Source organism: Prionailurus bengalensis, chromosome B4 (genome assembly GCF_016509475.1).
Source record: "Prionailurus bengalensis isolate Pbe53 chromosome B4, Fcat_Pben_1.1_paternal_pri, whole genome shotgun sequence".
Lineage (NCBI taxonomy): Eukaryota > Metazoa > Chordata > Mammalia > Carnivora > Felidae > Prionailurus > Prionailurus bengalensis.
Window position 1 is genome coordinate 13779747 of NC_057358.1, and position 107356 is coordinate 13887102.

At 42.8% G+C, this 107356-nt stretch overlaps 3 protein-coding genes across 11 annotated transcripts in view; 1 reads left to right on the forward strand and 2 right to left on the reverse strand.

Moving 5' to 3' along the window:
• Nucleotides 1-408: 408 nt before the first annotated feature.
• DCLRE1C (DNA cross-link repair 1C) lies at nt 409-49388 on the reverse strand. Of its 6 annotated transcripts, none has more exons than XM_043563539.1 (15): nt 49281-49388; nt 43865-44517; nt 39880-39931; nt 34348-34354; nt 30233-30292; nt 27389-27444; nt 26736-26837; nt 26266-26338; nt 25944-26084; nt 22203-22304; nt 19184-19320; nt 18605-18659; nt 13994-14082; nt 13209-13303; nt 409-2227 (listed from the first exon to the last, which is right to left on the reverse strand). In XM_043563539.1, the coding sequence occupies exons 2-15, from the start codon at nt 43971-43973 to the stop codon at nt 1326-1328; spliced, it is 1980 nt and encodes a 659-aa protein (XP_043419474.1). In that variant the 5' UTR covers nt 43974-44517; nt 49281-49388; the 3' UTR covers nt 409-1325. The 6 variants fall into 6 exon arrangements, with proteins under 6 accessions (XP_043419474.1, XP_043419473.1, XP_043419472.1 ...); XM_043563538.1 differs by having other exon boundaries at nt 34270-34354; XM_043563537.1 differs by lacking the exon at nt 34348-34354.
• Nucleotides 49389-49441: 53 nt separating this feature from the next.
• Nucleotides 49442-58749, forward strand: MEIG1 (meiosis/spermiogenesis associated 1). 4 transcript variants are annotated; one of them, XM_043563549.1, is made up of 4 exons: nt 49442-49553; nt 54513-54725; nt 55089-55255; nt 58431-58749. In XM_043563549.1, the coding sequence occupies exons 3-4, from the start codon at nt 55118-55120 to the stop codon at nt 58557-58559; spliced, it is 267 nt and encodes an 88-aa protein (XP_043419484.1). In that variant the 5' UTR covers nt 49442-49553; nt 54513-54725; nt 55089-55117; the 3' UTR covers nt 58560-58749. The 4 variants fall into 4 exon arrangements, 3 of the variants coding, with proteins under 3 accessions (XP_043419484.1, XP_043419485.1, XP_043419486.1); XM_043563550.1 differs by having other exon boundaries at nt 49446-49557; XM_043563551.1 differs by lacking the exon at nt 49442-49553 and adding an exon at nt 50251-50300.
• A 41168-nt stretch (nt 58750-99917) lies between these two features.
• ACBD7 (acyl-CoA binding domain containing 7) overlaps nt 99918-107356 on the reverse strand; it is a 9077-nt gene continuing 1638 nt past the window's right edge. The window contains exons 2-4 of the mRNA XM_043562113.1: nt 100458-100575; nt 100253-100315; nt 99918-100172 (exon numbers count right to left, since the gene is read on the reverse strand). Of these exons, the coding sequence (XP_043418048.1) occupies nt 100099-100172; nt 100253-100315; nt 100458-100575 (255 nt within the window). The 3' untranslated portion in view covers nt 99918-100098. The remainder of the gene's footprint in view (nt 100173-100252; nt 100316-100457; nt 100576-107356) is intronic.

Consider the following 107356-nt stretch of genomic DNA (forward strand, 5'->3'; position numbering starts at 1 on the left):
ATTAATGAAGTGTAACTAATTTTTAGAACTACAGATTAAAAATGAAGTCTCTGGGCTTGTGTATTAGGCCTGTTGTAGTTACGACTGGAAACTCAGTGATCTGTAATCTCTACTGGTCTCTTTAGTGATTTTATATTCACTTTGCTTTCAGGCTGTAGAACTCGTAGGAGAGATGGGTAAAATGGGATAACTGTATTTCAACCCCAGTCACAGTCTGGAGAATACTTAATCAAAAACTGGGAGTATCTGTGGCGTTAGAAAGAAGGGGTCAGTGCAGCAGGGTGATAATGCATATCATTGTTGGTTTAATTGACCTGCAAATTGATTTAGAGACTCCAACTTAAATTTGTTTTAAGGAAAATCTGTGCCTTTGCTTCCTTAATCTATAAAATGTCAGCATACCCAAAGTGTTGATGAATATTTAATAGAACTTTATTAAACCACATATATAGCTGTATAAAAACATAATCCATTGACAGACTTTAAGGAAATCCAACAACTAGAACACACACTTTTGCCATTTCATTCTTTTCTTTTGGGTCCTAATTTCTCTCCTTTTCATTTTACCTTTGTGTTCAAACCAGCATTCAGAAGTGACCTTTTGAGATAAATAAGGGGCTGATTGTTTTCAAGAGTTTTTATGACCCAGGATGCAGCCATCTGTCAGGGTGAATGTGCCATGGCGCTTGAGAACATTCTCCGTTGGGTGGAATGTTCTGTGTCAGTTGCAGTTGGTTAATGGTGCCATGGAGTTCTTCCATAGCCTTGCTCACTTCCTGTGTGCTAATTCTATTACCGATAGAGGAACAGGTAGAGTTCCCAGCTTGACTGTGCATTAGTGTTTCTCCTTTGGTTTTGCTTTCTCTCTTTTGAAGCTGTTGCAGCAACATACACATGTAGGATTGTGTCTTCTTAGTGAACTGGACCTTTTGTGAGAAATTTGTCTGATGGTAATATAGTCGTTCCAGCTTTAAGTAGTGGAAGTATTTAGATATATTTTTCCAGGCTTTACTTTTAACCTGCCTGCATCATTTGAATTGAGTTTCTTAGAGACAGCATATAAAAACGTTCTGTTTCTTTCCCTGGGTTTTTTCTGGTGTGTGTTGACCACTTTCACTTAATGTAATTATTGATGTTTGGATTTAGTTCTACCTTATTTTCTGCTTTTTACCTCTATTTTTTGTTCTTTTTCCCCTTTACTGCCTTGTTTTAGGTTACATGAACATTTTTAAATATTCCATTCTGACGTGTCCATTATGATTCTGACCATTACCTCTTTGTGTAGGTTTTCTACTGGTTGCTCTAGAATGCAAGGTTTTTCATTTTTAAGTATCTGAGAATGAGCTTTTTCTTTTTTCAGTGACTATATTCTCCCCTGTTGCCAGCTTCTCATATAAATACTGTAAATGCTCTCCTTTCGGTAGCTCAGCTTCTGGTGTGGAGGGAATTTCAAAATCAGAGGAGCTCTGGGAATCTGCATTGGTGCTTTTTTCCTGAGGTATGCGTTTCCCACTGCTTAGAGTGGTTGTTTCTCCAACACTAGGAGCCATATTTGCATCTTGATTTCTGCTTTTCAAGTCAGAATAAGTATCCTTTGGGCAAAGTACATTTTGTTCCATCTGAGAGGCAGGAATATTCTCTTTGATTCTTGGTCTATAGCTGCCTTTGTTTAAGAAGGTAATATCCCCACTGTTTCTCTCTTGGGATGATAACAGAACAGTGTCCGATTGGCTGTCCCAGCCTTGACTCCCTTGTTCGGATATGTGTGTTGACTGAGAAGAATTCTGGGAAGAGATGTGAGTTGACTCTCCATCAGAGTCACTAAAAATCTTTGGCGACTGAGAGCCCCCTGCCTCTGTGGAAGAAGGGAGGTTTTCCAAACTGTCATCTGTGATTTCATCATTTCTTTTAAAGAACACTTCCCACTGTGGTACTTCTACATCAGCCTTTTGCTGGTGATGTGTGAGAGCACCCAGGTCTTCTTGAGATGAAGCTGGGGTTTGTAATTCTTCTTCACCTTCGCTGTTGGATTCTTCACATTCTATACAGTTTGCCAAAGGAAAGGTGTGCATACTCTCTTTGTACCCTGTGCTTTGTCTCTCTTGTTCAGGCTGGCTTGGGGAAGCTGCAGTCATCAGATACACGTCAGGGTGAAGAGTTAGCTGGTATGGAACCTTGTGCCTTAGCGGTAACGGCACAGGATCATCAAAGAGGTCATCTTCCTCCTCTGTGGGGAAAAACACAACAGATGTATGGGAAACACAGAATGCAAAGGGAATCAATTTGTGCTTTTAATTTAAAATCCAATTTGTAGCATGTAGCTGTAGTTTCAATTGGTGGAGCTGCAAATAACGTGTCCCTCTTCTAAGAAAAAGGCCCTTATTCTTAGCGTAATCTGAACAATTTACCACCCTTCAACTAATGCCGGACTTTAAGGTTGAGAATATTGATCTGTGTTCCCCAAATAAGGCCACAATGCCTGTAACAGTGTTTCTTAAACTTGGCTGAACATTAGCATCATCTGGAAAGCTTTTTTTTAAAAAAAAAATACAGCTTTCTATCCCATTCCAGATCTACTGAATCCCTAAAGGTGGGACCCAGTAATTTAATTTTCACTTTAACTTCTGTATGTGATTCTGTTCATCAGCCAGGTTTGCAAACTGTATGCTCTGCAAAAAGTAGATCATGAGTTGGCTGATTTAATAAGTCATTTTCTAGTTTTTACTGATATCTACTTGGTACATGTCATGGGCTGTGTCCTCCAAAGTTCCTAATTTGAAGCGCTGGCCCCAATGTCATGGTATTTGGAGATGGGATATAAGATGGGATTAGTATCTTTGTAAGAAGAGGAAGACCAACTTCTCACTTTCCTTCTTCATGCATGGACAGCCTGTGGAAAGGCTCCTGAGTGTGTACTGAGGAGGAGAGACTGTCTGCAACCCCGGAAGTGGGCCCTTTCCAAGAACCAAATCTGCTGGCAGGCTGACCTTGGACATCCCAGTCTCCAGAACTGTGCGAAATGTCTTGCTAAGTCACCCAGCCTCTAGTATTTGTCATAGCAGCCTGAGTCGGCTAAGTGCACACTGCTGGGTGACAGATACTTGAGGGGAATGCGGATTAGATCTTCAACTAAATGTGCCAAATGGGGTTTACTTTGAATAAGGCACATTTAGTGTCATGAACAAAGTCAACAAATATACTTTTTTTTAAAAGCATGTTGCATTAGCAATATAATGAGCCCAATTCACTTACTTTCTTTACTTATTTTTATTTTTTAGTGAGCAAGGAGGGAGAAGGGCCAAAGGAGAGAAAGGGAATCAGGCTCCCTGCTCAGCCCAGAGCCCCACATGGAGCTCAGTCCCACAAAGTGTGAGATCACGTCCTGAGCCAAAATCAGGAGTCGGATGCCCAATCGAGTGAGGCACCAAAGGTACCCCTCCCTTTAAAATCTTAAAGTCAGGAAACCTTACTTGGAGAGTGAAATTACCATAAATTGAGAAGGCTTGTAACGGGGGAAAACAAGTATTTTCTTGGTCTTTAATGGCACCTGAGAAGGAGATTAAATGCTCATGAGACAGTCTATGGCAACTTAATTGTTTTAGTATTGTCTTATAACTACCCACCTAAAAAGATAAGTGTTCCCAGTGATACAAGGATGTAGCTAAACACTACATTTTTAAGAGCTGGTTTTTAAAAAATGGACCACAGAGTAGTCCTGCTTCCATGGATCATCTTGCTCCCATGTTCCGAAGGAGACAGGTCTGGAGAAGACGGGTCAACATACACTAGGTCAAAACCAGATCAGTATGGTTCCTGGCTCTGTGTAATTCTTAAGCAACTATTGCTCTCCTTTTCTGAAAGACTTAAAGTGACTAAGATGTCTAGTACTGTATTTGGAATCAGCCTGATCTCTAAGATAGGGGGCTTCATTTCAACATACAGATTATAGATCTGTTTTAGCCAAAGTTAACTTTTTAGGAAATATTTTTGTATCCTAAGTTTAACAGTATCACACTGTGTTTCAGCTGTAAGATAATCTGTACATTTTTCCCATCAATCCATCTGTATGTATTGAAAAACAAGTTTCTATACTATACTATCAAGTTAATTCTGACACAATGATTTCTCTGTGAAATCGGAAAGGTATAGAACACTAAGAAATGTTAAAATCCTTAGTAGTATTTATACAAGCTGATAAACACACTTAAACCCAATGTTAAAAAGGACGAATGTTATAATTCACAGATAGTATCTATCTGTGTCTGTATAACTTGGTATAACCATATTGGAGAACTGGACATCATCTCGCAAGCACCTTAATTTCTACAATTTAACCCAATGAGAAGTGTGAAACAGATTTATGTACAATGTTGTTCATCACAATATTTGTAAAAGTTAAAAATAGGTTGTTAACCTAAGCGTACAAAGATCCGATACATCATTATATAGCCATAATGCAAAGTATGCAGCTGTTAAATTGTTTTTGAACAATAACAAAAATTTCCCAATGAAAAGTTTTTCAGGGGCGCCTGGGTTTCAGGGGCGCCTGGCTCAGTTGGTTGGGCGTCCAACTTCGGCTCAGGTCACATTCTCACAGTTCGTGATTCGAGCCCCTCGTCGGGCTCTGTGCTGACAGCTCAGAGCCTGGAGCCTGCTTCAGATTCTGTGTCTCCCTCTCTCTGGCCCTCCCCCACTCAAGCTCTGTTTCACTCTCTCTCTCTAAATAAACATTAAAAAAATTAAATAAAAAAAAAAGTTTATTTCAGCCTGTGTGCATCTATCTGCTCTTACAGAAGGTGGTAGACAGCCCTTGCGTAAGCTGCCCTGGTCCCGACTTCAGGACTGCTGTCCACCTCTTTTTAAACACATAAAAAAAAATTTTTTTTGAGAGTGCAAACAGGGGAGGGAAAGAGAGGTGGGGGGCGGGGGGCAGGGGGTGAGACAGAGACTCCCAAGCAGGCTCCATGCTGACAGAGAGCCCGATGCAGGGCTCAAACTCAAACCCTGAGATCATGACCTGAGCCAAAGTCAGGTGCTTAACAGATTGAGCCCCCCAGGTGCCCCATTTTTAAGCATTTTTAATGTCCCTCTGAGTTCTGTAGATATTTATATATATGAAGGAGGGGGAGGAAATACATTAAAACACTATTCAAAGTAACTTAGAGTTGTGAGGTTCTATATAACTATTTTCTCAATTAGCTGCCATGGGTAGCTGCTGATTTATAAGAACAAAAACTGATTTTATAAAACTGGTCTAGGGGAATAATAGTAATAGCTGATAACTACTAAATTATGTAAAGATTTAAAAAATAGCACGAAGCGCTTTATTGAAATGCTTTTCAAAGAGGCTGACAAGGACTCCTGGGTTTGCCCCAAGATTTGAAAGTAAAGAAACTGGAAAAACTGGTCAGCACACTTGAAAGCACCGCAGACCTTAAAGCACTCAGGATGGAATTCCAAAGTCAGTGACACATGTGGACTGAAACAAACATGGCCCCAGTGGCTTACAAAATACATCTGCAAACACCTACTAGAGGGACTGATGCCAAAGAGTTGCCCAGAGACCTAGACCTGTACAAATAAAAGCTATAAAAATTACTATATTAACAAGGAATAAAAACACTAAGGAAGCAGCAAGGAACAAAAGGAAAAAAGCTAAAACAATAAAATGGAAAAACAAACATCAATTTGAAAACTCAAACTAGTGGCCCAATCAAAAAAAAAATACATATTCAACAAAAATGTGTCATCTGGGTAGGTGCATAAAGGGACAAAATGTTAAGCTAAAAATGATTTTGTTTTCAGTCAAGAAAGAATAGCAGGAACTACGTTTTACCTCCCCCCTGAAACAACTAAAAAACCAGACAAAATATAGCAAAGGCTCTCAAGAAAGTAGACCTCAGGCAGTGAAGGACAATGACACCTGAGCGTGGGAAACAAATGAAGTGAGTTCTAAGACTGCCCCGGTTCACTTGGTGACTGTGTCCAGGCAGGAAGGGTACACCCAGATAGAGCCCATGGGCACTTTAGTCGAGGAGGTGACTGGGAGTCAGGAAGCCAAGGTGGTTGGAGTCTACAGAGCAGAGGCCCGGAGAGGCCCTCTAGCATTCGGCAGACTGATCGGTGCATCCTACTGAGGTAACCACTTGAGGCCAGGGTGCCTGTTCCCAACAGCCAGAGTGGAACCCCTCGATTCACAGGGTGTCTGTAAGGGTACTAAAAGGGCCTTGCCTTAGGAGTGGGGAGAGTTCATTCCAGACTAAATGCTGCCCTGCTCCTACCTAACAAAGATAAAAAGCAAGACAAAAGGATCAAACTTTTCCAAGCTTCCAAGTCAGTTAACTACATGCCAGAACAAAGTGCATGAATATTTTTAGAAATCCAAAATTATGCAGAACCTAACAAGGTAAACTTCAGAAAATATGGCATCCAACAAAATATTACCAGACAAGCAGAAAGGGGAGAAAACAGTCAGTAAGAAAAAAGCCAAAATCCTGAAATGATCAAGAAAACATGGGAATAAATCTTCCTGATCTTGGATTAAGCAATAGTTTCTTAGGACAGCAAAAGTTCATGCAGCAAGACAAAAATGAAATAAATTGGACTTAACCAAAACTTAAATTTTCACACTTCAGCAGACGCCATCAAGAAAGTGAAGACAAGGTGTAGACTGGAAAAGAATATGTGCAAATCCTATCTGACAAAGGGATATACCCAGAGGATATAAAGAAATCTTACAATGTAGTAAGACCAATAATCCAATTTAAAAATGGACAAAAGATGTGAAATGGACATTTCAGCCAAGAGCATCAAAGCACATGACTTAAGCTGAAATCAGTAGTGAAATGCAAATCAAAACTACAAGGAGATGCAACTTTATATCCACTAGAATGGCTATAATTGAAAAGTACGAGCTACAATGCAGAGAAATTGGAATCCTTATAGATGGTGGGAGCAAAAAGTGTGTTCAGTTTGGAAAATAATTTCTCCTTGTTAAAAAAATGCTAAAACAGATTTATTGTGTGTATGTTACAGAATAAATGTGCCTGCCCCCAAATTCCTGTGTTGAAACCCTAACTCCCAGTGTGGTTGTATTTGGAAATGGGGACTCTAAGGAAGTAATTAAAGTAAGTTCATAGGGATGGGTCCCTGATCCAATAGGATTAGTGTCCTTATAAGCGACATCAGAGAGCCCTCTCCCCCTACCGCCCTCTGCCTCCAGCACATGCCTTTCCCCAGGAAAAGCATGTCAGCACACAGCACCAGGACAGTGGCCAATAAGTCAAGCAAGAGAAGAGGCCTCAGAATGAAACCCACTTTGCCAGCACATTGATCTTGGACTTCTAGCCTCCTGAATTATGAGAAATGTCTGTTATTTAAGACACCCAGTTTGAGGTATTTGTTATGGCAGCTCAGGCAGACTGAGACCACCCTCCCCACACTCACCATAACCTAGAAATTCTACTCCCATGTTATTTACCCCAAATAAAATAAATCATATGTCCACACAAAGACGTGTCTGCAAATATTCAAAGCAGCATCATTTATAACTAAAAAAGCAGAAACAACCCAAATGTCCATCAACTGGTGGATGGATAAATAAAATGTGACCAAAAAAAAAAAAAGTAATGATACATACTATAAGACAGATGGGCTCTGGAAACATGCTAAGAAGCCAGGCAGAGAAGACCAAATGTTGTATGGTTCCATTTACCTGAAATGTCCAGAAGAGACAAATCTATAGATTTAGTGGTTGCCTAAAGCGGGAGGTAGTAATGCGGAGTAACTTGAAATGGGCAGTTTCTTTTTGGAGTAATGGAAATGCTCTGAAATTAGTGGCAAATGGCTGCACAAGTCCGCTAGTAATAATCATGGAAGTGTTCACCAAAAAAGAGTGAAATTTATGGTATATAAATTATACTGCAATAAAGCTTTAAAAAACTGGCAGGTTAAAGAAAAAATGAGTATTGTGGGGTTTTTAACAATAAAATGTATGGCAATAATGGAACAGACTGTGAGGAGGAAGTGGAACCAGTGTCTTAAGTTTCTTATACTGTATGACACTAGAATAATATTTGTCCTAACTTTTCACTCTGGTAGGTTAAAGATGTATACTATATACTACTAAAATAGTTACTGCCAGTAACCAACAAGAAATTAAATATCATCTATCGTTACTCCATCCAAAGGAAGGCAGAAAGAAAGAAGAAATGTAGAGAGAACAGCAAGATGGTATATTTAAAGCTGACCATATTAGTAATCTCATTAAGCATAAATGGTCCGACCGAGCACTCCAATAAAAAGACAGAAGTTACCCGATTGGCTATAGAAAACAAGACCCAAAATGCTGCCTATAAGAAACCCATCTTTAAATATAAAGACAAATTAAAAATACAGAGATGGAAAAACATATACTAACTAATCAGAAGAAAGTTTAGTAGCTATATTAACATCTGGTGAAGTATATTTCAAAGGTAGGAATATTACCAGGATTAAGAGTCATTTCCTAAATATAAGAGGACTTAATCTTAAACATGTGTGTCCCTGATAGCAGTGCTTCAAACTGATGATGCGAAAAGTGATCGAATTACAAGGAATAACAAACCCACAACTGTAACGGGAGATTTCAACAACTTTCCCTCAATAATTTGCAGGGCAAAGTAGACCAGGGAAATCAGCAAGGATATGGAAGATTTGAACATCATCAGCTAACTTGACCTAACCGATATTTGTACACCACTCCACCCAACGGCAGTATATATAGTTCTTTCAAGTACAGTGAAACATTTACCAACACAGACCATTATTCCAGACCACAAATCTCAGTAAAAATCATAACAGCATTTTCTCTAACCCCAAAATTAAATCGGACAACAAAATTATCTCAGGAAAATCCTCCAAAATTCAGAAACTCAGTAACCCATTTATTCTAAATAATCCATGCAAAGAAGAAATCAAAAGAAAAATCAAAATATTTTGAATTGAATGAAAACACAAGTCAAATCTGTGAGATAACAACTAAAGAGAGAAACTTATAGCACTAAGTGCCTGTGTTAAGGGACAAAAAAAGTCTCAAAGCAATAACCTCAGCTTCCACATTAAGAAATTTAGAAATAAAGAGCAAAATAAACCAAAAGCAAGTAGATGAAAGAAACAAAGATCAGAGTGGAAATCAGTGAAATTGAAAACAACACAACAAAGAAAAAAATCAATGAAACAAAAAGCTGGGTTTTTGAGCTCAGTAAAACTGGCAAACCTCTGACTAATCAAGAAAAACTAAGATACAAATAATGTCAGGAGTGAGACAGTTGGTATCATCAGATTCTACAGATATTAAAAGGATAACAAGGAAGTATTGTGAACAAGTTTGTGCCAAAAAATTCAACTCAGGTGACATGGACAAATTCCTTAAAAAGATATAAATTACCAAAGCTTACTCAAGAAAAAATAACCTGAATAGCCCTCGACTTATTAAACAAATTGAATTTGTAGTTAAAAACCTTCCTGCAGAGAAAACTCCTGGCCCAGATGGCTTCATTGGTAAATTCTACCTATCATTTAAGAAAGATATACTGCTAATTCTTTATAAACTGTTGCAGAAAATAAAGTATGAAGAAACAATTCACAACAAGAAGGCCAACAGTATCCAGATACCAAAAGATACCAAAACCACAAAAGATATTGCATGAAAAAGACAAAACAACTTTAGACCAATATCACTCCTGAACACAGAAGAAAAAAATTCTTAACACAAGTTTAGGAAATCAAGTTGAGCAATAGCTAAAAAGGATAATACATCACAACCAAATGGGGTTTGTTCCAGAAATGCTAGGTTGGTTTAATACTTAAAAATCAATCATTGTAATTCACCATATTAACAGACTAAAATAGAAAAACTGTATGATCATCTCAATAAATGCAGGAAAAATATTTGACAAAATCCAATATCCGTTCCTGATTAAAAAAAGTCTCTGAATACTACTGATAGAATGGACTTCCTCCATGTGATAAGAAACATCAATGAAAAGTTCACAACATCATACTTAAGGGTGAAAAAATGAATGCTTCCCTCTCCCCCAGTCCCCACAAGATTGGGAACTAGGCAGTGACATCAACGTTTGCCACTTCTATTAAATATTATAGTTGAAGTCTAGCTAGTTCAATCAGAATAAGAAATAAAAGCATCCAGACTGTAAAATTATCTATATTCAGACACACTATGATAATCTATGTAGAAATGAAGTAGAATCTACCCAAAAAATCACTAGAACTAGTAAGTGAGGTTAGCAAGGTTGGAAGATACAAGATCAAAATACAAATATCAATTGTATTTCTATATACCAGTAACAAATTGAAATGTAAAAAGGAATATAATGTACAATAGTATCCAAAAAATGAAATATCTGGGGATTAATCTAACAAAAGACATATAAGACCTATACACTGAAAACTATAAAATAATGCTGAGCAAAATCAAAGACTTACATAAATGGAGAGAGATACCATCTTCATGGATCTGAAGACTCAATGTTGTTGTCAGTTCTTCCCAAACTTAATACAATCCCAAACTCTGTCTAGTGGACATTTTTATACAAATAGCAAGCGGACTCTAAAATTCATATGGAAATGTGAAGGACATGGAATAGCCAAAACAACTTTGAAAACTAACAAAATAGTTCAACCACTTGTATCACTTAACTTCAGAATTTATAAAGGTACAATAATCAAGACAGGGCAGTACTGATGTCAAGATAGAACTCATGGAACGAAACAAAAAGTCCAGAAGTAAACCCTCAATATATTGTCAATTGGGGCACCTTGGTGGATCAGTCAGTTGAGTGTCCGACTTCAGCTCAAGTCATGATCTCACGGTCAGTGAGTTTGAGCCCAGCGTCAGGCTTTGTGCTGACAGCTCAGAGGCTGGAGCCTGCTTGGGATTCTGTGTCTCTCTCTCTCTGCCCCTCCCCCACTCACACTCTGTCTCTCTTTCTCTCTTTCAAAAATAAGAACATTTAAAAAAATTAAAAATATATTGTCAACTGACTTTCAAGAAAAGGGCAAAGACAATTCAGTAAAGATTAAGTCTTTTCAACAAGTGGTTCTAGAATGTCTGGAATGTCTGTAGGAAAAAAACAAATACCAAAAAACCTTGAATATGTAGTTAGCACCGTATACATAAAAATAACTAGAAAATGGACCACAGACCTAAATGTAAAACCTAAAACTACAAAAACCTCTACCAGATAATAGAGGAGAAAATCAACTTTGTGACCATGAGTCAGGCAAAGAGTTCTTAGTTAGCTACAATACAAAAAAAAAAGGTAAACATTAGTAAATTGAACACCATTTAAAATTTCTGCTCTTCAAAAGACTCTGCTAAGAGTCTGATAAAGCATTTACATCCAGAAACTCTCAAAACCCAACCATAAAAAAGCAACAAATTAAAAAAAAATGGATAAAGATTTAAACAGACGCTTCACCAGTGAAAATACACGGATGGCAGATAAGAACATTAAAGATGTTCAACCTCACTAGACATTAGAAAAATACAAATTAAAACCATGAGATATCACTGCACACACATTAGGATATCTAAAATTAGAAAGTCTACCCACACCAAATACTGGCAACAAAGTAGAACAAGAGAACTGGCAAGAATGGAAAATGGTCCAACCACTATGAAAAACAATTTGGCAGTTTCTTAAGGATACAACTACCGTATGACCCACTCCTAGGTATGAAAGCATACATCCTTACAAAGATTTGTACTTGAATGTTCATAGTTTTATTTGTAATGACCAAAAACTGCGAACAACCCGAATGTACAAGAGGTGAATGGATCAGCAAACTGGTATATCCACACAGTGGAATACTACCCATCAGTAAAAAAGAAACTACTGATACATCCAACAATATCAATAAATTTCAAAATGTGCTAAGTGAAATGAGCCAGACATATTGTATGATTCTATTTAGTATAAAATTCTAGAAAATGCTAACTAATGTACAGTGATAGATAGCAGATCGGTGGTTGCCTTGGCATGGAAGAGGACAGCAGGGGGTGGGGGACAGCTGGAAGGAATTACCAAGTGCCATAAGGAAACCTGGGGGTAATAGCTATTTTCCTGATCTTAATTATGGTGATGGCTTCTCATATATGCATATGTAAAAGTATCAAATTGGACACCTTAAACATGCAATTTATAGTATATCAATTATACTTTGGTAAAGCTTTTAAAAAAACCCTACAATTAAGTTTACATATGAGAAGGATTATACGATGCCATACATGATAGATACAACATCTAAAAATACAACTGGTTTTCTAGAATCAGTACTGGAATTTGCATCTAAATGTTTTTGATTTGATTCTAAATGAGAGGAAATGCCGAAATGGAGATGGGAAAGACAGGACTGGATTCGAATCCCAGCCCCATCACTTACTTCTGGCTAGGCCTTGGGGGTACTTCCTTCACCTCTAAACTTTAGTTTCCTTGTTAGTAAAAAGTGGGATGATACCCCTTGGGTGGGCTGAAGTTTAGCTGTAGTGTATGTAAAGGACCTAGCACAATACCCGCCATAGACAGTAGTTGTTTAATAAATACAGTCCTGTTACCTAATCTGTTTGGTCATGTATTAGCTACATGGTACAGTAAGTGACTTTCCGCCAAAGCAATGCAAATTCAGAATCCTAACCACAAAATCTGGCTGCTGTAAAGCAGCAGATCTTTATTTGGAATCTCAAGTTCTAAATTCCTCAGAGGTTACCGCTGCTCTTCCCTGGAAAATGAAAGTAGCAATGGAAGAAGGTGACAAAGTACAGAAAATCTGTTCATATAAGCTCTGCTGGTCAATCTGGTTGGAAATGGCAAAAGTTTCCACTGTCAGCATTTACTAGTATCTTGAAGGAAATCTCCAAGATTAACAGCCCAGCCTGTCCTTATGGCCTATACAAACCACAAGGCCTACTTTCAGAAAGCTGAGAACACCATTCAGTACAGGCACAGTTCTCTCTGTCACCCGTTTTAAACCTGTGAAGGAGATTGGACTCCTGATTTCACAGGCTGGAGAAAGACAAAGCACTTCCTGAGACCACGGGAACAAGTCTGAGTGACAGCAGTCCCAGGCCCACCCCTGCCCAATGCTGCTTTCACCAGGCCAGAGTAGCCTTGAAACCCACACCTCTGAATCCAGGGTCATTTTCTTACCTGAGTCTAGGTGAGTTTTTCTAGCTCTCTTCAATTTTCCAAGTGGTTTATACTTTGGCTCAGTACTTTGGGAAGATCGGCATAAAGGCTTTAAGCTGAAACGAATATGAACATTATATTTTTCCTGTTGGGAAAGCTACTGGAATGTAAGCATACTTTATAGAGATTATAAAAACTTGGCCATGGGAAAAATCATATAACTACTTTTAAAAACCAAAGAGCCATGTTTAATAATTAAAAAACCACTTCACTATAATTAAGTGGTAAATATGAGCACTTAAATACAACCTGGTACATAGCTATCTAATTGTAGGATTAAGGGAAAGCAAAACCCATGTATTTGCTCTTGCTTTACAGAAAAGCAGTTCCCTATTCTGCAAGACTATTAAGTACCACAGTGACACCTGGCATTCAGGGAATACAGTATGGCTAGCTGATTACTCTCACCTGTTTAATGGGGTTGACTTATCTCTTACAAAATCTCAAATTTGATCTCTTCACTCTAGAGTTTGGAAGCTAAGGCACAGTGATGATAAAATACAAGAGTGTGTAAATACAGCCTGCCCTTTCTCTTGAGGGCCTCAATGCCAACTGTGCCCTTATGCCAGACTCCCAGCAGCCTTTAGGATTATCTATAACATACCCACTGGAAGAAAGCCATCATGCTCCCAACCAGACACGTATTTACAGCCATCTTATGTCCTGGCCCCTGTTCTCAGACCCGAAACTATCCTCTGCATCCATCGTGTTCAACGACACAAGTTCCACAAGTAGCAATTACTCACATTTCTACCACTTTATCCATAGTTGTGCCTATTGGAATGACATTGGGATACACATTCACAGGACAGATGTAGCTCAAGAAATCTTTAACCTAGAAGAAGGAAAATAAAATGGATCGATTATCTCTGCGGTGAAAAATGTGGGTATTATGGACGCAAACAAAAGGGAGGCCAGGAGAAAGAGCAGAACTTACTCATGGTGTGGTTCTCACTACTAGCTGCACATGGGGATCACCTGGGGGCCTCTATTAGAGGAGAAAGAAATCTCCAACTCTGAGACCCCATGCCCAAAAGTCCTTTTGATACTCAGCTACAGTGGGGCCTGGGATTCAGGATATTGAAATGTTCTTCAGGTGATTCTGTTCCACAGAAAGGACTAAGAATCACTGACTAATGGAACTCAAAGATTCTCTATTTCTTTAAAGTGCATTAGTTTCCTTGTCTAAGAAAGTCACCCATAATTAACAAATTCCCTTCAAGTAAATTAGAATTAAGTGGAGTATTTAGTACACACACAAAAAAAAGCAAGCTCTTCGAATTACATTTCTTTTCTCCAACAAATAAAATAAGAAAATTACATCTTCCAGGATGCTTGATTTGTTGTAATGTTTTTCTCTAGAGGACAACTACATGCAGAAATTTCATGAATACCTTGATTTTCTGCAAAGCTCAGAATGCTCGACAGAGAAACTCTGCCGCTATTCCTCAAAACAACTCTATAACCCACACAAGTTTCAGGTTTGTCATTTATTAGATCTTGGTGACCTTGTGATCTTGGTTAAGTTACCGAAAGTCTCTAAGTGTTAGGGTCTTCATCTAGAAGTATAAATGAGATAACGCATGTCAAGTGCTTGGCCTGTTACCAAGCTGGCATATATTTAACATTCAATGAAATTATCCATTACAGGGGCGCTTGGGTGGGTCAGTCAGTTGAGTGTCCGACTTCAGCTCAGGTCGTGATCTCGCCGTCTGTGGGTATGAGCCCCGCGTCAGGCTCTGTGCTGACAGCTCAGAGCCTGGAGCCTGCTTCCTATTCTGTGTCTCCTTCTGCCTCTGCCCCTCCCCAGCTTGTGCTCTGTCTCTGTCTGTCTCTCAAAAACATATGAACATTAAAAAAAAAAAACATACAAAACTCTGAAAGCACATTAAAAAAAATTATCCATTAAAACAATTATAATGACAACACAAAGGTTTTTTATTCCCTTCTGCAAATGGGGAGACTGAGTTCTAAGTAATAATTAGAACCCAACTTTTTTTTTATTTAAAAAATTTTAATGTTTATTTTTGAGAGAGAGAGAGAGAAAGTGACAGCTGGGGTGGGGCAGAGAGAGAGGGAGACACAGAATCCAAAGCAGGCTCCAGGCTCTGAGCTGTCAGCACATACCCATAACCATGAGATCGTGACCTAAGCTGAAGTCAGACACTTAGCTGACTGAGCCACTCAGGCACCCCAGAACAACTTTTTCAAATAAAGAACCAAATCAAAAGAGGTAGGAATCTAGGAATTATCAATAACTCCGTATTAAAATAAAGTGGCTACCTTACTGAAAACAGGAGAGGAAAACAAGACCCATTCATTCTTCAGATAGATTTCATAAGCAAATTCTCCTGCACTTTCAGAGCAGGCATGCAAACAGAAACTATTATTTACCGGCCCACAACTTTTACGATTTGTATAATTAATTCAAAGCTGAGGCTAGCAGAAATCTGAGGCTTGTCAAGGCAACAGGGATAAAGAAAGTAATGTCAACCTATACCAGAAATGATTCGCTTCTACTTAGAAATGAAGTGGTCACAGGAGACAAGAGACACCCACTAGAGAGCCACCGTTTGTCACCTGTACAAGCTGATGTCGTCACATCAGATGCCTGCCTTAAAACCATTCACAAACACAGTCCATTCTCATTACCTGCAGGGGTTATGTTCTCGAGGTCTAGAATTAGCAAACACTAGGGGCACCTGGGTGGCTCAATTGGTTAAGCATCCAACTTCCGCTCAGGTCACGATCTCCCAGTTCATGGGTTTGAGCCCCACATTGGGCTCTGTGCTGACAGTGCAGAGCCTGCTTGGGATTCTCCCCCTGTCTCTCTGCCTCTCTCTCTCTCTTCCTCCCCCCTTTCTCTCTCAAAATAAATAAACTTAAAAAACATTAGAATTAGCAAACACTGAACCACACTCCTGAGGAAAAGAAAAGGTTCCAGTGGGCCTCTGGTCACAGTGTCTCTGTGAGCCCATCAGTGCATCACCTTGTTTTCTGTGGGTTTCTGTTTAAAGACACCTACTTAATTCGTACTGTTGATTCATTACTATTGAACTCATACCCAACAGCACCATAACTTCTGCCTGTAAAAGCTTATCAAACACATGTATTTTCTCCATAAGGCCCACCCTTGCCTCTGTGCATGCTTAGGAACGCTACACAGTACCCCAGCCTCGCACTTAGGGGCTGTTCTAAACAGGAAGTCCCCAGCAGAAAGCACAGAAGTGTGTTCAACACAGCGCTAAACCGACTGCAAAAGGACACCTGTTAGCCCTGAGCTGAGCGGAGAGGGTAAGTACCACCCAATTCCGAAATTGGGAATATGCATGTCGTTAACCCCTTTCCCACCATTCTGCTAGGCATGTCTGCAAACAGCCATGCAGTGCTGTGACTATTATTTTGGGGTCACAAATTTTAGTGAACAGGTGAACCTGGAAATAATCCACAAATAAGGAGAATCAGCTGTATTTAGACAACAAAACTGACAGGAAATGATCCTTAAATCTATTTATGTTTATAAATCTAATTCAGCATGATATATACTTAGGATATAGGCTTATGAATAAAGTTTTCGGGAAAGCAGGTCTCCCCACCACAGAGCTCAAAGCCACCCTCCGCTGTGTGTGATCACTGGTGCTGACCCAGGGGAGTGGGGAGGGGCAAGGGCGTTCAGCCACTTCGTGTCTGCTTACACACCAGGGAAATATCTCCTTATTGGAACGTAATTGCATCAAATCCCAGGAAAGCTTATGCTTCCCAACTTGGGTGCTAACTACACCGAAGGAGTGAAAGGGGCCAGATGTAGCCCTGAGTGAGAAGTTAGGCCTACACTCTTCACCAACGAGACACCTGCCCCGTGGCTGAGACAGCAAGGATACCAGCCACTGAAGGATGGACAGGAAGGGACCCCGATGCTGAGCCCGATGCCAACCAAAGACAGATCCCCAGGAGGGGACTCTGACAACAACATGAGATTTCAGGATAAAATGGGGGAAGAACACATTAACTAAAATCTATCATCACAGTGAATTCCTTCCAAGCTGCTCTTGGATAACCTATTTGCACCTGAAAGGTAAGGTCAGATATTTCATAGACGCCCCTGTGATGTTTTGATAATATGCTAGTCATTTACAGTACTATGGCTGACTTGATAAGAATGCCACTACCTGGAGCTCTGGAAGAATCCACCTGTTCAAATCATTAACACATCCACGGCTCACTGCTGCAGTGCTGTAACCACATATCCCAAATACAAAAGTAATAGTTACCAGGGAAATCAATTTTTTTTTTAATTTCTTTTTTACATTTATTTATTTTTTGAGAGACAGAGAGAGACAGAGCACAAGTTGGGGAGGGGCAGAGAGAGAAGGAGACACAGAATCCGAAGCAGGCTCCAGGCTCCGAGCTGTCAGCCCAGAGCCTGACACGGGGCTCGAACCCACAAACCGTGAAATCATGACTCGAGCCAAACTCGGAGCTTAACCAACTGAGCCACCGAGGAGCCCCCAGGGAAATCAATTTTTAAGTGCTGCAATGGTCAAACTAAAATTATGTGTGACTTAAAGTGTCATTCAAAGTCTGCTTTTATATACCTTTTTTTTCCTGACACATACACAAAATTACTAAAACTCAGCACTTAGAAGATGCTAGCATTTACTTTGGAAGTGCGTGAGGAGTTTGCAAATAAATCACACGTATCAACTTCTACTGTAGTAGGTCAATTTCCTATATAAAGAGGATCCTAACAAAACCATTTAATAGGCCTTCTTCAACTGAGTCATTCTAATACAGTATACATCCTTCTTAAGGACGAGGTTTTTATCTCAGTCACTTTGATTCTTCCCCAATTGCTGAATGTTCAGGACTATTTTTTAAATAGCTTTCCAGTGCAAATTTTAGAAGAGACCAAAACTCTGGACAGCACCTTAAGGCCACCCATGATGGTTTTATCTATAGTGCTCCTTCGGATAAGCTTTATAGATCCTCTTAAAAAAATAACGATAAAATTTTAAAATTAAAAAGGATTTATGATCCTCTCATGACGACTGAAAACAACAATTGAAGTGGGGAAGTTAAAATACATGCAGGAAGCAAGACAGGAAGAAAACCTTAATCATACGAATTCTTCTGTGTTTAGGCTGAAAACAGGTGCTAATAGCAATTTCCTTTGTGCTTGGTAAACACAGCTCATCTACGGAGATATCTTCCCTAAATTTCCTTCAGAAAAGCCACAACAAATCTTAAGCAACAGAAAAAGATCCCTCTGGCAGCCAAGGGGTTAGACTGCTGCCATCCAACATGAATGCCACCGAAGTAGTTGGCAATGGGGTTCTGAAGATGTGGGATCCTCTTACCTCACTGTAGGAAGAGTGAAAAGAAAAACAAGCTCTGTATGAACTCTCTCCAGTCCTAAAAGGAAAGGAAAACACAAAATTTAGAGGTCTTTTATCAAAACTAAGCTACGTTTTAAATTTCATGCCTTCCCATCTTCCGCTATTCCGGTATGAAATCACCCTATAATCAAGGGTTTCTCCCTGGGACAAGAGGGACCTCTTTCCAGAAACATAAAGATTTGTGGACATTGTGAATACCCAATATTAAGGAAGTGTTGCTACAATATGCTGATCATTATGCCCCTCAGCTCCACCAAGGGCTTCTAGTTCCCCACAATGTCAGCTCACTCCCAAGTGAGGCCAAACAAGATGCCTTCACTCTCGAGCTACCCACTGGAGCAGACCTCAGGAAATTTAGACAGGAGACAGGTTTTGGAAGCAGAACCTCTTTAGCGTTTAAATTTCAGAAGTTATTTTCCACAATTATAGTACATCCCCCTCTTTGGGTTAGGCTAGTTTTGCATTTAAACTAAAATAAAGCACATAATTTGCCTCAAAAGCAAGGTTTCTCTCAAAAGACCTATGACATTGCTTTCTTACCTCACAATTACATTTGTTTTTCTGGTCCTTTCTCCAAACCACATAGTGGATGGCTTAATGCTGATTGTGTGGAGTGGAATTGTATTTTTGGAAATATTTCCACAGGGTAATTTATTCCAATGAAAATATTCTTCTGCCTAAAAAGATTTCAAAAACCGAAAAACAGTTCCACGTTTTCAACAAATCTGTTTCTGGGCAGGGTCTCAAAAACAAATGCTGTGATAAGTTTACAGACATGAAATAAAAAAGCAGACATGAGGAGATAATCAGATAATTCCAAATTTAGAAACATTCTGCGGAACTGGCCTGGACTCTTCAAAAATGTCAATGTCCTGAAAGAAGAACAAAATGTGGGAGATTTGATCTACACTTGAGACTAATGAGGCCACAGTAACCACAACACACATTGTGACCTTCACCAGGGGTGCCCGGCTCCCCCTCCATACACTAAAAACAGGACACTACTATACAACTGGGGGAACTGTGAATACAGGCTACCGATCATCCAATTTTTTCAAAATACAGTTAGAGAATAAAGGGAAAAAAAAAAAGCTGAAAGACAATGGGACTATTTTCCCAAAGACATCACGTTTAGACAGGGGTCCTGCAAAACCATTAGCACTCAGTGCAGACCAAATGTCATCAAGGGCCCTTGGTGCGTGTGCTGAGGAGGAGGAGGAGGGCTGCAGGGGTGCACCAGGGCTCTGCGAGCCGTGAGCAGTACTCCTGAGCCGTGAGCAGTACTCCCGAGGCCGCATGACCTAAGAACGAAGCCGCTAGAAGGAGTGTTTCAAGGCAGGTAGCCATGCGGGAAGTGGCAGGAGTGACCGTTGCCAATTTAGCTACTTCATGGGATGCAAGAAAACTCAGAGCAAAGAGAAATATGCCAATTTACAGGGCTTGTAAGGACCAGAGGCTACAAGTCCAACAGAAAAGGGACAAATAAGGGGCATCTGGGTGGCTCAGTCAGTCAAGTGCCTGATTGCTGATTTCAGCTCAAGTCATGGTCTCATGGTTCGTGAGTCTGAGCCCCGCATCGGGCTCTGCTCTGACAATGTGGAGTCTCTCCTCTCAATCTCGCTCCCCTGTGCACTCTCAAAAAATAAATAAATAAACTTTAAAAAAAAAAAAGGGACAAAATAGTTGCTATTCTGTATGTACATGACTTTGATCCATCCGTAAATTCAATGAGTGTGTGTGTGTGTGTGTGTGTGTGTGTGTGCAGACACACAAACAAAAGAATGAAACTGATGACTCGAGTTATAATATGCAGCTTACCAATTATCAAAATAATCTCTTACCTTGTAGCTATCCTACAGTGGTCTGAAGTAGAATACTCCATGCTGTAGATAAGAATTCTTTCTTTTTTTTTTTTACATTATGCTTTACTTTAGGGCTGATCAAGTTTACGTTAGGTTTTCGGGTGACGGAGCCAATGTTACTACCACAATGAGTATTTAAGTATATAAATGCAGTGTTTACTAAAATAAAAATTATTCAGCATCTGAATGCTCAGATATTTGAATCTTAGGGGAAAATTATGATGATGCAAACCCCAGCTTCTGAAGATCATGATTTAATATTTGCGATGCTGAATGACTATATAAAATGAAATGAAACAAAATGTTGAGGGCAAATCTAAAATTTAATACCTGACATTTAATAATAGAAGGGCTTTTAATAAATGAAGGGAGTTCTAGGGTGGCATTCAAAAATAAATAACAAAAATGGGAATGCATGCTGGTGCAGCCACTCTGGAAAACAGTTTGGAGGTTCCTCAAAAAACTAAAAATAGAACTACCCTACAACCCAGCAATTGCACTAGTAGGCATTTATCCACGTGATACAGGTGTGCTGTTTCATAGGGACATATGCACCCCCTTGTTTATAGCAGCACTATCGACAATAGCCAAAGTATGGAAACTACGTGGAACTGGAGGGTATTATGCTAAGTGAAATTAGTCAGAGACAGATAAAAATCATGACTTCACTCCTATGAGGACTTTAAGAGACAAAACAGATGAGCATAAGGGAAGGGAAACAAAAATAATATCAAAACAGGGAGGGGGACAAAACAGAAGAGACTCATGAATATGGAGAACAAACTGAGGGTTACAGGAGGGATTGTGGGAGGGGGGATGGGCTAAATGGTTAAGGGGCGCTAAGGAATCTACTCCTGAAATCATTGTTGCACTATATGCTAATTTGGATGTAAATTTTAAAAAATAAAAAATTTAAAAAATAACAAAAATAAATAACAAATGAGTTGCAAAGACCTAAATGCTCATTTGAAATTGGACTAGTAAGAGATAAAACTATTTCAAAATCTGAAGCAAAGTTATATCTAGCTATTTATCTCAAATGAGTAGAAGAAAAGTAGTTTACAAATGTGCACATAGGTCATGAGTCTCAAACATATATCGTAATGGATTATAAATGTTTTCTTAAATCATAAGCACTAACATATTAATTTCATGATAAATACATTAGTCACTACATAACTCATTACAAATAAATATGTATCAAATGTATATGGATATATTTCATTAAGAACCCTGGGGGTCTGGGGGCGCCCAGGTGGCTTAGTTGGTTAAGCATCTGACTTCAGCTCAGGTCATGATCTCACAGTTTGTGAGTTCGAGCCCCGCATCAGGCTCTGTGCTGACAGCTCGGAGCCTGGAGCCTGCTTCAGATTCTGTGTCTCCCTCTCTGTCTGCCCCTCTCCTGCTCCCACTCTGTCTCTCTCTCTCTCTCTCAAAAATAAATAAACATTATTAAAAAAAAAAAAAAAAGAAGAACCCTGGGGGTCTGTGTCTATTTGCTAACGTGGTTCACGGCAAGGAGCACTGGAATGTCTCAGTGCACAGCCTCAGGCTAATGCTGTCGGATCTCTGCCTCAGTTTTCACATGTGTAAACTGAAGGGCCTAGAAAATGGGATTTCAGGGGTGCCTTCTGGACCTAAAATTCTGCTTTTCATGCATCACACCAACAATAAGAAACACAGTTTATACTCTGTACCTTCGGATGGCGACAGGCATGGATCTGAGTATTCCGGTCTGTTGTGAGGTGATGAAGAATGTCGGGCATGTTCCTAAACATGTCTAATTTGTCCACATGAACCTGAGGAAAATAACACAGATGAACATGTTGTTTGAGTTGTAGTTTCTATAAAGAAGTTGTTCAAGGCTAATTACGGCAAATTATCCACTTAGTGAACTCTCTCTTCTTTCTTGAAACCTAGTTTTTGGTTATTTCAGTGCACCCTGGCATCCTGTCAGGACGTCAACAAAGTACAAACATCATATTCGCACCAGTCAGCCTTAGCGCCTATTGGTGGTGGTAATAAAAAATTCTGGACGCCCAATTAGTGGACTTCATTGAATCACGCTGATGCAACTGACCCCAAACAACACAGGGGTCGGGGCGCCAGCCCCCACAGTCAAAAATCCACATACCTTTCTACTCCCCAAAAACTTAACTACTAACAGCTGATGTTGAGCAGAAGCCTTACCAGTAACATAAACTGTCCATTAGCACATATTTCGTATATGTATCACATACCATACTCTTACAATAAAGCAAGCTAGAGAAAAGAAAACGTTATTCAGAAAATTGTAAGAAAGAGAAAATACACTTAGAGTACCGTGCTGTATTTTTCTATCGAAGTATAGTTGACACACAACGTTACATTAGTTTCTGGCGTACAATGTAAGTGCTTAGACAACTCTGTGAGTCTATACATTATACTATGTTCACAAGTATAGCTACCATCTGTCACCATACATTACTGTTTGGGATACAATACTGTATTTACCAAAGAAAACCCACGCATCAATGGACCTGTGCAGTGCAAACTTGTGCTGTTCAAGGTCAACTCTACTGTCCTTCAATCCATCAAGAGTCATTCAAATAATATTTATTGTACGCCTACTATGTGTCAAGCTTAATTCTAAATATCAGGTATATAGCATGAACACAGCAGATGAAAACAAGAATCACTGACTTGTGAAGACACATCCCCTGCATGCCATGGTAAGTAAGGGCAGTTGGTGGGGGGAACACAGCTGGAGTGGGAAGCAGAGACCCAGAAGCCCCTTACCACACGCCCCTTTACTGGATTAACAGGGGAGGGGCAGATGCAGAAAAACAAAAAAAAACTTGAGCCACCTGTAGAATTTTAAGGTAGTCTTTATTGTTTTAAATTGTTAAACCAGTGTGTCTGTTTTTCGTGAAAGACTCTTCTACACGTGGGCCTGGGTGGCTCAGTCGGTTAAGCCGACTCTGGATTTCGGCTCAGGTCATAATCTCAGTTTACGAGTTCGAGCCATGCCTCAGGTTCTGAATGCCGAAAGCGCAGAACCTGCTTGGGATTCTCTCTCTCCCTCTCTTTTCTTCCCCCACACTCTCTCAAAATAAATAAACATTAAAAAAATTCTCTTCTTCAAAGTAAGTAACATGTACCTCAGTTGATATTAGGACTACAAAATGGCAAAAAAAGTACTCTCATTTTGAAGTCTGATTAACAACAGATTAGGATAATGTCAAATCACTGTGGGTAATTTATACCAAGACAAGTATAAAAAGAATCCAAGCACAATTGCTTACTTATCCTGTGGCCTATTCTGCTCCCTCCCTGTTTACTAATGACTAACAAGAAGTAACAAGAAATTTGCTTTTCTGGACTCTCTAAGTAGGAGACTAAAAGGGGTAAATTTTGAGATGTATAGACAGAGATACAGAAACTTTGATCCTCAACAAAAATAAAGGGGCCTGAAAAGTTGCCAGAGATCATCTCTGAAGCCTCCCTGTTGCCCCTTTTTAAATTCCTGGTATGAAACTGTTTCCTTCCCCTACAGAGGGATTAAAGAGCCTAAGAGAGGGCTCACTCCAGGTGACTCTGAGGTCACCAGGTCACCACCAGAGGCTGCTCTCCCCCCTCCCTGGCCACTCCTCAGCCTCCTGACCAGGAGCTTCCTGCCTTCTCTATTTCACATGCACGAAAATGTACGAGACAAATTAGGGACTGAGAAGCAGCTGCCATCTCTGTATTTGGCCAAGACAGGACACGAGGAGACATAAGGCAGATAATATAGATAAGTGCGTGCATATATATACAACCTGTTATCGCTGTGGTTTTAATTTAAAACGCCGGGAAGCCTGGGTGGCTCAGTCAGTTAAGGGTCAGACTTCAGCTCAGGTCATGATCTCACGGTTTGTGAGTTTGAGCCCTGTGTCGGGCTCAGTGCTGACATCTTGGAATCTGGAGCCTGCTTCGGATTCTGTGTTTCCCTCTCTCTGCCCCTCCCCCACCTCAAAAATAAACATTAATCTGAAAGGACACTTTAACACCAAAACAACAGGAAGGACAATCTCAGAATGAAAGCAAATCCTTCCCAAAATGGAGAATTGGCAACTTTACACCAATGTATTTGGACAGAAGGACCTAAGGAAGGACAAAATTAAGGAAAGAAGGACTAAGGGAGTCAAGACTTATAGAGGAAGTGAGGGAGGAATGTTTTAAATCTCAAATGCAGAAAAGCTAGATCTTTTTTATTTTACTGAATTACTCTGTGTACAATTAAGTTCCAGGCACAGGTTTGTCAGCTGGGGGATCCATGTTACGAGGCCCAAACCGAAGTGGAACTTCAGTGTCCAACTAGCCAGGGCGCCTGGGTGGCTCAGTCAGTTAAGCAAATGACTTCAGCTCAGGTCACGATCTCATGGTTTGTGAGTTCGAGCCCCGCATTGGGCTCTGAGCTGACAGTGTGGAGCCTGCTTGGGATCCTCTGTCCCCCTCTGCCCCCACCCCCAACCCCGCTTGTGCTCTCTCTTCTCTTTCAAAATAAATAAATTAAAAAAAAAAGTCCAACTAGCTCCAGCACTTTGTTTTACTCAGAGTCTTTCCCAAACCTCTATCTTCTCTGAGGGGACGAGAGCACCAGCCGCGTGCTTAGCAGCCACATTCCCACGCCGGGGTCTGTTGCTCGGTTCCAGAGCCCGGCACACAGAACCACGGGCAAGGGGACAGGCGAAAACTCCCCGCCAGCCTCATCTGACACGGATCCACCCACAGGACTCGGGGCTCTAGGACAGTGGTTTTCACATACCTTGACCGTGACCTCGAGTAAGAAATAGATTTCCCAGTACACACAACAGACATGCACGTAAATGCATGTGTCTGATTCCCTACATAAACTGTCACAAAACGATAATCACTCTGATTGCAAGCAATACACTCAGATAATTTCTAGTTCGAGATTCTTTTTTTTTTTTAATGTTTATTTATTTTTGAGAGAGAGAGAGAGACAGAGTGAGAGCGGGGGAGGGGCAGAAAAAGAGGGGGACAGAATTGGAAGCAGGCTCGAGGCTCTGAGCTGTCAGCACAGAGCCCGACGCGGAGCTCAAACCCACGAACTACGATCACGACCTAAGCCAAAGTTGGACACTTGAGCGACTGAGCCACCCAGTTGCTTCCCAAGTTATTTTCAATGCTCGTCACAATCACGAAATTTATTGTGTGACCCACAGTTTTGAAAAAAAATACTTCCTCTGTGGGCTCTTCTCTGCCACCAGCGCTGCCGTGGGCTCCTCCCCTGAGGAGGTGGACAAACAGAGGTGACATCCTACTTCACAGGGGCTTCCAACTTGTGCCACACACGCCCTGTGACGGGCTGCTTCCCTCTGCTACTGGGCTTGGTCTCTGGGGGAGGAGAGGAGAGGCTGGAAGGAACAACAGAAAAGAAAGAGCTGTCACCGTACCTGGATTCCAAATTCCTCGCTCAGATGGGTGAACAGATACTCATACCCGTAAGCTGCTTTGCAGTTCAGCCACACGACATGGTACGGACTCCGAGTGATCCAGCTGCGAACCAGCTCTAATATTCCGCTCAGACACTCCTCCTGGGCGGGATTTTAAAAGGCACTGGACACTTTTAAGAGCATCGTCACCCCTCCATTCCCAACAGTCACAGATATTAAGGCCAACGGGGACAATTATGATCTGACTTGTTATTCTACAAACTTCCTACTAAAAATAATGGCCACGGTCCAGTCACCACCCTACTTCTCCAAGGAGACTTACTCGACTAGGAATCTGGTAAAATTTCGGATCGCAGAAAGTAGTATCTAGGTATACACTTTGGATGTCTTTCACTCTGGAAAAACAGCAACAGCAACAATTCGTATTAACCATCCACTGTGAAATAAAATATACGTAAACTTTAAACTCTCAGTTATTTTATAGGGTGTCCCATTCCACTTGGAATTTTTCTGTTAAATCAACTGTGTTGGGAAATGATTGCCACACAATAAAATACACAGATTTTATACATAAGGTTCAATGAATGTTGACAAGTTCACATAAGTACTACCCCAATCAACACACAGAATGTTGCCATCATCCCACCCGAAGAAGAAAAACTTGCTTTACTGTGACACATAATAAACTGTGATTTCTAATGGAAACAAAGGCTTGCATTTGGGGGGTGGGGGGAGGAGGAATATGACTTTGCAGACGGTTCGGTCATTCAAGGATTACGTGAAGCCCAGTACCTGCCCCCAGAATGCAGGAGCTCCATTCTGGCAGCTTCCCCCTGTGCCAATCGGAAGTCTCCTGTGTACAAGACCGTTCCGTTATTGCCCTGAAATAAAAACCTGAGAAAGAAATACATCCTGGTGACTTCTAAGTCTCATACAGAATCCTAATAAAGCAAATAAACACTAAATCCATAGCAAATGTTTCCTGCCACACATAGCCACCTCCGATACAGGGTTAATGGGATGTCAGTAGCTCTAAACCACACCAGGCACTCAGCGGCCACCTTTCCCCTGGGGTAGGAAAAAAGCACATACTGGAGTACTACTGCAGTGGCAATAGAAATCCCCTGAAATATGTTAGCCCTCTCAACTACAGGAGATCTTTCCTGCACACAGAGAGAAAAATCCATGTGATAGGAAAATGCAAAGTCAACGGAGAAATGGCCATTGAAGACTTCCATTATAAGAAGCCACATTTCAAACTCGATCTTTGCTTCAGTCCCCCAAGTTCAATTTAGAAACGAAGACTAAAGAAATTGCCATCTACATTTTAAAGAAGTCAAGAAATCTCCCTGCACATACTATTTTCTGGACCCTAAAGATTCATTTACATAAATACCACACACATCTACGTAAAATAAAATGGTGAAGTAGATGAGCCCCCTTACATAACTGATCCTGGACAATGACCAGCTGGTAAGAGAGTCACAACAATCTCTTCCTTCTAAAAAGAAAATAAAGAAAAAATAATAATAACAGAAGTTAGTGTTAGGACCCAGCCTAAAAAAGCCCTCCTTAACAGAATATATTCAAGTAGTTCTCAAGAACGTGGTATGTCCTTTTTGATTTCCTCGTGCACCAAATCCTGGACACAAGGGGAATCGTTGCCCACAAAGTGACAGATAAACATACAGTGATTGGATGACCCAGCAATTCCACTCTCAAGTACACACACGAGAGAAATGAAAACTTACACCCACATGAAAACCCACGCACAAATGTTCACAGCAGTACTATCCATACTGGCCAAAGACTAGTAAGAGCCTGAATATTGATCAACCGATGAGTAAATAAACCAAATGTGGCCTATCCACACAGTGGAGTCTTATCTGACCACAAAAAGAGACGAAATACTGATACATACCACAACATGGGTCAACCCTGAAACCATCATGCAAAGTGAAAGGCATGAGTCACACGAGACCACAAGACCACACATTGTACGATTCCACTCATATGAAATGTTCAGATTAGGCAAATCCAACAGATGGAGAGTAGGGGTTGCCATGGGCTGGGAGAGGGAGAAATGGGGAATCACTGCTAATGGGGACAGGGATTCCTTTCTAAAATTGATTGGGGTGATGAATACACAACTCTGTGAATACACTGAAAGCCAGTGACAGGGGCGCCTGGGTGGCTCAGTCGGTTAGGGGACCGACTCTTGATTTTGGCTTCGATCATGATCTCATCGTTTGTGGGATCAAGCCCGGCATCCGGCTCTGTGTTGACAGTGTGGTGCCCGCTTGGGATTCTCTCTCTTCCTCCCTCTCTGCCCCTCCCCCACTCGCTCTCTATCTCTCTCAAAATAAATAAACTTAAAAAAAAAGTAATGAACTTCTATCTTCTTTTTAAAAAAGCCAGTGAGGGGCGCCTGGGTGGCTCAGTCAGTTAAGCGGCTGACTTCGGCTCAGGTCATGATCTCGCGGTCCGTGGGTTCGAGCCCCGCTGTCAGGCTCTGTGCTGACAGCTCGGAGCCTGGAGCCTGTTTCGGATTCTGTGTCTCCCTCTCTCTGACCCTCCCCCGTTCATGCTCTGTCTCTCTCTGTCTCAAAAATAAATATACGTTAAAAAAAAAAAAAAAGCCAGTGAATCGGATGGTATATGATATCTCAGTAAATTGTATGGTATATTACATCTCAATAAAGCTATTACTAAACTAAAAAAAAAAAAAAAGGAAATAGAAAACACCTGATGTAGCCTGGCCCCCGGTCACCACTGTCCAGTGTACTGTCCTATTTGGGCAGAGCTCTGGACACACCAGCTCGCTATCAGAAGTCTACCATCATTCGCTCTGGTGGCCCCTTTAAAGCACGGTCCTGTGCTGAGTGCTGGAGACACAATACGCAAAGCCACAGCGCACAAGAAGACCAGGGTGGGACGGCGAGACTCTGGTCAACAAGAGCTGCCTGCTGTCCCGTGCCCAGTTTTGAGAAAGCCTCTCACCCACAGGAGTGGCGAGGCAGTGAGGCAATTAGAGGAGTCTCGGAAAAGTGTCAGTCAACCGAGTTGTTAGGAACCTTCAGGCTTTCCTTCTTCCCTCCTTTCAGCCCGAGAAAGGAAACAAATCTTGGTGACTTCTAAGTCTCACAGAGTCGTCCCTCGGGCAACAATTCAATGAGTACTACTTTCCAGGCTCCATCTCCTCCAGAGAGGAAATGTGAAAAGTCAGCCCCTTCCTGGTGGCAGTCACACAACAGACACCCTATAGAGTTCCCCGTGTGAACAAAGCAGTTATACCCAGACCATGGAATGAATATTAATTGGAGTTGTCACAAAAGAGGAAAATACCTCCCAGCCCCAGGAATAATTTGAAGTAAAAAATAAATAAATAAAAGTGTGGTGTCTGGGTGGCCCAGTCAGTTAAGTGCTGACTCTTTTTTTTTTTTTTTTAATTGTTTTAATGTTTATTTATTTTTTGAGAGAGAGACAGAGAGCAAGTGGGGCAGGGTAGAAAGAGAGAGGCAGAGAGAGAATCCCAAGCAGGCTCCGCATTTTCAGCACAGAGCCCGATGCAGGGCTTGAACCCATGAATCTAGAGACCATGACCTGCGCTGAAACCAAGAGTCAAACGCTTAACCAACTGAGCCATGCAGGCGCCCCAAAGCGTTGACTCTTGATTTCAGCTCAGGTCATGATCTTGTAGTTTGTGGGACTGAGTACCGCGTTGGGCTTGGTGACAGAGTGGGTGCCTGCTTGGGATTCTGTCTCTCTCTCTGCCTCCCCCACATGCATGTCAATAAATAAATAAACAGTACATCCGCAGTACTGCTTATTATTAAAACAAGACATTCACAACACAAAAGTACCTGCTTCTAAATTTAAGGACAAAAAAATACATTAGATCCACCTGGACAGGGTCTCTTTCTTAAATAACAAAATGAGTCAAAAAAAAAAATCAAACTATACACAAATTTGCTACAAAAGCATTAAGCACTATTTTATATCCTGAATATTATGATCAACTTAATAAACGTGACCATGACATCATGTAGAAATATCAACAGCTGGAGTCTTCACCATTAGCAGGTACTACTAGAAAGGACCAAATCAGAAACAAGTCGTGTCCAAACCTTTGGATGGAGAAGATAAAAAGATCACAAATTTTTCCCCCTACAAACTCATTCAATTGCTGTAATTTTTATTTACAGTTAAATGAACATTCAAAATCACAGAAGATAATCATTTTAGCACTCAATAATAATTCTTTTTAATTGTATTTAATATATACTTACCTCGCCTGATGCTTCATCGACTAACGATATCTGGGTAGGAGTTTCAATTTCAATTGATATCTATTAAAATAAGAGATCACACAGACATTATACTAAGTATTTTCACAGTGTTTCACGGCTTTTTGACATCTCAAACACAAAAACAGGATGAAGAGAAGTTCCTAAGCCTCTCTGCATAACAATTTCTGATTTATTTCACTATGCGAAACGTTTTAACGGCTTGGAAACGACAGAGCTAAAGCACTGCCTTTCTCATGGCTCACAGGGCAACATGGATTAAATGCCTTATAAACTTAAATATCCTTTGACGCAGCAATTCTATTTCCATGAATTCAATTCTTCTCACTGTGCTGACAGCTCAGAGCCTGGAGCCTGTGTCTCTCCGTCTCCCTCTCTCTCTGCCTCTTCTCCACTCACTCTCTCTCTGTCTCTCAAAAATAAGTAAACATTGAAAATAAAAATTTTTAGAGAATTCAACTGTTCTCCCTGCACCTCCCCATCCCTAAACTCCTGTTCCCCACTCCCTATGATTGAGTCTTTGTAAAACACGTGGTCATGTGTTCTACATGCTTAGGTTTTGTGCTGCCGAACTCAGCCTGGGGCCAGCCCCAAGTCAGTCCATGAGGTATTGGCCTAATCCACAGAGCAGAGGGCTCCACGGTGCCCTTGCACAGTTTACTAGAACAGCAACTAGCATGAGAGGCATTCAGTAAGAAGCTGACAAATGAATTAACATAATTTTTCATAAAACTTACAGTGATGGAGATTTGGATGTTAAGAATATACTTGCATTCTGGAATAAACACGCTGCATCCACAATGCACTGTTGTCTACTACTGTTAGGTTCAGGTAGCTATTACCTTAGTTAGGATGCTCACATGGTCATGTATCAAATGGCCTTTCTCCCCCATGCACTATCATTATCAGTTTTGCCGGCTAGGTGAGCAGCTTCTCTATTATATCCTATAAAAACTCATCTAGTATGGGGACTGTCTGTCCTTTGAACATTTGGCAAAATGCACCTATAAAACCATCTGGACCTGGGGCTTTTTTGAAGAAGTGATCTTTGTAAGTTGTTTTAATTTCTTCGATGTTTATTCAAGTTCTCCACTTTTCTTGCCTCAATTTGGTATTTTCCTGCTTATCTAGATTTTTATCCACTTTGTCTAAACTATCATACTGTCATTAATTTTCAAAAACTGCATTACTGCTATTAATAGTTATTTTCCTTTTTATCATTCCATATTTGTATATGCATCTTCTTTTTTTAAATCAATCTTGGCGGAAATATCTCTCTATTCCTCTAAGGATGAGCGTTTACTTTTGTTAATCTTCCCTTTTATTTTCTGTGGCGTTTGTCAGTCTCTGTATCGCTAACTTGTCCTTTTATCTTTACTATTTCCTTCTTCCACATATCCCTACATTTGCTTTTCCTTCTATTGAGTTGAAGTCCTATTCCATTTAATTCTAGTCTTTGTTTTCTCGGAAATGTACTTAATGCTATCAATTTCCCTTCAAGCACTAATTCAGCAGTGTTCCACACACTTTGATGTGTCATGTTCTCGCTGTCCATCAGTTCAAAGTATTGGATGTTTTTCTTTACAATTTCCTCTTGAACCTAATGGTTGTTTATTGTATGCATTTAGTTCTCATGTGTGTGGGATGATTTCAGCTCTCCTTTTTATCTGTGACTCCCAGCATCACTGCATTGTGGTCAGAGCACAGATCGCTAGGACTTCTTACTTCTTTTGGGACACAGGATATGGTCAGTTGTTGTAAATGTTCCACGTACACCAAAGATCTTGTTTTCCCTTTGGGTGTAAAGCTATGGATTGCTATTAGTTCCCATTCATCATGTCCTTCGAATCTTGTGTCTTCCTGTCTCCTTCATCTCCAGTCTCTCGGAGCGGCGTGGGAAGTGCTCCAGCTACAACAGTGGGGCCGCCTGGTCTTCCCCAGATTGGGAGGCGGCCCTTGTACCACATCAACTCAGCTGAGTGGGAACTGTCCTAGAAGTCCCTTCCATGTGCGCCTCGAGCTTGGGGCTGGCCCCAAGAAACTTCCGCGTGAGATCTGGAAGGCCAAAGAGAAGCAGCAACCTTTCTTCGTGCTCTGAAGCTTCCAGAAGTTCTACTCAGCTCATGCACGCTGAGGATCTGACGGCTCAACCCGCAGACGCAGGGCAGAACCGCGGCAACCCCCGCCTTCGGCTGCATATCCTCGGCTTCTTGGGGGGCCCGGGTCAGGAGTGTGCAACTCGGCGGCAATAGGGGCGGCTACACCACAGGGCTGGGAGGAGTGGAAGACAGACGGGGGTTCCAGTTTGTCTTTGTAGGTTCCAGCGTCTCTCCGCTCTTCATTGCTTGCTCAGCTCCCCTTCCCCACAGCTGGCAGGGGTGAACCACAACAACCCCAGGCTTAATACTCAGGCCAAGGTTACAGCCTTGCTGTTGTGTCCCCCTGCAGAGTGGGGACGGGCCCCACCCTCGCTACCATCAGAGGTGGAGGCTGAAGATGCCACGCCTGCACCAAGAGTGTGTGAACACACTTTTTGGGGAGAGGAGGGCAGTGCCCCAGCTGGGAGGAAGTGGCTCTTGAGGCTGAGAGGGGATAGGAGTGAGTGGCCCTGCTTTTACTGGGGTTAGCGGGTGTGCCGGGGCTTGCGTGGTTTCAACTTCAGGTCAGCGCGGAGGGAGGGGCAGGCTTTCATCAGCCTGCGTGGGGCAGACGTGGAAAGAGGATGTGAGAGTTGAGAGCTGTCAACAGACAAACATCAAACAGACTTGCTGACATCTGTTCAGACTTCTCTGCGAGCTCCCACAATTATTTAAGACTTAATCCATACAGTGAACCCTGGCTGCACTCCCCCTCTATGGTACTCTCTCTCAGATCGAGCCCCGGGTGATCAGTTATGACTTTATCCACTTTGAGGCTATTTTGTCAATCGCATGTAAGCTCACGTCTTCCTGGTCCATTGTTCCTTGTGATAGCAAATAACATCCCCCTTGAAACTTAAGGTCTTTTTTTGCCTTCGATTCTATTTGGTATGATAGACAAATTGCCACCCTGGCATTTTTAGTTTCTAATTGTTTAGCACATCTTTTCTTTTCTTTTTTTCCATTTCAACCTGCATTTATCTTTTTGGTTTATCTAAGTCTCTTGTAGACTAACACTGATGGATCTTGCTTATTTTTGTTAAACCAAACTGAGAAAACTGTATTTTGAGCAAGAATTGAAGACATATTTACAGTAATTACTGTTATAACAGAACTTTTCCTGTCATCTTCACATTTTCCACATACCATTGTTTTGCCTCCCCCTTTACTATCGACCTTCCCTTGGACAGATCCAATTTACCCTGTCAGATTCAAAGTTGCCCGTCCTATTTTCACTCCAGTCATCGTCCCTTATGATAACCCACAAACTATGTTCATTTTTCCTAAACCATGCCATGACCTGCATAAAAGGATTTATCAATTGCGTCAGTAAACATTTTATACTTTGAAGTATTAAAATACAACTCAGCAAGGGGCACCTGGTTGGTTCAGTCGGTTAGGCGTCTGACTTCAACTCACATCATGATCTAATGTCTTGTGAGTTCCAGCCCTGCGTCAGGCTCTATGCTGACAGCTCAGAGCCTGGAACCTGCTTCGGACTCTGTGTCTCCTTCTCTCTCTGATCTTACCCCACTCGCACTCTGTCTCTCTCTCTCTCAAGAATAAATAAACATTAAAAAAAATTTTTTAATAAATAAATAAAATACAACTTAGCAAGAGTTAATGAGACTAAACCAATAAAACTAAGACCCCAGATCAAACCGTTCAGAGATAAGAAAAACAAATCTGCAACAATAAAATGTCGACCTCTTCTAAACTCATGAATTACTAAGACTAAACATCAATATTGTAATAAATGCGGATAAATGTAGTGTAGGAGGAACTGCACTGTGAATAATCCCAACATGTTGTTCAATCTACCTTGAAAAATATTTCCCACTTGAGAAAAGGAATTAGTGCCATTTGAAAAATGAAACTTACAATTCGTTTCTCCCAAAATCTGTACCTCGGGTTAGTTAACAACAACTCTTTAGTAACAGGTGAACAGTATAAACAAACCTTCAAGCTGAAAGGAAGAAATTTAGAAAAGCTGTTTCAGTACAATCCAAAAGGAACCATCTGGGTAACCAGAAAATACATTTCATCATATTATCAGTTATCTCCAATCATTCAGAAACTAAGCTGGCTTAAAAAGCATCAGAGCAGGGGCACCTGGGGGGTTTAGTTGGCTAAGCATCCAACTCTTGATTTCAGCTCAGGTCATGATCCCACAGTTCCAAGAGTTCAAGCCCCACAATGGATTCTGTGCTGACAGCACAGACCCTGCTTGGGATTCTGTCTCCCTCTCTCTTTGCCCCTCTGCTGCTTTCTCTCTCTCTCAAAAATAAACAAATAAACTTAAAAAAAAAAGCATCAGAGAAATTCCCAACATCCCACCAACTGTGACTATCTCAGTCCCATCACAGCTGCAAAAGGGGCACCTGGCCAACTCAGTGGGCACAGCATGTGACTCGATCTTAGGGTTATAAGTTAGAGACCCATGTCTGGTGCAGAGAATATTTAAAAATAAAAATCTTAGGGGCACTTGGTTGGCTCAGTCGGTTAAGCATCCGACTTCGGCTCAGGTCATGATCTCACGGTCTGTGGGTTTGAGTCCCACATCGGGCTCTGTGCTGACAGTTTGTTGTTTTGTTTTGTTTTTTCAATATACGAAGTTTATTGTCAAATTGGTTTCCATACAACACCCAGTGCTTATCCCAAAAAGTGCCCTCCTCAAGACCCATCACCCACCCCCCATCAACGCTCAGTTTGTTCTCAGTTTTTAAGAGTCTCTTATGCTTTGTCTCTCTCCCACTCTAACCTCTTTTTTTTTTTCCTTCCCCTCCCCCATGGGTTTCTGTTAAGTTTCTCAGGATCCACATAAGAGTGAAACCATATGGTATCTGTCTTTCTCTGTATGGCTTATTTCACTTAGCATAACGCTCTCCAGTTCTATCCACGTTGCTACAAAGGGCCATATTTCATTCTTTCTCATTGCCAGGTAGTACTCCATTGTGTATATAAACCACAATTTCTTTATCCATTCATCAGTTGATGGACATTTAGGCTCTTTCCATAATTTGGCTATTGTTGAGAGTGCTGCTATAAACATTGGGGTACAAGTGCCCCTATGCATCAGTACTCCTGTATCCCTTGGGTAAATTCCTAGCAGTGCTATTGCTGGGTCATAGGGTAGGTCTATTTTTAATTTTTTGAGGAACCTCCACACTGTTTTCCAGAGTGGCTGCACCAATTTGCATTCCCACCAACAGTGCAAGAGGGTTCCCGTTTCTCCACATCCTCGCCAGCTTCTATAGTCTCCCGATTTGTTCATTTTGGCCACTCTGACTGGCATGAGGTGATATCTGAGTGTGGTTTTGATTTGTATTTCCCTGATGAGGAGCGACGTTGAGCATCTTTTCATGTGCCTGTTGGCCATCCGGATGTCTTCTTTAGAGAAGTGTCTATTCATGTTTTCTGCCCATTTCTTCACCGGGTTATTTGTTTTTCGGGTGTGGAGTTTGGTGAGCTCTTTATAGATTTTGGATACTAGCCCTTTGTCCGATATGTGTGCTGACAGTTCTGAGCCTGCTTCAGATTCTGAGTCTTGCTCTCTCTCTGCCCCTCCCCCACTCATGCTCTGTCTCTCTTCCTCCCTCTCTCAAAAATAAACAAACATTAAAAACAATTTTTTTTAAATAACAAAATAAGGGGGACCTGGGTGGCTCAGTCTGTTAAGCATCCGACTTCAGCTTAGATCATGATCTCACAGTCTGTGAGTTCGAGCCTCATGTCGGGCTCTGTACTGACAGCTCAGAGCCTGGAGCCTGCTTTGGATTCTGCATCTCCCTCTCTCTCTGCTCTTCCCCCACTTACATGCTGTCTCTATCTCTAAAATAAACATTAATAAATAAATAGAATAAGAATAAAATAAAATAAAATAAAATAAAATAAAATAAAATAAAAAGCTTTAAAAGAAAAAGTGCACAGACTTCAAGCTGTATTACAAAGCTGTAATCATCAAGACAGTATGGTACTGGCACAAGAACAGGCACTCAGATCAATGGAACAGAATAGAGAACCCAAACATGGACCCACATACATATGGCCAACTAATCTTTGACAAAGCAGGAAAGAATATCCAGTGGAATAAAGACAGTCTCTTCAGCAAATGGTGCTGGGGAAACTGGACAGCGACTTGCAGAAGAATGAATCTGGACCACTTTCTTACACCATACACAAAAATACACTCAAAATTGGAAGAAAGACCTCAATGTAAGACAAGAAGCCATCAAAATCCTCAAGAAGAAAGCAGGCAAAAACCTCTTTGACCTTGGCCACAGCAACTTCTGACTCAACACATCTCTAGAGGCAAGGAAAACAAAAGTAAAAATGAACTATTGGGACCTCATCAAAATAAAAATCTTCTGCACAGCAAAGGAAACAATCAGCAAAACTAAAAGGCAACTGACAGAATTGGAGAAGATATTTGCAAATGGATTATCAGATAAAGGATTAGTATCCAAAATCTATAAAGAACTTATCAAACTCAACACCCCAAAAACAAATAATCCAGTGAAGAAATGGGCAAAAGACATGAATAGACATTTCTCCAAAGAAGACATCCAGATGGCCAACCGACGCATGAAAAAATGCTCCATAGCACTCATCATCAGGGAAATACAAATCAAAACCACAATGAGATACCACCTCACACCCGTCAGAACGGCTAACATTCACAACTCAGGCAACAACAGAGGTTGGCGAGGATGCGGAGAAAGAGGATCTCTTTTGCACTGCTGGTGGGAACACAAGCTGGTGCAGTCACTCTGGAAAACAGTATGGAGGTTCCTCAAAAAATTAAAAATAGAACTACCCTACAACCCAGCAATTGCACTACTAGGTATTTATCCAAGGGATACAGGGATGCTGTTTCGAAGGGGCACAAACACCCCCATGTTTACAGCAGCACTATCAACAATAGCCAAAGTATGGAAAGAGCCCAAATGTCCATCCAGGGATGAATGGATAAAGAAAATGTGGTATATATATACAATGGAGTATTACTCGGCAATCAAAAAGAATGAAATCTTGCCATTTGCAACTACATGGATGGAACTGGAGGGTATTATGCTAAGCGAAATTAGTCAGTCAGAGAAAGACAAATATCATATGACTTCACTCATATGAGGACTTTAAGACACAGAACAGATGAACACAAGCGAAAGGAAGCAAAAATAACATAAAAACAGGGAGGGGGACAAAACATAATAGACTCTTAAATATGGAGAACAAACAGGGTTACTGGAGGGGTTGTTGCAGGGGGGATGGGGTAAATGAGTAGGGGCATTAAGGAATCTACTCCTGAAATCATTGTTGCACTATATGCTAACTAACTTGGATGTAAGTTAAAAAAATAAAGTAAAAATAATAAAATAAAGTAAAATAAAATAAAATGAATGTGCATGGCCAAAGAATAAATCAAAAGACTATTCTTTTAAATTTTAATAAACATGAAACATTTTAATGAACACAAATTCATGAGAACTAAGATCCTTAACCCAGCATGCAAACACAAAGTAAATTAATTATGCATGCATTATGTACTTACTAAGTGAAATTCCTCCCAATTACCAAATGTACCAGTAGTCATCCCTAAATTAAACTATTTCAGAAGTTTAAAAAAAAAAGTGCAAAGGGACAACAGGGAAGCAGCAAATGAGAAACTACGGTGCCCTCCGACCTCTTCAAAAGCCGTTCCCCATCACTCTTCTGTGAAAGGTACATGATCAGATATGTCCGGCAAGATCCCATCAAATGAAGCTACCTCTCAAGAATGGAAACGGCTGTGGGGAACAGAAGGCTACTGTGTTTAACTTCATATAAGCCTGTTTCTTAGTGAGCAAAAATCAATTTCATGATAAACTTTAAAAATTTGAAAACAAAGCTCAGAGGTGAAAACTATAGTCTGCGGTAGACCATATTTTCCAAAGATGGCCACACTAATACATATCTCAACCGTACATGGTCTTTTTTCCAAAATGGAAATCCCTCCACTGACAGGAGGGGTCTGTTTTAACCTCCCCTTCAACCTGCCTTTGTAACCTACAGAACGTAATGAAGGAAGGTTGCACGGACGTTGGAGGCTATGTCTTCTGGGCAACATGGCTACCTGCTAACTTTCCCTGGGCGCATACACTTTTTAAGCCCCGAGTCTCTCTTTAAGAAGTTCAGCTATCTTGAAACCACCATGCTGAAGGTCTTTGCTAGTGAAAGAGATGCCCCAAAGCCCCAGCTGCCTGGTTCTTCTCAGCCTGGGTGTCAGACATTGAATGAACAAGCCTCCGGATAATGGCAGCCCCCATAGGACACCCTGCCAGGCAGAAACCAGCAACCCCCACTGCGCTCCATCAGAGTTCCTGACCCACAGAATATATGATTAGTTGTTTGGGGTAATTCATGACGCAGCAATAGATAGTTAAGACACGGGCCATAAAATCAGGCAGATCTGGCTGAAATCCGGGTCCTGCCACTTACTGGCTGCGTGACCTTGGGCAACTAATTTAATAATTTAATAGTCGTCACTATTATATCCGCAGTACCCAGTACAGTGCCTGACTCATCACAGGCACTCAAAGAAACTGCTGGACTAGTAAATTCCCCGTGCCTGGAATCAACACATATTAGCTATCATTCTCAAGAAGGCAGACTACAGATACCAGTTCACAGAGAAGACTGACACCCACCGGTTCTGAAGTTAACAAGTCAACGAGGCCTTTTCCAATACCTATCTTGAGATTTGTTATTGACATTTAGGCAATGCCTACAGGAAAATAATGTGGTAGTTTAGCTTTAAAATCCAAAAACAAGTGATTTTCTTCACAAGAGAACAACTAGTTATACACACAAGTGTACACACAGTCGGAGAAATAAAAATGAACACACTATTGCTGCACACCCAATAGCATGATGAATCCCACAAGTGTCATGTTAAGTGAAAGAAAACAAATAGAGGAGGAAATGATTCCATTTCCGCAAAGGTCAAAAACAGCCAAAGCTAAGCCCTGATGACAAAAAGTCAGACTACAGGTTGTCTCTGGGAAAGGAGGACTGACTGGGAGGAGGGACGGAGCTCTGTTCTGGGACACTGGTCCTGTTCTATTTCTTGATCCGAGTGGAAGCTTCACAAGTGTGTTCACCTGTAAAAGTTCATCAGATTGTACCCTTATGGTGTAAGTACTTTTCTGCGTGGGAAGCTATAGCTCAATTAAGGTGTTTACTTTAAAAAACATATACGGGGCACCTGGGTAGCTCAGTCAGTTAAGTGTCCAACTCTTGGCTTTAGCTCAGGTCAATAACTCTCGGTTTGTAAGTTTGAGCCTCACATCGGGCTGTACTGCTGCCAGCACGGAGCCTGCTTGGGATCCTCTCTCCCCCTCTCTGTCTCTGCCCCTCCCCTGCACACCCATGCTCTCTCTCTCTCCCTCAAAATAAGGAAATAAATTTTAAAACACACACACACACACACACACACGTAGCAAAATAAATTACCTGCACTCCAACCTTCTTTTCAAGGTAGGGGCTCTTAATCCTTTCATGTGATCTAAAAACAAAAAAATCAAAAATCATAAGCACATTTTTTTGAGAGGATTCCTTAGACCAAGCAAAAAGTTGGCTGCTCTTTTTAAGTTCCTTTTACGAGAAGATACACGAGAGGTCCACTTTTATAAGAGAACGGATTCAGATTCATGTGGGCCATTGGCTCTTTCTTCCGCAGCTGAAGAGGGCATCTGAAAACAGGCCAGGAACCACTAAAAGCTGAGCATCTCTGGCCACCATGTAAATGGAGAACGATCTCCTGCATCTTAGGACTAAGTCTAAATCACTCCGAGTAGCCACAGAAGAATGAGTGACCAGTCCCTCACTTCAGAACTGCTTCCAAACTTGACATTCTTCTTTCATTTCAATCCAGTCATCCTTCGGGCCACATTATCTGTGACCCATTCCATTCTGGTCACTTAAGTTAGTCTGTCTGGAAATTCGAACTTGCTTCCACAGATTCCTCCAGGAACTCTTTCAGGCTTAGGCCAGCATCAGAAGAGTTCCATTCCCTTCTCAGGGGTGTCTGGGTGGCTCAGTCAGTTAAGCGTCTGACTCTTGATTTCCCACAGTCATGACATCGAGCCCCACGTTGGGCTCTGCGCTGAGTGTGGAGTCTGCATGGGATTCTCTCTCTCACCCTCTCTCTCTACCCGCCTCAACTCACCCTCTCGTTCTTTCTCAAAATAAATAAATAAACTTTTAAAAAGGGAGGAAAAAAGAAGAATTTCATTCTCTTAGCCTGCTGTGACTACTGGGCCGAAAGGTGGTGGATTTCCATTCACACAGGCCTGCTCCACAGCTGTCCAAATGAACAGATAGACGGCCTTTAAAGAAAGATAACATTTAAACCAAACAGTACATTAAACATACAGTGCATTCTAATGCCTTCTGAATCTTCAGCATGGGAAGGATTGCTAGATAGCAATGATCACACCTTCTCAATTTACTTAATCAAACCAATCCCAATTATTCTAATTACCACCACGCGCGCGCACACACACACACACACACACACACACACACACACACCCTCATCAAATTACATGAACTCCAGAGAAAACAAGGCAGTCACCACACCCCACGTGGCAGAGCTTGACAGGACATGTGCCTGCACAGGACGGTTCACCTGCCCCCTCGGAGGGTGAATGTCCTCAGATCACTCCTGGCCCCAGGCTTTTAGGGCCTATGGGGGCATCCCAGGGCAGGACTTGCCGTTGGGATTTCCCAAGAATTTGTGCCATGGCAAAAAGAGGCTGAATCGGGACTTGGCTCCTCACTCCTCAACTAAATCAGCAGGCAGCACTCTATAGCTGTGCTCTATAGAAGGGGTTTTGTGTGACCTGTCATGCATTTCTGCCCAGAACCACACATACACAATCGTGGGGGGATTAGTTGGCTTGTGCTCTGCATCTGGCCTAGGGATCAGAACTGGCCTTTCTGTTCCTGATGCCAAGATGGATTAACTTGCCTCACCTCCTTGAGGCAGACCAGATCTATCTGGAATAGGTCAGGGAGGACGGAGAAATATGCAGATGCCCAGGCTCCTGAGGTTGTGAGATACAATAAGAGAAACAGAAAAACCAGCTCACTCAGGACTGCACTAGGCAAACCTCAGGACCAAGCGGAGATCACACACGGGTGGCATATGTACTGCCCTGGCGGGAGAGCTAGTTGGAAGCCTCACCAGAGTGGAGAACGCTCCACCCAGGAACCTCAACTGGGACTCCAACGAGGCTGTTCACCGAGGGCCTTCCCCAGGCAGAAGGTTGGATTTTGTGAGTACCCGATTTGATGTCTTAACTCTCCTCTGTTCTTCTCTATCCTTCTCTCCCTTTTATGGTTATATAAGTGTTTAATTCCATACATTCCTTTTGCTTATAAAAAGCTTTGCTCCAAGAACCAGAAAGTGCGGCTATCGTGAATGACTATTATTCAAAAGAAGCTGTTTTAATCAACACGCCCGAGGACCACTCCAGCTCCCTTCCTAACTGGCAGCCTAGAGCACTGGGCCAGTTTACTTTGTGCTAGGCCTGCACCCAGGGTCTCCTCTCCCCTTTTCCTGGACCAGATTAAGTCATCGCAAATTGTTCCCTAGAGGGGTCTTCTCCCACCCTGGCCCACTATTTCAGGCCGTGGGTCCCCTCTTGTCCTCCGCACCTTCCTGAGGCTTAGTAAAGCCCACCCTGAGCACAGCACTGGATGCCTGGTGGTCCACAAACAGGCATCGAGTGGTCCATGGGATCTGATATTGTATCAAAATGGGATGTTAATGTATCTATGTGATTTTTTTCTTCCAAAATCCATAGCGTTTGTCAGATATTCTGTATTAGTCTGCTCAGACTGACACAACAAAATACCATAGACAAGGCGGCTTAAAGCACAGAAACTTCCTACAGCTCTGGAGGCTCAATTCCAAGGTTGGTTTCTGGGGAGACACTCCTCCTGGCTTGCCACCTTCTTGCTGTGTGCTCACACAACCTTTCCTCAGTGTGAGTGAGTGTGTGTGTGTGTGTGTGTGTGTGTAGAAAGAGAGAAACCTCTCTTCCTCTTTTTATAAGGCCATCAATCTTAACAAATTAGGACCCCGCCCTTACAACCTCATTTCAGTTGCATTGTCCCCTAAAAGCCCCATCGCCAAATATAGTCACATGGGGGTTTAGGGCTTCAACATATGAAACTGGGGAGGGGGGGACGCACAATTCAGTCCACAGCACATCCAAAGAAATCTATGTCTCAGAAAGGTTAGAAGACCACCAGTAAGCAACATGGGAAATTTCTGAAAGCAGAAGTTCTTGCCCTTGATGAGTTTAACGTTCTGATTGAGTAAAAAGACACACATATGATTAGAGAACAGGAAAAGTTATTATAAACTGCTCAATAATACAAAGTCAGTTTCTTGTTTAACGTACAAACGAATGATCGAATGATCGTGACTTCAGATTCCTTTAGATGGATTCTTGCTTCAAACTCACTATTCGTAACATAAAGGGCAAGCCCCTAAGCCACACTTCAATCATGGTTATCAGGGTAAAACAGAGGTACCCCCACCCAGCAGTTGATTCACAATGAGAAACAAACCAAAAACAAAAGCATTACTCTGGAGAATAAGCAGAAAGACCCTCAAAGAGGCTCACAGTGCTATTTTGCAAAGGGAGAGAGCAAGTCCAGATTCTCCTCATTAATGTGATAATTGGTAGGTTCGAGCAAGAAAGCTGAGGCATTTCCCCACAATACTAACTTCAGCACATGAGATGTTAAAAATGGACAATGGTTGTGAAATTAGTGCTACTCCAGCTCTGGAGACTGGCCCGGATGTTTTAGAGACACCCCGCCTCTCCTGAAGCATCTAATCTCCAGGCTGTATCATTAGGGGTGACACTGAGGCTTAATCCCTAACCGTGTGCAACTGTGCAATCTTAGTATTCTGGTTGCCTCGCCTTACACGAATCCTTTATACTGGATGTGGCAAGAACATCTAAAAGGAGGGGCCGCTTGCACTTTGTAGAGCTCACAGACAGGATGTTTGTGAGTGAATGCACCTGCCTGATGGTAAGTGTTTGCGGGGTAAGGCGGAATTTCATCTGAAACTTGTCTTCTTTATAACACGGTAGCGAAGATGTGGAGGAAGAAGTGAGTAATCCTCGCTGACCTCTGACTGTGAGCTGCTAGGAGAACTACCACGAGAACCTAAGAGTTATGCCTGGTTAAACTGGCCCGGGTCAAGGCGCAACCCGTTGTACAGATGAGGAAATAAAGCCTCAGAGAAGTTGAAGAGCCAGGCTGGGGCAAGGTGCACTTGCTAGTCTCGGCCCTGGCCTCCCGAAGCCTGCACTCCCTGGCTGGAGCCCCCACCCGCTCCGGGCGGCTTCCCCGCGGGGCCCCGACCCTGGCAGCCCGCGTCCCCGGGGACGGGCGGCGAGCCACGCTCTCTCACCCTTGTGGCAGTGAGACAGGAAGTAGGCGCGGGCCTTCAGGTTCTCCCTGTCGAAGCGGTCTATGGAGATGGTCGGGTACTCGGCCATCTGTCCCTGGAAGCAACTCATAGCGCCCGCGAAGCCAGCGGAACCGGCCCCGACTCAGCCTGCGGAAACTGAGGTCTTCCCGGGCCGCGCCGCCACTTCCGGGAACCTGCCGCCGCCAAGCCATTGGCCGGCCGGGCGCAGCCACGTCCAATCAGAGGAGCCGTGCGGTGGTAGGGGCGGTGCCGAAGAGCCTCAGGGGAGACTCTGCGGCCAGCGACCCGTGGAGTTAAATATCGGAGCTGCCCACGCTGGGCTGGGACAACTGCAGTGCCTAGGGCTGGGGCGGCCGGCTAGGATCTAGGGTGCGGCGCGAAGAGGGTGGCGCTGCCGGGAACTTTGACTCAACACGGGTGACCTTCTGGTGCAGAGTGCCCGTTGTCTGTGCAGGAACGATAGCGCGAAGGGAAAGTGAACACCCGTAGCAGGTGCTCCACCCAAGGAGGCAAAGACACGAAGGGGGGTGTAAAGCTTCTCTTTGAAATCCGGCTGCGTTCCACCCCCTGCTTGTCTGAGAGCCTGAAAGCCGAGCTCAGTTCCTTCTTTCCGTCATCTTCCCAGTTTCTACCTTGGGGGATAACATGAGAATTGTATGAGGAAAAAATTGTATGTGACTCATGGTAGATTCAATAACTGTTAGTTCCCGCTTCCATTTATAATCTACAAACTGAGTGAGTGAACAATCCCTGATGATCACAACTCAGATGCGTGATCTTAGGGTAGGTAAGTAAAGATCCCAAGGATAGCTTATGGGTTGGCCTTCTGCTCTCCTTCCCCCCCAAGCCCCGCACCCCCGCCACCAGCCCACCACCCTTTTGAGCTACGTTTTTAGAAGTTCGAAGGATACATAAACGAAAAAGAAGTGGTGGGTGAAAAAGGATAGGTCTTAAGGGGGGAAGTTCTGGGATTTTTTAACCACCAAAACAACTTTATGAAAAGGTTTGTTAAAGCATTAAGAATCACCGAATGGCGAATGGGCCATTTATCGGGCCCCTTCCTAGCAAATCTGCTTTAAACACCTTGATATTAATACAAACACCTTGAACACTGTTGAGGTCTTGCTTTGTGCATACCATCGTTATAAGCGTTGCAGCGTTTACATCGACAACTAAGACGTGCCTTCAGGTACGTTTTCAACCCATTTGGAGACAACACCTTTGCAAAATATGGTGAACAAATGCTTCCACAGACGCACAAAGTAATATGGGGGAAAATCCAAGAACAATGAATTTTAAGCAGTGGAATCAGGAATCAGAATGCCAACCTCAGAGAATATCAGCATTTCCCTGCACCCTGGTCCTCAAAGTTCTATTCCAATTCTCATAAGAGGAAGAAAAAGAAGGGGAGGAAGAGAAAGAAGGGTGAGTGGGAATGGTATGACATCAGAATCACTCATTTGAGTAAAGCATTCCGCTAGTAAGCTGTTGCCAACACCTTTGATTTGGTATAAGATGGTTTGTCTTCGAATAAAGGAGGACTAAGCTGTCTACACCTAACACCAAGTTCTGCAGTGAGACTGGTACCTGGAGAATCTGGCGTGTCTACCTCGGCCAGAATTTGGAACTCCTGGCAAGGCAGGCCAAGATAATATTCATATTTTTCTCTATCCACTTATGTATCCTCCCTTCTTTCCATGATGGATACAGTATGAAAGCACAAAGGGAAATAGAGTCAGGATGAAGGGAGAAGATAGGTTAGGAAATAATGAAGATGGGTAAGCACAGCCCACAGACGTGCACACGTGTACTCTTGGGAGAAGTCAGCCAATTATTCGGCTCTTCCAGAGGGAGCCACAATCACTTACTAGGCTATAATATCCTCAGGTCAAAATAAACAAATTTTCAGGAGAAGCCAAATTTGCTGGATACTGCATCCCAAGAGAAATGCCTCCTGTAGCTGCTAGGAGAGAAAACTGAAATGCAGTCAACAGCATCAGCTACTGCTCTGTTTCCTCACTCCCCACTTGGGAATCTTTCTGCAATCCCAAGCTCTTTGGACTTCTAAGCCCTGGTTTGTCTCATCTCAAAAGGACTGAAAACAGCTACCAAGTGTATATTAAATACCAAAAAGGGAGTTCTTGAGGTAAGTGTAAGTCTTTGCCGGGAAATCACTAGCAGATATATTTTTCTTATTTTATAAGCTGTTGTCAATATAAATAAACTGGGTTATAAATCCACTATATTCTGTACTATTATTTTAGAAGAAATAGTGTCACACTAGGAAGTATGCCATGAGATATGTTTTTTAAAGAAGTGTATTTATGTGTTAGGGCTGCTATAACAAATTCCACAGACTGGGTGACTTAAGCAATGGAAATTTAATTGTCTCATAGTTCTGGAAGCTGGAAGTCTGAGATCATATTGTACTATACCATTTATGTAAAATTATGGAAAATGTGAAGTGATCGAAAGTGACAGAAAGCAACTCAGCAGTTGGTTGGGGGCACAGGAAACAACAGGTGTATGCATATGTCAAAACTTACCAAATTATATGCTGGTTAATATGTGCTATTTATTGCATTTCAATCATAGCTCAATGGACTTGCTTTAAAAATGTTTGGAGAATGTATGGGAGAATGTGGACAAAGTGAACAAGATTAGCAAGGATATCCCTTCTCTGGAGGAGTTAGGAAGATACTACATGGCTAACTCACATAGCAAGAAGGTGGCTTTGAAAAATCACAATGTATGTGTATTCTGCATTAGTTGCATATATCTCTCTACCACCAGTAGCTCTTCACCATTCCTCCTACTCTCAACCCTCTGATCAATTAAAAAGTGTTATTATTCAACTAAGAAAAAAGAAGGAAGGAGAGAAAGAAAGAAAGAGGAAAGGAAAGAAAAGAAAGGGAGAGAGAGGGGGGAGGGAAGAAGGAAGGAAGGAAGGAAGGAAGGAAGGAAGGAAGGAAGGAAGGAAGTCCACTGAAAAGTCCTGGAAAATGGTAGGTACTCAATAAATATTAGCTTTTATTATTATCTACTGAGCATCCACTAAGTGCCAGGCATTGTGCTGGAACCGGATGTACATAAAGGAATGAGCCATGGAACAAGAGCTTACAGTCTGGGAGAAGTAGAAACTCATGGAAATAAATGCAAGAGGTTTCACAAGTGCTTTAATAGAAGTGTGCTCAGAATGTGGTGTGGACATCAAGCAGAAGAGCTCAATTATGGAAAGGAATTTGCTATGGAAGAACTTATCAAACAAGGTGACCCTGAGTTCAGCTTCCAGGCCCAAGAACAGTTGAAGTCTGTTCTTCAGCAATGAGCTTTTTATTCAGTCTGGGAATTGCAAATAGTTCCTTTTAACCAAAGCACTAGGGGCAAAAGGGATAAAATAATAGGGACTTAACAGGGGAAGTCAAGGCTAAACTGGGTAAGAAGGGACCAGACCAAACCAAAGAGTGTAATTTGAGTGGCAGTGAGAAGCCTGGGTGGTTTGAAACAAGAGAGTGACAGGTGAGATCAGAACAAGTATGGACCCTGGAAGAGCTTCACCAACAGTATTTGGGAACCTGTTAGAAATGTAAAATCATGGGGCTCCTGGCTGGCTCAGTTGATCTCAGGGTTGTGAATTCAAGTCCCAGGCTGGGGGTGGAGCCTACTTAAAGTTGTTTTAAAGAATGCAAAATCTCAGGGCACCTGGGTGGCTCAGTTGGTTGGGCGTCCGACTTCGGCTCAGGTCATGATCTCCCAGTCCATGGGTTTGAGCTCCGCATCAGGCTCTGTGCTGACAGCTCAGAGCCTGAAGACTGCTTCGGATTCTGTGTCTCCCTCTCTCTCTGCTGCCCCTCTCCCGCTCAAGTTCTGTCTCTGTCTCTCTCAAAAATAAACATTAAAGAAACTTTGAAAAAATGCAAAATCTCTACTGTAGCCCAGATATGCTGAATTAGAACTCTCCAGCAATCTATTTTAACACACCCTCCAGGGGATTCTGAGTGTGAAAGCAATTTGAGTTAGAAAGAGCACTCAGGCAGTCTGGGGCAGGGCATCTCCATAGGAAGCTGCCACAATACGCCAATGGTGTGGAATCATTTATTCACTCAACAAACAGTCCCCAACCAGCTACTGTGTGCCAGTGACTATTCCGAACATTAAAGAGACCGCAGTGAGCAAAGCAGAGACAAACCTATGTACCAATGCAGTATACGTTCGAGTGGAAATCATTATCTATCATCTATACAGTCCCAGGTGCTGTCCTAAATGGTTTATATTTCTTGTGTCATCCTCAAAACTACCCTATCAGACAGGTACAGTTTTGTCTTCACTTTACAGTTAAGGAACCTGAAGTTCAGTCAATTTGGTTAACAAGATCTCTGTCTTTCTGGAAATCACATTCTTGCAGAAGATAAACAATAAAATTAAGAAATAAAGGAATTTAAACAGTATATGAGGTGGTGATAAGTGCTGTGGACAAAAGAAACACTAGAGCATAATAAGGGGTATAGAGAGCATGATGGGAGGAGTGAGCTAAAGAGATGGGGCTGGGAAAACTTGAAGAAGAGGAAGTCAACCAAGGGGATACATGGAGCAAGACCATTCCAGGCAGAGGCAAAAGCCACAACTAAGGCCTCAGTGTGGAAGCTAGGCTAGGAACTGCCAGGTCAGCATGGCTAGAGTGGAGTGATCCAGGGCTCCAGAGCAAGGGAAGAGAGAATCTTGTAAGGTTTTGCTGGGTTTTACTTTGCAAGATGGGGAGCCATCGCAGGACACAATCTGAATGATGTTTTAAACGGACTGCACTGATTGTTGCTTTGGGCATAGACGAGGGGAGACAAGAGAGACCTATTGGGGACTATCGCAATAACCAGAGTAGGGGGGAAACGGTGGTGGCTTGGACTCACTGGGAACAGAAAAGCCAACAATGACGGATAAAGAAGGCAAGGCAAAGAGTGGACTCTAGGACCCATTTACTGAAGGAGGAAGACTGTGGAAGGGGCAGGTTGCGGATGGGGTGCTTAGAGGCGGGGGCGGGGAGGGGGGTCTTGGATAACCAAGTGCATGTTGAATATAGGCTGGGTGTACAGGTCTGGAATTCAAAAAGAGATCTGGGCTGAGGAAATAAATTTGGGAGTTATAGGCAAATCGACAGTATTTTAAATAAACGAATAAAGGTAATGATACAGAAAAATCATGTAAGTTACGGGTGTTGGTTTTTGTAGGTTTACTAATTGTCAGGCACCATGCTCTACCCTGTGAATTGGTTAGTTCATTTAATTTCAACAAAACGAAAAGAAGCATGAGACAGACAGGACATATCTACTATCAGGAACCAAAATCGCCAACGGAATTCCGCCTGGGGCTGCAGAGGCAAAGAACACATTCGGCTCCTTACCTCTGCCTGGGATTCAGCCCTTGCAAGCCTCGCACCCTGGGGTCAACCGTGACTCTCCGAACTGGGTCCGCAGCCTAGCCCAGCCCAACCCTCGCACCTGCGCCCAAGGGCCCGCTCGCAGGGGGCGGGGCCGGAGCGCGGCGCTCCGCGTTGCTAGGAGACGCGAGCGTCGCCGAGGCCCCGACAGTTGGCCTCTCGCTGACCAGCCTGCGGATCCTGAGCACCTCCGCGCTCTCCTGCGAGCTCCCGGGAGGGGTGCCTCGGCCTCTCCAGGTCGGTAAGCGAGGGTAACCACGGAGAGCCTTACCCAGCGCGGGGGGGTGGGGTGGGGGGGGTGGGGGGTGGACCCGTCCCGAAGGGCCCGCCCCCTCCGCTGCTCCCGTCCCGGCCCCGCCCCGGAAGCCTCGGCTCCGCCCCTTCCGCTCTGGCATGCCCTGTGGTGGCTGAGATTTGTGCTGCTGGCGTTTGTATTCTCCCTTATAGCAATGGTCTTTATTTGATATTTCTTGAGTTTCAGAATCTTATTTTCCAGTAGCTTCCAAGCCGACCCGCGTTTTCTGGGGCTTGAGGGGCTGCTATTCTGGGGTCTCCTTTCAGAGTTGTGCGGACCAGCCATTCGACCTCCTGTTAACAGAATTCTTTCTCCGTCTCAGCCTTATGTAGCACATTTACCTTACATACAAAATTGGTGATTTCTGGCAGAAGAAAGGTTTGAGAGGCTGGAGAAGGCAGGTCAGCTGGGGGGGGACCCAAAAGGAGTGGCTTTACGCTGAACAAATGCAGATTAGCCCGCCTAGACCATAGACTGCAAAGGCATTTTTGGGAAACCAGTTTTTTCAGCTGACCACCCCCCCCCAAAAGTGGAGGGAAGGGAGGGATAACTGACGTCAGAAACCTTCTAAATTCTTTCTAACGTTTATTTTTGAGAGAGAGACAGTGTGAACAGTGGAGAGGCAGAGAGACAAGGAGACAGAATCCGAACCAGGCTCCACGCTCTGAGTAGTCAGCACAGAGCGCGAGGTAGGGCTTGGGCTCAGGGACCGCAAGATCATGACCGACACTTAACTGACTGAGCCACCCAGGCGCCCTGTCAGAGACCTTCTAATGAGACCTTTTTAAGGTTCCAGAAACAAGCCTAGGGGTGTTTATTGATTGGCTCCTTTGCCCTATGACGGTGCGTCTAAGAGCAGAAAAAATTAAAGTAGGGAAAGAAATGGAAGATTTGGGATGCTAATGCTCTTGGGGTTTTAATACCGCTAAACGGAAAAAGCACTTTTCAGAGCAAAAAAAGGAAGTGAAAAGGACTTTTGCTTAGAAGAGAGCTTAAGCCTAAATGTCCATCAACTGATGAATGGATAAAGAAATTGTGGTTTATATACACAATGGAGTACTACGTGGCAATGAGAAAGAATGAAATCTGGCCCTTTGTAGCAACATGGATGGAACTGGAGAGTGTGATGCTAAGTGAAATAAGCCATACAGAGAAAGACAGATACCATATGTTTTCACTCTTATGTCGATCCTGAGAAACTTAACAGGAACCCATGGGGGAGGGGATGGAAAAAAAAGAGAGAGAGAGAGGTTAGAGTGGGCGAGAGCTAAAGCATAAGAGACTCTTAAAAACTGAGAACAAACTGAGGGCTGGTGGGGGGTGGGAGGGAGGGGAGGGTGGGTGATGGGTATTGAAGAGGGCATCTTTTGGGATGAGCACTGGGTGTTGTATGGAAACCAATTTGACAATAAATTTCATATATTTAAAAAGAAATAGAAGAGAGCTTAAGATGGTTGGTACATCAAAGGCTTCTACTATTAGATTAGAACCTTAGATCATCCAGGATTTGATATAGCTGATTTTGTTTAAATACATGTATAAACCTTAATACTGTCTAATAAAATTCAATTTTTACAAAACTAGAAAGTCAGGCATTGCCATTTCCTGTTTCTGTAACTACAACTTAATATTATGAAGATCGAATCTATTTTATAGTATTTTTTTTTGCCACAATTCTCCGCGAAGTAAACCTCTAAATTTCAAAGTGTTGAATGTTGCTAGCGGAATTAATATTACCACTGAACTTCCAAGGATTACTGAAATACTTAATCGAAAAATTGTAAGTTGATCTTTCCCAATTTTAGTTTCATTCTGTTTTTTTAATAAGTAGAAAGAGAGACAAAAAGGTAGAGGAGAGATTTGCACCACCCCTACATAGTATAGTTTCAGGAGCCGCTGGGGTTTCTATTATGCTGAAAATGCATTTATGTTCCCTTTGGCTACTGTGGGAAAACAAAGTTTTGAAATGCCTAATATGTCTAGAAGATGCATATTTCTACTGGGGTGGGGGGTGGAGGAAGGTTACTCCTCCAGTACAACCAAATGCAGCATATTTTCTCCTCTTCTATTGAAAGCATTTTTCTGTTTACAGTTGACATGATTGCTTTGTTTGAAAGTGACAAAAGATTACATAGATGACATTCAAGAAACTATTTTTTGAATGAATACGAGTAAATAAAAGTGTTTTGTAATGTATCAAAAAGCCAAGCGTAAAGCCAAAATGCCTTGGGGTAAAACAAAGTATGATTGTGCCACAACTTTTAGAAAATGTGCTTGATCTGTAAAAGCAGTATAATACAGCCACTAAATTCATGTAACAAACATGGCTAATTGTGAAAGTATTTTTATACGGTGAATTTGTACCTTTTCTCCTTTTGTTTCTTCGTGTCATTTTGGTATGAAGAAAAGATTATACATAGTCATATATATTAATGGATTATCAGGCTGTATCACATCTGTCCAACTCACTGTTGGTCATATCTAGTGTATTGTGCAGCAAAAACAGTGAGCCTCCCATTACAATGAATGGAAACAAACGGCAAATGTTTCCTTGAAATATGTCACACTTACTGTTTTGTGGGGTATTCCAAATTTTACATAAATTCATACAATAACATAACGAAGTATTGACTTAAGGTACATTGTGAACCTAAACCTAATGAATAAAGAAGGGCTAAGTTTTTTAAAAGTCCAGTATTAACAATCCCTTAATTTTCTCTGGCCTGGGCATGTTCGTAATGCACGCTGGGAGAAAACCAAACAAGACTCCTGATATATCCATTTGGGTGGGTGCTACTTTCATCAGAGTGAACTGTGTAACTCAAAGGACTTCATTTTAATTCCTTTAAATCTGGAACTAAGCCCAAACAACTGTGAGAATTATGGTTTTGGGACAGAATGTAAATGCCATAACTTTTAGAATACTAAGTAAGAATGCAACAAGAATCTACAGGAGGGAGGAAGAAGCATTGGACAAACTTGCTTATTTTTCATAGAAGAATCAGTTGGTACTTGTGTATGATTGACATACAGAGTTCAAACAAATGACTCTTAGCCTCCTAACAGTCTCCATTAATCTATTTTTATTAAGTAGGCAGAAATTTTTAGGCCACATCTTTCACATTGAGGAAATACTTACCTGAAATTCAGTGATTCCATCAAGTTTACTTCCATTTCCTACTTTCCCCTCCCTGTTGAATCCAGGCTGAGCTAAATTTGTTATACTTGTAAGAACATTGACCATAAGACTCTTTTTCATAAAACTTTTAAAGTCTGTTCTTCCAACTCATGCTTAGGATGATACTCACCGATGTTAAGGATGGACACTTCTAACTGATGTGATGATTATTTTGACTTTTCTTTTTTTGGACTTTAATGTATTTCTTGACTTTGTCAACACACAGTAGTTCCCCACCCCCTTATTCATGTATCTGGGAGATACATTCCCAGACGCCCCAGTGGATGCTGGAAACCAAAGATAATACCAAACCTTGTATATTCTGTTATTTTCCTGTACATACACATCTGTGATACAGTTCAATTTGTAAACTAGGCACGGTAAGAGATTAATAACAATAATAAAGTCGAACAATTATTACAATATATTTTTAAAAGTTATGTGAGGGACGCCTGGGTGGCTCAGTCGGTTAAGTATCCGACTTCAGCCCAGGTCATGATCTCGCAGTTTGTGAGTTCTAGCCTCACGTTGGGCTCTGTGCTGACGGCTCAGAGCCTGGAGCCTGCTTCAGATTCTGTGTCTCCCTCTCTCTCTGCCCCTGCCCCACTCACACTCTGTCTCTCTCTCTCTCTCTCAAAAATAAAAATACACATTAAAAAATACTTTTAAAAAAGCATGTGAATGTGGCCTGTCAAAACATATTTTCCTGTACTCTTTTTTGTGATAATGTAAGATAAACTGCCTATATAATGAGATGAAGCAAGGTGAACGACACAGGCATTGGGATGTAGCGCTAGGCTACCACTGATCTGACATTGCGTCAGAATGAGGACCCTCTGCTTCCAGACCGTTTGACTGCAGAGAGCGAAGCCACAGGTAAGGGGGAACTGCTGCAGTGAGTATTTGTCATTGCAATTGAAAAAGTTCAAAAAATAAGAATGGCACCTACTTTATGAGGCCCAATCTGAATGTATTTCAGCCAATGGAAACATATTTTAATAGAAGAATGAATTCAAGGAATCCTGGTGGAAATTCTGGGCACTTTATTTCAGTTAACTGATGCATTTTGGTAATAAGATGACACTGGGAAAACAAATGCAAGATTATGTCTTTGAAAGGGCCGCCTGGGTGGCTCAGTCGGTTAAGCGTCTGACTTCAGCTCAGGTCATGATCTCATGGTTCGTGAGTTCAAGACCCACCTCAGGCTTTGTGCCAACAGCTCGGAACCTGGAGCCTGCCTCAGATTCTGTGTGTCCCTCATTCTCTCTGCCCCACCCCCTCTTATGCTCTGTCTCTCTCTCAAAAATAAATAAACATTTTTTAAAAATTTTAAAGAAGATTATGTCTTGGGGCGCCTGGGTGTCTCAGTTGGTTAAGCGTCCGACTTCGGTTCAGGTCATGATCTCACAATTCTTGAGTTCAAGCCCCACAGTTCTTGAGTTCAAGCCTGCTTCAGATTCTGTGTCTCCCTCTCTCTCTGCCCCTCCCTGCTCACTCCCTCTCTCAAAAATAAATAAACTTAAAAAAAATTAAAAAGAAAAGATTATGTCTTTGAAAAACTGACTATAGAAGTTAGGTGAATAGACAACTGCATGCACTAGAGTTGAATGTTTGAACTTCAAAAGCTATTGGTGACTGCTTATTTTGTTGTAAAATCAATGATCTCAGTATCCTAGTCATACAGCTTTCACGGACTTTGTATTCGTCTGTCCTTTCACATCAGGCTGTCGCAGGAGCAGGGGCCCAGTGACCACCTGAGCGAATGGACTAGAGTGACTGGGATGTCTCCAAGTAGTGAAGACATGCAAAAAAGAGGAAACCACTGCTTCCCAGAAAGAAGAATAAGAAGACAGTAAGAAGATTGATCTTACCTTCCCTTTTCAGGAGAAAGAAAAAGTGGGAGATTCAGTTTCGAATATAATCAAATGGAACAGGGGTGAGATATTTTGACAACCTACTGAGTAGTTAAAAATGAGAGTGTGACTTCAGAAATGTTGTAAACTATTGCCCAGAACACCTGAATTAGTATAGAGCCTTTAGCACATCACACTCTGAATGCGGTTTTATTTGATGAAGAAATAAAGGCAGTTCTCTATGTATCTTTCAGGATTTATTTTATTTCCAGAGTAGAGCATGAATCCTTCTCAATCTTAGAATGGAATGCTTAGAATTTAATATACCTAGTGGGATTCTCCACTTTCCAATTTTTTTTTTAAAACTCTACTTTTGTTCATTCTTAAAGGGACTTTCAAAGTTGTCACGGTTGTGCTCTGTTAATGTTGTTTTAAACATCTTTCAGAAATAATTGCTAATAAGACTTCTGTAGCCATGGCTAGTTCTGACGCGAAACCCAAATCAGTAAGTCGTGCCAAAAAATGGTCAGAAGAGATAGAAAATCTGTACAGGTTTCAACAAGCAGGATATCGGGATGAAACTGAATATAAACAAGTGAAACAAGTTTCTATGGTAAGACTTCTAGCTAAACCTGAATTCTAAATATTTAGTGAAAAGTATTAAAATCAAACAAAGAACCAGAGAATAACTAAAAGGGAGGCCTACTCCAATTCTCTCATTTTACTGACGAGGAGATTGAGGCCCAGAGGAGTGATTTTCAGGCAGACTGGAGGCAGAGGTGGTCCCTCAGCATGGGAACATTAAGAACTTTCTAGCTCTTATTGAGCAACCGTGCTCCGCTAAATGAATCATTCCTGTAATCCACAAAACTAGCGTCTTTTCCCCTTACTCAGGTAATTCTATTACCAGATATTCAGTTTGTTGTGTAATTATTATTTGTTTCAGGGTTTGTTTTGTTTTGTTTTGTTTTTACCACGAGTTATGAAGAGGCTAGATTCTGTTTATTATGGAGATTATAGGTGACAAAAAAACTATTTGACTCCTGACTTTGGTTGTGCATCACATTCCCACCTCAATAACGTTGTGATTGAGATAAAATCAGATTTAAGAGAACACGAAGAACATCCTTGAAGGGGAAGTCCCACAAAGCGAGAGGGGGATGTGTGATGTAGGGAAGAACACACCTATTCACTGTGTGACTTGCCAATTTTGAAGAGGTCTTGCATTTCACTTTAGTATATATTTATTGCATACAAACTGTTGGGAAGGAGAGCATTTCACCCGGATCCTCTTTGTTCTTTTCGCTGGTCTAATCATTAAATTGACACAAGACAGATTAACAGGAGAAAAAATAAATTTCATCTAATTTCATACGTATGAGGGCCCCAGAGATATGAGACCCAAAAAGTGACCAAAGCAGGCTGTTGATATACCTTTTAAGACAAAGAATTGATAAATGCGTGGAGAACTAACAAGACAAAGTAACGGGCTTGAGTACTGATTAGTGGGGAAACTAAGCCGAATTTGTTTACATTGCCCTGTTGGCCCTGAATTCTCTGTCTGTGGGGATAAGGAGGCCTGTCTACCTCCGGGTGCAGGGAGGGTAGCTGTCACACGGGAGATTTATTCCTGCTTTCAGAGGGACAGAGAGGAGACTCAGAGTGTCCTTCGTGCACCGGTTGTGACTTTAACTCAAAACAATCAGATGCCAAAGTGGCACGTTCTGGCGTGGCATGTCACTACCATGTGCACATTTCTGTGCCAGCTGCTTTAGGAAATAACAATAGAAGTGAGCACCCGACCTTAAGAAATGGGGTCGGCTAGTAGGAAGAGAACCAGATTTGGAATCTGTCTGTCCAGGGTCTGCATCTGGGCTCTATGTCTCATAAGCCGGGTAATCCTGAACAAGGTTCTCAACTTGGCTGAGCTCAACAGTAGAATGGTGACGGCAGGGCCCTCTTTAGAAAACAGTCACAGGTATTAAATGAAATCACGTGTTTGAAGTGCCTGACATTGTAGGGCTTAATAATTTGTTGAGCGAATGAATGCTAAGTGTTTAATGAATTATGGCTTTTATTATTCTTATAACCTTGGAGTCGAAGATTAAAAATGACAAGAACAGTCAAACTTTATGCAAGTCAGAATATGCATACCTTTAAAAAGGAAGCACAGGAATTTCGAGGAAGACAAAATCGCTTCCTTTGGGGGACAGTCCTCCAAAATGGTTCCATGTCCCTAGAGACATCTGCAGAAGACCTTGAAGGTCGGACAGGATGGTAACTGAAGGCTTGCCTCGATTGGCATGTCTCTACCAGCATACGGAGGTCTGAAGAATTTGAGCAGAGTTCTCTTTCCTCACCTGAAGCACATGTCCTTTTGGGACACAAACGCTATTAGAGCTTATTGACCTCCCTAGCTAGTCCTGAGGACCATGCCACTCTGTTCTAGTCACAAAAGTGAAGCTTTCCTAGGCTGAATGGGAATCATCAAGGCCAAGAAGAAAAAATTATAAAATACCAAAGGAGTATTTAAAATGACTAGAGGTTGATGAGCACAGAACCAGCACAGCTGTTTGGAGGCTCATCCCATATACAGTGGCTATTTCTTAACTGAATGAGATGGTTTTGGGGAACCTAGTAAGTGAAACATAACCTGCTCCTGGCCCCCAGAGGAAGAGAGTTATAATGACGTCTTGAGAACACCCTCCTTTCTCTGCTGGGGACAATGGAGGCTATGAAAAACAAGCTTTACCTAGTAATAGGAAGCATTGATTTTTTTCCTATACTGTATGTCAGAAAGTCCGCCAAGGTTTATCAGCTATGCTGCTACCTATTTTTGCTAATTCTTAAATAAATGAGACAACAGAAGAAAATGAAAATGCACAACTAGAAAATAAAGGCAGGCATTCCTTTGTATTCATGATGTTTTCCTATTCCAATGGAAACGTGTGACTTATGGGTGGGGCCAATGAGAAGTGATGAGCTGCCTGTAGAGATGGCGGTGAAGAAGAGGGTTTGATAATCTAAACCACAACGCCTGAATAATCAGGTTTTGACAATGATAGAGTAGATCTTACAGAATCCAGAAGAAACATACAAACAATGACCGCAATGCACTGACCCGATCGAGAAAGCAGAACACGAATTTGGAGAGGAAGCGGAGAAAGATGTCCCAATTAGGTCAAGCCAAATGATAAAGTAAGCAAGCCAATATGGCATCTGAGAAAGAATAGGGGGGAGGGGCGGCAAGAAAGGTGAAAATCAAAATCACGACCTCAAATTTCTATCAAAAAATGGGTTTCAAGCTGAACTTGTGAGGTGGACGTGAGGAATGCATATGCACCTGCGGTGCCAAGACTCTGGCTGCTTCCATTTGACATTGCTGTGCTGTCAATGTCCAGCACCAGAGTGGAGCCTGAGCCTAATCTCCTCCTCAGGCATTACTTTTAGAAGTCAGGACGTAGTACTGTCCGAGATAACTTGTAAACCTAAGAAAAATAAAGTTTAGAGTATTTTGAATGTTTCATCTTGGCCACTGAGTAGAAATTTAAATCTAGAAATTGGGATCTAGAGAGAAGCACCCGATTAGTTGTTTTGCAGTAAAGGGAGGCAACTTATGATGTGTCTGAGGTGTGTATAATACTGTCTCGAGAAATCAAGTATTTTTAGATTTAACTTTATGCTTTAACTCTTGGAGGTGAAGTATACTGCTAACTATTTGACAGTAAAATACTGTATCAAAATAAAACCAACGTCACAGTGTTTGTCTTTTGGTTTCTGTTGTGCAGGTAGATCGCTGGCCAGAGACCGGATACGTGAAGAAACTTCAGAGAAGGGACAATACTTTCTATTACTACAACAAACAGAGGGAATGCGATGACAAGGAAGTCCACAAAGTGAAAATTTATGCTTACTAGCCTTTGTTCTCTGTTACTCGTCCCTACTTTTTAAGAATTCATTGTTCTGTTCTACATCATGTAAATGTCATTTCACAAAATAATTCAAAATGCAGACTTCAGTCGAATGTTTTGAAACACAAAAGCCATGAAACCTGGTATCAGTCATCCTGTTCTATTCCAAAATATAATTGCAGGAACATTAAAATTGTGCCTGTCTTGGTCCTGTTCTTCCAACTATCTTAACTGAGGAAGAGTCACCATTATGCACAGAAAAAGCCAGCCCCATTCGAAACCACTCCAGTGCCTCCGCTAATATGTTAATGTACTCCACAGCCCCCCACCCCCACCCCCGCCTTTACCACTGGCCAAGACCACTCCTCTGAATTGGCGGATCTGCGTCTTGTGGCCCGAGGGCTTTCTCTCGTCTCTGGAGTCCTTTGCATCTTGCTGAGTTGACTGGAAATGCCCTGGGAGCAGCCCTCAACCAATGACTGATGGGGAGGCGGTGCATAAGAGCCCCAGCCACCAGGTACCTCAGAGGAACCCATCTGAGGGGTGTGTTTTACACCAGCACCCAGCCTCCCAGCAGGACAAAGCTTCGGTCGCAGGCAGCAATGTCTGACTGTCTCACATAGTCTGTTGGCGGTCTCCCTTCCTTCCTGCTCCCCACACTGCCTGCCAGGGGTTCCTTTCCTCCTGAATCAGCTGCTTGTACCTGGAGCCTCGTCCTAGGGTCGGCTTCTGGGCTCCCAATCGAGACATCTTCTGTTTGTTTGGGGTTTTTTTAATTTTTAATTTAAATTCTAATTAGTTAACGTACGGTGCAATATTGGTTTCAGAAGTAGAGTGCGGTGATTCATCGCTGACAGACAACAGTCAGTGCTCATCGTAACAAGTGTCCTCCTTAATGACCATCATCCATCTAGCCCAGTCCCCATCTCCCTCCCTCCATCAGTCCTCAGTTTGCTCTCTATTGTGAAGAGTCTTTTATGGTTTGTTTCCCTCTCTCTTTTTTCCTTTTTCCCACATGTTCATCTGTTTTGTTTCTTAAGTTCCACATGTAAGTGAAATCATATGGTATGTGTCTTTCTCAACTTACTTCACTTAGCGTAATACACGCTAGCTCCATCCACATCACTGCAAATGGCAAGATTTCATTTTTTTTAGAAAGCGAGAGAGGGCATAAGCAGAGGAGAGAGGCAGAGTGGGGAGAGGGAGGGAGAGAGAAAGAGAAAGAGAGAGAGAGAGAGAGAGAGAGAGAGAGAGAGAGAGAATCTTAAGCAGGCTCTGTGTTCAGTGAAGAATCCAATGTGGGGCTCGATCTCATGACTGTGAGATCATGACCCAAGCCAAAATCAAGAGTCAAACACTTAAACACTTAACTGATTGAGCCACCCAGGCGCCCCTTGATTTCTTTTTGGTGGCTGAGTAATATTCCATTGTGTGTGTGTGTGTGTGTGCATATACATATATATGTATATAATATATATACATTATATATATATAATTTTTTTAAGATACAGAAGCCCAGAGGGGCCATGTGATTTCCTCCAGTGTGCTTAATTTAATTTTATTTCTTTTGATGTTTATTTATTTTTGACAGACAGAGGATGAGCATGGGAGGGGCAGAGAGAGAGAGGGAGACACAGAATCCAAAGCAGGCTCCAGGCTCTAAGCTGTCTGCACAGAGCCCAACTTGGGGCTTGAACTCATGAACCACGAGATCATGACCTGAGCCGAAGTGGGATACTTAACCAGCTGAGCCCCCCAGGCACCCCTCACCCTCTGAAGGGTGAGCTCTCTGAGAGTAAGGCTTTGCTTTCTCCCCTGCTGGATTCCACAGAGTACAGAATACAGGGTCTGACAGGCTCCATACAGACTGTTCTCAAATGAGGGAACTGACTGCCGGCTCCACACACATCCTCCTCCCTGCTTCGGGCCCCCACTTCTCTGTCTGGCACCCCCTGACCGTCCCCATCAGCTTGCAGAAGAGGGGCTGGGACCCCTCCATGACTTGGCCCCCTAGACAGGCTCTCAGCAAGGAGAACAGTCATCAGGAGCCACCTGCCACGTCCTGCAGCACATCAGATGCCCGTTGGTGCCTCCTCCCCGCAAGTCCTGGGGACCCTCGGGCCCCCTTGTCACGGGGAAGAGTTTAGAGCTGGCAGGAGAAGCGTCTCCTACCCTTCCCAGATCAGGGGATTTCTCCTGCCTCCAGCTCCTACGTTTTGCTTTGAATTGCCTCCCTCTGGTCTGGGTTTTGTCCTACTGTCTTGACCCCAGATCCTTTCCTCTCTGCAGGGATGACTCTTTTGGATGGTGTGTCGGGCTCTTTAATTCAGAGCGTCTTTTCCCCCAGAGATACTGTTCCTCCCATTGCCCCATGGCCCGTGCGCAGCCTGCAGACTGAGGTCGCCCGAATTCCCAAGCATTGGCAGCTTCCAGGAGACCATGACCGAGCGCGGGCTTGCTCCTTGAGGGCGAGACTGGATACCAAGCCCACGGTGCGTAACGTGGGGGTGCTGCTAAAGAGATGGAAAACACTGGTAGACCCTTGTGATGGCTAATTTTATGTGTCAACTTGCCTGGGCCACGAGATGCCCAGATATTTGGTCAAACATTATTTGGGGCATGTCTGGGAGGGTGTTTTTGGATGAGACTAACATTTGAAATGGTAGAATGAGTCAAGTAGATCACTCTCCCGAATGTGGGTGGGCCTCACCCAATCCGTTGAAGGTCTAAAAAGAACAAAAAGGCACTCCCTCCCCTTTCCCTGTAAGGGGAAACTCTTGTTTCACTAGGCACATGGGTCTTTGTCTTTGAGTTGGAACCACACCATAGGCTCTCCTGGGTGTTCAGATTGCCAACTGCTAATCTTGGCACCTGCCGGCCACCATAAACACCCAACCAATTCCTTATAGGAAATTCCTTATATCTCCCATTGATTGTATCTCTGGAGAACCCTGCCTAATACAACCTTCCCGCCCAGAACCCACAATCCAGTTCAGAAGGTAACAAATACACGATGAAGTGAGTCACAGCCCAGCAGCACATTATTTGATACCAAAACATGGATAGAAAAAAGATGAATTCCATAGACTGGTGACATTAGGGGAAGCTTTTGGGAAGTTTGGGCATGACCCTTGAAGGACAAATCTGAGCGGAACAGAGCCTAGTCACAGGTACAGAGTTTCCCGGGCCTCACCAAGAAAGCCTCACAATGGGTTGGGTGGCACCTTGGGGGGAAGCAATAATGGCTTTTTGATGTTTGTGTCCAGTGCCCAGCACAATGCCTGACACAGGGTAAGTGCTCACTAAATGTTTGCTGAATGAATCAAGGAACGAAGATACTGGGACAGCTGCCATATTGAGAGCTGCCACGGATAAATTTAGACTGACAAAAGACTGTAAAGGGACGTCGAAGAGGGTACTTATCTATAGGAAAACGTGCAATCAGATTGCACAGCAGTGGTAGCAGTGGTATATATATTAAAAAAAAGTAGTATCTAAGACAGACAGACCCAGCTTTCTGGGTCAAAGGCTGCTCTAGCAGGCATTCAGCCGTTGATGGTAACAGCTGAGGAGCAGGGGGTCACCACTGAATTTCTAAAAGTGTCATTGCCTCCTTCTGTCTCCAACCTGATTCTTCCGGAGCATTTCTGCACGTAGCTTTTAGGTAGTGCTGGCAACCCTCTCTCCTGGGCCACATGTCCATCGTCCATCCCGGGGTCTCGCACATCCACACAACCTCAGCCCTGCCCAAGGTCATTACTGAATTCGGTGCGGAGACCAAGCTCCCTTCCTTCTATGGCATCTTTTGGTGTTGAGCTAATGAGCACTCAGGATTTCACCTGCAGTATGAAATCACCCCATAGCTTTATCAAGGGCACAAGAACAATTTTAAAGACAAACAGAAAGGATCTTGGAGCAGCCCAGTCTTCCTATGGTTTAGTTATAGAAAAGCCTCCTCATGATAATCTTACTTGAAGAGGAATCAAGAACAAGGCTGCGTTCTTTTGTTTTGGGATGAGTGGCTCTTCAGAGACGTGTCAATACGTCATCTGAATGTTACCTCAAGTGTGTTTCCTCTTCCCTGTGGGGGACGCACATCTGAGTGCCTGAGGGGCAATTTGGATTCTGTTATCTTCCTTGCTCCCTCCAGTCCTACTGACTGTCCCTGAAGAGGACATCTCCCCAAGCTTTCCACAGCCTCTGTCCTCCCTGCCGCCACGCTCGGCCTGGCTGCATCTCCTCCCTTCCAGAGGACTACAAGAGTGTCTACTCTGGTTGGCCAACCTCCACTCCACTCAGCCAGAGTGCAAAACTGAAACGTGACTCGTTTACAAGACTCTTCAGAAGTTCCCTATCATTCTCAAGATGAGGCTCAATGGCCACCAGATGTCTCCTATGGCCCTTCATGACCTTGTCACTGTTTATTCCCTGGGCCTCTTCTTAGAGAAGTTCCCACCTCCACACCTGACTAACCTTTTTGCACATTCTTACAGCACCCAACTTTCTCTCACCAACCAGCTTTCTCCCCGCCTGCCTGCCACTTCCCCCACCAGCCACCCCAAAGCTTGTCCTGGCTGGCTCTCTCTCTCCTTGCTCTGCTGACCGTGGCCTCCCTTCAGGAGAAGCCCGTCCTCGCTTTCTTCACTCCCCTGAATCCGAGTTAGGCGCCCTTCCCTGACATGTTCTTACAGCATTTTTATTTAGGCACTCATCATGCTCTGTCATACAAGTCTGTTTTCTTATCCAGCTTGCCACCCCCTTCCCGGGCAAGACTGTGAACTCATGGAGGCAGAAACCTACAAGGGTCTGTCTTGGCATCTCTTAGCACTGTAGTTCTAGAATGAATGGATGGATGGACAAATGGATGAATAATACCTTCTACTAATGACTAACAAAATAGAATTCTATTATTAGAACTTTAACAGAGCCCTATGATATAAAGGTAGGAATCATTTATTACCAGAATAAACTGGGAAATACTGGGTACATGTCTTTTTCTTTTTTTCATTCGGAAGCAATACATGTTTACTGAAGAACATTAGGAAATTACCTTGAGTAGGGAAATCAAAAGTCACCTGTGGCTCTATGTTCACACACAAAATATAACTTTGGTGTTTCTCTTTCTATCAATATTTTAGGCTCAGAAATTCTCACAGTAACCCAAGATGGCCCAGAGAGATGTAGGTCACAGGGCTAAATCTTAGAGCCAGGATAAGGACCCAGGCATCTTGCTTCAAAGCCCTCCCTTACACCATTTCTGTCCCTCTTAAGCTATAGATACCTAGACTCACGGCTTTGAAAGAAAACATACTTTAATTGTGCTATATTTATTTTGCTATGTTATGTCTTGCACAGAACAATTTTTAGTGGTTTACCTAAGTTCCTCTCACTTTTGCACATAATCTGTAACAATGATGAAAACTGTTTACCCTAATGAAAACCACCAAGAAGGCCATCAGGTTACCTATTTCTGGCTACCGCCCAGCATGTTCAGGCTACGGCCTCATTGCCCTGAAGGTGGTGGGCAGTTTGCAAATGTCCTCACAGGAGACCTGAACACGGCAATCCATTCAAGATGAAAATCACCTCACAGAGAATTCTGTAACTTGATGCATTAGATTTCTCACTAGTGTCATTTCTGGCACAAGAAGTGACTTCTGAAGTGGTTTTCAGATGTGAAAGTCAACATGTTCTTAAATTCAGAGAAGTGAATTCAGAGAAGTAAATCTAGCCCTAGATTTCTCTTTCTCATGAAAAACAACTTCCTTCATTCCGATACCCAACAAGGAAGGAATGTATTGAACTCACTTAGCAATTTCACTGCCTGGGGATTTTATGTTGAGCAGGAATAATGGCTAGAAATCACTGTTTCTCCCATTTTTATGTTTTATGAATTAGGATTTCTAGACATGTGTCATCAAGAGAATGGGTGACAGTAAAGGTCAAATCCTTTTTTGACTTAAAATCTAGGCATGTGAGCATGATGGACTCCTTTCTTTACCATTATTAGTACGCATATAATAAGAGATAGGGTTGGAGAAGAGGAGGAAGAAGAAAAGGTGGGGGAGGAGGGAGGAGGGGGAGGAAAAGGGAGGGGGAGGGGAAGATAGGAAAGGAGACAGAGACACAGGTGGGATGGGACTCTAGAAAAAGCTGCTGGGGATGGGAGTCTGCTGGCTGTTGAAGTGCATGAATGGCTTCTCCCTCTTAGGTAGTTGATCGGAGGCAGATAGACACTTTGGTCCTGGTGAGTATAGACCTTTTATAACCCAAGGAAGGATGCCTCTCCTAATAATCCTTAGCATGTAAAACTGCTAGTAGACAAAGAAGTAGAGAAATTTCTGTAGGATCCAAGGCACCTCCTAGGAAGAAAGGGAAGACTCTATCCTTTTTGAAGTTCAACATGATTAGAACTTCTCTGGTGGGTAAGAATGGACACCAAGGAACCTGGAAAGGGAATACAGTGATGGGGGACGGGGGAATCTAATGGTACTGGAGTCTAATGGTGGCGAAGCAAGACTAGCCCATGGTGGAATGTGCCGAGGCAGGACGGAGCTCGTGGTCCTGCCATCTCGGTCCGGCTGGTGTGCTCCACGAAGGACTAATAAGTTACCACCTTGGGAGCCCACACTGGGCACCACTGCGGCCTTTGCTGAAATCACAGGGTGTCAGTTTTCCAAAGTGAAGCACTGAGAGTTGAAAAGTAGGGGTGGTTCATTGAACTTGCTAGAAGGAGGCATCAGGTAGAAGCTAGGAGAGAATGTAGTGTGGGACAGCTCTTCTGGGAACATGGAGAAGAAAAATGAGGGAAGAAAGCCACAGAGCAAGGACAGTACAGTCTGCTGCGATGGTGGCGCTCCAAATCCCGGGAATGGCGCCAACACCGCCACCTTCCGTGTCCCAGTTCTTCCCGGTCAAAAGCATCTCGTGCTTTCTTTTTGTCATACTGCGTTGGGACCCCAGGAGGGAGTAGAGAGGCAGAACTGACTTCATGGTGGGGAAGGGGGCACAGGTTCGGAGCACACCATCTTCCAACTCAGAAAGCCATGAAATCAAAGGGTATTCAAACTAAAACAAGCCTCAGAGGACCTGTAGCCCCACAGGCGAAGAAATCCAGGCCCACAGAGATGTGAGGCGCGCCCGAGGCCTCACCGTGGCCGAGGTGCTAGGCTTAGCCCAGACCCCTTCTGCGCACCACTACGGTGCCTGTAACAAGTCGGCTGAGAAAGACGTGCAGAGGAAGCTCTCAACAGGCCTGGGCCAGAGGCTGAGAACTGTACGTTCAAGTCGTGCTACTGTCTTTATGCTTAATTATGGTGCTGGCTATTTCCTGGGCTGTCAAACCCCCAAAGGATAACTGACAGCAAGAGCTATACATGACGAGCCGTCAGTGTAACAGTTTGGGCAGGGCATATACACCGGCTGAACTGATACCCTGATGGCCTCTTAGACAATACTCAACCCATTTCCCCTGAGCCGTCTACAGGCCAGGGTGCGTCTCAGCAGGGCAGATGGTATGGGAAATCCTACACCCTATCCTCTCCTTGGCCCGGATTCTCTACATCAGGGTGGGAGGGGGGCATTAAACCTCAACCTTGTTGTAAGCACTGTTCTCTGCTCTGCGGGAGCAACTCCGGCCAAGCGCGAGACTTCCAAGTGCTGTCTTCTGTACCAACAAGGCAACGAGCTAATGTCCAGGAACACGGCCAGGATGGACCAGGAGAGGCTTTGCCCAACCCTTGGGAGTGGGAGACATGGGGAACTTGAGTGGTGCTGGGGAGATGTCAGGAGAGAGGGTGGGATGTGAGAGAAGTCTCTGGAAGGGTAGACAGAGGGAGTGATGGACCCAATCATTCCCGGCGTCTGTAGCATTACCGCTCAAGTCTTGCAAAAACCATCAGTCTCTTGATTGAGGAATAACAGCTCGCAGAAAAGCCAGAGTTTTAAAATCGCCCTAGAAAGGTGCACTTGGAGGTGACTTTTGCGACACCCACCTGATGCCCTCCTATTGCACTTATGTTTGCATCTGGTGTCCAGTGAAGGGGTTCAGGACAGCCCCCCCCCCAAATGTGCCACTTTGGCATGTGGATTACTTTGAGCCAAAGGCGCTTGAGATGCTATGGACTCATGAGTAACTTCTGTCCCTCCCTTAACCACACACAAGAATCTAAATTGGGGGTCTTTCCCAGAATCAGGGTTAGTAACAGAGACAAATCTTATCTGGGTGACCCATCTGTATGGCAGGGCAAACATCGAATTAGCAAACACGTGCTCTTGTCGCCCTGGGAAGTGCATTCGTTTCCTCTGAGGTCCAGACCCCTGCCCCCTTGTCCTTAGCTCAGAGGGACACAGACACCTCATTTTCCCCGTCTTTGCAATTTCTGTTGTCTGTGCGGATTCCCTGTATGTACACCTATTAAATTTGATTTTCTCCTGTTAATGTGTCACAGGTCAATTTGATTCTTAGTCCTGTTGGAAGGACCTTTGAGGAGACAGAAATCCTTGCTCCCCGACACCGGCACGTGGGACACAGGCTGACCCTCCTACTGTCCTGGCCTCTGCATCCAAGCCCCCTTTGCAGCTTCTCTTTCCCTGCCTGCCACTTAAATACTAGTAATCCCTGCGCTCTGTCCTAGTCTGCTTTCTGCTCCCCTTGAACCTGAAACCCACTGACTCTCAGTAAGCCCGTGGGTAGGCTTAGGGGAGATGGTCTACAACCCCCATTAAAACAGCACCGGGTCCCCCTCTCGTGTTTTCTGTTTCAGGGGAGGCCACCACCATGCACCCAGCTGCCTGAGCTAGAAAGCTGGGGGTCATCCTGATTCCTCCCCCCACACTCCCCACATCCGGTAAACGGCCAACCTTAGCCCGTGACACAGTGGAGGGACGCACGGGGGCCTCAGAGCACAGCTTCTGGAGCCACACTGCGTGAGTCCACTCCCTACCCGTGTGTATCTTTTTTGTCACATTTAATTTCTCTGTACTTCATATCTTCAGCTCCAAAATGCAGATAATAATGGCAATATTTTCCTCACTTTTGTGAATAGGGCCCACATAACTGAAAATGTGAAGACCTGACACATATTTAGGTCAAAGCCTGGCCCTTAGTCAGGGCTCTGTGTCTGCTGATGTCACCATCCTTCCTCTCCTGGATCAGCCTCCTAGCTGTCTCTCTCTCATCCCCTGGGCGACCGACCATTCTGAAAGGCAGTTCTGGTCCTCACACCTCTCGATGGATTCTCGTCATTCTTAAGATCAAGTCCAAAGTGCTTCCAATCACTTGCTGACAAGGTCGCTTTCGCCCTGTCTTCTACTTATTTCTTTGCTCTTTCCCCCAGCACCTGCTGGCCATGCTCTGCCCTCCAGCCAAATACATCCTTTTCGTTTCCTCTCTGACCACACGCTGCCTCTCCGCTGGGCTGTGGCGCTTGCTGTTCTCTCTGCCTATTCTCCGGCCACTGCTTTCTCCATGCCCTTCTTTGTTGTCGCCTGCCCGGGGCTGAGACAGACAAACTGAAGGGACCCAGGGCGGTGGCGGGAGGGGAGGGGGGATGGGTTATTGTGCTCCTTTTCCTGCTTCCATTCTTTTTTTTTTTTTTAATTTTTTTTCAACGTTTATTTATTTTTGGGACAGAGAAAGACAGAGCATGAACGGGGGAGGGGCAGAGAGAGGGAGACACAGAATCGGAAACAGGCTCCAGGCTCTGAGCCATCAGCCCAGAGCCCGACGCGGGGCTCGAACTCACGGACCGCGAGATCGTGACCTGGCTGAAGTCGGACGCTTAACCGACTGCGCCACCCAGGCGCCCCTTCCTGCTTCCATTCTTGCCCGGACCTGACCCCCCCCTTCATTTGCCTTATAGCGCAAATAGCATATGTCCTCCTGACACTGGAATACAAGGAATGAATGATTTCTCTAGATGACTCTAGAACAGGTAACAGCGAAGGAAGGCCCAGGTGAGAATGCCCAGAGAAAGCCATCATATGCATCTCCTGCACTAGACATCTCAACGCCAAGACCCCCTGGCTCCAAGGAAGAACGCCTGGACCAAGGAAGAACGCCTGGACCCTGGTCTTTGTTCTAACCGGTTCCTGGACGCCTTAGGGGACACATGCACCAGACCAGCAGCCTCAGTAAAAACTCCAGGCCCTGAGCAAAGAGGAGACGCCCCCCTTTCCCGTGTCTCCCAGACACCCTGTCCGCGCCTGCACTCTCCCTATGCCTTCATTGAACTCTGCTTTCACCTCCTGCTGGCTCGTGTTTGATTTCTACCCCACCCTCCAGGCCGGTGCTGCGGGAACCCCACCCCCAACCCCCCACCCCGAGTCCTCGGACCCCACCTGCCAGCAACATTTGTATTTTCTTGCTGCGTGACTGATCATTCTTCTCTTCCAACGTGTTTGACTTATGGGGTGTTTCTATTCTTTTAAGGACGTGCCTTACAAATTAAAACATGCATACTTATTAAGTCTAAATGTAATGAAACCTCAAAGATAAATAATAAAAGGACCTTCCTTTACTTGCTCCTGACTTACACGTTACGTTTATCTGGCATTTTACTTCCATATATATTTTAAGGCCCACTAGACATCACAATTCCTAAGTCTTGCGGTCGCTCTTCATTTACATTTGCCAACATATTCGCCACCGTCTTCATCAGCCTTTCTTGTATCTCAAATCTTCCACCCGGGATCATTTACCTTCTGCCCAAAGGATTTCCTTTACAATTTTGTCTGGGGGCGCCTGGGTGGCTCAGTTGGTTAAGTGTCAGACTTCGGCTCCGGTCATGATCTCACAGTGTGCGAGTTTAAGCCCGTGTCAGGCTCTGTTAGCTCGGCGCCTGGAGGCTTCTCCCGATTCTGTCTCCTTCTCTCTCTGCCCCTCCTCCGCTCGCATTCTGTCTCTGTCTCTCTCAAAAATAAATAAACATTAAAAAAAATTTTTTTTTAATGTTTATTTATTTTTGAGACAGAGAGAGACAGAGCATGAATGGGGGAGGGGCAGGGAGAGAGGGAGACACAGAATCGGAAGGAGGCTCCAGGCTCTGAGCCATCAGCCCAGAGCCTGACGCGGGGCTGGAACTCACGAACCGTGAGATCGTGACCTGAGCTGAAGTCGGACGCTCAACCGACTGAGCCACCCAGGCGCCCCCCCAAAATTTTTTTTTTTTAATTTCATCTAATGAGGGGTGCCTGGGTGGCTTCATCAGTTAAGCATCCAACTTCAGCTCAGGTCATGGTACCACGGTTTGTGGGTTTGAGCCCCACATTGGGCTCTGTGCTGACAGCTCAGGGCCTGGAACCTGCTTTGGACTCTGTCTCCCTTCCTCTGTGCCCTTCCCCTCCCCCCGCCCCTGCTCACACTGTCTCTCTCTCAAAACTAAATAAACATTTAAAAAAAAATTTTTAATTGCATCTAATGAGTGTCTTCCTGGTGATAAACTTACTTTTAACGTATCTGAAAATGTCTTTATTTTTTACCCTGTTTCTTAAAAGCTGCCTTGAGGGGTGCCTGGCTGGCTCAGTGAGCATGTGACTCTTGATCTTGGGGCTGTGAGTTCGAGCCCCACGTTGGGCCTATAGCTTACTCAAAAACTAAAATTAAAACTAAAAAAAAAACAAAAAGAAAAAACAGTTGCCTTGTGAATTCTAACATGGTACTTTTTCTTTCGGCGCTTTAGGAGATCCTTACGCCCCCTCCAGCTTTCTGTGAGTCTGACTGCTGTTCCTTCCAAGACAAGCCGACCTCTTCACCCTGCTGGCTGCTCTTAATATTTGTCCCTCATCTTTACTGCTTTGCAATTTCATTATAATGCATCTATATGCAGATTTCTTTTTAATTTATTCTGCTTGGAATTTGCACTCATGTCATTCATCAGTTCTGAAAACATCCAAACTATTACGTCTTGAATATTGCCTCTACCAGATTCCCTCTCTTTTCCCCTCTGGGACTGCAATCAAGTAGATGCTTCTGGTAGTTTTCTCTTGGGGTCAGAGTCACTACCATTCTTACCTGGAGATAATGTCGAGAAATGCCCCCAGGACCTCGATCATGGGCCTCAGGAAATGTCTGTTGAGCACACTCGAACACTGGGTAAATGTTTAATCGTTCCAAGTATCATGAATCACAAGCTGTGTGGGGTCAAAAGACATGTCATCAGAAAGAAGGGTTTTACCCACTTAAATGAGAAAGAGCTGAAGGAATTTAGCCTAATTTTACTGAGGCTTTGTAACGTTCCCCGACTGCCGATTTCCCTGGCTAGAAGGAGCCACCGTGGCCTGCGTTTCCTATCATTACCTAAGAAGGAAGTACTTGCACACACAGTCAGTGAAATCCAAGAGGTTTCTCTGAGGGTGGTTTCTATGACAGCTCTGGACCATTTGACTGAGACTCAGAGAGACAGATGGCTTCCCCACCCCTCGGTGAACTTCCTTCCTCGGTTCAAGCTTTTTGTCCCTTTGGTGGCACCACACTCTGGCTCCCAAAGACATTTCTTCTTCTCGTTCTTTTGTTTTCTTAATCATTATTTGAGAGAGAGAGAGTGAGCACTCACAAGCAGGGGAGAGGAGCAAAGGGAGAGAGAGAGAGAATCTCAAGCAGGCTCCAGGCTCAGCAAGGAGCCCTGAGCATAGCACACGCGGGGCTGGATCCCACAACCCCAGGATCACGACCTGAGGTGAAATCAAGAGTTGGACACTCAATGGACTGAGCCACCCAGACGCCCCTCCCAGGGACATTTCTGAGATTTACAGCTGAGTAAACCGTGGCCCTGACACGATTACTTCTTGGGATTCGAGGAGCTCCTGGAAGATAACTGGATAAAAGCCTTTACAACTGACAGATCTTTTGGTGTCTGGGAGGTCTTATTTCCTCTCTTTTTGGAACATTTGCAACTAACAAAATTGGAAAGTTGGCACTGTAGTGAGGCCTTTCTTAGACTTCCTACTTCTTCCTTAAGATTTAAGAGAGAACAACTCTATAAATACTTAGAAAACCAAGATATTTCTGTTTTAAAAACAAATACCCATTTTTACCCCAATTCTCTAGTGGGTATTGAGTGTTCTCTGCTTGGTTTGCCAGCAGGGTTGTTTGGTTGCTAGAGTTTAGATATGTTGCATCTTTGTCCCTCTGTAAATTAGCTGGAGGTCTGGTTAATGCAAGGACTTAGTGGTTATCAAATATGAACTGCGGCATATTTGAATAAGAATCCTTATTCTTGGATTACCTCAGTTCTGTTGCTTTAATCCTTTTTCTTTCTCCTCTTCCGCTTATTTTTCTTTTAAACAGGGTGTGGAGGAGTAAATACAGTCAACAGATTTAAAAAGAAATCTGGTCACCCTTGGGGCACAAAGCTGACCCCCATGGAGGTACTAATTCGGCTTGGCCAACAGGTGGCTGAGACAAGCAATTCTGTAGCATCTCTTCACAGCACGGAGAGGAGAGATAAAACTGGGTGGTCAGGTACACCACTCCATGTACGACCTGGTTCTTCCTCCAACCCACGTGCTCCAACACTCTGCCTTTGTAAGGTCGTCTTGTTAGGCTGAAAGGGACTTCTCACACAAGTCCCATTTGGTGGCCATTGCCCCAAGTTCAAGGTATTACAAATGGCACTGACTACTCACTATGTAAAATGATATTGACCTTGGTGGTGACTTCAACATAAAAGTCTAAATCCAGGATTTGCCTAAAGCATTTGCATGGATTAGGAGAGGTGGAAGCAAGGTTCAGGTTATGCACCAAAGTCAGGAAGAGGTACTGTCCCAGACTCTCTGGCCCAAAGCTTCCCTCTTCCTCCCGCTTCATTGTCCATTTGTTTGTTGATGCTGAGAATATGGGAAAAGCAGCAAGTGGAGAAGTAGCTTTTAGGATTAATAAAATTTGTGCTCTTAATGTCTGATTTGTCCCTAACTGTTGTGTCATCTTGGGCAAGTGACTTAACATCCGAGAGTCTCAGTTTCCTCAACTGTCAAATAATAACATTTTGTTTAGTGTGTGCCTAAAACCATTCTCAGCATTTTTGATACATTTAACACAAGTGTAGGGAAGACATTTTTAAAAAATTTTTATTTACTTATTTTGAGAGAGAGAGAAATAGCATGAGCAGGGGAGGGGCAGAGAGGGAGAGAGAGAATCCCAAGCAGGCTTCACGCTGTCGGCACAGAGCCCAACCTGGGGCACTCGATCCCACAAACTGTGAGATGATGACTTGAGCCGAAACCGAGAGTCAGAGGCTTAACTGACTGAGCCACCCAGGCACCTGGGGAAGACATTCTTACTATCCTTGTTTAACAGGTGAAGACATCCAGACTTTAAGGCACTCATTTATGGTAATATCACATCGACAGCATGTAGCCAGGACTTAAACTCAGGTCTCTTTGTTGCTACAGCCTTAGTCACTAGGTTGCTAGAGTGGATTAAGTGATTTCTCTGATCAGTCTCAATTCTATAGAATTTTTAGAATTCTATAATTTAACCCAAAAGTGAAGAGGGAGAAGATAAAGAGAAAGCAAGTTCAGGTAGAAGGGTTCTACCTAGAGGATTGGCCACCCTAGGCAAAGTCAGTCTTTATTGGCCTTTGATTCTGTCTCTAGGTAGAGAGAAGACGTTGGATGAATGGATGGTAGGCAGTCAGTCAAGAACTCAAGAGAGAGCAGTTCTACTAACTGTCGAGGCTCAGCAGCCCCAGGAACCACCTCCCAACCTCAAGCTTCTTACAAGATCTTGGCCATGGGTTTGCTGCGCATTCCAGGTATCCCATCAGCAGGCTCTGAGGACGCACTGAGACTGACATCACTCTAAGCGAAAGGCAGCTCCCACCCCCATTCCCAACCCAAAGGAAGATGGTTTTTACCTTGAAACTAATTATCAAAGGTTCTGCATTTAATTTTGTATTCACAAATTTGTATTCTTTTTCTTAAAGAATTCCCCCACATCCGCAAATTACAGAGGCTTCAGGTACTGCAAAACCTATACCCACTCTTGTCCTAACATATTTGTTAGGATGAAAATACTTTAAATAGATTGAAGTAGGGCTCCTAGACTTTAAAAATATGGAATTTTTTTTACGTCTATTTATGTATTTTTGAAAGAAAGAGAGAGAGTGCATCGAGCAAGTTGGGGAGGGGCAGAGAGAAGGAGAATGCCAAACAGGCTCAAAGCTTTCACCATGGAACCTGATGCAAGGCTCGAACTCAGGAACTATGAGATCGTGACCTGAGCTGAAATCCAGAGTCAGGTGCTTCACTGACTGAGCCTCCCAGGCACCCCTGGAATTATTTTTAAAGAAATGCTGAATTCAATGGATTTTTCTAGACTCTTCAATGGCCAAAAAAAAAATGATATTCAGAAAAGTAACTCATTTGCTGTGTAGTTTTTACCAAACTGTGGTATGCTCTACTAAGGTTCTTCACTGCTTAAAAGATGACTCCAGTGTTTTCCTACCAAGAAAATGGTAGATACCTATGAAACTCTCATTTAATGCTGATCTATTGTCAATGAGTTTGTTGACAATGGGGTTGGTTAGTGGGAAGGTGGCTCTAAGTACAAATAGTCCTCAAAAGAAAAATTTTAATGAGTCCCTTTGTTTTTAATCTTTAAATTAGCAACTATTAAGAGAAGCACCCAAATAGAAGGCAAGGAGTTTTTCTTCAAAAATTATCTTTCCCCCATGGGGTGCCTGGGTGGCTCAGTAGGTTGAGCATCTGATTTCAGCTCAGGTCATGATCTCGCAGTTTGTGAGTTCAAGCCCTGCGTCAGGCTCTCTGCTGACAGCTCGGAGCCTGGAGCCTGCTTCGGATTGTGTGTCTCCTTCTCTCTCTGCCCCTCCCCCACATGTGCTCTGTCTCTGTCTCTCAAAAATAAATAAATGTAAAAAAAATTTTTTTTTAATTATCTTTCCCCCCAAAAGATTTTAACTTGTGCTTACATTCCTATGAAGTCTCTCATATTACTAGTATTCTCTCAATTATTTTATCATGAAAAACAAAGTCCTCTTTAGAAAACACACGTTACCCTAAAAGGCTCTCAATCGGTGTTAGTTTTGGTTGCTTATAGAGATCAACTGACAAAGCTAATACCAAAAAATGCAAAAAGAAGCAAAACAGTCATTACTCTAGGGTTGATGACCTCACATTTGCAAAGACTATATATATTTGTAAATAATTCATGATCAATTTGAAAGCCTCATAGCAAGTGTTAAAATTGTGGAGAATACAAATCTATACATATAAGTTGAATTTTTAAAATAGAAATGATCCTAATATTAGCTGAATGGATGTTAGAAGTCGGGGATGAACTAAATATCCCCTGAACTGAGAAGGCACTTTAAGACCAAAAAGCAATTTACACAAAATTTTATTTAGGGTAAACTACTGACAGGGCATCGGGTGGGCAATGATCTACAGCAGGTGCACAGCTATTCTTCACAAAATCCAGACCTTAGTCCAGAGATTATGTAGAGCAAGAGGACATGTAGAAGGGCACTGTCATGAGATCAAAGGGTTCACATGCACCTCAAAGGGCTTGCGTGCATCTAACTGACAGCAAACCTTTAACTAGATCTTGGTCACCACCTGCTCATCAGGAAGGAGAACAGGTGTTATCTTTAACAAATTCATGTAAGGCCAAAACAAGCCTCCCCTAATCTCAGCCTTCATGGGCATTTCTCAGGTATGTATTAATCTCCAAGGGGCCTCTAAGAGGGATCACTGAGCAAACATGAACAAAATGGCGGGCCAAAGATGGAGTCAGTATTGTCTGCATTCCTACAATGGATACTTGGATGTTGGGGAAAGTTTTCCAATGCCAACATTATATGTATATGAAGAAGCTGCATTTATCTAATACTCAGAAGGAGTAAAAACTGTGTGCTCAGGAAAATCTGAAGATGATGTGCATAGTGTCTCTAGTGATCATGAAGTCACTGAGATTGAAGCTGCTGTGAACTATTTAGATAAAAATATTCCCTGAAAGGCGATTTCTTTCTTTTTTTTTAATTTTTGAGAGACAGAGAGATAGAGCATGAGTCAGGGAGGAGCAGAGAGTGAAGGAGATGCAGAATCTGAAGCATTCTCCAGACCCTGAGCTGTCAGCACAGAGCCTGACACAGGGCTTAAACTCAGACACAGGACTTGAACTCATGAACTGTAAGATCATGACCTGAACCAAAGTTGGATGCTTAACTAACTAAGCCACCCAGGTGCCCCCTAAAGGTGATTTCTAAATTAACATTCATATCACTTTAAATGTGCATATGAAATGTACTTACTAAATGTTATGGATACTTAACTATTTCATCTACATCCCTAAAAGTTTATATATTCAAATTGTCAAAATCAAGCCCATAAAAACTTTTTTAGCCTTTCTTTTCGGAAAAACTAGCAATCACTTTATACTTGAACACATTTTCCACATAATAAAGATTTCCATTAAAACGTACCCAATGGAGTTCAGACAGGTTACTTGATGTATGTAATGTTATATACATTTGCATTTTCTCCCTAATAATGAAAAAGGTATGAACTACTTATACCAAAACAGTGATGCAATTTTTAAGCAGATTTGCTTTTCCTGGGCAGGAGGTAAACTCCCTTTATTTTGCCAAATGGAGCCAAAAGATTCATGATTCACTGGAAGGTATGTTAATTTGCATTACCATCTAAGTGATTTATATGATCAAATGACACACATGTATAGGAATCTGAAACATGTAAAGAAATTTCCTTATTGATAGCAAATAATAGGCACTCAAGATTGCTCTTTAATAAGTGATTTTTATATTTCTAAAGTACTAAATTCTGTCACTTTATTCTGTTATTATCACTTGAGCTAGAAGGGCTTTTCAGGAGATGGCATTCTAACCCTGCACTTGTTTTTAATTTAATGGTTGATGTGGTTAAATTGAATCTACAATTATTTTCACTTTGCCCCTTCTGTGATTTGTTCCATTTTACCTGTTTTCTCCTTTAATTTTGAATTAATAGACTATTTTAGCCAACTGAGCCACCCAGGTTCCCTGAATTAATAGACTATTTTAAAAAATATTCTGTGTATCTCCACTATTGCCATATGTTTTTGTTTTATTGTTTTAGTGGTTGCTTTAGAATTTACAATATGCATTTTTTTTAACTTATCACAGTCTATCTTCAAATTGTATTCTTGGTTAAATTTATTCCTAAGCACTTTGTTTTTTATTCTGTAAGTGGGATTGTTTTTTTAATTTCTTTTTTGGATAGTATGTTGCCAGGGTATAGAAACACAACTGGTTTTTACATGTCCTGCAGCTTTTCTGAGTTCCAAGAGTTTTTTTGGTAGAGTCTTTAGGGTTTTCTGTATATAAGATCATGTTATTTGAAAACAGACAATTTTACTTCTTCCTTTCCAATTTCAATGTCTTTTATCTCCTTTTTTCTGCCTAGCTGCTCTGGCTAGGACGCCAGAACTATTTTGAATAGAATGACAAGAGTGGGCAACCTTGTCTTGTTCCTGATCTAAGAGGAAAAGCTTTTACCTTTTCACTGTTAAGTCTGATATTAGCTGTGAGCCTGTCATACATGGCCTTTATCATGTTGAGGTATGATCCTTCTATACCTAATGTGTTCAGAATCTTTATAATGAAAGGATGTCAAATGCTTTTTGTGCATCGATTGAGATGATCACTTGGTTTATTCTTCATCCTGTTGATGTGGTGTATCATACTGACTTATTTCCATATATTGAATCATCACTGCATCCTGGGGATAAATCCCCCTTGATCATAGTGTATGATCCTTTTAATGTGCTGTTCAGTTTTAGGTAAAATTTAAGAACCTTACAACAGCATACTTCCATTTCCTTCTTCTGACTTTTGCTATTGTCTCTTGTACATAGCACAGAGTTTGATTTTGCTTTGCATGGCAATCTAAAGATCTTTTTCTTTGAATAGGTGGTTTGAGCCCATTTACATTTATTGTTACAACAGCACGTTTGGTCTCTGATCAATCATATTATTCTGTCATCTTTATCTTGTGTTTTCACTATGTGGTAGGACTGTTTTTCTCTCTTTTTTTTTTTTTTTTGAATCTTTTGTTATTTAGGAATGTTTATAGCTTTGTCCTAGCAGTTACCTTCACACTTGATATAATTTCCTCAGCCTTCTAATTCCTTAATTAGGCTTCTACTCTTTGCTTGGTCAGGTTTAATATGCTTAGACACACATCTGTTATCTATATGAAATCAGTAAACTTATTCTATTTTCCCTTTGCTTCCTTCTTGCATTTAAAAACAAGATGTTTTGGGGTGCCTGGGTGGCTCAGTCATTTGACTGAGCTCTTAGTTTCGGCTCAGGTCATGATCTCACGGTTTGTGGGTTTAAGCCTCAAGTCAGGCTCTGCCTTGGCAGTATGGAGCCTGCTTGGGCTTCTCTCTCTCTCCTTCTATCTCTGCCCCTCCACTGCTCATTCTATGTTTTTGTCTCTCTCTCTCAAAATAAATAAACTCTAAAAAAACCAAGTTGTTTTATTTCTACTTTATCAGAACATTCACTTATATATTGATCTTCCACCCTAATCCACCCCCCCCCCCGCCTTTCTGTAATCTTAGAACTGCAATTAAAAACATTCTAAGCTCCCTACCAGTCCTTTTGTCAAATTTCCCCAATCATCCCTTGGTTGGATGAAGTTCAGCTTCTAGTATAGTAAATGGCAAATTTCTGTGAAGGGCCAGAAAGTAAATGTCTGTAGTTCCGTGGGCCATACAGTCCCTATTGTAACAATTCAACATTGCTGGTGTTGCACATAACAGTCACACATAATGCATACAAACGGAGGATGGCTGTGTTCCAGTAAAACTTTATTTACAAAAACAGATGGCAGCTGTTTGACCAGACTGGTAGGCTATAGTTTGCTGACTCTTGATTAATAGATTACTCGGGCAAGGTACACAATTACAGTATTTTGTAAGTTCTTGCATCTGTAGGACTGCTTTGATACAGGAGATAAATTATTGTTGTATCTGCATTCCCCAAGTTCCTTGAAAATTTTGCTTTACTGTTTTCTTGCTTCGTATTTTGTTATTAAAAAGTTCCAACACCATTCTGACTTACTTTCCTATATAAATGACTTGTTACCTTGTCTGCAGGTCCAGAGGGTTTTAATTTTTTTTAACCTTTAAATTCTAATATTCTGGGTCCTAGGATAGATTATTTTGGTACACTGTTTCATATTTTATTTCAGTGAAATTTGCATAGGTAATAATTTCAAATGGTAGTTATTAGCTCTTTTATTCCTGTCATTTGTATCCATTTAAATACTTTGCATCTATTATCTCATAATTTACTTGTAGTCACTTTGGAAATAATTGTCTTTTTACTCAATTTCTTTCCAGTATTCTGCCAGCTCTTTTTGCAACTATTTCTATTCAGAATTTTACATTTGTGAGTTACAGTGTTCTTGCATTTCTATAATTTGTTGGATTAAACTTAATTCATGTTGCAGTGCTGTATTAAGTTATCTTCTGCCTTGTGAGTTTAAATAGCATTTTCATGGGGCGCCTGGGTGGCTCAGTCAGTTAAGTGTCTGACTTCGGCTCAGGTCATGATCTCATGTTCGTGGGTTCAAGCCCCGCGTCAGGCTCTGTGCGGACAGCTTGGAGCCTCGGGCCTGCTTCAGATTCTGTGTTTCTCTAGAGAGAGAGAGGGAAACATCCCCTGCTCATGCTCTGTCTATCCTTTCTCTCAAAAATAAGTAAACATTGAAAAAAAATTAAAAGAAAAAATAGCATTTTCATAAGCTGAAAAAGCTTGATTTATACTTTCTGTACTCTGTGTATTACGTTTATTCTTGCTTATGATAAAGTGTGTTGACTTCCTGACCAGCAATAACAGATCATTCTACTGGGACCAAGGTGTTTGGTTGCTTACTCTATTTCTTGGATCAAGAGTGCCCTCTTCTGTGCAGTTTTTAAAAAAATAAATGGCATTTTGTTTGTATGGTTGGGGATTGTGTATTTGGATTCTCTATTATAACCATGTTGCTTATCTTCAGCCCCTTCTTTATTTTTGCCATTAGACACTTCCACTTGCCAAAGGTGGTTTTCCCTCCCCTGGAAATGCTGCCTTCCCAACCCCACACCTCTGTGTTCCCTCATTTACCAAGGTACCTCATTACCAAGGTCATCTCTTTCTACTTGCCAGCCATGACTCTGATACCAGAAAAAAAAAATCCATTCACTCGAAGAGAGAGCCCAGTTATTAGTGTATAAATATTTTTTAATGATTAAAAACACTTTCATATGAGGTTGTTCAGCAGCAGCTGAACAGTTTCAGTATAGACAACTATACTGTATACAGTATACTGTATACAGTATAGACAACTATATATATATATATAGACAACAGTTTCAGTATAGACAACAGGTTCAGTATAGACAACTAAAAGCTGCTCCTTTAAATACATTTTTAAATAGTTAACATAAAAATGTATAAAGAATAATGCCACAAACTTAACCATATCCACTGCTCCCCTTAAAGAATAAGACATTACAAGTGAGGTCTTCAGGTACTTACTCCCTCTCCAATTGCGTCTCCTCTTTCCCTGCTTTTGGCCTCCTCAAATACCGACCGAAGCCAGATACAGTATCATCTCACACATTTCTAACTTTATTTATGTGTATCATATATAAAGTTGTTTTTCTCAATTTGCTTTTTTGAGATTCATCATGCGGATATATGTATCTCTACTTCGTTGATTTTTAACTACTGTATTCTATTGTGTGACTATAATACAATTTATGTGTACTATAACTCCCTGTATTCTTTACAGGGATTAAGGTCATTTTCATTGTTTTGCTATTAGTAACAATGCTTCTATGAACATACATGTCTTCTTACATACATGTGTAAAAAAGTCTACATCAAGGAGTGGAATTTGTGGAGGGTAGGGTATGAATGTCTTCAACTCTATAAAATATTGCCAAGTTGTTCTCCAAAGGGATGGCAAAGATTTACACTGCCAAAACAGTATATGAAAATCATTACTGCTCTATATCCTTGGCAATATTGTTACTGTCCAATTTTGAGGGATTTTTTTTTTGCCCATCTGTGCATGTAATTATTCTGATTTTATTTTTTTCTAGTTTTATTGAGATGTAATTGACAGGTAACATTGTGTAAGTTTAAGGTGAACAACATAATGGTTTATGTTGCAAAATGATTACTATACTAAGTTTAGTTAACATCTATCACCTCATACAATTCTAATTTTTTTCTATAACAATTTTTAAGATCTATTCTCTTAGCAACTTTCAAATAAAGTATTCTTAACTACAGTCACCCTGCTGTATATTACATCCCAGAAATTATTTATAGTAATCAAAACAATATGGTATTGGCATAAAAACAAACACATAAACCAACGGAATATAATCAAGAGCCCAGAAATAAGCTCATGCATATGTGGTCAACTAGTATTTGAAATATTTGACAAGGAGGCCAAGAACACTTAATGGAGAGTAGACAGTCTCTTCAATAAATGGTGCTGGCAAAATTGGATATCCATGTGCATAAGAATCAAAGTAGACCCATCACTCACCAAAATTAACTGAAAATAGATTAAAGACTTAAATATAGGACCTGCAATCATAAATATACTAGAAGAGAGAAAGCCCTAGACCTTGGTGTTGGTGATGATTTTTTTTTATATGTGACACTCAAAGAATAACAGAAACATCAAACAAAAAAACTTCTGCACAACAAAGGAAACAATCAACAAAATGAAAAGGCAACCTACTGAATGGGATAAAATATTTGCAAACCAGACATCCAATGGGGGTTAATATCCAAACCATATAAGGAATTCACACAACTGAATGGTAAAAAACAAAACAAAGAACATTTAAAAAATCCAATTTCAAAAAAATAGGCAAAAGCAAAAAAAAAATCAAATTTAAAAATGGGCAGATAACCTGAACAGACATTTTTCCAAAGAAGACATCCAGATGGCAAACAGACACATGAAAAGATACTCAACATCACTCATCAAGGGAATGGAAATCAGAACCAAAATAAGATATCATTTCACACCTGTCGGAGCAGTTATTATCAAAAGACAAGAAATAACAAGTGTTGGTGAGGATGCGGAGAAAAGGAGACCCTTTTTATCCCATTTCTTTCCAGTATCCTACCAGCTTTTTGCAACTGTTTATATATTTCTGTTCAGAATTTTAAATTTATGAGTTATGGCATTCTCACATTTCTACAATTTGTTTGATTAAACCCAATTCATGTTGGAGTGTTTGTATTAAGTTTTCTTCTGCTTTGTAGGTGGGTTGTTTTTTTTTTTACATTTTATTTTGTTCCTAAACACATGACATCTTTTTTCTTTCCAAGTTTTTATTTCAATTCCAGTTAAACATACAGTGTAATATTGGTTTTAGGTATAGAACTTAGTGATTCAACACCTTCCATACAACACCTCGTGCTCATTACAACAAGCACCTTCCTTAATCCCCATCACCTATTTCACCCATCCCCGTATCCCCCTCCCCTCTGGTAACCATCAGTTTGTGCTCTATAGCTAACTGTCTCTTTCTTGGTTTGCCTCTCTTTCTCTTCACCCTATGTACATTTGTTTTGTTTCTTAAATTCCACATATGAGTGAAATCATATGGTATTTGTCTTTCTCTGACTGACTTATTTCACTTAGCATTATACTCTCTAGCTCCATCCACATCACTGCAAATGGCAAGATTTCATTCTTTTTTATGGCCGAGTAATATTCCATTGTGTGTGTGTGTACCACATCTCCTTTACCCACCCTATGTCAATGGACATTTGGGTTCTTTCCATAATTTGGCTATTGTTGATGATGCTTCTATAAACATTGGAGTGAATGTTTTTGTATCCTTTGGATAAATACCAAGTAGTACAATTGCTGGGTCATAGGGTAGTTCTATTTTTAACTTTTTGAGGAACCTCCACAGTGTTTTCCAGAGTGGATGTACCAGTTTGCATTCCCAGCAACAGTGTAAGAGGGTTCCCCTTTCTCCAGATCCTCACCAACACCTGTTGTTTCTTGTTGTCAATTTTAGCCATTTTGACTGGTGCGAAGTGATACCCTATTGTAGTTTTGATTTGTATTTCCCTGCTGAATGATGTTGAGCAACTTTTCATGTGGTTAGCCATCTGTATGTCTTCTTCGGAAAAATGTCTATCCATGTCTTCTGCCAATTTTTTAACTAGATTATTTGTTTTTTGGGTGTTGAATTTTATAAACTCTATGTATTTTGGATACTAACCCTTTCTCAGATATGTCATTTGCAAATATTTTCTCCCATTCTGAAGGTTGCCTTTTAGTTTGGCTGATTGTTTTCTTCACTATGCAGAGGCTTTTTATTTTGATGAAATCCCAGTAGTTTATTTCTGCTTTTGCTTCCCTTGCATCAGGAGGGGGAGGAGCCAAAATGGCGGAGTAGCATGGAAGTTTTCTGCTTCTCTTGTCCCTGAAATGCAGCTAGACCAATATGAAACTATCTTGTATACCTAGAAAACTGATCAGAGGATTAACACAACAATTTGCATAACTTGAGCCACAGAACTCAGCAGGTATGTGGCACAGAGAGGTGACCTGGGGAAGAGAGAAGCTGTGGAGGGTAGGGAGCAGTTTTTGCTTATGGAGAGAGGATGGAGACAGCAGGGAGAGTACAGGAAAACTACTACCCTTGAAAGCAACTGGAGAGAAAGAATGAGATGCAAACACCCACAAGGGATGAATAAGAAAGAAAGAAAGGAGAAAGGAGAAGGTTTAAATACCATTAGGACTCTGTCAACAGGAGACTGCAGAGTCTGAAACTCTGCAGCTCTATACCTGGCAGAGCTCTGGTGGGAAGGGTAAATCCCCAGGAGCAGACAGCGAGGTTCGAGGGGTCCCCAGGCCAAACAGGGAGAGGCAGTTCCCCTGTTGAGAGGACATTTGGTACAGGCTGTGTGACCTCCCCACAGGCAAAGGTCCAAGCAGACCCTGGGGAACAGGGTTAAGAGAACAAAATGTTAAGGGGCAGTGAAGCCTGGCCCCAGATGTGTGTTGGGATTTACCTAATCTCTGAAATGCTGCTGCTACAAGATCACACGAACTTTTTCTGGAGCAGGCTGGCACCCAGCTGAAGTCTCTGGACATCTGCAGCCCCATCTGAGATAAAATTCAGGAGGGAGGTGCCACCTGGCAGGCTGATGGCTTGATTGAGGACAGTGTAGAAGTGGGGAGTGGATGAAAGCCGGAGACAAAGGAGGGGTGCTTGATTGCCAGTGGCCAAGAGCACAAAGATCTGATGCTAGAGACTGGGTATCTTGGTGAGCCATTTTCACCTCTCCTGAGCATGTGCATACTTGTGTACACGGGCCACAACGATCCACCCCAGTAAATTAAGCAGCACACTACGCCCCACCCAACTATGCCAATTGCGCTCTAGAGGAACACCACAAGTCTCTCCGCCTGCTTGGTTTATGGACTATAAAGTCCTTCATAATCTGACTTCTAAGGGAAACTGGATGTAATTTCAGTCATATTTCATTCTGTTCATTGGTCCATCTATTCAATTTTTTTCTTTTATTTTTTTATTCTTGGATACAGTAAAGGAAAAAATTATTTTTATTTTCCGTTTTTATAAAAAAGATTTTTCTTTAATTTTTTCTACTATATTTTTTATTTTTGGGTAAGTCTTTTTATTCTATTTTACTTTCATCATTTCACTTTATTCTTTTTTATTGTATTCATTTTTTAAAATTTTACATTTTCTTACTTCTTTCCCCCTATTTTTCTTTTCTTTTCCTTTTTTCTCTATTCTACCAAGCTTCTTTCAACAACCAGACCAAAACACACCTACGGTCTAGCATCCTTTATTTGATTTTTTTGTGTGTTGTTTTTAATTTTTTAATTAAAAATTTTTTATTTTATTCTTTTTTTTCCCCCAAAATGATGAAATGAAGGAACTCACCCCAAAAGAAACAACAGGAAGAAGTGACAGCCAGGGACTTAACACAGATACAAGCAAGATGTCTGAACCAGAATTTAGAATCACGATAATAAGAATACTAGCTGGGGCTGAAAATAGATTAGAATCCCTTTCTGCAGAGATAAAAGAAGTAAAAGCTAGTCAGGATGAAATTAAAAATACTATAACTGAGATGCAATCTCGAATAGATGCCATAGCGGCAGGAGGGATGCAGCAAATCAGCGAAATAGAGGACAAACTTATGGAGGATAACGAAGCAGAAAAAAAAGAGGGAAACCAAGGCAAAAGAGCAAATATAAGAATTAGAGAACTAGGTCACTCATTAAAAAAGAATAACATCTGAATCATAGGGGTCCCAGAAGATGAAGAGAGAGAAAAAGGGATAGAAGATTTATGTGAGTGAATCATAACTGAAAACTTTCCTAACCTGGGGAAAGACACAGACATCAAAATCCAGGAAACACAAAAACTCCCATTAGATTCAACAGAAACTGACCATCAACAAGGTATATCACAGTCAAATTCATAAAATACACAGACAAGGGAAGAATCATGAAAGCGGCAACAGAAAAAAAAGTCCTTCACCTACAAGGGAAGACAGGTTCACAACAGACCTGTCCACAGAAATTTGGCAGGCCAGAAAGGAGTGGCAGGATAAATTCAATATGCTGAGTTGGAAAAATATGCAGCCAAGAATTCTTTATCCAGCAAGGATGTCATTCAAAACAGGAGAGATCAAGAGTTTCCCAGACAAATAAAAACTAAAGGAGTTCATGACCACTAAACCAGCCTTGCAAGAAATTTTAAGGGGGACTCTCTGAGGGGAGAAAAGATGAAACAAAACAAAAAAGACCAAAAGCAACAAAGGCTAGAAAGGACCAGAGAACATCACCAGAACTCCAACTCTACAGGCAACATAATGGCAATAAATTAATATCTTTAATATTAATGGACTGTCAATGGACTAAATGCTCCAATCAAAAGACATAGGGTAACAGAATGGATAAGAAAACAAGATCCAGCTATATACTGTTTACAAGATATCCATTTTAGACCTAAAGACACTTTCAGATTGAAAGTAAGGGGGTGGAGAACCATCTATCATGCTAATGGCTCCCAAAAGAAAACCACAGTAGCCATACTTATATCAGACAATCTAGGTTTTAAAATAAAGACTGTAACAAGAGACAAAGAAGGGCATTATATCATAATTAAGGGGTCTATTCACCAAGAAGACCTAACAATTGTAAACATTTATGTCCCCAACGTGAAAGAACGCAAATATATAAACCAATTAATCACAAATGGAAAGAAACTCATTGAGACTAATACCAAAATAGTAGGGGACTTCAACAGCCCCTTACAACAATGAACTGATCATCTAAGCAGAAAATCAACAAGGAAACAATGGCTTTGAATGACACACTGGACCAGATGGACTTAACAGATATACTCAGAACATTCCCTCCTAAAGCAGCAGAATATACATTCTTCTCCAGTGCACGTGGAACATTCTCCAGAATAGATCACGTACTGGGACACAAATCAGCCCTCAACAAGTACAAAAAGATCAAGATCATATGCATACTTTCAGACCACAATGCTATGAAACTCGAAATCAACCACAAGAAAAAATTTGGCAAGACAACAAATACATGGAGACTAAAGATCATCCTACTAAAGAATGAATGGGCTAATCAAGAAGTTAAAGAGGAAATTGAAAAGTACATTAAAGCCAATGAAAATGATAACACCACAACCCAAAACCTCTGGGACACAGCAAAGGTGGTCATAAGAGGGAAGTATACACCAATCCAGGCCTTCCTAAAGAAGGAAGAAAGAAAGGTCTCAGATACACAACCTAACCTTACACCTTAAAGAGCTGGAAAAAGAAGAGAAAATAAAACCCAAAACCAGCAAAAGAAGGTAAATAATAACGATTAGGGCAGAAATCAATGCTATTGCAATTTAAAACAAACAAACAACAACAACAACAGTAGAACAGTTCAACGAAACCAGGAGCTGGTTCTTTGAAAGAATTAACAAAATTATTAACCCCCTAGCCAGTTGGATCAAAAAGAAAAAGGAAAGAACACAAATAAATAAAATCAAGAACAGGAGAGATCACAACCCAACACTGCAGAAATACAAACGATAATAAGAGAATATTATCAGCAATTATATGCCAATAAATTAGGCAATCTGTAAAAAATGGACAAATTCCTAGAAACATATACCTACCAAAACTGAAACAAGAAGAAATAGAAAATTTGAACAGACCCTTAACCAGTAAAGAAATCAAATTATTAAGCAAAAATCTCCCCAAAAAGTCCAGGAATGGATGGCTTCCGGGGGAATTCTACCAAACACTTAATTTTTTTTCCTTAGTATTTATTTATTTCTTGAGAGACAGAGTGCAAGCAGGGGAGGTGCAGAGAGAGAGAGGGAGACACAGAATCTGAAGCGGGCTCCAGGCTCTGAGCCGTCAGCACAGAGCCTGACACAGGGCTTGAACCCACAAAGTGTGGGATCATGACCTGGGCGGAAGTCAGATACCTAACAGACTGAGCCACCCAGGCGTCCAGAAGTCTACCAAACATTTACAGAAGTTAGCACCGATTCTTTTGAAGCTGTTCCAAAAAATAGAAATGGAAGGAAAACTTCCAAACTAATTCTATGAAGCCATCATTACCTTGATTCGAAAACCAAACAAAGAAGCCACTAAAAAGAACTACAGACCAATTTCCCCGATGAAGACAAATGCAAAAATTCTCAACAAGATACTAGCCAACCAGATCCAGCAATACATTAAAAAAAAATTATTCACCACAACCAAGTAAGATTTATACCTGAATGCAGGGCTGATTCAATATCAAAACAATCAATGTGATACATCACATCAATAAAGGAAAGGACAAGAACCATATGGTCCTCTCAATAGATGCAGAGAAAGCATTTGACAAAATACAGCATCTTTCTTGATAAAAACCCTCAAGAAAGTAGAGCTGGAAGGATCATACCTCAAGATCATAAAAGCCATATATGAAAGACCCACTGCTAATATCATCCTCAATGGGGAAAAACTGAGAGTTTTCCCCCTAAGGTCAGGAACATGACAGCGATGTCTACTCTCACCACTGTTATTCAACACAGTATCGGAAGTCTTGGCCTCAGCAATCAGACAACACAAAGAAATAAAAGGCATCCAAATCGGCCAGGAGGAGGTGAAACTTCCACTCGTAGCAGATGACTTGATACTCTATATGGAAAATCCAAAAGATTCCACCAAAAAACTGCTGGAACTGATCCACGAATTCAGCAAAGTCGTAGGATCTAAAATCTATGCACAGAACTCAGCTGCATTCCTATATGCCAATAATGAAGCAACAGAAAGAGAAATCAAGGAATCGATCCCATTGACAATTGCAAATTGCAAAAGGTAGTTAGTCTGCTGCATTTTATGCTGTTGCCTTTTTAAATGTTTAATAATTTTTAACTTTGTATTTTGAGAGAGAGAGAGATCAGGGGAGGGGCAAAGAAACAGGGAGAGAGAGGGAGAGAGAGGGAGAGAGAGGGAGAGAGAGGGAGAGAGGGAGAGTGGGGGGAGAGGGAGAGAGGGAGAGTGGGGGGAGAGGGGGAGAGGGAGAGAGGGAAAGAAAGAGAGAGAGGGAGGGAGGGAGAGAGAGAGAGAGAGAGAGAGAGAGAGAGAATTCCAAGCAGTCTCCACACTGTTCAGCAGAGAGCCTGATGCAGGGCTCACATTCACGAACGGTGAGATCATGACCAGAGAGGAAATCAAGAGCTGAACATTCAACCGACTGACCCACGCGGGTTCCCCAATCAATAGGTACGGTCAAGTAAAAGATGACAAATGAAAAGTATCCATTATCCCAGATAATATCTGAAAAATTTGATTCTGTATTATTTCTTACATGATGAAGTCCTTTTTACATCTTTTCCTGGGTGTTTTTTGTTTTGTTTTGTTTTGTTTTTTGTCACTTCCTATTGCCACGGACATCTTTTACTGCTGTAAGAATACACCACTTCGTGACTTGTTTTATCAATTTCCTTTTGTGGACATAAGAGTGACTTCTATCTTTTTCTGGTGTACGAACACCTTGATGAACATTTTGTAGAAAATGTAGCATATATCAGTCCTAGGTTTTTCAGGACAAATTTCCAGGATTTCGGCTTAACACATTGTTAAAGTTCTTGATACATATTTCCAAATTACCTGCAACTTACATCCCATTAGCAATGAATATGGCACTGGGTTTCCGTCCCCCCATCAGGAATTTTCAAAACATAACCTATCTCCTACAAAATGTAGCTAGACAATGCCTCCAGCAGGTCACCAACGTTGTGGTCACGGAAGTGCTTTAATGCTTTTGAAAAGCATCGAGGACCTCAGAGAGCTTTTGTTTACAAGGGACCTATTTGTCAATATAGAAATTAAAACTCAGACATGTTAAAGACATTTAATTTATGGTAACATTAATACACCATTATATATAAATATCTTTTTATGTCAAAGACCATATTTTACGCCCAAAACTGTCGTGAGAAGAGTGGCACTGCTTTACGGGTTTGCAAATCTGTTCAATGTATTATTAGAAGGCAGCTAGATTCTCATTTCTGCCTCTACATTCAAACGGTGACGAAATCCCAGGTCACACAGCCTCTGGAAAGCTCAACTATGCGCCCATAAGAGAATCAGGGTAAAATCGGCAAATAATATTTTAGTATTTTCCTGAAAATAGTTTTAACCACCTGACAAGGTCTCAGGAATCCCCAGGGGTTCCCCCGACCATACCGCAAGAACTGCTGATACATATACTGTCAAAGACATAGTGATATTTCTAGCTTTAAGGGAGAAAACAAAAATTAATTTCCAGACATTGTGGAAGTCTGTACCAAATTTTCATCTGAATTATTTAGGAGGTCTTTTTTTTTTTTTTTAAGAGAGAGAACGTGCGTGCACAGGAGAGAGGGGGAAGTGGGAGAGGGAGACGGAGAGAGGGGGAGAGGGGGAGGGAGGAGGAGAGGGGGGAGAGGGGGAGAGAGAGAGAGAGAGAGAGAGAGAGAGAGAGAGAGAGAGAATATTAAGCAGGCTCCACGCCTGCTCAAGTTGACTTCAGGTTCGATCCCACAACTCTGGGATCATGACCTGAGCCAAAATCAAGAGTTGGACCATCAACCAACTGAACCACCCATTTCAGGCCGTCTTAAAAGACTTTTTATGCTGATATAAACCGCAAATAAATTAGTTATTATTCAACTGATTTATACTTTTCTTTTGACTTTGTGATCAATACCCTGTGCGTGATACTTGTTCTCATCCACTTTCAGTGGCTCATCCTGAGTTTTGCTAATAGTTGTAACCGGGTTTTTCTTCCCCAAAGGTAGTATGGATCCTACATCGCTTTTCTGACTGACCTAAGAGGAAAAAGAGAAGCTAGAATCAATGCATTTCTTTGAGTCAAGGCCAACTCCTCATGCAAGTACTTTCCTTTCCCTTGGATGAGGAAGTGGTGAGGAGAGAAATGGAACTAAAAATCAGGTCCTTACTTTCCCACCCAGTGATTTTTGGTCAAGTGTGGGGATAACGACATGGATCCTACTGGCTCATGACAAGACCTTCAAATCTCCGTCAGTATCACCTCTCCTTTTCTCTGACATGTTTCCTGGTCAGCGCCTGCCATGTCCCTGGTATCTCTGAGCTGATACTGACCCTGAGTGCGTTTTCTTTCATCCTGAGTTAGCTGGGAACTTGATCAACTTTCAGCAAAGTAACTGGATGGGAGCCAGGCTAGAATTCTGGCTCGCAAGGAGACGGTGACATCCACATTTCAGAAGTCTCGTGGCGTTTAAAGTGGGCTCCACTGTTCCCGCTGCCCATCCTCCTCCCCTTCGCTCTCCCTTCCCCACCAGGAGAGAGGCCCACACTGCCTCCAGATCTGAGGCCCGGAGGGCCATTTTGGTGGCACGATGACACTGAAATTACTAGTCAACGTTTTTCTCCCTGCTTTTGCAAAGACCTAGTTCTCCCTGAAACTTGTAGATAAAGAAATCCACTTTCAAACCGTAATGATTTAATGACTCTTCCCTTCCAGTAGTTTTCAGTTTCCGAACAAGCGTGTTATGGGAAATATCAGGCCTTCGCCGTTAACGTTTCAAGCCAAAGGCCCAGCCTCAGATTCCTCAGATAAAGAATCGTCAGAGGAACAAGACTGTCTCCTTACGGATCTTGGAGGCACTCTCAAGGATTTTACTGATGACGACTTCTGTAGCTGTGGTTTCCCAAACCGATGGCAGATAAGCCTGCTGTTAGTAATTGCACGTACGGAACTGAGACAAGTGTTTTTTTAAACATATGTAATTATCGGGGCGCCTGGGTGGCGCAGTCGGTTAAGCGTCCGACTTCAGCCAGGTCACGATCTCGCAGTCCGTGAGTTCGAGCCCCGCGTCGGGCTCTGGGCCGATGGCTCAGAGCCTGGAGCCTGTTTCCGATTCTGTGTCTCCCTCTCTCTCTGCCCCTCCCCCGTTCATGCGCTGTCTCTCTCTGTCCCAAAAATAAATAAACCTTGAAAAAAAATTAAAAAAAATAAACATATGTAATTATCTACAAAAAAAAAATAGATTGGCAGTTCTTTGAGGCAGCTGATACAGGAAGAGAACATTCTAAGAGTTTCATTTCATCTCCCGTGGGGCCACCTGTCACATTTTTATTGGCTTGCAATGGAGCCCAGGCACAGAAATTCTAGCTAGAAAATATTTTTAAGTAAAAATATGCTGTTTTCACGCTTTGTACATACAATTCCTGTGCCTAGGTTTCACTGAAAGCCAAGCAATCAGTGGTTGAGCAATTATGTTTCATCACTTAACAAATATTGTTGAAAAAATTAATGCCAGAGCATTCTCCTCTTCCTCAGAGAGGTCAACAGAAGTGGGTCCCTACACATCAAGCGGGGAGGTTAAACCAGGAGAGAGAAGTGGTTTGCCTTTCTGTGAGTTTTGTTCCAGAGCTCACCTAGCTTCTTCCTAGAGAGTGGAGTTGGAACGTTCCCCAATAACCCAAGCCTACAAATGGCTTTCCTGTTCTAACTTCCCCATGGCAGATACTGAGGGGCCAGCATGTGGCTCTTGGTCACCATTACACATGGTCAGACTTTTCTCCTGTTTTGCCTGGGGGTCGTCCCTTCCGTGTAAGTTCCTAGAAGGCACATGTTTAGCAGACGCTTCTTTTATTTTCTCCACAAAGCCTGGAACTGGGTGTAGGGCCGCGGTGGCCAGTGCTTGCGACTAGAAGTTTAAACAAGCAGCTGAGAAACGAGGCAGGGACTTGCCGCACGTCGAGAACGGAGACCATCCCTCCCGTCCCTCCGTTCACCGCCCACCCCCACCTCGCATCTATCGCAGGGCCCACCACCCGCCTCCTGGGGGCTCCCAGGTGTATCCATCTCTCCATTTCCGCCGGGCCGGCTCCTCCCCGCTGTGATCCCCATGGGGGGAGGCTGTGTGTTGCTGCTTAGCACAGTCAGAATCAAAGAAACCCCAGTGTGAGATCAACCCCCCAAAATGGAAAAGTGATCCCAATCACTGTGCACATTCAAAGAAATAACGTACGCAGCCGCTGGGTGTTTACAATTAAGCCTTGCATAAATGCAAATCACGCCATCTGTATGTAGACTCCACTCACCGGGATCAAACCCTCCGCCTGCGGCTTTGGGAGCCTGGAGACTCAGACTGGGGAGCTGTGTCTCACCTGTCGGGGAAGGGAGAAGAGTAATCCAGGTGTTGTGGTGGGGATTAAACGAGGTCGCGCTTCGCTGACAGTTTGGCACGAAACCACAAGCAATTTTTAAAAACAGACCACAACAAAGAGATTCACTACCGAAGGCTCTTGGGAGTTTGTTAGACTAACATTTCCCAAGGAGGGCCCCAGCTGCGGGGTGGCGAGCCTCGGTTCAACAACAGACCACCAGAGAAATTAAAACGGAGGAGTTTACTACCGAGGGCCCCGGAGGAGCCCCACAGCCCGCCTAGGGGCGCCACGCTGGGGTCAAGGCCAGGTGCAGGCAGAGGGAGCGGCGGGACCGGACGCACAGCGCAGGCCTCTGTTGGGCTGTGCGGGTGCAGCGCTTCCGCTAAGGCCTGAGTGGTCAACTCAAACAAAAAAGCGGGGTTTGGGTCGGCTTCACCCGGGTCTCACCTGAGGGGTGCACGAGGGAAGGCTCGGGGAGGCAGGAGGGACGCAAGGGCTGGTGGGGGAGTGCTATGGGACCTTACCTTCGCCCGCGACGGCCAGCGCATGCGCTCACGCGCTCACCGGAGGGCTGGCGTCTGTCCAAGGGCCTGTGGACGCCGCAGGGTGGATGCCGTCGCAACAATGTCGTAGAGGAGCTTAGCTAAACTCTCCACAGCTCTCCAACCTCCCAAAGCCAAAAAACAAAAGATAAATCACTCTCTGGGATAGTTCACCCAGGAAGTATAAAAATCCTCCTTAACGTTCTCACCGGCTCCCCAGTGAATCAAATCACAATAGCTGTGCACAAGTGTCGGCTACCTCCCTGCAAATCACAGTCATGCCCCAGGCCCGCTCCCGCTCCTTCCCACTTCTCAGTCTCCCCTGCCCGCTCTCAGCCTTTTCCAAAGTGCACACAATCAGGCTGATAAGGCGCCTCCCAGGCCTCCCCCTCCCCGTGCCCTACAAACAAGGCATCAGCTTGGTGGCCAAATGGAAATCTGGCACAGCGGGAAAAGATGGCCACCTGCCCCCGCTCCCCGGAGCTGCCCCCATCCTTCTCTTGGACTAGTGTGCTGTTCCCTCCTCTCTGCCACCCTCATTATGCATACATCAGGCCAGGTGATAGTGCCCCTTGGCTCTCGGATGTTCTTTTTCATTCTTTTTTATCCACGTTTCAGTCTGGATCATTTTCCTCCTCCTCCCCCTCCTTCTACTCCATGTTTTGAGAGAGAGTGCATGAGGGGGAGAGAGATGGGGGAGAAAGAAAGAGAGGGAGAAGGGAAGAGACAGAGAGAGAGAGAGAGAGAGAGAGAGAGAAAGAGAGAGAGAGAATCCCAAGCAGGCTCCACACTCAGTGCAGAGCCAGACACAGCACTCCATTTCATAAACCCTGAGATCATGACCTGAGCAGAAATGCTAAACTGCCTCAGCTATCCAGGTGCCCCTGGATCATTTCTATTGACCACCTTCAGGTTCACAGAATACTTCCTCAGCTGTGCCCAGTCTACTGATGAGCCTGTTAAGAGGATTCCTCATTGTCGCTGCTGCTTATTTCTAGAATTTCCATTTGACTCTCATCGTCTTGACTCTAGTGATCTTCCCCACTTCTTCACGTGTTGTCCACCTTTTCCATTAAATCCTTTGACACCTCAATCATAGGTTTAAAGTCACTCTCTGATAGTTCCAACATTGGGTCTCATCTGAGTCTGAGGGTTGTTATTGCTTTGCCTCTTGACAATGCTTTTTTCTAGGTCTGATAATATTTTTATCAATTATATTATCAAAGGTCTTTTTTTTATGTTTATTTTTGAGAGAGAGAAAGAGAAACATGCAGGGGAAGGGCACAGAGAGAGCAGGCAGAGGATCTGAAGCAGGCTCTGTGCTGACAGCAGTGAGCCTGAAGCGGGGCTCGAACTCACAAAATGCTGAATGATGACCTGAGGGAAGTCGGACACGTAACTGACTGAGCCACCCAGGTGCCCCGGTCTGATCATTTTTTGCTGAAAGCCGGGTATCATGCATAAAACAGAAGTAGAAAGCAATAGTTTTATACCTGGATCTGTGCACATGTCTTCTATCGGGCGCTGTGGAGAGCTGAGTCCGTCTAGACTGGAGACGGCTGTTACTATGGGCACTGCAGGACAACACCAGCCTCCAAATTCCCTGGTGTTGTGTGGGCCGAGCGTGGAGCCCAGGTTGCTGGAGAATTTTCTCAATATTTTAGTCTTGCCAGGGCCTCGTAGAACAGGCCTCAGGTGCTCCCCATGGGCAGGCAGCTGTTGCTGGTTACCCGATGTGCTGTGTTAGCCTCTGGGGCAACATGGGGGCTTCTTGGATGTCCCAGACAGGCGTGAACTTTGATCTGAGGCAGGTCCTCTGTGCCCGGTCCTTGTGGGTGGGCCTTTCTCAGCACACCTGCCCCTTCTCCTTGTGTCTGTGGTTGGTCTTGGGAGGAAGTTCCCGGCCCCTTCCCAGAAGGAGTGTTGGTATCCATGTAGGCCCAAGCCCTTCCTCCCCTCCTTCCTCGAGGGTAGAGGGTTTATGCTTCTGCCCCTGCAGCTGTGCGTCCGTGCCTGTGCCCAGGGCCAAAGCTTTGGCTGCCTCTCCTCCAGCAGTTTGAGGCTTTGGCTCCTGGGAGAGAAGGGCCTGGGCAGAGGCAGCGCCCATCTCAAGGCCACAGCCAATTCCCTGCTGCCGGCCTGCCCCACAGGTGGGGCTTCTTCTGGCCCCCTGCCTTGCTCCCATCTCTCTCCTGAACCCCTACTGGAGGCCTGTGGAAAAGAGCCCACAAGTCGGTGTGAGTCCCATCTGACACACGGTCCCTCACCGGATGGCCAGCGCTTTGTTAACATTTTAGCTGATTTCTTCTGGAATGCACGGCACACACCCCTTCCTCCTGTGCTGTGCCCACGTGAGCCACACGTCCCACCTCTCCCTAGAGGGGCCTGCCTCTCTTCGGAATTTGCTTTCTACTTTGCCTTGCAGAACTCAGCTAAGTTCAAGAAAAGTTATGATTTTGTAGTTTACAAACTACATTTTTCCTCATTGTTAGGGACCCAGTGGCATTCCTCATTTCCTCCATCCCAGGCGGAAGCGGAAAGTAAGAGCTGGCTGGACTGGCCCCGTCTTAGATGCTCTGTCCCCCTCCAACCCACTCCTCACACTACCCAGAGGGATAAAAGACAAGTCTGCTCGTGACACATCTTGCCTTCAATCCTTTTGGTGGCTTCCTGTCACTTTTAGGACGACCAAAATCACTTAGGAGGCCTAGACTTGGCCCCTGCCTACCCCCTCTCCCTTAATCTGTCCCCATCCCCGCTTTGTTCTCTGAATGACGGCCAACAGTCTGTGCTCATTCTATTCCCTCTACCCCTGCTGCCTCTCTCCCTCGGCCTACCAGCCAGCATCTAAGCCGCTGAAGTAATCGGACTGTTTATGGTGAACACAGCACCCAGCCCCAGCTTCATAAATGCTATTGTTGTGCCAGCTGAGAACAGGTGGAGACCACTCAGGAGCCCTGCTTTCCTGAACCTGCTTTTGCTCTGTACATGGCAACCGTCTGGAGAGCTGGGAAATAGGTTGATGTTTCTGGGGATGACAGTTAAAGATACTGGTTGGTACTGGCCTCCTTGGACTGCGTGCCTGCCTGTCTTTGTGCTGCCTGCCACCTGCATTGTTCTAGAAGTCAGACGACCTTGGCAAATGGCCGGGCCCAAGTGAGTCTCAGGCAGGTACTGACAGGTGCAAGTGTAGGTAGCACTGGGAAACATGCTTGTATTTCTGGAAAGCGAAGACGCCCCGCATTTCATGACATTAACAGGGAAAGGTTCCGAGACGTCGATGATGAAAAGTTACTAACCAGCTCTTAAGATTTGCTGCTTTGATCCACCATCCGAAGCTGTTCCTTCCTGTGATTTAACACGTTTTATCGGATCTGAAGATATAGCCAAGGATATAGAAGGTGAAATTGTTTTGATAGTTTGCTGTATTTCCAGGGATTTGTTTGGTGATTTTCAGCTAATATCAACCAGCAGTTCCTGCGGTAAGTAGAAAATTGGCCGAGGCTTTATTTAGTGTAAACGGAGAGAATGCTGATAATAGCACTGTATACTGATAGGTCTTAGAGAAATTAAAAACGCAGGACTTACAGAACATGAGACCTTAGACGTAACTCTATCGTCGGTGTCAACTTTAGAAAAGCAGTATCTGGAAGTAAATCTTTTGTTGGCGGTGGTAGGCATCAGTTGTTATTAAACGTAATTTTGTTCATTTTTGGCCTGGGGAGATGTAACTGATGCCAGTGTTGATATTCATGTCCTTCCAGGAAATCACTGTCATCTTTATGGAAACTTCCAAGGAGAAGAACTTCCTCAAGAACTACATAACCAAGTGTCTACAGCTACTGATACTTGCCTATTTTTAGATATTTTCCCTTTCAGTCTGAAGGTAGCCCCAAGTGATTGTATGATACTCTTCAATTTTTCAGAAGTAGTTTGTTAGGGTTTTTTTTATGTTTATTTTTGAGAGCACGCTAGTGGGAGAGGGGCAGAGAGAGGGGTAGCCTGCGGATTGGAGGCAGGCTCTGGGCTGCCAGCAGTGAGCCAGATGCGAGGCTCGAAATCATGAACCACCGCCTTATCACGGCCTGAGCTGAAGTCGGAGGCTGGACCGACTGAGCCGCTCAGGTGCCCCGCAGAGAAGTAGTTGGTTAGCTTTATTCAGAGGTTGGAAAATTACGCATTTGCTACTATCAGGGGTGATGTGTTATACAGAAATGTATTTCTTCACAGAGCAAGTTTCTGCATCTGGAGACAAAAGACGAATGGGTAGAGAATATTTCTGGCAGGGTCCTTTATCTTCACATCAGAATCTCATTTGAGACTCATCTGTGGGAGGCGTCTCATCTGTCAGCAAAATTTCTGCTTGGTGAATCATCCATTTTTCTCTTCAATTATTTTAACAGTGGAAATGATAGGGGGGAAATGCTAGAAAATACATGGTTTCATCAACACGCTTGGTTCAAAGCTTGATCCATAGTTTGAAATGTGGGGTCCTCCCTTTCAATGAGAACATGTAACCTCTTGCTTTTTTTAAGTTAAGAGAGTCCCGAGCGATCACCGCCGCCTCCAGGGGCCAGTCCTCAGAAAGCCCCCAAGCCCGGCCGCTCCCAGCGGGCCCCTCCTACACCCGGCACCTGCTGGCTCCGTGGGCCCCGGTGGCGCCCTGCGACGACTGACTCGGGCCGGCAGGAGTCCTCCCGAGGACAGCCAGTCTGGTATCCCGCCTCGGGTGTGCGGAGCGGCCACGCTCGAATGCCGTGCCCGACACGAGGCCTCAGCCTCGCCCTGGGACAACGCCGTGCGGACACGGGGAGGAAGCAGAACAGTTGGGGGACACAGGAGCTCAAAGGGGAGAATGCAGAAATGCAGGGAAAACCAGCCGAGTCCGCGGAAGGCACAACACCGCACGTGGGATCACAGCCTCCTGCTGACGGGACAAGAGGCACCGACCGCTTGGGGCTGGCAAGTCCAAGTCTGTGTTTGTCTCCGGAACCCCGTCGGTGCAGAGACCCGATTTCCCATGTCCTGTGGGTCTTCGCGATAAACCCCGCTAAGTGGTGCCGCTGATGTGTCTTCCCGAAGGCTTCCGGTGCCTAACACAGCGAACCGTATTAGAATGTTCCATTTTAAAGCATCGGTTTGCTAATGATCACATAATAGGGGTTCACGTCTGTGTTAGTGAATGAGGTGGAGCAAAATGCCTGCAGGACGTAGTTTTCATAGTTGATCAATCCTAACAGAAGAGCAAATAATATAAAAAATTCATTGTGGGGTGGGGCACCCGGCTGGCTCAGTCGTGGCACGTGTGGCCCTTGATCTCATGGTTGTAGGTGTGAGCCTCCCACTGGGTGAAGAAATTACTTACGATAAAATCTTTAAAAAATATATTAAAAATTCATTGTGGGAGGAGTTAGAATTCATGTAATCAACTTGAGCTAAAAATAGCCTCAAGCCAATCATAATAGGTGCTTAGTACCTGCTGTGCTTTTTACCCTTTGGTGTGACACCATCTCCAGGGCTCCCTATGGAAGGAGCGACACAAAAGTCATTTGATTTGTGATCATTCATTTGAACAACTGTTAGTTAATACGGTCCACAGTGGGAATTGCATGATGTAGCCGATGTCAGGCTGTTGAGGTGCGCCTTCTCCGCCGCCTCTCCTCCCGGTGAAGGCGAAGTCACATGGGAGTAGCTCTGGGAGCTTCCAGGCCCTCGATTAGAAGGAGCGGCCCCGTCATTGCTGACGTCTTCATATTCTTGGATTTGGACGCTGATGTCATCATCGAAGACTCCTGACTATCTTTAGGGAAGATTTAGTAGAGACGAGAATCATCTCTACTTTCCAAAATTTTCCGGAATAGGAATCAACTAGATTTTTTTTTTCATTAAACTTGTTATTTTGAGATAACTGTATATTCACATGTTGTTGTGAGACATAATACAGATCTACCCCGTTGCCCCCAATGGTAACATGTACAAAACTCAGTGTAATGTTACAGCTAGATGTTCACTGTGAGTCGAGGGACAGAACATTCCATCCCCACAGGATCCCTTCTGCTGTTCTTTAAAGCACACCTACCTCCCTATTCCATCCTCTGTGGCAATCACTATTCCGTCCTCTATGTCTGCCATTTCAAGAACGTTACATAAATGGAATCATACACAGCGTAATCTTTTGAGACTGGCTTTTTTCACTTCCCTGGAAATTCATCTAGTCAACCTAGGTTGTTTGTTTGCTTGTTTTTTTTTTTTTAAAGTCACATGAAATGAACTGTCCCTCACTGGTCATAGCATACCAAATGCACACCCTTATCCAGGGAATAGAGTTACACTGGTTTTGATGATGTTTATCCTATGCAATCTCAGACAGATTCTAGAACTGCTAAAAGAAGGCCACCTTCCTCCAGGGAAGCTGTGTGCCCGCAAGAAAGACTGAGGATTAGGCCAATATGATATTCCAGACTCTGCATTTTCACTACCATACAAATTGATCGTAAGAGGCGGAGTAGTTGTAGGTTTATTACCACTAGATACTACATTTGATTTTTTGGTTTGTCTTAAATGTAGAAATTTAGAGAAAAAATAGTTGGTAGCTTTTTTCTTTCTTTGAATAGTCATCGACTCCTAAGTTTCTTTGTAAAATTTTTAGCTTATTTGTTGTTAGGCTTTTCATAACGTGTGCTTGAAACTAAAGTATGATGATTACAGTTTCCTCATTCAGTTCTTACAACCCTGTGAGACTGATTTTCCCCCTACTCTATAGAGGAGGCTGATTAGCGAGGTTACATAATTTGCCTCAGTCACCTAGTAAAGAATTACAGACTAAGGACAAGAACCACAGATGTCTATGGTTGACCAAGGCCCCAGGTCAGTGAGAATCCCAAAGCTACACGGTGCAACAAAGGAAAAACCTTGTTACTCGTTCTTAATAAACTGTTTTGATTATACACCAATAATGTCAACTCACTGTAGAAAAACTGGTAAGCCAAAAAAAAAATTGTTAATGTTTTTGTGCACATACTACCAGAGCAAAAAATTTTTTTAAAAAGAACTTTTACAATCATCTGGTGTAGGCAAGTAAAATTTCATTACATAACACAGTTTCAGTGTACCGCTAATTAAGGATTACAATTCATGTTAATGGCAAAAATATTCACGACATGTAGAGTTAACCGTGCATTTCTTATCCGGATGTTAGGTCATGACAGCGTTATGAAGGTTTCAAAAGAAAAACTTTCTCATAGCTGAATTTTAAATTCCGTATTTTTCTATCAGCTCTTTTGCTTTAGCAATGTACGCACTCATGGCATCTTCCTTCGATAACCCTAGAAAGACAAGACAGATTATCTCACTGATGTATCGGGCAATTAAGAAAGTTTATTTCGCTTATTAAAGAATTAACAACCTTTTTGGAGGTTCCATGCTTCCCATTTAGCCTTGCCTTTCAAATCTAATATTCCTGGACACTCTGCCAAAAGAAGGACAGATACATTTTCAAGGTTATTTTTCACTCTATACTTCTAACAAACATTGTTCAAATGAAACTGATCATTATTTTTAAATATATTATTTTAAAAATATTAACATACATATACATATATATGAAATACCAATATTAATGTCGCCAACTACAGATTGTTTGTAGAGCCCATAGAGTTCTTTCAGTTCTCCGTCATTTGGCCTTGTTTTCATCTTCTTCACATCTTCGGCGATCCTATCAAAATCAGCCTAGGACAAAAGGAAAAAAAGGTGCATCGTGCATTCACTAACTTCCGGCAGGCCCATCTATCTTGGGGGCATTTACCACCAAACACCGGGAACTCAAAAAGAAAGAGGAAGCTTTCAAACAGAATTGGAACCATTACAGTCTGGCTCCACCAGAACTATCGTTTACAGATACCTCTCCTGGTACCTAATAAACAGATAAGATAGGGACAACTATATAAAACTCTTAATTATGAGCATTCTTTTTTAAAATGTTTATTTATTTATTTTTGAGAGAGAGAGAGAGAGAGAGAGAGAGCGTGCATGCATAATCAGGGAACAGACAGAGAGACACAGAATCTGAAGCAGGCTCCAGCCTCCAAGTTGTCAGCTCAGAGCCCAATGTGGAGCTCGAACTCACAAACCCTGAGGTCATGACCTGTGCCAAAGTTGGATGCCTAACTGGCTGAGCCACCCAGGCGCCCCAATACTAAAAGTTCTTAATACTGAAAATTCTAAAAACTGAAGAAGACACAAATAAATGGAAAGCTATTCTATGCTCATGAATTGGAAGAAATAATTTTGTTTAAATGTCCCTACCACCTAAAGCAATCTACAGATTTGTCGAAGCCAATCCCTATCAACATTCTAATGGCACAGTTTACATAGAAAAAAAACAACCTTAAAGTTTGTATAGAACAGCCAAAGCAACCTTGAGAAAGAAAAACAAAGCTGGAGTCATCACACTTCCTGACTTGCAACTACTGTATATTACAAAGCTACAGTAATCAAAACAGTATGGTACTGGCCTAAAAACAAACAGATCAATGAAACAGAACAGAGAGCCCAGAAATAAAAGCATGCGTATACGGTCAATTAATTTTTGACAAAGAGCCAAGAATGCAGAATGGGGGAAAGGTCACTCTCCTCACCAAATGGTGCTGGGACCACTTGACTGCCACATACAGAAGAATGAAGCTGGACCACTATCTGACACTATGCACAAGCCAAAGTGGATTTAAAGTAAGGTCAAGTAAGACCTTTGGTTTAGACCATAAAACTCCTAGATAGAAAATAAAGGGGGCAGACACTGGTCTCGGCAATGATCGGATCTGACACCAGAAGCAAGGGCAACTAAAACAAAAATAAAGACGTGAGACTCCATCACACTGAAAAGTTTCTACAAGGTAAAGAAAAGCATCAACAAAATGAAAAGGCAACCTATGGAATGGGAAAAAATATTTGCAAATCATGTATCTTTAAAAAGTGCTTAATACTGTTGGTGGAAATGCAAATTGGTACAGCCACTCTGGAAAGCAGTGTGGAGGTTCCTCAGAAAATTTAAAATAGACCTACCCTATGACCCAGCAGTAGCACTGCTAGGAATTTACCCAAGGGATACAGGAGTACTGATGCATAGGGGCACCTGTACCCAAATGTTTATAGCAGCACTCTCAACAATAGCCAAATTATGGAAAGAGCCTAAATGTCCATCAACTGATGAATGGATAAAGAAATTGTGGTTTGTATACACAATGGAGTACTACGTGGCAATGAGAAAGAATGAAATATGGCCCTTTGTAGCAACATGGACGGAACTGGAGAGTGTGATGCTAAGTGAAATAAGCCATACAGAGAAAGACAGATACCATATGGTTTCACTCTTATGTGGATCCTAAGAAACTTAACAGAAACCCATGGGGGAAGGGAAAGAAATAAGAACAAACTGAGGGTTGATGGGGGGTGGGAGGGAGGGGAGGGTGGGTGATGGGTATTGAGGAGGGCACCTTTTGGGATGAGCACTGGGTGTTGTATGGAAACCAATTTGACAATAAATTTCATATACTAAAAAAAAAAATTAAAAAATAAACAATGCAAAAATGAAATAAAATAAAAAATGCTTAATATTTAAAAAATATAAAGAACTCATACCACTCGACAGCTTTAAAAAAATCAATTAAACAAAATGGGAAAGGAAGGCAAACGGAGAGGGTCCGACGCCGCACAGATCCTCTTGCACCTCGTCACTAGTGATGTGGGTGGAGAGCCAGCCCGCCCAGCGTAGGAGGTGGAGCACAGAGCACCCTCTGGGGGAGGACGGAGAAGCAGGGCATCACCTGGGGGTGGGGGGTGGGATGGTAGGGGAAGCGGAGCACCCCCTGGGGGAGGAGAAGGAGGCGCAGCCCAGCAGCAGGGTAGCAAGTGGAGCTCCCTTTTGGGGAAGGCTGAGAAGAGGAGCGGTGGTTGGGCTTCAGATGGGGCGTCAGGGGTGCGCACTGATAAAGGGCTTCAGAAGAAGGCATAAAGAAAAAGAAAAAGAAAACCCCTCCCAGAGAACATTCTAGACAAGTTAACTACAGCTGGCCAGACAACATAAAGAAGTCATCAGGAAAGTTGAAAGAAGCTCATTTGCAGAAGAAAAACGAAAAATACAAAAAAAGAAACGATTCCCAGAAAGCTGAAGAGAAAGCATAAAAAGTACAGTCTAGGATGAAAGCTACTTGCTCTAAGGCTGAAAGATCAGGATCTGAGAGATTCAAGACAACAAGCAGGGAAAGCCTTTAGACGGAATTCTTCATATGGTCCCAGAACCGACAGAACTATTGTAAATAAGTGCCTGTCTCTTGAAAAGAAGAGGTTACCAGTGAGAAGGGCCGCAGCCCAGTTGCTGCATAATGCTTGGGGAACGCAGAAAAAACAAAATGCCAAATGGTTTAAAAGACAGTGGATGAAAAAAATTATGTTAATTAACTTGAATTTAAATAAATAAGTTAAAAATAAATAAAATGGAGATAATAACAAAAAAAGATGGCAGATGATCAGAAACATGAAAACTAAGAAAATCAAGGCTAAATGAAGAATGAGAGCTTGTCTGTGTAGAACTTAGTTATGTAGTTTAGAGAATTTTTCTGAAAAAAATCCAATACATCCTTTATAAATTAAGAAGAAATAAATAAGACATAGAGATGGCCAACAGACACATGGAAAGGTGCTCAACATCACTCATTACCAGGAAATGCACATCAAACCCACGAGATATGACCTCACTCTTATTAGGATGGTTAAAATCAAAAGACAAGAAATAGTGTTGCTGAGACCTTGGAGAAAAGGGAACCCTCCCGCGCTATGGGTGGAAACAGAAACTGGTGCAGCCACAGTGGAAAACAACAAATTAAAAATCCAGCTCCCACGTGATCCAGCAATTCTGCCTCTGGGTGGAAGCAAAGCCCGTCTCACAGCGATGCTGGCACCCCCACGGTCACGCCCAGTGGTTTTGGTTTTTGTTCTTCACAAGAGTCAAGACATGGAAAGTACAAGTTGAGTGTCCTATCAATGAGGTTTTGGGGTGATGGAGGGGGTTCAGAACCGATGGCCAAGAAAGAATTCTTGAAGAGGCGCAAAAGGGTGATTATTATTAAAGCACGGGGACAGGACCTGTGGGCAGAAAGAGCAGCACTGGGGTTGTGAACAGTGACTGGTTATACACTATGGAGATGGGGGAGGTAAAGTCAAGAGGAAGTGGTTTGTTTTTTTTAATGTTTATTTTTTTTCGAGAGGCAGACAAGTGCGACCAGGGGAGGGGCAGAGAAAGAGGGAGACGCAGAATCCAGAAGCAGGCTCCAGGCTCTGAGCTGTCAGCAAAGGGATTTCCAGATGCTAAAGAAGACTCATAGATTACTGGAGGCCTAGCTATTGTCAAGCTAAGGTTGTGTTTCCCTCTAGCAAAGCATTAACATTAGGAAAGTAGGCAGTTCCTGGACTTTAGGCTACTGATAAGACTGCCTTTTTCTTGTGATATTACTACTAAGATATTTGTAAATTGAGGGAGACTCTATCAGTCTAACCCTTTATCTTCTGTCCTTTCCTTTGTTCTTGGGCAGCCAGGAGTGTCTGAGGAATGTCACACATATCCCACCTGGGGTGGCAAGGGGGGGTGGGTTGTGCTAGCTTGTGCTTGACCCTCAGCTTGCCTTATGGTCCCTCATCACAATGATGGATGAATGGATAAGGAAAATATTATACAGACACAGACACACACATCCTGGAATATCATTCAGCCATAAAAGGGAAGGAGATCCTGCCATGAGCAGCAACAAGGATGGGCCCTGAGGGCATTGTGTGAGGTGAAGTCAGACAGAGGCCAACAAATACTAAAGGACCTCACTTGTATGTGGAATCTAAGGTCACTAAACTTAGGGAAAAGGAGGACAGATTGGCAGTTACCACAGGTGGGGATGAAGGGTGGGGGAAATGGATGAATGTGGTCAAAAGGTGGCAAAAAAAATCTATCAAGAGAAATTTCAACCCACATTTCTTGTAAGTTTAAAGCATACAAATATAACTTTTTAGAAACAACATTACACTTAGTGCAGCTTTGTTGATCCCCCTCATGGACACTTCCCCCTCTCCTTCCTCAATCCACCCTTTGCCATTTGCAATAGCTTTGCTACCAACCAGTCTTTGTCTAGAGCTTTCACCACCTGGTTCCTCTTTGCCCAACTCCCAGAGATCGTCAGGCTGGCCGGCAGCTCCCCGTTGACATATTCTGCACAGAGGAATGTCTATGGGCCCCCAGTATTTTTAAAAAGATTTTGTTTTATATTTTACTTAAGTAATCTCTGCCCCCAGTGTGGGACTCGAACCCATGACCCTGAGATCAAGAGCTGCCCGCACCACAGACTGAGCCAGCCAGGAGGCCCCTATGTGCTCTTAGCTTTATCCCTTGTCTTATAACCTCTTCGTTTCTATAAAAAGGGCTTTGGTAACTATTTTCCTTAATAGAATTTTTCTATTCTTTAAAAAAAAAAATAAGCATTATTTTACCTTGTGTTATTTAAATCAGGGATAAGCAGGGGCGCCTGGGTGGCTCAGTTGGCTCAGCGGCCGACTTCGGCTCGGGTCATGATCTCGCAGTCCTTGAGTTCGAGCCCCGCGTGGGGCTCTGTGCTGACAGCTCAGAGCCTGGAGCCTGCTTCAGATTCTGTGTCTCCCTCTCTCTGACCCTCCCCTGTTCATGCTCTGTCTCTCCCTGTCTCAAAAATAAATAAACGTTAAAAAAATAAATCAGGGATAAGCAGGAAATGTCACCGGCCTGGGTATCAAACAAGAAAAGTTCAAGAAGGCATTCCACCCCCACCCCCATTTTCTTTCTCCAATGCAGAGCTGCCTTTGATCCAAATATCCAAAGTCCCAGTACAGAAAGTGGATAGCCCCAATGTAATGTCAGAACCTCAGTGATCTCAGCAGAGGTGCTGGATAAAGTTTCCTCCAGCGCCAAAGACAGAACAGTAGCACAACTAGGACAGTTGTTTCGTCATGAACAAAAATCACTTGTGAATCAGAGAGACTGGGTTCTCCAACCTAAATAACCTGGAAAATGGCCCAGCCTCCTAATTAATCCTTACAAGGGTCTAAGAAGCATGGGTGCATGTGACAAGGGTCATACACCCTGCCTTCTCTTTCCGAGTTTCTTTCTAGGAAGTTGCCAACTGCTTTAAACAATGTCATGGTTAAGAACACAGGCTTTAGGGGTGCCTGGATGACTCAGTCAGTTGAGTATCTGACTCTTGATTTTGGCTCAGGTCATGATCTCAGGGTCGTAAGATCAGGCCCCACATCGGGCTCTGTGCTAAACACAGGGCCTGCTTAGGATTCTCTCTCCCTCTACTGCTCACGTGCACTCTCTCTCTCAAAAAACAAAAACAAAAACAAAAACAAAAACAAAAACAAAACACTGGCTCCAGAGCCAGACTGCCCCAATTAGAATCTCAGCTTCATCTCTTAAGAGCTATGTGTCCTTGGAAGTTATTTAACCTGTGTCTGTTTTCTCAGCCAGAATATGGGACAATAATACCACCTATCCACAAGGTTGTTGGCAAGATTAATCAGGTTAACACATGTAAAATAGTTATTTAAGTTTATTTATTTATTTGGGGGGGGGGGTTGTGGAGAGGAGAGAGAGAATCCCAAGTAGGCCACACACTGTCAGTGCAGAGCCGACATGGGGCTCAAACTCACAAACCGGGAGATCATGACCTGAGAGAAAGTCAAGAGTTGGACGCTTAACCAACTGAGTCACTTAGGCGTCCCAACACATATAAAATATTTTAAATAGTGCCTGGGACATGGTGAGTGTTTAACAAAAGCTACCATTATTATTTTAAGTCTCTTTGTGGGAAAAAAAAAAAAACCAACCTAATTCTAGAGAAAACTTATTCACAATGAAAAATATGTTGATTTAACAAATAATACCAAATTGTCTTTATACACTCAGCTTTGTAAGCCATGTAGAAAAAATAAAGACAAGCAAGAAGTATACTAAAATATGCAAACAGTAATTGCCTCTGATTATTGGTAAGTTTTCTGGTGTTTTACCACTTTCTATACTGTCCAAATGTTCTATAGTGTGCCCCTCTTGTGTCTATAATCAGGACAAAATGAAAATGCTCCATAAGTGCCCACGGCTTCCTAAGGGCCAAGCAGGGCTATTCAGAGGCATAGGGATCTTTGCCTCCAGATTTGCTTGCTGTAAGGTCTTATGCCCTTTCCCAGTGACAGAAACCCAATTCCCCTTGGCAAGCCAAGCCTTGAGGAGAATTCTAAGAATTCTCAGCAACCATGCTAGGTCCCTGCCTTCCAGGAAGGAACTTCTGGAAAAGCGTTCCTCATAATATGGGGGAACATGGAACCATTTGATAACCTAATGAAACACTTGGCCCTCTTTACAAGAGGTCAGCCCCTGACACAGTTTCACACACAACTTCAAGGATCCCCCTTTCTTCTCCCTTCCAGGGTAGAGAAGCCC

What these genes read in the sequence shown, in the direction of transcription:
- DCLRE1C (XM_043563537.1), bottom strand. Translation starts at nt 44,076, where the DNA reads ATGGCTTGGCGGCGGCAGGTTCCCGGAAGTGGCGGCGCGGCCCGGGAA. An exon ending in TCGATGAAGCATCAGGCGAG is followed by an intron (nt 27,445 to 30,232) that starts GTAAGTATATAT and finishes TTTTCTTTTTAG; the next exon opens with AAGGAAGAGATTGTTGTGAC. An exon ending in CATTGTCCAGGATCAGTTAT is followed by an intron (nt 26,838 to 27,388) that starts GTAAGGGGGCTC and finishes TTTCTTTCTCAG; the next exon opens with GTTTTTATTTCAGGGCAATA.
- MEIG1 (XM_043563549.1), top strand. Translation starts at nt 55,118, where the DNA reads ATGGCTAGTTCTGACGCGAAACCCAAATCAGTAAGTCGTGCCAAAAAA. An exon ending in AAGTGAAACAAGTTTCTATG is followed by an intron (nt 55,256 to 58,430) that starts GTAAGACTTCTA and finishes TCTGTTGTGCAG; the next exon opens with GTAGATCGCTGGCCAGAGAC.